Genomic DNA, 144,179 nt, shown 5'->3' on the forward strand with positions numbered 1-144,179 from the left:
GATGTGACCCAGAGATCAGTAGGGAGTCCCTGTCACCTCCAGGGTTGGGGGAATCTTGGAAGGAGATGGTATTGCTAAAGTTCAAGAACTGAGGAAGCCAGGTAGAAATAGAAACCATGTAGAAGACTGCCCTGCGGGATCTGGGGCCACAGACAATGGGACTATCCAGTGGGTCTATGTGGAAACAGCTGACACCAAAGAGGACCAGCATTGCTGGGGTTGCCCCAAGAAACAAGGAGGGACAATGGAAAATACCCTGGCTTCTCCCTTTTTCTAGTTCTCAAATCTCCCTCCACAGCCTCCTATCAGTACAACCCACACAAAAGCAGGTTGGCTGAGGAGTTTGGGAAATATACTTTGTTTTGTATGAGAAGGGTGGAGAATGGATTTGAAAACAAGCAGGCAAGTGACCAGCACATTCACCAACCCCATGAAAGTTTCCTCCCAACTGGTCTCTTGGTTTTCATTCTTGCTGCCCTCCCATCTTTTCTCTAAGTTGAGATCTCTTTAAATGGATTCTCATCACTTCCCTTCTTTTACCCTTCAGAGGCTTTCTAGCACTTTGAGGATAAAATCTAAACTCTCTACCACGGTCTACAAGCCCCTGTGTGGTCCTTCGTCTGCCCATCTTCCCAGCCTCATTTCAGTCACTCTTCCCCTCACTCACTGAGCTCCAACCCCATGAGCTGTCTTCTACTCCCTCCAATGTGTCAAACTGCAGGCCCTTCACACCTGTCCTTCCATATGTCTGGAAAGATCTATTCCTCCTGCTTTGGCTAAATGCTACTTTGTCCTGTGGCTTTCAGCTTCCAAGTCATTTCTTGGGAGGGGCTTTCCCAGACCTTCCCCATTTCAGTTAGATGCAACTTTTGTGGTCTTAATCCCCATATGTTTCCTTCATGGCACTTAACAATATTAATAGGAATATATTTGCTTGTGTCTCTATTTTTTTTTTTTTTAACATTGGCTTGCCACTTGTCTGGAACCTGAACAGTGGGGATCTCACCGAGTCTTGTCCCTGAGGTGGCTGCTGCATCTAGCTCCATGCCTGGCACAGATAGGTGCCCACTAAAGAATGGCAGAGGATAAACACAGAGGGACAGTATGATGAAAGCATGTTATTTAATTCATAAGCTTTTCCAAAGTCCATCTCGTCTCCGTTCTGCCCCTTCATTGAGAAACCCAGGAACTAACCATCTTTGAATAAAGTCTCCCCAATGGTAAATAGATTTGCAAAGCTGCTATTGCTAAATTGAGCTTCAAGGATACATTTTTTTGACTTCTGTGTTTGGAAGGACAAAAAGTTCATCATGTCCTTTAGAGAATAACTCTTGCTGAGAAGACAGGAGAATTCTGAAGCTGCCGGTTACCTTTGCGCAACAACATGTGAAAAAGCTTCCCCCTTTTTATTTCCAGTCAACACTGTAGCTTGTCCTTATTTTTTGTGTGTGACTATGATTCTGTTATGCTTTGTAATGTGCATTTAGTAACATAAGGATATCACAGTATGTTTATGTTACTCATAAAAGACCATACCATTCTTTCTGGATGTGAGCACATTTAAAAAAAAAAGAAAGAAACAAACAAACAAACAAAACAAACAACAACAACAACAAAAATCTCTTTTAAGTAGGTTTTGTTTTTCAAACAGGAAAGGCTACTGGTTTAATACAAGTTAAGGACACGTCCAGGGTTGTAACCACGGCCCCTCCTTGTGGCAAAACACATGCAATGACTCCACATACCATCTCTATTATATCCGCTCTATCTAACCTTTATCAGCAAACCAACAGAGGAGCACCCTACCCAGGCAATCTTTGTCTGGAATTTCAGCCATGGCTTTGAGACATTTCTCATCGTTTCCTTACCACACTCCCCAAAGCATTTTCTTAGTGGGGCAGCCCTCAAGTCTTTAATTCCAGCTTGTTATTTCTCTTCTTACAGAGCTAAGCGTGTTATTAATAACAGCAACGAAAAAATTAAGTATGGTGTGCACACTAATCTAAAATTTTGAGCTGGCAATTAGTTGGAGTGAAATGCAATTAGATGTTTTCCTTCAAGTCCTAATTTACATGCTGGAAAACATGGGCAGCCTTTGCAAGTAATTGCAAAAATAAGCCCTGCTTTTTGTGTTTGTGTACAAATACGAAGCTCCCCAGCACACCTGCCTTTGCCTAAATAGAATAGAGTCCCAGGGGTCTCCTTGCTTTATGATCACTGAGATATACAGCAGAAAAGGAACTGATCAGCCTTTAGGTGAAAATGTGTTTTCTCTCCACTGCAGAAATTTAGTATTAATTGACATTGACATAACCCATGGAGAACTGGGGTGCATAAATAAGTCTGACAGTTTTTCCATGTAACCCCATGAGGTGAATTGAGGCTCTTCAGAGCTGCAGCACCCCTTTTTGTGCACTCAGAGTAATAGCTGATACAATTCAATCCGTTAAACACTTCATGAGCATCTACCCTATACAACACTGCTAGGAGCCCTGGAGGAAACATATCAAATGAGATACTGTTGACATCTTCAAGAGGGTACAGTCTAGTAGACCAGACAAGACACACACACAAATATCACCAACGGATGGGCTCCATGGGTATAGAGAGGTTACACCCCTGGCAGCTGCACCTCAGTGTCTCCTGAGGAACAAGAAGAAGTGGAGGTGTCTCAGCGAATATATCAGCACCCCAAGAAAAAATCTAGTTTCAGCTCAAAGCTCAATCAAGAAGTTATTCTTGTAATACAAGGATATGGAGGGGGAACTTCCTATCATTGCAGAAAAGCAAAGTACAGAAAGAGGAAAGTAGGGTGATTTTGCAGAACATAAAAGCAAAGGAAAAATCCAGGACTATGTGTTTTCTGCAGAAAGCATTAGGGCTCTGATAGAAGTAAGCAACATCTTAGTACAGATAAGTGTTCAAAACAAGGAGTTACACATAGAATCCAAGAGCCAGTAGAACTTGGATGATACAAAGAGGAAAAAATAAAGAAGCCAGCACAGAACAGAAACCTTTCTGCTGGCCACACTACTGAGCATTTTATTAATTCCTTAGTGAGGAGAAAATTAGCAAACATCAGAATCCTCCCCATATATAATGTATAAGTCCTTATTTATAAGTAATTTTGCCTTCTAACTCCACATGGTTCTCATTTCATAGCATGGGTTCAGTTATTATTTAATTATCCTTACCCCATATTGTTTCAAAAATAATTTAAAGCAACTAACATTTTTATTTTCTTCATAAAGTCCCAAGATAAAGAGCTCCTTTTAGATAGTGTCATATACACAAAATCTAAACTGAGGAACCCCATCTGATGGCAGTGATTATGACACCTTGTAAAATGACACAAGTGTCAGGACTTTGTTGTGCCTGAGTGCACTATAGATTACAAAAATGCAAAGTGCTGTAGTCAGGATACAAACAAAGAAAAGAAGTAATTGCAGCTGGAGAGACCAGGAAGAGCCTCATGTGGGAAGTACCGCTTGCAGGATGGATGGGAGTGTAGGAAGAGAGGCATTCCTGACATAGAGAATGGTGTGTGCAAAGACATGGAGGTAGGAAAGGACCTGACTGTGCACATTTTAGAAAAGAAGAAAACAGAGAAATGCTTTGTCATTTATGTTCTCAATTTTTTTAAAGTCCTTGCTCTTGTTCTATATCAGGAATACTCAGGAGATGAAAAATAGCACAGAACCTTTTTCCCTGTGACAGACGATGAGATGCTAATGGAGCCAGCCTCACACTAGGTGAAGGTCCATTGCATAGGGTTATGGGTTATGATGGGATTTCAGAGTGAATATTCTTCTCAAAAATATTCTTACATCCTTATATTTGGCTTACCTTGAATTTCTCTACAGGAGCAAAATGTTTCATTTTACAACTGGCAATAGTGTTTTAAAGGCAAATACTCTTAGAAAAGGCCACAGAGGCCGGGCGTGTGGTGGTTCATGCCTGTAATCCCAGCACTTTGGGAGGCCAAGGCAGGCAGATCACCTGAGGTCAGGAGTTCGAGACCAGCCTGGCCAACATGGTGAAACCCTGCCTCTACTAAAAATACAAAAATTAGCCAGGCATGGTGGTGGGCACCTGTAATCCCAGCTACTCGGGAGGCTGAGGCAGGAGAATGGCTTGAACCCAGGAGGCGGAGGTTGCAGTGAACTGAGATGGAGCCATTGCACTCCAGACTGGGCAGCAAGAGCAAAGCTTTGTCTCAAAAAAAAAAAAAAAATAGAAAAGGCCACAGAATGACTGTTATTCCCATGACATAGCTATCTATCTGTCATGTCTGGCCAGTTTGGCTAAAGAAGGAAGCTTCAGACCTGAAACAGGGACCAGGTTAAGGTCCAGGTTTGAGTTAGGATGCAAGCAGGGAAAAAAGGTCCAGAAGAAGGTTGGTAGTCAGAATGACTACTGTGGTCAACTTCCTATGTATATGGGAATCAGTTCTTGGTGCAGAAATGTCCCCTAGATTACTGAGTCAGGCAAGGAAAATTCAGTCACTAAACATTGGTGTAGCTCTCTAATAATAGCAAGCCTTCCTATAAAACTCAGCACAAAGTTATCCAAAGACCTCAAAATGGCTTATCCATTATTTGCTGCCTCCAGGTTTTCATGAGATCTTTTTAGTCTTCAAGGAAGACCAAAGCTGTGGACTGCTGAACAATTATTTAAAGAAAAACTCATTTTAAAACATGGGCTTATTTTAATTTATTAAAATATGCAAGGTAATGCATGCTGGTTTGGAGGAGGGAGAGCTGCCATAGAAATGAAGAAATTGAAGGACCCCTGCTTAATGCCATCCCAGAAGGTGTTTCTAAACAAGAGTGGCATGACCAAGGAGGGGCTCACTTTTTGTGGGAAAGGAAATATAGGTTGGTAAAAATGAGAGCTGCTTTTATAAAGGGAGCATTACTAAATGGAAAGGGGAGTGTGAGAGCTGTCATCTACAGTCTCACACTCTGCAGGAGATGTGAAGAGGGATCACAGGTGATTAGAAATGTTTTGAGCTAGCTAACTCTCCCAGGTAAGGTTAAGCTTAGCAAGAAGACCCCTGCCAGACTATGGCTCCACCTTTGATCTACACTCAGTAAGCAGTTGGCCTTCTGACCTTTATCAAAAGCATGTTTGAGTGGATGAAAACATGAAGTGGAAGATGGTAGTTATGAAGTATCCAGGTATCCATGGTTAATTGCATTAACCCTCACTTGTCTATCTGGACATTGTGTGAGGGTCCTTTTGTTCTTTGTATATGGGTCCTATAGGCACAGAGCATAGCCCAGGGAGCTCCCCACTTTCTTCATCAGTGATCTGGAAATTTACTTATTTCCAGACACCAACTGTATTGTTACAGTGTTAACGTATTCTTTTATGTTCCCTGCTGGGAATGACTTTCAATAATGACCAACTATCCTAATAGGATGATTTCCTGGTTTAAGTTGACTCATGTCAATAGGCAGGTAAGAAATAGGGTCCTGGATCAGGGTAATGGTTTTTTAAAAATACATAATCCTAGAAAAAAATATGGATGTTAAAATCCACAGGGCTTGGTTATTCATTGGATTTGGTTGAAGACTAGGGGACTGTGAATTGCGGGACTGAACAGAGGATGGTGACACCAGTTGAAGTAGAAAATAGACTTACACGTAGAACTCAAGGTACCTGAGGGTCACTATATTGGTAAAGAAAGGTCAAGCTTTTCTGTGGCGACAAATCACCTCAAATCTCTGTGACTTAAACTTTTATTTCTTGCTCCTACTATAGCCCAGTGCAGTTTAGACAGCTCTCCTGGAAAGCTCTCCTTAAAGGAGTGGCTCAGGAATCCAGGATCCTCCCACATTATGAATCTGCTATCTTGCAGATCACTGCTTCCAGTCATGAGGACAGGAGAGAGAGATGTGTAGAATTGGTGCATATTATTCCCACTCACATCAATACAAGAGCTAGTGTTCATTCATTTGGTCCCAAACTAAGTGCAGGAGAGGCTAGAATTTACAGTCTTCCTGTGTGCCCAGGAAGAGGAGCAGGGTTAGATAAGCATCAGGCCTGTCTCTGCTACAGATACCCAAATGACAATAGCTAGCAGGTAGCCAAATAGACCCATCTAGGGTTCAGGGAGAGGAGGACATGAATCAGAGCTGGAGGCGTAAATGTAGACATGGTCAACCACTTAAACCTAGAAAAATACATGAGATCCAAGGAGAATATATATGAGAAGAAAAGGAGGGAAACCTAAGGAACACCAACTTTTAGAGTCAGAGACGGGACACTGTAAAAGATGGCCAATGTGGAAATTCACAGGGACAAGATGAGGAACACTGAAAGTACAACAAAGAAATTCTCTTCTAGGAATTGAGATAAATTTGACATTCATTGAAGTGAAGCTAGTTAATAGTGAAGTGACCACATTTACAGACCCAGAAATGTTAGCTCATTCTGACAAGAAATTTTCATTCTTTCTGCATAATAGAGGAGTTCTGGGATTTGTGGTTTGGATGCTGGGACAATAGCATTTCTAGGAATTTCTAATGGATTCATAGAAATTATATTAGGATAACAAGAAAACACCTCCAGAACAGTTGGTATCTCTAAAAGGGAAGGTGAACTGAGCTGGGAACCATAAGAAGTGAGTTCTAGCTCTGGTTCTATGTGGCCATGCTGAGGTCATTTCGTCTCTCTGGATGTCAATCTCTAAATCTCTGAATGTGGGGATGGCCCTTACAGTAACAGTAACAAGGGTGACATTCACTGAGTACTCATGGTGTGCCAGAGCTTGCTCTAAATTTTTTTCACAAATTATCTCATTTATTCTATTCATTTCAATCCTGTGAAGGAGATACTATAAGAATCTCCATTTTACAGATGTGGAAACTGAGGCTGACAGAAGTTAAGTAAGTTGCTCATGATCACATAGGAAATTCTGGCACGGGCAAATAGAAACCTAGGCTAATGGTGCTCTCAAACTTTCACTCATTCATTCAGTAAATATATAATGAGCACTTCACAGACATAGCCCCTGCTCTTAGGGAGCATTTTTCCAAGAAACAGAATGCTAAGCACAGAGGTCTTTGCCCTCCAACACCCAGGCTGGGGGGCTAATCAAGAGCCATGCTCCCCTAAGTACATGCCTCCTCATCTGGGTTCTAAATAGAAGAAATGTTAAGCCCAGAAATTGATGGGCCCTCAGTACCCATGAAAAGGCGCTTTTCCATTTTTGAGAAGATGATTCTCCCATCTTTGTTAGCTGGAGTAGTTTGGTAATTAGGTTCTTTATCACTTTGTCAAAATGGAGTAAGAAGAGCTAAACAAAGCTAGACTTCAATGACCTGTATTCCATCAATATGAAGAAAATGTATAAGGTGACCCAATTTCTAAGCCCTTTTGAAGGTAAAGAGTTTAATCTTCTTGCATACAAAGAAAAGGTGTTTTTCTTTTAAATCTATTTATCAATTTATGTAGTGTAATATTCTCACTATAATAAACCATAGAATTTAATGTATTCTACAAGATTATCAATATGATCACGTAATGCAAAGTACCAGAGAAAAACTACAATAACACAGTAAACTAAACTGGTTTATTATTTTACTTTTTAATTTCAATTTAGGTGCATTCGTTGTTCCCCTATAATTGTCATTAAAATTAAATTCTCTTTTCCAATCAAAATAAAATCAAAATGTTTAGCTGTTGAGCCTCTCTGAGCTCTCCATAAATCCCATTTAACAGGTAAAATAAAAGCCATGTCTGGCACCCTATCAGTCTCCAACGGTGTTATTATATACACATCACACACAGCAAAAAGATGGTGACTTTTTTTAAATTTTGAAAGCCCAACTCCAAAAAAGATGCGTTGTTAATGGTGATGTTTTTCTACATTATCGAGTCTTTTCACTACTATGTCACTAGGGCCTAGTCCAGTGCTGGGTCATGGTACATATTCGCTATTTAGTTGTTGAATGATTTGAAAAGATAAGGGTATATTATTTACTAAGTAAACAGCAGTAAACAAGGCATATAAGGTCCTTGAAATCAAGAAATTTACATTTGTATAGTGAGGGGCAGGAAATGTAAAAAAAATAAGATAACTTATTCTGGCAAGAGATCATAATTACTAGTATGCTCTTGCTTATTTAAAAAAAAATCTTATTTATACCATTGGAAGTCATCTTCTTTAACTGAATAAATAAAACTTCTGGAAGAATGAACATGGTATGATAGAAGTAGGCATCCCACCAGCCCATTCTGTCTACTCAAGTCTGGTAATCCACTTTGACCAGCCTTGCATTCTGTTCCTTTAATAAACATAAGCCCACATCACCCCAGCTCCAACAAAGCAACTACTAAAACAGCCTGAAACGTCCAGATGTTGCTAGTCTTTCACACAAGGACAAAAAAATTTAGTTATTCTGCAGGACAAGAACTAAAGATTAATGTTATCTAGGTCTATAGATATATAATTGCAATGGTACACATAAGCATGAGTTGTGTTAGCTGTATGCATACCCATCTTAAATGTTTTACTCACATAGTTTTAACTTGTCCCCATCTGGCTAAAAGTAAATACAGTAACTCCAGGCAAAATTAAACCCGAGAAAAGTCTGTCTTAGGTGCTCAGCCTTCTCTTTCTGTACTCTGTTATCTTATGCTCACGTAATCACTACATCAGTTAGGGTTTGTGAGGAAAATGGAAACCATTCTAAGTATTTCAAGTAGATTATAGTTTAATTCAAGGAATTAGGAACTTCCAAAATTGTTGGACGGGCTTGAGAATAGCAAACAATGAACTCAACTACAACACCAAAGAAAACTATTTGAAGAGAAAAAAAAAAAGTCTCAGATTTTGAAATTTAATTTTTAGATATAGCCTAAATAAAGTAGCCCCAGCTTTCTCAAAGAACAAAAATTGCCCATCAAAAAATCTATTCACATGCTCTGTGCCTTTCTACGGAATTCTAGCTTCAAAAGCCGCTTTCTAAAATTTAAGCCTTTCTTGATAGTCATATCTTTACAATTCCATGGAAAATGGCTATTTACTCTAAAAATGTCATTTGTAATTTGAAAATGGAAAAGTTCATCCACTATTGAGAAAGCTGTTTTCAGCAAAAGAAACCATCCAAAGATCAAAGATAATACAATCGTTAATTCCAAACTTTATTACCATTTAGCGTAGGTTAAGGTATTTTGAAAATGCCCCATACCCTTTTTAAGCCCCAGGAATGTGTAGTTTGCTTAAGAATCACAGGTAGCAATATTACTCACTATAATATGCTAGGTCTACAATTTACCTTCTCATATTCAACAATTTGACAAAATCATTCCATAAAGCAATTTATGCTATATCACTCTATCACCTTAAAGGTAAAATTAAACTGTAAAGAGAAAAAATTTTTAACTAAAATAAAAATGCAGTTTACAGCCTACATTACTTCTAGCACCAAAGCATGTTCTATTTCTCTATTTGTATTTGTAATAAGGACCCGTAGTTTCTAATTCTCTTTGAAGCTCCGCTCATGCTGGCATTCCCTGCCATGACAAACACCTATGTCAGTCCTTTGCTTCCAGAGCTGCACAAATATCTGCTCTCTTTTCAGATGGTACTTGGCCCCAACTGGCTAAGACTGTGGCCATAATCACAGCTGGGAAGCAACACCTCTGTGGGGGATTTCATAATCTCCATGCCTTTTCCTAAGTCAGAATAAAGAAGATGACATCTGCGCAGCTCCTCTTCTTAGTGCCTTCACTACTCGTTATCCCCATAAGGACTGGTTACTCATTAAGCAGAAGATTGGCTTTACACCTGTCACTTGGCTTCTTCTGTTTTCCTTGCTTTGTATTTGGATACAAAAGGGTGCATTCCTTTGCTACTTAAATATATTCAATGTTAATTTCCAAAGGACAGGAACATAGTAGACCATCCCTCCAGGGAGCTGGTACTCAAGATATTTTGATCCAGGTTCTACTTTGGCAGAGAAAAAGACCCCATGACCTTCCTTATCTTTACCGTGTCCACAAAAGGACAATAAAATTTAAAAATAGAGCAGAACCAAAAGCCATTAAAAATGATAACAGGACAGGAATTTTCCAAAATGACTAGTCAAAGTACAACCTAAAAAACTCTACCTATTTATTCACTTATGTAACTGCAGCAACTGAATACCGTGACTCATCCAAGATCATACTGGAGAAGCACTGATAACAAAACATCTTGTCCCTAATTTCAAAAATTCCACCCAACTACTTGTATATATGGAAGACTAGAGTTTTGTAACAATAGTAAGCATCATGTAACTACCAGACAGCATTATTATTGTTATTATTTCAAGCAACAAAAACACATTCTGGACAACTTCGGTTAAAACTGTCCTGAGGGAGGGAAGAAATTGTTTGGAAGGGGAATGAAAGAGAAGCCAATGTGTTTTGGAAAGAACAGGAACCCAGCATCTATGGAGATAAGCAGCAGGAAGGCATAGACAGGCTGTTTAGTGAGCCACCATGCAGGGAATAAGATGAAGCCATTTCCATTTTGGCCCATTACACTGAAGAGTGGAATTTCAGGAAGACATCCTGTAACCAGCTCTGAACTGTTTTTACACCACCACTTCTGGCACCAAATGTGTGCGTTTTCCCTTACACCAACCAATTCTCCACTCTCCAGATACCCACTGGGTATTGTATAATTCGATTCCATTCTGACACTAACTACCCAGGGTTAGCATAGACCCCACAGATTAAAGGTGCAGTCCCACAAGTCTGGGCCACTTGAACTTCTGATCAACCACTCTAAAGCCAGAGGGGTCCCATAGACCCCTCCTTGGGTTTGATAATTTGTTGGAATGGCTCCCGGAACTCAAGAAAACACTTTACTTGCTATTACCAGCTTATTAGAAAGGATACAACCCAGGAACGATCAAATGGAAGAGATGCACAGGGCAAGGAGTGAGAAGGGTGGGTAGGGAAAGACACAGAGCCTCCATATCCTCTCCAGGCTCGTCACCCACCCATCACTAAGATGTGCTTACCCACCTAGGAGCTTTCCAAACCCTGCCATTTAGGGTTTTTTGTTTTGGTTTGGTTTGGTTTTTTAGCAGAGGTTCCATTATATAGGCATGATTGACCTAATCATTGGCCATTGATGATTAAGTCAATCTCCAGTCCCCTCCCCCATGTCAGTTCTACCTCTAATCACATGGTTGGTTCCTCTGGCAACCAGCCCCCATCCAAAAGCTATCTAGGGCCCCAAGAGTCAATCATTAGCATAAATTCAGGTATGGTTAAAAGGGGTTCACTATGAATAAAAAAAGATGTTCTTTTTACCCCATCACTCAGAAATTTCAAGGGTTTTAGAAGCTCTTGTGCCTGGACCCAGGGATAAGCAAATACATATTTCTCATTGTATCACAATATCACATCAGCCTTGCTCAAGTCACATACTTATCCCTTGGCCAGTGGAGGACTGGGCACTGTGATTGACATTGTCATCAAGAACAAGGGGAACTGAGGCTGTGCCGGAGAAAACGCAGATGTCACAGGAGCACAGAAACACAGGCTTCCAGGCTTCATAATAGGGTGCAGATCAGACTCTGAGAAATCTCAAGTCACATGATAACTTTTAACAGCCCAATTCGTAGCTTAGATGTAAATAATTCTTAGCAACCCTTTGTTATGGACTGGACTGTATCCCTTAAAATTCATATGTTGAAGGCCTAACCTCCAGCGTGACTGTATACAGAGATAGGCCTTTATGGATGTAATTAAGGTTAAATGGGGTCAAAAAGGTAGTGCCCTAACCCAGTAGGACTGGTGTCCTTATAAGAAGAGGAAGCAACATCAGGGGTGCACAGAGGAAAGCCCATGTGAGGACACAGTGGGAAGACAGCCATCTGCAAAACAAAAGAGAGGCCTCTGGAGAAACCAAATCTGCCAGCACCTGGATCTTGGACTTCCAGCTTCCAGAACTCTAAGAAAAATTAATTCGTGATGTTTAAGCCACCCAGTCTGTGATATCTTGCTATGACAGCTCTAGCAGACTAATATACCTTTGGGATTTTTAAAAACAAAGTCTAAAGAACTGTGTGTCGTTTTCTATAAAAATTGAAGAGAAGACAAGCCTCTTCTGATGCATCACGGACCCCACAGCCATCCAGGTGATCACATAACAAGCCTTGGAGAACTCCAAGAGAACATGTTCAGTTAAGCAACTGTTCCAATCTTGCTTCCATTTAAACCTCAGCACATTTTATAAACTCAACAAGATGGACTATTGAACAATTATCACCAAAGTCATTTTCCTCAAAGATGCTATCAGCCTGACTAAACCTTTCACAGTCCAAGTGTAAGATACACACTAATTTAATTCTGTTTAGCAAACAAGTACCAAATGCTACTGTTTGCTGAACACTAAACTAGCCTCTGATAATGCAGAGAAAAATCAGATTTACTCCCTGACCTCAAGGAATCAGAGAGTAATGGAGAAGACAATGTGAAAACAAATCTTTAAAATCCACCGTTATAATATTTATGTAAGGTATAATGGCACCATGTTTTTCAAACTCAAGAGTTATTATTCTACGTGGGCACAAGAAATGATGACAGAGAATATCCAAATTCATAGGGTAAAAATGGTTCATTATCCTGCAACATCAATTGTATTAGAAAACAGGGGAACTAAAATTATGCTATTTAACTAGTAAAGAATAGTATTTCTATAATTTAGTCTACGTGAAAAATTCAAGTTGGAATGGCAGACCTCAAGAATTACCATCATTCACTCTGTCTTGTACTGGGGCTATTTAGACAGAAATTTTTGAAAATCACTAAAAGGGATCCAAAGCCATCATTCACTTCTCCCCTTGATTCTCTCTCCTTACTGATAATATAAAGTGGGTGATTTATTCTTGTAATTATTAGTAGTTTGTGCTTTTTAATCTTTTTGGAATTCATGTGTATAATACTCAGTTGTTTTCCTCAGTCAACTTTTTTTACTGTGATTCAATGTCCCTTGAAATTAAAAAAAAATCCACTTGCCCTACTACAATGTCTCCAAAAGAATATTAAAAATACATATGCAAATGAATATTCAAATCCCATTAAAAATATGCAGAAGCTCCTCTGCAGAGTTTAGTTGCTAATAGAGAAAAATCCTCTCAATATAAGAGATGTCTGTTTTATTTATAAAGATATATATCTAGGAAGAATCTCACCCACCAAGATAAAATAAATTTGGATAGCATCTAAATACATCCAGATATCTTCACAGGCCAAAGACAAGTAGAAAATTATTTAAAAGGAAATGACTAACAGAATTTACTGTCTGAAGTCCATACTTTTATCACACTTATAAAACATTTTTTCAAGATATATATTAAACTAGATCAAAATTTGAGTAGTTTCTTCTGGAACAAAGCACTTACCAAAAATAAGACACCAAGCTGAACAAGGAAAAACTCTTTTTTCAGCTGTTTCTCCCATTGTGCATAATCCCTTGTTGATCTCATGATATTCTATATTTCTAAGTCTGAAAGTCAGTCAATAGACAGGTATTTATTAAGTACCAGTTGGGTACAGCAGCTGGTTCTGAGAATTGTGGGGAAATAAGAAAAGCAAAAGAAAACATGGTTCCCCCTGATATGAGGTTTCTTCGCAGGGATAAAACCTACCCTGGGCTGCTTAGTGTCTCTAGAGGCAAAAGTCTTTTAAAACTGCTTCAGCATCCAATCATATCTTTGACTCTCAACAGAAAGTCAGTTAATGGAGTTTCTGAGAGTCAATCAAGTAACTTAGATAAGTTTACTTAGGTTTACCTAAGTAAACCAACAGGGCTACAGGTGACATAATCTCAACCTCCAACTTCCTTCCAAAGATAGTTTTATTAACTAACTTACGGAAAAAGATATATCATACCGTTTATATTTTTATAAACTGCACATTATTTATTAAATTAACCAGAAAATTGTTCCAAGTACTTTCCATTGTTCATGGATATAAAGCAGCAATGAGAGTAACTTCTATCTTTATATTATTTTTATTTGTGATAATTGTTTTCATTTTCATTTGTTATTTCCTCGTCTTAATTTTCTGGCATTATTAACATTGTTTTATTTTCTACTTTTGAGATTTAGAAATACCAAAGGACATAAACAATCTGTAAAACACAAAAGAAAAACAGAAGTTGAAAGTCTGAGACACTCCTTAAAAATGAACACAAAACACTTGGGTACGTTTGAGCCATATGACATAGGCAATGGAAAATGTTTGCTATGATATGCACCAGTGACCATGAATTGGTTCTTTTTTCAGAAAAAAAATACTGGTACAAACCTCCCTTAATAAATTAATATTCCAATCTTTATTGACTCATTTGATGGGAAAAATAAGTTATTGTACAAGGGTTTCTTGGTATTTGTGTGTTGTGTTGCTTATTTGTTTTGCATAAAAGTGAGATTATAAAGTTGAACCAAGATTTATGACAGTGGCACTAGGGAAGATGAGGAGACTAAGAGAAGAGAAATAAAAAAAGAGTCATGAATTAAGAAAAGATGTTTATATTTGAGCTGGTGCATTCTTATGACATATGACTTCGTGAAATATTCTCCTAGGAGGCAAGACATATGAGAAGAAGGGATATTATAACCTCAAGCTAACAATAAACTGTAATATGGCAACATTCTCTCCTTGAACAACATGGTTCTTCTCACCTATACATAATTTTAAGTCATTTTTGCACAATATGAGAAAAAATGCAGTGAATTCCTTTGAAGGTGCCCCTACTAACAGACCCACAAATCACAACGGGTCACAGGGGTAGAAGGAACATCAAGAATCTCATTGGGCAAAACTGTGTTTTTTGTTTTGTTTTGTTTTTTTTGAGAATTCACTCTTTCTCTATAAACATCTACCTCCTCCCTGTTACTTGGATCAATTGTAGAAATAAGTAACATGGATCCTGACTTTCTGGATTGAATTCTTGGTTTAGCCAAGATTGCTGCTGAAGATTATTTTGTGAAGACTGAATATGATATGATATGCAAAGTATTTAACATATAGTGATGGTTCAATAAATGTCAGGGAGAGACAAGGACAGGTAAGTGGTGGGTAGATAGGAAAGAGAGAGGGAGAGAGAAAGTTTTCTCTTCTTTCATTATTTAACTTTCACTTTTGAAATAAAAGTTTATATTACACAGAATCCCAAAGGTGTTACCACATGCGTGAAGTCGTAGTTTAAATTTAGGGAGTTTAATTTAAAAACGCAGAGGTGTTGGGTAATTTACTGATTATAATTGAAAATTCTGTTGAGTAGTAATGCTGTCTGGCAGTCTTTTTGTTCTTAGATCAAGGCAACCTCATTCTATAGCAGTCAAACATTACAATTTGAAATCAGCATCTTTCATTGTTCTGAGCCATTTATTCTTCAAATCAAATTCACTTTTTGGTTAGATAGGATCCTAGTAATAATATTAGGCAAAGTCTCAGTATATGAAAACTGTTAGGAATAAATAATTTGTGTACAATTTAAAGCAAAAGTATGTAGATAGACTGCTTCCAGCCATTACAGAATGGTACCGGCTACTACCACATTTGCCTCCTGCTAAAGATAACTCTAAAACTGGACAAAGTGCATGTATCAACTGTTTAAGACATTGAACAGCAGACAGTGCAGGGCTATTTTCTTTATGAGTAGGAATCTCATTAAGTGGAGACTGGTGGACTCAGTGAGCTGAGGAAACAATGATTGGAGTTCTAGGTGATCAAAGTGATTGGAGCAGGGTACTGGAAAGAGAAAGCTGCACAGATAACTCAGGCTCAGAAGGAAGGTGGGGGATTCAGAGTGGGTTCTTGGCCAAGGTCTAGATTGTGTAAGGTAAAATGGAAGAGATTGTCTGCGTGGGGCCAAGCCATGATTTTTAAGAAGGTTTTTAAGAGACTTCTAGAAGGAGATAACAGAGGTCATGCAAGGCTAACCCAGCCAGAATAGAATACTTTGCTGAGTGCCTTGTGCAATTCGTTCAACTCTAGAAAGATCATGCATTAGGAGTAAGCATCAGACCATAGAATAAGGCCCGCACCCTAGGACTAAGTGTAAAACTAAAATAGACTCAACGTAACAAAAAATAAAACCAAGCCTAGTTGGACTAAAAGAACCAGCCAGTAATTTAACTGCTTTCCAAACAAAACTCAACACTTTCTAAAGGAAGACAGTATAATCCAGACTCCCTAAATATATCAACTTTAATGCCTAGAATAAAATCAAAACTTACTAAATATGTGATTAAGCAGGAAAACATGACTCATAATCAAGAAAAAAATATGCAGTCAATGGGAATAGACCCCAAGATGACCCAGATGTTGGAATTAGCAGATTAGAACTTTAAAGCAGCTACAGAAATAAATTCAAAGACTTTTTTTTAAAGATGTAAGGAGTAAGAATATGAAGAATCTTGACAGAAAAATGTAAAGTATTTTTTAAACCCAGACAATAATTATAAAAGTAAAAAGTAAAATATCTACAATGAAAATTTTACTAGATGGTCCCAAGAGGAAATTGGAGCTTGAAGAAGACAGGGTTAATGAACTTAAAGGCAAATCAATAGAATTTATCTAATCTGAAGGACAGAGATGGGGGTAGGGGAATTAAAAGAGACCCCGTTTTCTGTTAAGCATCATCAGTCAGGTCAGCATACATGTAATTTGAGTCCCAGAAGGAAAAGAGAGAGCAAATGCGTTAGACAACAAAACATTTTTGAAGAAATCATAGTCTATAATTTCCCAAATGGGTTAAAAAAATCTATTTACAAATATAAATAGCTCAAGTTTTATACTTGAATATATTTTGGACCTCTTTCTATTTCTGTTCCCACTAAGATTCAATTATTTTTATTTAAATTTTTATTTTTATCTTAGTGTCTAATGCCTTTTTTACACTATGGGTGGTTATAATAGAATAACTTCAGGTTGTTTTAAAACTTTTCTTTGCTGTTATTTCTCAGTAAAGATCTAGAACAAAGCTTTTTTTGTAAAATATAAATTACTATGCAAATATAAAAGATTAGAGTCTCTATGGCATCTATCCCATTTTCCCAATGCAGATACCACCCTACTGTCACTGTGAAACGCAAAGTTATTTGAAAGGTTGAGTGTTACCTTCTTCAAGGTATTGCAGTGAGAAATACAACTTTTTTTGTGCCACACATTTTCAGCAAGATGGGGAGGAACAAACTCCCTCTAGTCTTCTACCATTAATTCATTTCAAGAGATCTCTCTCCCCACCTAAACATAAAATGAGTCGGCAAAATTCTTCTTGTTTTCTCTGCCCCCACCAAAATAAAACTTACCCATAAGTGTCTTTAAATTTCATGTATAGTTGAAGGCATGCAGAATCTAGTGAATCTTAGAATTGTGAAAACTCTACTTCAATCTTGCAAAAGCCCTGAAGCAAAAATTTAATTCATTATTATTCAATGGCAAAGCAGACCCCATCTGACCTGAAAACCTGGCTCTGACCGCTATAGACACTGCCTGCCTCTATAAAAACACTAACATGCATCTTCACTCTAATTACAAAATTTACTTTATTATCAAATTGTTATGTATTAAGCTAAGTTCTGATGACTTCTTAAAAACCTATCCCACTCAAATATTATTGTGCCATCAAACTTAAAAGAATCCTCTGAAGATATTTAGGCAAAATGAAAGTTCACAAAGCTAGTGAGATCTGAAACTATTATTCTGGGCAGAATATATAAACATTCAGATTTATATTATCACCCTCTCAAATTAAAAGACAGGAAAAGGCCTGATGTGTCTGCAGTAGCTTGAGTTCCTCCATAACAAAGCACATGGGAGGGCGGGAGTACGCTCCAGTGATACAGCATCTCTTAAACTCGCCATTGTATGTCTTCATAGCACCATGTTCCTCTCCTCTACTGCATTTACCACAGTTTCCATTTTACCTTTATTTCTGGTAATATGATGAAGTCTTTCTCAGTTACTAAACTATAAGCTCTGTGCTTGATTTTTCTCACCATTGTACCTCCAACATTGAAGCATGGTGCCTGGTACCTGGTAAGCACTCAAGAAATATTTGCAGAATAAATGAATGCAGCCCACCCAGCATGTTCTCCAGAGTTCTTCCTTCATGGAACCCCTCCATAAAGTTCTTGGGGACTCCTCTACTCAGAGATAAAGCTATTCCAGGCCAGTAAACTGTCCAGGGACTACAGAAGGTAAACAATTTAGAAAGCACTTTCACTGATGTTTTACCTTAAAATACTCAGCATCATTGTGACCCCCATACTATGGTTTGAATGACAGTGTTCCCTCCAAAAGTCATGTTGAAACTTAATCCCCATCATAGTGGTATTAAGAGGTGAGGTCTTTATGGAAATTGATTGAGAGGACTCTGTCCTCCTGAAATGATTAGTGCCTTATAAACGGGCTAGAAGGAACTAGCTTAGGCCCTTTTTGCCCTTCCTTCCCTTACACCATGTGAAGATACAGCATTCAAGGTGCCATCTTGGAAGCAGAGACCAGGGCCCTCAGCAGATACCAAACCTGCCTACGCCTTGATCTTGAATTTCCCAGCCTCCCAAACTGTAACAAGTAAATTTCTATGATTTATAAATTACCCAGTCTCTGGTACTTTGTAGCACAAACAGATTAAGACAACTCATTTTTAGGGATGAGGGTTGAGGCTGAGATTTTAAAGACTGTATCTTCTGATACAGTCACACCTAGAACTCCAGTCTCATATTCCAATTCTTGCGGTCCCAATTTATGGTCCTAATCATCTCTTCATGACACCACAGCCATGGGTCAAGGAAAAACGATGAGATTAGTGACCAGGGCTGATAGAAGGAGAAGGAATTTTTCTTGTGACAGATCACAAAAATGCAGCCATGAGTGATTGCTGGGTTTGCCCACACGGGTTGTGTTGGGGATGAGAACAACTTAGTATTTCAGATACATAAAAGGGTCTTGAACCTCAGACCAAAGTGTCCCTTTTCTGGCAAAATTTATTTAAACTTTTCTACTTACTAACAACTTAGCTTTCAAAGCAGTTACATATGTTCATTTCTTTTTTAACTTTCATAAATTAAAGGAAAACCTTACAATATTCTTCCTCTTGAGCTCCATCCAACACTATCCAAAACCAGGGCAAAGTACATGAAACTTCATCATGTCTGGCTGAATTTTAAAGATTTCAAAAGCATGTTCCCTGGGATTTGTTTGACTATGCACTACCATGCTTCCCTAATACGCTTGTGTAATTATTGTATGAATTATTGATTTTGAAAGATTCATATTCTCTGCAATTTCTCATTGATTAGTCCAGGGTTGATTTTATTGAAGGCTAAACAAGGACCTCCAGGAATTGAAGAAGAACAAAAATGAATGCAATTCTGAATTTCATTGTATCTACTGAACCTTGCGTGATAACTTTGCAAGCATTCGTGAGTGAAGCTTCCTAAGTATCAGCACAAAGCTGGGAAGCTTCTGGCAATTTTCAGAAAGATTTTTAAGTTCCATAATAAAAGTTTATTGAAAGCACCTCTGATTTTCTTTTCCTGCCCTTTTTTTATGGGCTTGGTTGTTTTGCTAAATTAGGTTTGAAGTTTGCTCGCTTTGTTATAGCACCACATTAATGAGGCCAAAATGTCAGGCTCCATCTCTGTAGTGACAAACTGCGCCCTTAACCTCAGGGAGCTTCTCTGGTTGATGGAAGCAGAGAGGATATTTGAATTCACACAAATCCATCCCACAATACTGTATAAACAATTTTAGGGCCTGAGCAACTGAGATCAACATCACCTTCATTTATACAAAATAGCAAATTTTTCCCCTCTGTTATAAAGCAAAACCCCAGAGGAAATTATTAATGTCATAGAAGAAATGAGGTTGCAAAAAAAAAAAAAAAAATTAGAAGGTCCAAAAATTATTAACAGAGAACCACATGATGGTTTAGAAAATGTAAATTTTTAGCAATTTGGATTGAGATGCCCCAGTGATTACTCACATAGATGTGCTAAACAGTCCAGGTTGCACAATGAGTAATTAAAATCTGATTAATTCTTATCAGGTTAGCAAAGGGTGCTGCTTTTTAGCCCCCAAACAAATTGGCAATGCACCTGAACATTAAATTTAATTTGTCATTTTGCACATTTCACTGGTTCTATTGTAATAGAAGCACATTTGCCACTCTGTTCTCTTCTGACATCGACCCTCCCTATACCATGTACATTATGTAAATACTAAAATGCAGACAGGACAAAGTACTTTTAAAATTCTTTCATTTTAAAACATCACAATCAAATAATTATGATTCAAGATATCAACATTGATTCTTGGCAGTTGCTACCAGTAGAAAATAATAAAATGCGGATATACAAATCACTATTTAAACAGCAATAATTTTGATAATTAGCAAATATATTGAGGGAAAAATATGGGGGAAAATCTGAAAGGGGAAAAGGGATTTAAATTTAAATAGGATTTCTTTTAATGTTTCCCCCATTATGTAAAAGTCCATCTTTAATTCATATTATAGTAATTTGTGATGCTGTGTCAAAATAGATATGCAAAAAGGAGATGCATTTGAATTGTAAATATGATCCCTAAGTTTGAATTTACTATAGTGCCCTGAGTCCTGTATGTGGAATAGGAATTTTGAATCTGTTTTGAATGTCACAGGATCAGCAATCATGCATAGTGTTATCATTGTTCATTATCCACCATAACTTTTGAAAAAAACATGAAATGGCATTAATCATTATTTTATACTACTAATAATATACTTTCAATGCAAATTTCACCATTTTCCAAATATCTAGAAGGAAATTATTCTCCTTCACCACCCTGGCAAATCACCCCCTCTCCTTTATTCTTGGTTTGCCTCTGGGAGCCTTGGTGACTGATGTTCATTATAACATGCATTGCCCCAAAGGGAAGATTTAGACCTTTAAAGAAAAATTGAACTCTTGACCCTACATTCAAATACCTAGAATCATAAAAACATTGGGCCCCAAGAGACCTTAGAATCATTTAATCCAGTCCCTCATTTGTCAGATAGGGAAATAAAAGTTCATTTGGTAAATTGACTTGCCCAAGGTCACCCAGCCCGTTAAGGGCATATGGGGAAATGGAAACCAGAGCTCCTGACTTCAGGTCGAATATTCACTCCCATGCATAGAATGAGCAGCACAACATTACCCTTAGAAATGAGGGCTTTGGGCCAGGCACCATGGTTCACTCTATAATCCCAGCACCTTGGGAGGCCAAGGTGGCCAGGTGTGGTGGTACACACCTCTAGTCCCGCTACTTAGGAGGCTGCGATGAGAGGATTACCTTTGCCTGGGAAGGTCGAGGCTACAGTGAGCTGTGATAGCGCTACTGCACTCCAGCCTGGGAAACACAGTGAGATCCCGTCTCAAAAAAAAAAAGAAAGAAAGAAAACAAAAGAAAGAAAGAAACAAGGGCTTTGGGATCAAGAAGACCTGGGTTTGGCTCTTGTTTCTGTCAATTATTTCCTTTAATTTTTTAAATGTGTAAACTAATGGTGCATATTTCATAGAATAATTTTGAGGAATATTTGATACGATGCACATAAAGCACTTGGCCCTAAGCCTCACATAATTAAATATTAAATAGATATTAACTATATTATTATTAACCCATGTTACCTAAATATGCATTTTTTCTATGTGATCAGCTTATATCTCCTACTTCTCCCTCCAAAAAAAGAAAATATACATACACACACATAGATACACACACACTCACTTACAAAGGCAGGGACCCAGAGTGGAATACTTGCTACTTACATGTGTGAGTAGTCAGGGGATGAGAGTGTGTGTGTGTGTGTGTGTGTGTGTGTGTGTGTGTGAAGCAGACAGAGGAAGCTAATTGCTTAACTAGAAAAGTTAAGCTTAACTTAGGACATACCAGGATAGGAAAGGGTCCTAAGTACTGTTAAGGTCTGGTCAGAGCTAAAATGAGAGAATCATTGCAGCAGCTGCTAATCTAAAGGGTCCCTAAACCATCACTAAGATATGAAAAGAAGTGGAGACAAGTGTATTTACTAGAACTCTCATCAGTGAGAACATAGCATGTGCTGAATGATTTGTGAGGCTGTTGGGAAATGCATCTCCACAAAGGTCTTGCTCTAGTATTGCTCTATTAGTCTGGACTTTTTGGTTTTAAATAAGATGGTCATACAATTTATCCTCTCAATCAGACACTTCTGAGTGTGAAATAGGACTTTATTAATAATTATGCTAGGACAATAAGTGTAAACTAGAACAGTCCCAAACAAATAAGGACATATACTCACCTCACAAGCTTTAAGTGCTGGAAATCAAATTAAATTGGATCAAACAAAAGGCACCATCCATTGGTGCCAATGTTTGAAAAGTCTAGAGGTGTGTCTGGCTTCAAGGATGCTGGGAACCAGTGATATCTCCAAGATTCATCTCTCTCACTCCATCTCCCTGCTCTGCTTTCCCCTATACTGGCTTCTTTTTCAGGCAGGCTCAGCCCACATGGTGGTCCCTATCCCCTCCAGGCTTACATCTTGCATCCTAGCCACATCATTTCTTCCCAACACTCTACCAAAGTGTCAGGACAGTTATTTCATTGATCCAACCTGGCCAAAGCTCATCCTTGACCCGGTCACTGTAGTCAAGAGGGACTGGAATAGGCTGATTGGTCAAACCTGGATCACAAGGCCACTTCTGGATTTTGGGGAAGGGGAGCCCAGAAAAGCCATCCACCCAAATGACATGGACAAAGTGTGGGCAAAGGATGCTTCCCCAAAGGAAAGGAAAGGCATACATTTGTAAGAAGGGGAATTATGCTGGGCAGGTAAGACCAATAAATATTCACTAATGCCAGGACTTTTGTTTGGTGCATAACAGACAACATCTTTTGTATGGTAGCTATATGCCAGAAACCATCTTAATGGCTCTATATGGATTATCCCACTTAAACATCAAAACAACCCTGTAAGTTAGATACTATTATTACATGCATATGGATGAGGTATCTGAGATATACAGTGAAGGGTGGTAGAATATGCCAGCCCAAAAATATGCCACTGTGGCATAAGGATTATTTTAAGCTAGAGGCACTTGGAAGACAGTAGATACAAAAGTAACACTCTGCCCTGCATGTATCAGGAGAAAAGAAACACTCTTTTCACCAGATACGGGAAGTGGAGGCTAAGAGAAGTCTGTACAAACAGAAATTGTTAAAATAACTCTTATCTTCCTTTCACCTCCTTTACATTTCAGTCACTTCTCCACAATTGCCACTCTTAGTTCAACCTGCTACATAAGCAGCTAGGTTTTGCCACTTATTTGAGTCTTTCTTTTCTTACAAAGGCTCACAGGCACAACATAAAAATCTGTATGCTTTTCTCCTGTTGGTTTATTTTGTGTCAATTGAATTCTCAGACCCAGCCAGAGGCCCTAAGAGGGTGGAGGTAAAGTTGTTCCTCCCCTGCAACAGAAATTAAGGAACTTGTCCAAGGTCACAAGCCAGTGTATGAAAGAACCAAGATCTGAAGCCAGGGAGCAGAATTCCTGGAGTCGCTGCTCTTAAATCTAACCAATGATGCCATCCCATGCAGAGTGTGGCATCCAAGTTTGGGGTCAGAGTTCTGTCACTTAGAACAATACAGGTGAGGATCAGAGCTGCTGCCTGTGGTCTTGCATTTCCAAAGTTCCCATAGCTCTAAATAAATGTTGAACAAAAATTTTACTTCCAGTGGGAAGCTATGCCCCCAAATTTTCCTGCCCATTATTGCCGTGCCCAGGATACTAGCGTGTCTTGGTCCAACTCAGAGTGAGTGATACAGTTTGGATGTTTGTCCCCTCTAAATCTCATGCTGAAGTTTGATCCCCAGTGTTGGGGGTAAGGCCTGATGTTTGGGTCATAGGAACAGATAGCTCGTGAATGGCTTGCTGCCACATTGCCCATGTGTGGCAATGAGTGAGTTCTTGCTCTATTAGTTCCCTCGAGAATTGACTGTTAAAAAGCGCCTGGCCCCTCCCCACTCTCTCTGTCTCTTGCTTCCTTTCTTGCTATGTGGCATGCTGGCTTCCTTTAGCCTTCCACCATGAGAGGAAGCAGCCTGAAGCCCTCACCAGAAGCAGATGTTGGCACCATGCTTCTTGTATAGTCTGTAGAACCGTGAGCCAAATAAATCTCTTTTCTTTATAAATTACCCAGCCTGCAGTATTCCCTTAGAGCAATTAAAACATGCAAAAACAGTGCATTAGAAGAACCTAGAGCTAGTAAAAAAAAAAAAAAAAAAAAAAAATTCTCTGTATTCATTACAGCCCCAAAGTCCTGACAGAAATTACCTGAGCACCTGACAGAGTCCATAGGCCGTGTAGTCAGCCAACTTCTTAGGATACTGGAAGCCAAAAGCAGCTTTACATGTCTGGTTTCATCTGTATCTCTAAAATCTCAGGAAGTCACTTAACACACTTGGAGGAAATACTCCAACAGTGGGACCCATGAATTCAAAAAGTCTTCCATTAACCAACAACAGCAAAAAAAATTAACCTAAGAGAATGGGGGGAAGAAAAGATGGGGGCATCCTTGTAGTCTATGTTTTTATAGCAAAGAATTTCTCATTTCAGTTATGAAAAAGATACTTAAAAGATTCCAGAAATAATCTGGTTGTATTGATGCAGAGCACTACTTGGCAACGTTTAATGCCAGTGTATTTAAATATATTTAGCCATGTTGACTTGCACATTCCTAAATTAGGCCTGAATAACTGGCTGATAGATACATAGTACAAAACAGCTTGTTTGTAACAGGAAAATTGTTCAATCTATCTTCCTTTATAACTGAGCCTCAACAGCCTTGATTTATTGGTGTGGTTCAGGAAATTTGTCCCACACAGAGTTATAGGGAATCACTTTCATTTGTATGCTAACTGCTTTTGATTTTTTTTTTTTTTTTTAGCATCATCAGTGGCCTTGGTGATTGATTTTCAGTCTAGCTATAACCAGTTCCTGTTAAACATATTCCCCAGTAGGAAAGAGATTAGCTTTGCAGACAGTACATGTCATGGCACAAAGAACATTCTGGTCACTCCATTGGCATTTGAAAGTTTCCAAGGAATACATAACACAGCACAGCTTCTGGGCTTTGGAAGAAAAGATTATAACAATGACAAAGAAAGGTGATAATTCTTTAATGAAATTATATACATATTCACAATAAAGCATATACTAGCTAAACAATTAGTCAATAATTTAGATTCTGGGGTCAAGACTTAGGGTTCAAATCCTGATACCACCACTTAGTTATGCGGCCCTAGGCAAGTTGCTTAGCCAGCCTAAATCTCCATTTCCTCACCCCAAAATCATAGCCACTAACAATATCAACAACACTGAGTTGTTTGTGGATTAAATAAGGTGATTTATGCATAACACATTAGCACAGTTGTTTGTTCATAAGAAGCCCTCAATAAATATTAGTTGTTGTTGTTGTTACTGTTGTTGCCATTAGATTTACAATGGAAATAAACGCACATATACCACTCTGGCCACCAAATACCTAAGAACTTAAGGGAGTTCACCCAAACAAGATCTACAATTTCCATTTACCCTGTTACAATTTCTCTACATGTGGGCTACTTCTTTTGGTGATGTGCAACCTACATTTCTCACAATGTCTCAGTCAGGTATGAGGTTGGACTCATGATTCCCAACTGCTTTTAATTAGTACAACAATTTACAATAGTAAGTTTTCATTCATTTCAGAGTCTTCCTTCCAGACCCATATGAACAAGGTCTTTGTCCTACACATTGTCTTCTGGTATCTTTTGCCAACCACTACACCACCAATTCTCCCCCAAAAGACTTGTAGCATTACTAGTTGTAACTTGGGAAAAATGAGGATGGGCTTCAAATCTCACCTGAGGGAGGGGCAAGACACAGCCCATGTCCTATCCTTGTCTCCCAGCATCCCAGAAAAATATATGAAGGCAATGAAAGCTGTATGAGTCTCAATAGGTAGTGGGCATTCCTGTGGTTTCTGCCCACAGTCTTTGAAGACAACCACTGTATTTTCTTTTAACCCACTGCACTCTGTTACAGTGAAGCTGTCAGTTAAGGTACCCTGCCTCTCCTGAACCAAGAATGGACCTGACCTGTATTTGTTTCCTAGGAGCACTGAAACAAATCACCACAACCTTAGTGGCTTATGACAACAAAAATTTATCCTCTCACAGTTCAGATGGACATAAGCCCAAAATTAAACTTTTGGTAGTGTTGGTTCTTTCTAGAGGCTCTGAGGGAGCAACCATCCCATGCCTCTCTTCCAATTTATGGTGATTGCTGGCAATCCTTAGTGTTCCTTGTAGTGTTCCTTGTGATTTGTAGACAAATCACTCCAGTATCTGCTTCTATTCTACAACACCTTCTTTTCCGTGTCTCTGTGTCTTCTCTTTGTCACTTATAAGGACACTCTCATCAGATGTAGGGCCTCCCCTAATCCAATATGGTCTCATCACCACCTAATGACATCTACAAAGACCCTATTCCAAATAAGGTCACATTCTGAGGTTCCAGGTGGACATGAATTTTAGTGGGACACTTTTCAACCCATTTAATGACCCAAGACAGGCCAACTCAACTCTCTTTCTCCTGAAAACCAAAAGAACCGAAACTATTTGCAACACATTCATTCCACCAGCAAAACTTCTGGTCCCCCACATTGCATGGCTTAGCTAAGAATTTTCTTCAATTCTGTGTATTATCTGATGTCCTGCTAATAAATTTCCATGTAGCTTAACCAGCTGGAACCAGGTACCACTACTAGAAACTAAAGAAGTCTAAATCAGAGACTACAACATTTGAACTACCTAAGTCCTGAAATGTACAGGTAAGACCAACAGGATGTCAAGGTCTGTTTTTCCACTTTCCATTGACTACATATTCCTTTGGTAACAATACATCCACCCATCTAACTCAAAAGATTTTTACCTCTGGAAACTTCCCCTGCTCTGCATAGTAATTTTGCTAAAAGGGCTTAAAAGTTGATACAAGTATGTAGGTGATATAGTTCCTGGTATCTTTCCAAATCCTAAAAATGCTGACTGACTAAACTAAGACGTTATCTTATAATCCTAGGACAGACTAATTAAATCCTACACATTGACATTTTTGGCTAAAATATGATAACTACACTAATTAGCCCGTTAGAAAATGTTCATGTCTCATTGTGCCAAATGAGAGGGGATTCCTTATAATTGTTCCTATAGGATTGCAAGCGACTGCTGTGGGCATGATCTAATTGCCGGAAACGTCGTTCCCTCCCAAGTTCCATCACCTACTTCACGACCACAAAAGTCCCACCCGAACAGTGAGGAGTCATCGAAGCTGGATTGGCTTCCCAAAGTCATGGCTCATTACCACTGCACTCTGAAGTTTCTAGGAACATAATGAGTTTTTGAAAGTGAAATGAACCTGGCCTCTGACTTCCTACTGGATCCCACACTGTCTTGGGACACGAGGAAGCCAAAATGCCAACAAACTCGTACAAAGAACAAACAATTAAAACATTATGAACTTTTGAAGACACCGTGGAAGCTACACCATATGTTTATGAAGAACATTTGGAGCTTTCCGAAAAGTATTTATTTAGATAGAATCCCTACGGATTTGCTAAATGTCAGGCAGCAAAATTAAAATGTCAGCATATGGCAGAGAGGTCAAAATGGAATTAATAACATGGAGGCTTGTTACTCAATTCGATACAATTTAACAAATCTTTATGGACACCTACTGTGTGCCAGGCACTGTAGTAGCCCCTGCAAGGAATACAAAAATAAGCAAAAAGAGCCTCTGTGCCCCTAGAAGTTTATAGTTTGGAAAGAAGGGTAAGAGAATAATGTAAATTCCAAAAATACAAGAAAAAAACTCTAAGTGCTGTAAGAACACAACAAATAAAGCACCAGAGGGAAGACGATTACAACAGCTGCAGGGATCGGGGAGGCTCTCATAGAGTAAGTAAAGCAGGGATCGCCCTCGACTGACAGATGTAGAAAATATCAACCAGTCAGAGGGTCAACCCCAGCAAAAGCAGAGAGATAGAAAAACCCAAGGTGCATTCAGAGATGAGAGATTCGTTTAGTTTCTCTAAGGTACAGGGCTCAGTCAAGAGGGAGATGTGGCTGGAAAAGTAGGTTGGAGCAACCCCAAAGAGGACAAAGGGTAAAGTGCAAGGTCTTTTTTTAACTCCTGAAGTGCATAAGGAGTCATTGAAGGTTTTTGTAAGAAAGCAGTCCATACAGAACTTGCTTTAGAAAGATTAATCTTGAGGTGATTTGAATGATAAACAGGAGCCAGAGAGATCTATCAGTTGGGAGTCTAACTGAAATTTAGACAGAAGAGTTTGGAAAGAAAGCAGAAAGGAAGGTAGGAGGACATATGTGCAAGAGGTATGGGAATGTGCAAACCCAGAGTAGAAATTCTCAACCCTGGCTGCGTGTTAGACTCCTGAGGATAGCTGCATTCAAATACTGAATCCCAGTGCCCACCCCAGACCAGTTAAGTCAGAAGCTTTTGGAGGATGAGGAGAAGGCATCAGGATATTTGACAAACAAGTAAGGTCGGGCGCAGTGGCTCACGCCTGTAATGGCACTTTGGGAGGCTGAGGCAGGTGGATCACTTGAGGTCAGGGGTTCGAGACCAGTTTGGCCAACACGGCAAAACCCCATCTCTGCTAAAAAGACAAAAATTAGCCAGGCGTGGTGGTGCACACCTGTAGTCCCAGCTACTTGGGAGGCTGAGGCAGGAGAATTGCTTGAACCCAGGAGGTAGAGGTTGCAGCGAGCCAAGATCACACCACTGTACTCCAGCCTGGGGGATAGAGCAAGACTTCATCTCAAAGAAAAAGAAGAAGAAGAAGAAAAATGAAAAACAGGTGATTCCAATATGCAGAAAGCTTTGCAACTCACTCTTCCAACTGTGGATCCAGGAACCGGCAGGCTTGGTATCACCTGGGAGCACATAAGAAATGTGGACTCTCAGACCAATCCACTCAGAATATGCATATTAACTAGATGCCTGGGTTACAGTCCCATGCAATTTCAAGTTAGAGTGGCACAAGCAAGTGCTCCTGGGGCAGGCCCTGAGATGCTGCAGTTATAACCAGCACCCAGGTGAAGCCAAATGCAGGTCCACAGGCCACATGTGAGAAAATATTAGAAGTCCAAATCTTGTGGTGCTACCCCAGACTTACCAAACTATCAGCTCCAGGGATGGGTTTCAACAATCTGTGGTTCAACAAGCCTTCCAGATGATTCTGATATAAATTCAAGTTTGAGAACCACTGGTCTAAAGCAGTTCTCAGGTGACTGTGATAAAAGAACAGTATTTTAAAAAATAATGATCTGGAGGAATTGACTGGTAAAAGAACCGCATTTTAAGAATTAACAATCTAAAGGAATTGACACTTGTGGGAGTGTATAAGGAAAAGAAGAGAAAATGACCCTAGATGATCACAGTTACCCTCTTAAACTCTTTTACTGGGCAGTAAAGCTAAGCTCTGGTTTTCCCTTGCAAAACACCAGAAAGAATCCATGTCATTTTGAGGCTGCTGCCCTAGGGCTGATCAACCTTTTTGTTCCCCAGTTTCCTTTTCACTGAGAAAGGACCCCAGCTGAGCATAATAGTAGCTTATCTTGTTTGGGCATGTGTCCAGAAGACAAGCACAGTATTCAATACTCTCCCACAAAAGTCCCTAATGTGGAAGGAAGAGAAAGGCAGTGAGAGTGGGTTATGCCACCCATGTGATATGTGGAGATGGGACAAAGGACCTCAGATACAGCAGACACAGACACGGCCTATACAGGTTCTCATTCTTCACCTCCGACAATGCCCCGCAGAGGCTGATTCCAACATTGGTACATGTTTTGGCTGGCTACGGCCAATGGGAGCAAGAGAACTAAGTGCTTGGTCAACAATAGGCTCTCCATAAGCTTTAGCTCCCTCCTTGCCCATCTTTGGCTAACATCTGAAGATAATCCTAGAGAGGCAGCCATTAAAGGAGGATGGGTTTTGGAAGTAGACACACGTGGGTTCTAATCCTAACACTGCAACTCACTCACTAGTTGTGATGTTGGGCAAGCTGCTTATAACTTTTGTACACCTCAGTTTCCCCATCTGTAAACTAGAGTAGTATCTGTATCTGTAAATTAGGTAATATCTGCTAATATGAGAATTGCAGATTAGATAAGCAGTGTATACGGAGTGTCTGGTAAGTCATACTTGTAGCTGATACATTGCTCCCTATATTTAAAAAAGCACTAATCTAAGCTCTTATAACTCATTTAGTCCACACAAATATTTTATGATGTGGACTGCTATTATTTAACTCACTTTACAGATGAGGAAATGAGGTATAAAGAGTCAAGGAACTTGCCCCAGGACACACAGAAAGTGGTGGAGCCAGAGTTTGAAATCAGGCAGTCAGGCTGCTTGTCTTTTTTTTACTGTCTTCACAAAATACAGCTATTTTTTTTCATGTTTTTAAAGAAATAGCATCTTGACTCCTTGTCTAACTGAACAGATGACTTCACTTTGGCGTTTACTTGGCTTTCCTAGTAAAGGTCCAACCCCTCTTCTCTTTCCCTAAGAAGGAAACTGCAAAGGCAGCTTCTCTGTGAGTCAGTGCAGGTTCTACAAACAGAGAAGTGAACGTCCCAGGGAAGGTGATAAAGAACAATCAGGTATACGAACCCCCATAACTTACATTAAATCGTCAAAAGAGGTGAACTCATAGAGACAGTGAGTGGATGAGAGATCATCAAGGGCTAATGGGAGAAGAGAATGAAGACTGATGTCTTAATGGTTACCAAGTTTCTGTTTGAAGTGATGAAAAAGTTTTACAAGTAGATAGTGATAGTGGTTGTGCAACATCGTGAATGCAATGAATGCCACTGACTTGTACACTTAAAAATTGTTAAAATGGCAAATTTTATGTTACGTGTACATTTCCCCAATTTAAAAAAATAAAAACCTTCATCTCTACCATTTAGCTGGGTGTCCCGAGACTCCTGCTCCGGTTCCTAGCTCTGCACCTTATTTTTGGACTCCTCTCATCACCTCAAATGGTGCTGCCTGAGCTCCAACCTAAACTCACACTGACACCGAGAAGATTGGGGTCTTTACTATACCTGGATACCTCAAATCTGAACACTTGGCCTTTGACCCCAGTCCTCAGAACATTCAGTTTGTCACATTCCTTTGTACTTATTATGAAACCATTGGTCTATCTGTCAAGGGCAGGAGCCAAAAGTCTCTTTCAGACAGTGTTAGGACATTCTTAATGCCCAGAATCCATGAGACCTAAAATGACCAATATGAATGGAGTAAAAATATAAGTCCTCTCTTGTATTGTACGGACTCTCACCCTGAAACGAATAGGGTCCGGCTTGATGCTTGGTACGACAGAAAATTGTTCTGGGCAAATTTTCCAGAGTAGACCAAGATCCCTGCGTCCCTCTACGTGAACTGTCTACTGTGATGATTTAATTTCATGTTCTTAGTTTTAAGGAGAAGGGATTTGGATAAATGTTCTCATGCAGTAATTAGCGGTTACATTAATAGCATTGATTTCCCATTATGCTGTCCCATTATTCTAATTATATTTCTCTTTAAACAATTTTCAAACGGAAATCTTCAACTCAGATGAGCCTAATACCCTGAATAACCTCCCCTCTCCACTGTGCACCCTAAATTGTTAATGAGTGCTATTTAACCTCACATCACACAATTGTAAGAACCACTCCCTAGGGCCCTGGGTAAATGTCCTCTCTGGGGCAATTACCACCAGGACCCAGAACCAACATTGAAGTAATCAAAACAAGTGGTCATTTGACAGGGCTCTCTGCACAAACAGCTCCTTGACATCCCATTAAGATGCTTGAAATCTCATCCCTGAAGAGCCCTTTGGGGAGATCTTTGGTGGGCAAGGGGGGGCTCAGTCTACAAGAGATACTGAAAAGAATAACGTCTTAAACCATACCAATCAACGACCCGGAGAAAATACCAGTTATCAAGAGCCTATAATATGTACCAGATACTCTGGGATTAGCACTGACACTTGTTTATCATTTATTCTATGTTTCTGACACTATTCTAAGTGCCTTAGATATACCAACTTATTTAATTTCCCCGCAAAACCTCTCTGTTGTAGGTAATATTATGATGCCCATTTTACAGATAAGAAAACAGAAGCTCATTCAAGATCATTTAGCAAATAGGAGACACAACCTGTATTCAAACCCAAGCAGCCTGGCTCCAGGATCCATGCTCTTCACCTCTGCCTGATACATTTCTCTTTAAGTCATTTCATGAGGCAAGTATTTTATACCTGTTTTGACAGACAAAGCAGCTGATGGTCTGAGGGGTTACATAACTCACTCAAAGGCACGTGGAGGGCACATGCCGCAGTTATGATGTAAACCCAAGTGTGTCTTATTCCAAGAGATTCACCCCTTCCTTCTGCTGCCTACCCAAGAAGAATGTATCATAACCTCAAACTATGACAGCTATTTAGGAACAAGAGATAAGCAACTGGGAAATGAGAAATCATGTAACAGGACACATGGTCTAATAACTAAGGGAATTAATGGCAAATAGGTATTGCAGGGCCTACTAGCTGGTCGACAAACTATTTTATTTCCTCCTCAGCATACAGACTGCATTTCCCAGCACCCTTCATAGTCAGGTGTGATCAAGTGACTGAGTTTTGGCCAGTGGAATGTAGGCAGACAAATCTTGCAGTACAATTCTCCCTCTTTCTTTCCTCTATTCCCTGGATGAATGGGGAGTCTCCAGAAATTTAGATGAGGGAGGAATCTCAATTTCCAGGAGTGAAGGAGCCCATAAAGCCAGATAGTATAAACATCACCTTTAATGCTTCTTGGAAACACATTTAATATTTCTCTATCCCACTCCTCAAGGAAGCCTGGGTTCCCGTTGACCACATGGAAGGCTATTCAACCACAAAAAGGCTCAAAGGACCATGGCAATAAGAAGTAAACTTGTAATGTTTTAGGTCACAGAGATTTTATGTTTATCTTTTATAGCAACTACTACTACATTAACTAATATAGAAGCTGAATGCCATCGAATAAAAAACTTAAAATATGTTATTGATTTACAGTTGGGTTGTAGGTAGAAGAGAAATTAATAACTTGAGCTGGAAAGCTGGAGACATGGGATCTGTATCCACAACACTTTTGGTAAAAGTATCCCTGCAAAAAGTATCCCAGCTCCCATGCCTACAGGCTTTTACTCCAAATAACATGGGCTGCCACTGGAGATTTTAAGAAGCAGAGTGACATGATTGGACCTTATTAGAAGGATCATTCTGGCTGCTGTGTTCTGTCAAGAGCAGAAGCAGCACAACCATTGGTGAGGCTACCACCACTGACCACAAAGAGAAAATTCTTCGTTTGAAAATTCTCCTGTTATAGCCAAATGATGCTTGGTTCCCCTAAAGAATATGTCTGAGCCCCCAGGCCAGGCAAAGGCATTACCATCGGTTCTGAGAATATTATTCTTTCCAATCAGTGACTGATTCCAAAAACAAATTGAATATGGAGAAATGACCTGTATCATAATATTCAAATTTTTCTCTCTTTGTTAGAAGTTTCTTGCATATGGTCTAAGCATTATGTTTACAACAAAAAGAAATTCCACAGATGTCCAATTTATGTAAAGGATTCTTAAATACCTAGTTTTATTGCCTACAGAGTTGTGACTTCTCTCAATTTTGGATGCATGAAAATATAAATGGTCCTTAGGAACCTGCCAACAGCAACAGGGGCTGAGTTATTTACACTTAGCCACCCTGAGATAGACATACACAGTTCACTTCTACCATTGAAACTCTCTGGCTTATAAGCATGGAGCCCATAAAGCCCGATAGTATAAACATCACCTTTAATGCTTCTTGGAAACACATTTAACACTTCTCTATCCCACTCCTCAAGGAAGCCCAGAAAAGATGTTCCTGTGTGGATACACTACACCTGTTTGTCAATTACAAATGGCTGGATCAAGTTTATTTTATCTCTGCCTATGATTATTATCACATGCCAGTAAAATTCTAAGAGACTCACAGGGCCAACAATAGGATATCTGGAAGACTATGAACAAGTAAGAACTTGAGCAAACAGTGTTTCTCCTTCCCTTGTACCCAAATTCCGATTTAGTTAGTAGTTATGGAGAAACCATGAGACTTCGAGTACCTGCCTTATCCCAAAGGGTAGACATGTTTGTCCATAATTTGTTCCAATCCATGTCATCACTGACATGTTCATTTTAGAAGCTCAAGCTTTTGTGGTAGGGATTATTTTAAAAACTAGGTGGATGACCAGGGAGCCATGGATTTCCTCAGAGGGGAGAGAAAGGACTCTTATCCAAGTCAGTATTCAGATAACACACACTTGTCAAAGATGAAGTGATCCCTTGAAGGTGCTGAGAAGGAAAAGCTAAAATGGGACACCCACTGTTTTCCTGCTTGTTGGGCATCATTCAAAGGTAGAGTTAGCCATTATTGAAATAACTTACACTGTGGAGAAAATATCAAAATAAGCCTATTACACTAGGACCCAACCATTACAGCCAAAGAAATAATACAATAAATCCTTTGAAATGAAGAAATATAGCAAGAGGCACTTGAAAACTGAGAGATGTTTTGTCACTAAATTGCAGCATTAATAGTGCTTTGATGCTCCTTGCTAAATTGTATATTTCTGACACTCAAAATGAATATTAAGAAAATCACACTTATTTTATAAAACTCATTAGTAGAAAGGAAGAAAATAAGATGATATTTTAAAACCATAAATCTCCTTTATAACTAACTGTGAATCTGATGCTATTGGGAGAGGGAAGCAAATTGAACGGGAAAGAATGATGCTAACCTGCGTTTATAATCTTGGGTGTAAATGAACTATTATCTCATCAGTAGAGGAGAAGGCCTATTTAGAAGACTAACTATGATGCTGAAGGCTGGCAACATTTCTTCCCTGATAATGATAGGAAACTAGACGTCACTGAAGAAATTATATCTTTTTTCATTATCAGCAGGACCCTGGTGTCATTTTACATACCTGCGGTCTTTTTTTTAACCAATTTTTCTTCACTATAGATACACACATTTATCTCAACTAATGAAACACCACTTGAATTTACTCTATTTAATAATAACAATAAATTCAAATAATCCAAAGGAAACTGGATGTTCACAGGCTCTCAGCTTCATAGACGAGGCCTAGCTAATCACTTAGACCATTTTCAGGCTCTCCTTAATGTCTGCCTGGCATTCTAGATGTCTGTTTACCCAATCTCATTTTAATATGTCAAAGGAAGTGGAAGTCATGACTCAGCTCTAATGTGGCAGCATCTGAGTATTAAACAAAAATGCAAATCTAGCAGGACGTTCCGTAATGAGATGTAGCAAGCTTATTTTTCTTCATATCATTACTAATTCAGTCTCGTTCATTTGGGGGAGCATTTGTGTGGCACACGGTCATGCTTAAACTTTATTTTATTACTCCTAAGCTACTCTGACATCATCAGTCAACGTGAAGGCCTGATTCTGAAATGTGTTGGCTTAGACATGTGTAAACACTTGGGAAGATATTTTTTCCCACACAGCCACTGTACTAAAAGGGGGCAAAGGTTTGTGCATAAAAGCAGCACATGAATTTCAGAGTTCCCAGAGTATTCAGGCATATGCAATGATGCTTTCTCATCTGTCTTAATTGTTCATTCTAAATTCCACATAATTCTGTCATCAGTTAACATAAGGAAGTTGTCCCAAAGGGTATGTGGTTCTCTTTGTTTGAGTTCTCCAGAGCCTAACACAAGCCTTGGGTGAAGGTAGTATTTGGGAGGTGATCTCAGAAACACCAAGAGCAATTGGGGAGAGCGAGAGGGAAGGAAGGAAGACCAGTACAGGGTGGATTAGTAAGGGGCTACACAGGGGGCAGCTGTGGCTCTGTCCCGCTGGGGGCCCCTCTGAGAGGCTGAGTAGACAACACCTCAGAATTGTTGAAGTATGAAGAAATGAGGTGTTAGTCTTTCCCCTTCCAACTTTAGTAGCAGTAAGTTACTCTTGGGGGCCTTAACTCATCAGCACTCAGTAGCCAGAGAACACCTGAGGGCAGAGCAAGGCAAAAGCCATCAGTAAGTAAAGGAATTTCTATGCTGATGACATCCAAGAAGGCCAAAGGAATATGGCAGAGACGTTGAGCAAGTGCTATGGTGCTGGGATTTGGTAGGAGGATGCCAGATGTGGGTTTGAAATCTGGCTACCCCCTCACCCACTGCATTACTTACACAAGTTACCACAGCAGGTTGTGCAACAGAGAAACAATTCCATCGCTTTCTCTTTCTCTTTCTGTCTCCGTCTTAACTCACCAGAATCCCTTGTTACATCCAAAACAAAAATGTCGTATGATGAAGTCTGTGGGCCGCGATGTTGACATTATCTAAGGGAGAAGCTGACTTTGATTTCTATTATCGTTAAAGGTAAAACTCTCTTCTCTACTCCTCCAGCAAAGCTGCAATCCTCTTAGGCCAAGGGTAACAACAGCTCTAATTGCACCAGTCACCTTTGTCCCAGCTTCCAGACCATTGTCTCTATAAGCTGAAAAAGAACAGTAGCTATCATCAGGTAGTCCTGTCTGTTAAATAAAAGGAACACTGCTTCTAAGTTCTAGTGAGTGTTTGCTGATTTTTTGATAATGCCTAGCTTTTCATATTTTGCTCTTACTTTGTTTCTTCTGTTAAAAAAAAAAAAAAGTCAACGGTCTATGTTCCCAAGGCTACTCTTTAGCCAAACGGTGTCTCCCTGTATCTGGGTTCTGCTACCATTTGCAGAGTGTCAAGAAAGCCCTCATTTCCATAGGCCATCAGAAAATATGACCCTTACTTCTATTTGTATACATAGGTAAATATTTCTAAATTGTTCCTTCCAACTCTGTACTTGCAAATTAATATTTCAGAGAAGAATTATAAATGAAGCAATGTGCTGTCTTCTTCCCTTGCATGAGCTGTACTCCTGACATTTCAGAGGAATGGTAGGATTGCAGGAAGAAGAGAAAATAGGGCAGACAATGGAAAATCATGTCATCCATGAATTTATCATTTCACACATTTGCATTGGTGACAGCCGTCTTTCTATCACATTGGGTACCTGCCTAGTATACTTACTTATACTTATTACTTTATGTAGGAAGACCAAGGTGAAAGAATTGTTTGTATGGCCCTCAACTTTACAAAGAGAAATGAATGGTTAATGAGAATCTACCCATTTGGTGAATTTTCATATTCCATTCTGATGTGGCCGCATGTCTGAATGGCAGACTGAATTATAAATAGTTGATGCTCTGGTCTGATGCTGCAATATCTAATGAATTGTTGCCTCTATAAACTTTTTATGTGTTGCACTGCAGAAGTGAACCAATTAAAAAGTTTTGCCAATTTGGGTCCTCTGCATAAAGTGTCTTCTGCAAGAAGATAAATGTCTTTGATGCCTTTAAATGTTTGGTGAGCTAAAACTTTATTCAAATTGGCTGTGTAATATCTTTAAATATACTTTCCTGTGATGTTTTGCTCTTGCATTTGTACTAAATGAATATTTGGACATCATTAAACAGGAACAACTTACTGAACTTTTTTGCCCCCCTTTTGTAAAATAAAATTCCAAGACAGACTTTTTAATTTGTTTTGAGTCTCCCTTTTATTAAATTTGTTTGTATCTCTAACTATTTCATTCTGACCTCCCTGGCATCATTGTGAAGAAACGCTTTCAGAAAAAGCTGATAGTTATGTTTCATGGAAGCCAAAGTTCTTCTTGCAAATTAAAATTACATTCCACTTTGCTGAACACTAAGAAAATCGGCTTTGGAAAATTACCTCGGCTCTAAAGATTGGACTGCCACTTACCAGTCAAACTCTGTTCCTCTAATGCACATCTATGAGCAAATATGCTTGGCTCTGACTCACACTGGACTAAACAAAATCTCATTAATAGACTTGGCCTAAAGAAGCACTTGAAAAGACAGCTAATCATGTTCTACATGATGGAAAATGTCACACAAAATCAGAATGGAGGTGAATTTTTGGACAAGTATGTCTATCACACGACTGTATCATCTTCCAAAAAAGAGGTTAAGATGTGTCAAAGCTGATCTTCCAAGTCTTCCCAGCACTTGACTCAGGTTGTTTTAACAAGGCATTTTTTTTTTTTTTGAGACAGAGTCTTGCTCTGTTGCCCAGGCTGGAGGGCAGTGCCACGATCTCGGCTCACTGCAAGCTCTGCCTCCCGGGTTCACGCCATTCTCTTGCCTCAGCCTCCAGAGTAGCTGGGACTACAGGCGCCCGCCACCACGCCTGGCTAATATTTTGTATTTTTAGTAGACGGGGTTTCACCATGTTAGCCAGGATGGTCTCGATCTCCTGACCTCATGATCCGCCCGCCTCGGCCTCCCAAAGTGCTGGGATTACAGGTGTAGCCACCGCGCCTGGCCTTAACAAGCCACTTTTAAGATGAGGACAAGTATTAAAAAGAAAGTGGGGAAGGTGGCAGCATGCATGCAACAGAGAGAAAAGTACTGTAACAATGGCCCAGGCACTAGAGTGGACACTGAAGTTACAGATGTGAATGGGAAACCAACTCTGCCCTCCAGGGGGGCTTGCAGTTTAGAGGAGACAGATCAATAAACGACCCAAAACAAAAGAGCTACTATAAAACCATGAAAGCATTGTTTGCATTGGGACTTAAACAAATGAAGAATCTCTAAAGTCAGCTTAGGGGAGTCAAAATCTTACAGAAGAGTAAAGTTTGAGATGAAGCTTCAAGAATAAGTGATTCGCGAAGACAAATGCAGGAAGGGCATGGTAGGCTTAGGGAGCAGCGTGTGTGTATATTTAGTGTTGCAAAAGCAGAGGTTTGGGAGGCTAAAGGGAAGACGTGAAGCTAGGCAGGTGACATGAGGCTGCCTCAAGAAGGACCTTGAATGCCTTGAAAAAACTTGAATTTGGCTCTGCAGCTAATCTAAAGCCAGTTAAGATTGTTGTGTAGCGAAACAGCATAATTATACCTAGTTATTAGAAAAATCTCTCTGTTCACAGTATGGAGCAAAGATGTGATAGTCGCAAAAATACAGTCAGGCAGACCCCTGGGAAGGACAGGGTCCCTACCACAAATATAACAATCTGCTTCATGGGACCATGTCTGTTAGCATTACCCAGTAGAGGGTGATGACAAGAAACAGCCTAGATAACTAAAAGCAAATGCTATGAGCAAGCCAATTGGTCTATATTCAGGCTTTCTAATGGTGCAGTTTAAATCAGAGATGAAATTGTAGAACTGGAACTCTCAGTCAATTATCACAAACATTATTTCTTAAGTCAAGCTTTTGGTAAATTTTAGACAGCTGTGAGTCAAAGGTTCTAATCCCTGACACTTTCCTGGCACACATGGATTCCTTGTAGGTGATTAAGAATATCCATGTGCTTTCACTTCCATGCCATGCTATCTCTGACAGATCTAACCTCCCCAGTCATGTTAGACTGTAACTCAGTAGTCCTCAACATGCTTCAGTTGTGAACTCTAGATTTCCTTCACTGTCAAATCCTGATCATCCAGGTGCTATCTTGCCTTTATCCAACGACGACTTCTCAATAACTGTATCAGTCCAATTTGCTTTCCTTGAGCACCTTTGGCAGGAAAAAGCAAGAAAAATATAAAGAGATAAAGCTTAAACTATACATGTCCCTATTTATCTGTGCTGAAAGCAGGTTAGGTGAGGGAAAGTTTAGAACTTCCATGAATGTCACCTTAACCAGGTCTTTATTACTCAGATTATATTGTTGGTCTGTCTAGTAATATCATACCTAGGATGGTGGGTGGTTTATGAGCAGGAGCTTCAAAGAAATAGAAGCTCAGAGAGGTTAATTAGCACCTTGTAGGCAGCAGAGTTGGAATTCTAGCCCAGGTCTTCTTGAAGCTAACGTCTGGGATGTTTCTCTAGGACATTCCACCACCTGGGAAGTAATGCTCCTTCCTAATTCTGTTTTGGCTTTCATTCAGGAATATAAATAGATTTCATAAAAAAGAGAATATGAGCAAAGAGTGGGTTCAAACTTCCCAGGTGTGTCCCTACGCCCAAGTTCCCAAAGTTTAAGAACGTACTAAGCACTGTGGTGTTCATATTTTTTCATTGTCTTTCCCCCAGTCTTTTTCTGTTTTTCTAGGTAACAAGTCAATTTCTATACCACTTTCTTATTTCAAGAGTTGGGCTTTGTGTGTGTTATGCCAGTTAAATATTCCATCTTCTTATAACTAGATATAAAAACCAATAAATGGAGGTATGAATTTCCACAATTTCACATAAGAATGCATCTGCCTTTGGTTCCATCAATTTATATGTGGTTATTTCTTATCATAAATAGGCTTTCAACTGTCAGGATGATCCTTTTCTCACACATTTCCCAGACAAAAATTGTGTGCAAAGCTACCTGTACCCCCAAGAAGCAAGAAAAATATAGGTTTCCTGACAAGGAAGAAAACATGATAATTGATGACTGAGATAGGCTGCCCTTCTCTAGAGGTTTTTAATTACCACCTTTCATTTACATAACACTTGAAGCTCCTCCAAGAGCTTTCAGGTACATTATCACACTTGTTCTTCAGCAAAACCCTGCAAGGAGAGAAAGCAAATATTACAATCATCACTTTCAAGAATAAGTCACTAAGATTGAGAGAGGTAAAGTGATCTGACGAAGTCACACAATTTGTTAGGCATGGAGCTAGGGCTAAGATTCCAGACACCTAACTTGTACCCCAATATTCTTTCTTCCACCCCTCCTTATAGAGCTAACTAGAAAGATCTGTGTATGGCTCCTCTTAGAGGTCTAAGGCATATGAGTTGATGGCCAAATTGGTATGTTAATTTCTTTTATGAGCATTTCTCTTCTTTCCATAAGACACATCAGAAAACTATGGTTTTACTAGAAAGAGACATGGAGTGGGGTTGTGGGCCTCTATTCAAGAAAAGCCTATTGGCCTTGAAGTCAGATAGTCTTGGAGTTAACTCAATCACTTGCTAGCCATGAGACTTTGAGCCTCATTTTCCTTAGCTATAAATATGATACTAGTACCTATCTCATGGAGTTATTGTGAGGACAAAACTGATGCATGTAGAGCACTTAGCACCATGCCTGGCACATACTAAGTGCACAATAAATGATTGCTGCTCCACATAAGGTTGCTGTTGTCATCATCAGCATTGTTATTATTTTTATTATAGATCATGCTGAGTGTAATTCTGAACTCTGTGGGTAATAAGCTCCACACACTGCTAACGTGTCATTTGGGGGTCCTATTGGCCTGTACTTTCCTGGCCCTAACTCAAATAATGAGGTTTGCAATTTCATTGACTGGGTGTGCTAATTAGAAGCTTTTTAAAGATTTCTCTTGTCCATTGAGGCCACTAAATAATCTCCACATGGGTCAATCTCTGTAATCACCCCCGTTGCCTCATTGATTGTATAAGTCAGCAGTTGGAGCCATGATGGAAGATCTATGGTGAACAGAACAAAAAGCATCCAAAGACCCAAAATTGAGTTTGTCTGTGGGCTGTTTCATTCTTTCATTATACCCAAAACTCAACTTTCATCTACATGATGATTAAATAATAGTATATTTTCTTAACCAGCATCCTGCCCATTTTTAAATACATCTTTTATTAGATGGTAGAGCTTATAAAATATTCATCAACACAAGCTACTGCAGTTTTTCTTTTTTTCTGCTGACCTAAACTCAGAGCTGCTCAAGTGGAAATTAGATTTTTTTTTTGTTAACTCGCTGAAACTGTCTGCATTTGCTAGATTTCCTAAGGAGCAGGGAAAAAGTAATTCCATAGGATTAATAAGGGCAACGTACATTCTTATTCCAAAAAGACATATAAAAAAGTGGGCAGAAATGCTATTCAGTGAGGATAATTGATATTGTAGGACGACGTTCTGCCTAAGCTCATTGTGTTTTAAATGAGCACACAGGTTTTTTGAATCCCTATGGAGAATACCTTCTGTGTCTCTCGCATCTTAACTTGAATTAAGGAAGACTTTTAGGGACCTTGTGAAATATAAGATGCTTGTGCTGTTGATCGGCAAAAACAGACATCTGATTGCACTTTCAAAAAGAACAAGAGAGATTTTGTGGTTTTGTAGATTTTGCTCCTAAGGTAAAGGTAGGAAGACCTAATAACTGTTCTTTATCTGAACTCAACTTCTGCATATCGTCTGTATTCTTTCCATTCTCTCTTCTCCCCTCTGTACCTTTTTCTCCTTTATTTCTCCCTCTTAATTAAAATTGGATTGATGCTGAAAGTCTTGCTCTTGCTCATTCTTTTTTTTTTTTTTTTTTTTTTTTTTTTTTTTTTTTTTTTTTTTTTGAGACGGAATCTTGCACTGTCGCCTGGGCTGGAGTACAGTGGCATGATCTTAGCTCACTGCAACCGCCGCCTCCTGGGTTCAAGCAATTCTCCTGCCTCAGCCTCCCAAGTAGCTGGGATTACAGGCACCTGCCACCATGCCCAGGTAATTTTTTGTATTTTTAGTAGAGACGGGGTTTCACTACATCGGTCAGGCTGGTCTCAAACTCCTGACCTCATGATCCACCTGCCTCGGCCTCCCAAAGTGCTGGGATTACAGGCATAAGCCACTGCACCTGGTCCGTTCTGCTCATTCTTTTGTGGCCATTACAATGCCAGGACCTCAAAGAACACTCTCCATAATCCCCATGTCTTAACCTCATCATCCTGGTTTTGAGATAAACTTTGCTGCAGATACGTGGAGACCCTTTTGATAAGAATGCTTCTCAAAACACTAAAAATAAGCTAGAATGCTCAACTTCATCAAACAAGTTTCTGGCTCCTCCACATTAAAAAAGTGACCAGGCGCCCCTCACCCATGTCTAGTGCCTCAACCATGACATGACCTTAAGTTTAGTTTCCCTATTTTAATAAGATTTATTGATTTTGTGTTTTGTTTTTGTTTGAGATGGAGTCTCACTCTGTCATGCAGGCTAGAGGGCAATGGCACAATCTCGGCTCACTGCAACCTCCACCTCCCAAGTTCAAGCGATTCTCCTGCCTCAGCCTCCTGAGTAGCTGGGATTACAGGAGCCCACCACCAGGCCTGGCTAATTTTTTGTATTTAGTAGTGATAGGGTTTCACCATGTTAGTCAGGCTGGTTTTGAACTCCTGACCTCAGGTGATCCACCCCACCTTGGCCTCCCAAAATGCTGGGATTACAGGCATGAGCCATCATGCCCAGCCTTTAATAAGATTTTTTTTTTTTTTTTTTTTGAGTCGGGGTTTCACTCTTGTCACCCAGGCTGGAGTGCAGCAGCGCAATATCGGCTCACTGCAACCTCTGCCTCCCGGGTTCAAGCAATTCTCCTGCCTCAGCCTCCCAAGTAGCTGGGATTACAAGCACCCACAACCACGCCCAGTTAATTTTTGTATTTCTAGTAGAGACGGGTTTTGCCATGTTGGCCAGGCTTGTCTTGAACTCCTGACCTCAGGTGATCCACCACCTCAGCCTCCCAAAGTGCTGGGATTACAGGCATGAGCCACCACACCCGGCCGATAAGGTTTAGTAAGAAAACCCACTCAGCATTTTCATGTCTGAAAGGAAAGTAACTTGGAGTGACACAGAAGAGCTTGAAAACCTCCTTTATGTTAGCAAGCATTGCACCAACATTTTCTTGCAAAGAGATATGTGTCCTGCCCACTCAAACACTAATTTTAAGATAATTGAGATTTAAGCCCTTGATTATTAAGAAAATTGAACTCTGTAAAATGACAATGTAATACAGTACTATCCTAATGGTTAAGTTTTCTGTTTGTAGTTTATGGTCGTCAGGGACACATACCACTAATTTGGCTGAAATTTTTCTATCTCTGAAGTAACCTTAGCAACAGGATAGTGCCAAAGAGTGGTATTTCTACTGACACACTTTTTCCATTTGATTAGAATGTTTATTTTAGGTTCACAATAAAATGGAAGCGGTGGTAATGGCCATGCCCTCTTAGGAAAGCTTGATTTTTTCATTTTAGTCTCCTGTCTTCATGTCACTTTCTCTCTGCCTCTCCCCTTTGGAACCTTCAGAAATGGAGAATTTGTGTCATTGACTTCTACTCAGTGAGCTACAAGCTTTTGGGAGAGCTTCAGACTTGCTACAATGGATTGAAAATCCAAATACCTTGCTAGCATTAGCCCAGTTTTGTCACCATAAGCACCTAAAGTGACTGAGCCTGCAGTGACTATACCTTCCAGTTTCCTGAGTGGGGCTGAAGAGATAGCCCCACTTCTGAACAGAGCTCAGAACTGGGGGGCCTGTTCTTCTCTGTAAGACCTCTGAACTTGACCACATCCATCTGGTTCAGGTGGCGTGTCTGAAGACCCAACCCAGGACCCAAGGCTGTGAAGCTCAGTGCTCAATTCTACCACCTTGTCCATCAGACATCTGCCCCAGAAAGAAGCATGTCCTGGCTGGAGATGGAAGTGGAACAATGAAAGGGGTGAGTTGGTGCCAGCTGCTTATTTTTTCCACAATATTCCATGAATGGGCTTCCCCTCACCCCACTTTTGTTTTTAAAGTTCTTGTCTTAATCATTCACTATGGAGCTGGGTTAAAATTCTATTTACTACAGTATCTACTATACTTTTTTTCTTTTCATATTTTAACATTTCTGAATTCTTGAAGTGCTTAAAAATGAACATGTCCATTGATATAGTATTTCTTTCTTTCCTAAAAGGCTGCTATTAAATCAAGGAATGCCTTATAATCTGCCATCTTAAAATGGCTGAAATCATATCTTCTTCTGACTAACCTCAGAGCCATGTGGATCAATACCCAAAGCTCTGCTTATCTCCAAGGATGTTTATGCCTTCCACAATCCTATGAGAAATTCACTCAACCACTCTATAAATTCAATCTGACAGTTGGACTCTATGCCCAATCCAGCTCCCTCCATCCTCCAAAATCTCAGCAAACACAGGCCATTTCAACACCCTGTTAGGGTAGCTTACAGTCCTGAGCTCTTGTCATATCTTGTTTCCTCTGGCAGTGTTCCCCTACCCCCACCTGTTTGTTCTGGGGTTCCTGTGAGTCAGTAAATGCACTTCATCTCTGCTGAATATCCATTAGCTGTCAGATGTTCTGCTGAGTATTTCTAGGCATGGAGAAAGAATAACTTCATTGAACTTTTTTAAACTTATTTTTGATGTTTTCTCTTGATTTTACATTAAATTGACATGACTGGGGTATTATAATCTCTACAGCATGTATAACCTCTTAAGAACACCTCTTAAGTGTTACCCTCTGTCTTTTGCCTGTTGCCAAATTTTCACGACATCCCCAGTTATAACCTCTGGGGGCACTCACCGTTAGCCACATCTCAACCACACAGCCTTTGCTGACCTCCTGCTTGGCTTTCCCCTACTTCCTACTGATGGGTCACCACAGCCCCATCCTTGGCTTTGTGCTGTTGGATTTCCAGAATCCACACTGGCCATCTCACCGTGGACAGCCTTGTTTATAAGGCTTACTCATTGTTTCATGAGTTAGCTGAGGTAGGGGGGCCTCAGTATAGGGGATCAAAAGCACAGATATAATTCACAAGAATGGGGTCATATTTGGGTAGGCTATTATTTCTCTGAACTTTAGTTTCATCTATAAAATGAAGATAACAGTAGTAACTACCATTAGCATTATAGGAGGATAAGAATACATAACTAGTTGAACACATATTCTTTTTTATTATTATTATTACTATATTTGAAGTTCTAGGGTACATGTGCACAACGTGCAGGTTTGATACATAGGTATACATGTGCCATATTGGTTTGCTGCACCCATCCACTCATCATTTAAGTATTTCTCCTAATGCTATCCCTCCCCTAGCCCCCCAGCCCCTGGCAGGCCCTGGTGTGTGATGTTCCCTGCCCTGTGTCCAAGTGATCTCATTGTTCAATTCCCACCTATGAGTGAGAACATGTGGTGTTTGGTTTTCTGTCCTTCCGATAGTTTGCTGAGAATGATGGTTTCCAGCTTCATCCATGTCCCTGCAAAGGACATCAACTCATCCCTTTTTATGGCTGCATAGTATTCTATTGTGTATATGTGCCACATTTTCTTAATCCAGTCTATCATTGATGGACATTTGGGTCGGTTCCAAGTTTTTGCTATTGTGAATAGTGCTGCAATAAACATACGTGTGCATGTGTCTTCATAGTAGCATGATTTATAATCCTTTCGGTATATACCCAGTAATGGGATTGCTGGGTCAAATGGTAATTCTAGTTCTAGATCCTTGAAGAATAGCCACAGTCTTCCACAACAGTTTAACTAATTTACACTCCCACCAACAGTGTAAAAAGCAAATAGTTAAACACATTTTCTGTCATACTAAATACTCTATGTTTTAATCAGTAGCATTGATTAACAGTTATTATTAGGTGATTTGCCCAAACACAGAGAGCAAGCAAGTGATAAAATTCTAAGCCACCAACTTTCCCTGGTTCATTTTCAGTACTGATCCAGTAGTGTTGATCTGTTGCCCAACATAGAAAGCTCTCAGTCTTGGAACCCACTGATCACTGTGGCACAACATGGATTTTTCAAGGGCAAGCTCTGGGTCCCCCTTCCCTTTCTCAGGAGAAAAGTTGTCATGAGAAAGAGTAATAAAACTTACCTTGTATTGGTCATACCGAGGACAACTTGCATCTATTGAAGGAAAACAGAAAGTGGCTTAAGAAAACAAGAAAGTTCTAATCATCTGTGCTAAAAGACAAAGGAACGGATTGTTGTGGAAGATGAGTCCTCTGTCACTCAAGGTGTTCAAGCCAGACCAGATGCTGTAGAAGGATTGAGAACTGACCGCCCAATCCTTATGCTTCTTTCTAACTCCGAGTTTCTAATATGTAGAAAAAGGCAACCTCTCAGGATTCATTCATTCATTCATTCAACCTTAACTATCAAAAAAATACATGACTCCAAGTGGTGGTTCGGTTTGGAGATGTCAAAAACACTTTTTTTTTTCAAACCAGTGCAGATGGTCTCTGTCTCAAACACCAGAAATTAAACTATGATTTGTATAGTGTTAGAGAATAAAAGGACTTTTCTCTGAATGGCCAAAGCATAAAAGCCTAGTGAGTTCATTCTTCATTTATTTATTTCTGGTGTGATCGACAGTAAGTTCAATTTATGACTATAACTGTTTTCTGCATTAGCCTTAAGTCTTTTTATCATTATCAAAGTCAGACATGCCTCACAAAACTTGATGTCTATACAAATTCTTCAGATGGGTAAAGACAATCATAAAACAGCTTAACAAAAGAATTCGCATATTTTTACATTGCATAGAAATAGATATATTATAAAAGAAAATTATTACTTATGATAGAGTAGAGTAATGATTAAACTTAATTCTACCTGGATTTTTCTCTTTGGTTCATGGGTCAGTCCAACAAGGCTTTTTGTTTAGTTCATTGGATCATAAACAGAGCTTCCACAATGGAACAAGAAAAGATTTTCAGCACGTTTCCCAAAACTAAAGTACTTTCATGGCTAAAAGATTGGCACTGTGGTTTCCTTTAATTGAAAGCTGATTTCCATTATTAAAGGATAATCAGATATCTAATTTCAAGGGTTTTTTTTTCTTTTTCAAAGAACAGGTTTGTTGGCAGATGCTGTTACTGTCCTCCAAGATCCCTCTCCCTTTCTTTCATAAATACTAGAATCTGATTTTTATCTGTATTCTTGGCCCCCAAGAATGAGACAAACTGCCCAGCCTCCTCACAGTTAGGCATGACTGTGTGACTAACTCCTTCTGAGGTGATGGGAGAGGCAATGATTGGTTCAACTTTCAGCTTGTGCCTTGAAGGAAAGGCTCAAACACACCCTCTCCTCTTCTCCTTTGCTGCTGGATGGAATGCCAGGAGCTAAGGCAGCCATCTTAGACTGCAAGGTGCAAGTCATGAGTAAGAAGAACAAAGCAACAAGCCAAAGTCCCTAAGAAGACCTCCAAAGCCCTACACAACCTTGCATAACCTCTGTTACCTCCACTCCCCCATCTCCCCATTGATCACTCCACTATAGCCACACTGGCCTCTCTGCTGTTCCTGCACAAGCCAGACATGATTTTACCATAGGGCCTTTGCACTTGCTAGACACTCTTTCCCCAGGTAACCACATGGCTCACTCTCTCACCCTCTCCAGGTCTTTACTCAAACACCATCATCCCAGTAAGATATTCTCTAACAGTGGTGACTGGCAAGACAGCCAAATAGAAACAGCTCCAGTCTGCAGCTCCCAGCGAGATCAATGCAGAAGGCAGGTGATTTCCGCATTTCCAACTGAGATACCCAGCTCTTCTCACTGGGACTGGTTAAACAGTGGGTGGCAGCCCACAGAGGGCAAGCAGAAGCAGGGTAGGATGTCGCCTCACCTGGGAAGCACAAGGGGTCGGAGAACTCCCTCCCCTAGCCAAGGGAAGACCTGAGGGACTGTGCCATAAGGAACGGTGCATTCCAGCCCAGATACTACTCTTTTCCCATGGTCTTCACAACCCACAGACCAGGAGATTCCCTTGGGTTCCTATAATACCAGGGCCCTGGGTTTCAAGCACAAAACTGGGTGGCCACTTGGGCAGACACCTAACTAGCTGCAGGAGGATTTTTTCATACCTCAGTGGCATCTGGAACACCAGCAAGACAGAACCATTCACTCCCCTGGGAAGGGGGCTGAAGCCAGGGAGCCAAGTGGTCTAGATCAGGGGATCCCACCCCTACGGAGCCCAGTAAGCTAAGATCCACTAGCTTGAAATTCTTGCTGCCAGCACAGCCGTCTGAAGTCAACCTGGGACACTTGAGCTTAGTGTGGGGAGGGGTGTCCACCATTACTGAGGCTTCAGTAGGCAGTTTTCCCCTCACAGTATAAACAAACCCACCAGGAAGTTTGGACTGGGCAGAGCCCACCACAGTGCCACAAAGCCACTGCAGCCAGACTGCCTCTCTAGATTCCTCCTTCTGGGCAGGGCGTCTCTGAAAGAATGGCAGCAGACCCAGTCAGGGCCTTATAGATAAAACTCCCTTCTCTGTGGGACAGAGCACCTAGGGGAAGGGGCTCAGCTTTGGCAGACTTAAACATTCCTACGTGCTGGCTCTGAAGAAAGCAGTGGATCTCCCAGCACAGCACTTGAGCTCTGCTAAGGGACAGACTGCCTCCTCAAGTGGGTCCCTGAGTCCTGTGCCCCCTTACTGGGAGACACCTCCCAGCAGAGGTTGACAGACACCTCATAAAGGAGAGCTCTGGCTGGCATCTGGCAGGTGCCCCACTGGGATGAAGCTTTCAGAGGAAGGAACAGGCAGCAATCTTTGCTGTTCTGCAGCCTTCACTGCTGATACCCAGGCAAACATGGTCTGGAGTTTACCTCTAGCAAACTCCAACAGACCTGCATCAGAGGGGCCTGACTGTTAGAAGGAAAACTAACAAACAGAAAGGAATAGCATCAAGATAAAAAAAAAAAGGACGTCCACACAGAAACCCCATCTGAAGGTCACCATCATCAAAGAACAAAGTAGATAAATCCATGAAGATGAGGAAAAGCCAGCAAAAAAAAGGCTGAAAATTCCAAAAACCAGAATGCCTCTTCTCCTCCAAAGGATCATGACTCCTCACCACTAAGGGAACAAAATTGGATGGAGAATGGGTTTGACGAATTGACAGAAGTAGGCTTCAGAAGATGGGTAATAACAAACTCCTCTAAGCTAAAGGAGCATGTTCTAACCAAATGCAAGGAAGCTAAGAACGCTGAAAAAAGGTTAGAGGAATTGCTAACTAGAATAACCAGTTTAGAGAAGAACATGAATGACCTGATGGAGTTGAATAACACAGTATGAGAATTTTGTGAAGCATACACAAGTATCAATAGCTGAATTGATCAAGTGAAAGAAAGAATATTGGAGACTGAAGATCAACTTAATGAAATAAAACGTGAACACAAGATGAGAGAAAAAAGAATGAAAAGAAATGAACGAAGCCTCCAAGAAATATGGCACTATGTGAAAAGACCAAACCTATGTTTGATTGGTGTACCTGAAAGTGATGGGGAGAATGGAACCAAGTTGGAAAACACTCTTCAGAATCCTATCCAAGAGAACTTAACCAACCCAACAAGACAGGCCAACATTCAAATGCAGGAAATACAGAGAACACCACAAAGATACTCCTCGAGGAGAGGAAACCCAAGACACATAATCGTCAGATTCACCAAGGTTGAAATGAAGGAAAAAATGTTAACGGGAGCCAGAGAGAAAGGTAGGGTTACCCACAAAGGGAAGTCCATCAGACTAACAGTGGGTCTCTCGGCAGAAACCCCACAAGCCAGAAGAGAGTGAAGGCCAATATTCAACATTTGTAAAGAAAAAAATTTTCAACCCGGAATTTCATATCCAGCCAAACTAAGCTTCATAAGTGAAGGAGAAATAAAATTATTTATAGACAAGGAAATGCTGAGAGATTTTGCCACCACCAGGCCTGCCTTATAAGAGCTCCTGAAGGAAGCACTAAATATGAAAAGGAAAAACCAGTACCAGCCACTGCAAAAACATACCAAACTGTAAAGACCATTGACACTATGAAGAAACTGCATCAACTAATGGGCAAAATAAACAGCTAGCATCATAATGACAGGATCCAATTCACACATGACAATATTAACCTTAAATGTAAATGGGCTAAATGCCCCAATTAAAAGACACAGACTGGCAAAATTTGATAAAGAGTCAAGACCCATCAGTGTGCTGTATTCAGGAGACCCATCTCACATGCAAAGACACACGTAGGCTCAAAATAAAGGGATGGAGGAAGATTTACCAAGTAAATGGAAAGCAAAAAAAATAGGGGTTGCAATCCTAGTCTCTGATAAAACAAACTTTAAACCAACAAAGATCAAAAAAGACAAAGAAGAGCATTATATAATGGTAAAAGGATCAATTCAACAAGAAGAGCTAACTGTCCTAAATATATATGCACCCAATACACGAGCACCCAGATTCATAAAGCAAGTCCTTAGAGACGTACAAAGAGACTTAGACTCCCACACAGTAATAGTGGGAGAATTTAACACCCCACTGTCAATATTGGACAGATCAATGAGACAGAAAATTAACAAGGATACTCAGGGCTTGAACTCAGCTCTGAACCAAGCAGACCTAATAGACATCTACAGAACTCTCCACCCCAAATCAACATAATATACATTCTTCTCAGCACCACATCGCACTTATTCGAAAATCGACCACATAATTAGAAGTAAAAAACTCCTTAGCAAATGGAAAAGAACAGAAATTATAACAGTCTCTCAGACCACAGTGCAATCAAATTAGAACTCAGAATTAAGACACTCACTCAAAACTGCACAACTACATGGAAACTGAACAACCTGCTCCTGAATGACTACTGGGTAAATAATGAATTTAAGGCAGAAATAAGTAAGTTCTTTGAAACCAAAGAGAACAAAGATACAATGTACCAGAATCTCTGGGACACAGCTAAAGCAGTGTTTAGAGGGAAATTTATAGCACTAAATTGCCCATGGGAGAAAATGGGGAAGATCTGAAATCAATACCCTAAGATCACAATTAAAAGAACTAGAGAAGCAAGAGCAAACAAATTCAAAAGCTAGCAGAAGACAAGAAATAACTAAGATCAGAGCAGAACTGAAAGAGATAGAGACATGAAAAACCCTTCAAAAAAATCAATGAATCCAGGTGTTAGTTTTTTGAAAAGATTAACAAAGTAGACAGACCACTAGCCAGACTAATAAAGAAGAAGAGGAAAGAATCAAATAGACACAATGAAACATGATAAAGGGGATATCACCATTGATCCCACAGAAATACAAACTACCATCAGAGAATACTATAAATACCTCTATGCAAATAAACTAGAAAATCTAGAAGAAATGGATAAAATTCCTAGACATATACACCCTCCCAAGTCTAAACCAGGAAGAAGTCAAATCCCTGAATAGACCAATAACAAGTGTGAAATTGAAGCAATAATTAATAGCCTACCAACCAAACAAAGCCCAGGACCAGATGGATTCACAGCAAAATTCTACCAGAGGTACAAAGAGAAGCTGGTATCATACCTTCTGAAATTATTCCAAACAATAGAAAAAGAGGGATTCCTCCCTAACTCATTTTATGAAGCCAGCATCATCCTGATATCAAAACCTGGCAGAGACACAACAAAAATATAAAATTTCAGGCCAGTATCCCTGCTGAACATTGAGGCATCAATAAAATACTGGCAAACCGAATCCAGCAGCACATCAAAAGCTTATCCACCACAATCAAGTCAGCGTCATTCCTGGGATGCTAGGATGGTTCAACATATGCAAATCAATAAACATAATCCATCATATAAACAGAACCAATGACAAAAAACACATGATTATCTCAATAGATGCAGAAAAGGCCTTTGATAAAATTCAACACCCCTTCACACTAAAAACTCTCAATAAACTAGGTATTGATGGAGCATATCTCAAAATATTAAGAGCTATTTATGACAAACCCACAGCCAATATCATACTGAATGGGCAAAAGCTGGAAGCATTCCCTTTGAAAACTGGCAAAAGACAAGGATGCCCTTTCTCACCACTCCTTTTCATCATAGTACTGGAAGTTCTGGTAAGGGTAATCAGGGAAAAGAAAGAAATAAAGGGTATTTAAATAGGAAGAGAGGAAATCAAATCGTCTGTTTATAGATTACATGATTGAATATTTAGAAAACCCCATCGTCTCAGCCCAAAATCTCCTTAAGCTAATAAGCAACTTCAGCAAAGTCGCAGGATACAAAATCAATGTGCAAAAATTACAAGCATTCCTATACGCCAATAATAGACAAACAGAGAGCCAAATCATGAGTGAACTCCCATTCACAATTGCTACAAAAAGAATAAAATACCTAGGAATACAACTTACAAGGGATATGAAGGACCTCTTCAAGGAGAACTACAAACCACTGCTCAAGGAAATAAGAAAGGACACTACCAAATGGAAATACATTCCATGCTCATGAATAGGAAGAATCAGTATTGTGAAAATGGTCATACTGCCCAAAGTAATTTATAAGATTCAATGCTATACCCATCAAGCTACTATTGACTTTCTTCACAGAATTAGAAAAAACTACTTTAAATTTCATATGGAACCAAAAAACAGCCTGTATAGCCAAGACGATTCTAAGCAAAAAGAACAAAGTTAGAGGCATCATGCTACCTGACTTCAAACTATACTACAAGGCTACGGTAACCAAAACAGCATGATACTGGTACCAAAACAGATATATAGACCAATGGAACAGAACAGGGGCCTCAGAAAAAATGCCACACATCTATAACCATCTGAGCTTTGACAAACCTGACAAAAACAAGCAATGGGGAAAGGAGTCCCTATTTAATAAATGATGTTGGGAAAACTGGCTAGCCATATGCAGAAAACTGAAACTGGACCCCTTCTTTACAACTTATATAAAAATTAACTCAAGATGGATTAAAGACTTGAACGTAAGACCTAAAACCATAAAAACCCTAGAAGAAAACCTAGGCAATACCATTCAGGACACAGGCATGGGGAAAGACTTCATGACTAAACCACCAAAAGCACTGGTAATAAAAGCCAAACTTGACAAATGGGATCTAATTAAACTAAGGAGTTTCTGCACAGTAAAAGAAACTGTCATCAGAGTGAACAGGCAACCTACAGAATGGGAGAAAATTGCTGCAATCTATCCACCTGTCAAAGGGCTAATATCCAGAATCTACAAGGAACTTAAGCAAATTTACACACACACACACAAAAAAAAAAAACCATCAAAAAGTGGGCAAAGGGTATCAGAAAAGGATATCAGATACTTCTTAAAAGAAGATATTTATGCAGACAACAAACATGAAAAAGAGCTCATCGTCACTGGCCTTCAGAGAAATGCAAATCAAAACCACAATGAAATACCATCTCACACCAGTTAGAATGGCAATCATTAAAAAGTCAGGAAACAACAGATGCTGGAGAAGATGTGGAGAAATAGGAACGCTTTTACACTGTTGGTGGGAGTATAAATTAGTTCAACCATTGTGGAAGACAGTGTGGTGATTCCTCAAGGATCTAGAACCAGAAATACCATTTGACCCAGCAATCCCATTATTGGGTATATACCCAAAGGATTATAAATCATTCTATCATAAAGACACATGCACACATATGTTTATTGCAGCACTGTTCACAATAGCAAAGACCTGAAACCAACCCAAATGCCCATCAATGATAGACTGGATAAAGAAAATGTGGCACATATACACTATGGAATACTACACAGCCATAAAAAAGGATGAGTTCATGTCCTTTGCAGGGACATGGATGAAGCTGGAAACCGTCATTCTCACCAAACTAACTCAGGAACAGAAAACCAAACACCACATGTTCTCACTCATAAGTGGGAGTTGAACAATGAGAACACATGGACACAGGGCAGGGAACATCACACACCAGGGCCTGTCAGGGGGTGGGGGACTAGGGGAGGGATAGCATTAAGAGAAATACCTAATGTAGATGACGGGTTGATGGGTGCAGCAAACTACCATGGCACGTGTATATCTATGTAACAAACCTGCATGTTCTGCATATGTATCCCAGAACTTAAAGTATAATTTTAAAAAAAGAAAAAAGAAAAAGAAAAGGTGAGGAAGCCTTACCTAGGGAAGGAGAGAGAACACTCTTCCAAACTGAGGGACTAGTACATGTCAAATCCCTGTGCTGGAGGAAGATTGGCATATAGAAGAGCCCAAGGGAGGCCTATCAGCTGGAGCAGACAGTGGGAGTGCACATCCTGAGTTGCTGCAAAACTAGAGCTAAGAAGTTTTTATTTTTTCTCACAAACAACGCGAGCCCAAGAAGTGGTTTTTTTATTGTTTTTGTTTTTGAGACAGTCTCACTCTGTCACCCAGGCTGGAGTGCAATGGCACAATCTTGGCTCACTGCAACCACTGCCTCCCGGGTTCAAGCGATTCTCCTGCCTCAGCCTCCTGAGTAGCTGACAAGAAATGTTTCAAGCAACAGAGTGACATGAAAGGTATCTGCCTCCTGGCTTTCAGAAACATCCGTGTAACCTTAGCACCTCTCTTCAGTAGAGATGCTCCCCCGAGACAAGGAAAGACTGGAAGCCTTCAGAACGGGGTCTCACTCCATTATGAGTCTTTTATTCATCGCCTCACAAATTAGTCGCAAGAACTTGCCCTGCAGACAAGGGGATGCAAATGCAAGTGACACAGAATTGTAATAACATAAACATTAGGAAACAATGCAAACCAGTTGGGCCCCCTGCAGAGAAATAATTCCCCCGCACTCCTTTTCAAATTGTCTTCATGGAAATTTCATAAAATTTGCCATTATTAAAACTGAGTAGCAATTATTTCTTTCTTTGGTTCATCAGTTGTGGGAGAAAAATTAATTGTGTTCTCCTTCTTTTCTGGAGTTCATCAGACAGCAATAAGGCAACAAGGATTGACAGGACTGGAGGCAGGAGAACTTGGGGGGGCGTTATCACAGATGTGGCATGAGAGGCAGGAGCGGGTATGAGAGTGGTCGCGGCAGATGCGGCCCCGGCTAACAAGTGTGCTCAGGAAGCCCAAGTCATTACGGTGTGTTGACATAACATTTGCCAGCTTCACAGGGGCCATCATTGTAAATTAGATTTAATATTGATCAGGCCCTTCACAATCAGGGCCAGGAGAAAATTGGACACAGAGTTCTTAGTCAAAATTGGCTCTTAAGATTCTGCTTTCTAATTAACATAGAAGAACAGAAATCCAGGGCCTGTCTGTCTGACCCAGCGTGGCATAACCGCTTTCCTGGTCTCTGAGGGCAGTGGAGAGGTGACAGCGATTCCCACTGTCTATTTTCTGTCCCAGGTTGGTTCTGTGTTGCAGCAGAGGAGGAAGAGAGCGTGAGAGGTGAGCTGTGGCGAAGGGGATGGAGGATTTCAGGGTGCAGATGGCTGTGATTCTCCTCTCAGTCTTCACCTCAGAAAGCCAAAAACCTTTATTGAAAGAAATCTGATTTGCCTTTAGGTTTTTCTTTAAAAAAAAAAAAAAAGAAAGAAAGAAAGAAAAAGAGAGAAAGAGAGAAAGAAAGAAGAAAGAAAGAGAGAGAGAGGGAGAGAGGGAGGGAGGGAGGGAGGAAGGAAGGAAGGAGGGAGGGAAGGAAGGAAGAAAGAAAGAAAGAAAGAGACAAAGAAAGAGAAAAAGAAAGAAAGAAAGATTTTTTTAAAGTTCATTCAGGGTTAGGAGTTTAAAGAAGTTACCAGTAAAACTCCCAACCAATACTGGCTTCCGTTGACCCCTCACAAAACTTTGCAGTGGAGGAGCATTAGTGCGAAATCCTGGCTTTGGCACCTGAGGCTGTCTGACCTAGGGACAATGACTTGCTATCTCTGAACTTCAATTTCTTCCTCTATAAAATGGAAATAATAATACTACCTACTTCAAAGAGTTTCTGTGAAGGATAAATAGAATAATGCATTTATGGCTGGGCATGGTGGCTCATGTCTGTAATCCCAGCACTTTGGGAGGCTGAGGCAGGCGATCACTTGAGGACAGAAGTTCAAGACCAGCCTGGCCAACATGGTAAAACCCCATCTCTACTAAAAATACAAAACGTAGGTGTGGTGGTACACACCTGTAATCCCAGCTACTCAGGAGGCTGAGGCAGGAGAATCATTTGAACCCAGGAGGTGGAGGTTACAGTGAGTGAGATCACACCACTGCACTCCAGCCTGGGGAACAGAGCAAGACTGTCTCAAAAATAATAAATAAATAAAAGAATAATATATTTAGGATACATTAAGCAAATATCAGCTATATTTATCATTATATGTGTATTCTTACCATTGTTATCATGCTTTGTTCTATTAGATGATATTACCGACACTAATAACAACAACAGGATCAAGACATCTAGTTTTTTACTTTGGAAACTGACTGGCCAGGACAATTCCAAAGCAAGTAACAGAAAGTGGCCCCTCAGTACATTCTAGACATTAATGCTTCTCTCTTCCAACTTCAGTCCCAATCTGGAGGCCTTGAACTTCAAGTTTCCCTTTTTTTTTTTTTTTTTACATCCTTGTGAGCTTCAGTCACACCTAATACTTCCCAGCGCTTACTGTGACCTTTCATGGACTTGCCAGGCAGGGAAGTTACTAGAGGCAGAGATGATGTCTCATTCATCTTTAGACCTCTGACACCTTACATAGAATTTGGCCCATAAAAGCAGGCCCCAAACGAGGGTAAGACAAGTGAGGCTCCCTAGGCATAAGATCTAGGGAGGCAATCAGTCTCAGGCACCAACTCGACACTTTCATAACCCTGAGAGTGAGCGTTTCCTTAAATCTTGTTCCCCAGGAGCCTTGCCTGCCTTGCCTGGTCCTGACTTTGCTTAGAACAGATACTTCATCAAAATGACATGAATAAGTGAATGAAGGAAGCACAGAATCCCCCAACTGTTCTCTCATCCAAAGCCCCAGCCCTGGGCCCACAGACATGACTGCAACCTTTGCCAGCCTCGGTACTCATGGGAAGATTCTGAGACCACAGAAATCTTAGGAACATGCTTTATCAAAAGTCAATGCCAAAAGTAGCCATTTTTGAAAATCTAAACAGCAGTTCAGGTTTATCTCACCTGCGAAAAGTTCTTCCTCCAAGTTTCATGGAGTTATTGGTTTTCAGAATTAATTGCAAAACTCAAATCCAGCCAGAAACATCTGCTGCCCTTACATATAAGGCTAACCAGGGAACTGAAAGAAACAGGTCCCAGGGCTCAGTTTCCCATTTATTAATTTATAAACCCTGCTTCCGCCTGCTCCCTCGAATGATTTCCAGGAAGAGTCAATCAGCCCTATGCTCCTGTGGGATTTTATTCTCTGTCCCCCAGGAGCATTTCTTGCACAACAGACATCTTTCTGTAAGAAAAAAAAATTGTATTTCCCTTTGACTGTAACCCTTCATTCAATTCCAGCCTCCTCCTTCAAGTCCATTAGATTTCTTCCCTTGGAGACATGGGCCTCCAATCCATCCCTCGTTTCCCATTTTAGTGGAATTATCTGCCCTTAGACACAAAACTGCAACCATGAAATTTGTTTCCAGTGTAAGATCATGTGTTAAAAATTTTTAGTATTTTACCAGAAGTACAATGCACGTGATTAAATGTGCATATATGAAAAAACATCTAGATGATGATAAACCACAAAAATCTCAACCATTTATTGCGCATTTACTATGTGCCAGACCTTATTTCAGTTTGTCCTGCCACTGACGAACTCAGTTTTTGCTCCTATAAAATGTGCTACATGTTGGGTTCGTGACTACACCAAATGTCATGCTCAGGGTCAGGTTTGAGCCCATGCTGCAGTCCCAGGGGAGTGGGTGGATGGGCAATAGCTGAAAGAACACCCAAGGGGCCGTAGGCAGGTGAAATGTGGTTTTATTCAGCAGCTCTCTCATTAGCAGCTCTCTCCTCAGCAGCTCTCTTATCAGCAGCTTTCTCACACTGTCTGCTTCTGTCTCAGCAGCCTGCTCTGGCTTGGCTTCTCTCAGCAGTCAGCTCCCACACACCGCTGCACAGCCAGCCTGCGAGGTCAGCTCTCCGTTATAGTGTTAGCAGCTTAAATCTTCCCCTCTCTGGGCACGAGCTGGTTCCTGGCTCCCCACTATATGTCTGCCAGTTGGTCATTCTGCCTTACAGGGGTCAGTAGCTCTGCTCTGTGTGCCAGGGCTGCACAAGAGCCATGCCATGCTGTGCCATGCTGAACCAAGCCAAGCCATGCCCAAGAGCCCTGTGCACAGCGTCAGCAGGGCAGTTATACCTTCTACAGACAATAGTGGCATAGAGCCAAGTATGAGCTTACACAAACAGATTATATAACAAGTGGAGTATGTGTCTGTGCCCTAAACTCACTGAGTCACTCTGGCCGGGATGTCTGCCTCGGCCTATCCTTGACCAAAGCATATCCATGTAGCTTACACTGTGTGATAAACCTTCTCTAAATTTGAAGGCATGCATTGCAGGGCTACTCTGATGCTCTTAGGAGCTGGGGCCTGACTTAGTTATACATTGGAGTGGATATCTTATTTTTTCCTACTTGGCATCCATTCCCCTGTTTTTGGAAACAATGCCACAATTTTCCTTCAGAAACCACCTATCTCAGGCCATGTACACTGGGTGGAACAGAGCCTTCTATGGTGTCAGAGGTGAGTACGGGCCTTAAGTCTGGCCAGTCAGAATGGTGCCACATCTTCCTACCCCCTGTGATTGTCCCAGCTTGTGCATGCAGTTGGAGCCAGAATGGTGGCAACGCAGTTTCAGCCCACTAGCTAGAATTACCAGAGAAGAGATTCTTTTTCTGCACAGGATGGCAACAAGCTAGGTGTTGCTGTGTGGCCACTTTACCAACATGCAGACTTTACCAACATGCAGAAAGACCCTGCCTGCAGAAAGCAGACCTGGCACTGGGAGAGAAAGATTCCTAAACACCTTGTGTGCACTTCTGGAGCCATCTGTGCCAGAAATTGGACTTCTAAATTACAGAAACCAATTTATTTTTACCTAAGCCAATATATGACATAGGAGACACTCATCCACAATAGTCACTGAAGCAGTGATTTAAATCAGTTAAAGAGTGGTGACTTCCATAACAACCCAACACCTTGGCCCAGACCAGTTACTGCCCCTGTGTTCACCATCATTTGTTGGTCGTGCACCCATGTGATCAGTCCAAACTGACCCTAAAACAAGCTGTTGCCTATTTCTTCATTAACTATCCTTAAGTATGTGGAGGTGGGGTCAGGTGGATCCCATCTTCTTCCACAGAGAAAAACTTCAGCACAGAGAACATCAGGTGATTGATTATTACCTCCTGCTGGGATTGACCTGCATATAGAAACCAAGATTTTTCCACCTCCAGTTAAATACTCCAGTGGCAAGAGCAGGGGTGTTCTATTTTGCACTCCAGAATGGTTGAGATTAGGTGAGCTGCACCTTCACACCCAGGAGCTGCAGAGGCTAATGAAAGCTGAAATGAGCCAGGGGCCGGCATGCTGAGCGAGAGGAAATGGATGGACTGGAGAGAGTGGCTGCTGCAGGGAGCCCCTCCCAGGCAACCATCGCTAATTGTATGAGCAATAGCTGACACCATGGGGGGCTGGAGGCTTGGCAGAAGTCGAATGTTGCCTAAATGAGACCACCTCGAGTTTTTAAACTTCACACTTGGTCAATAAGACCTGATCAGCCCATGGACAGGGGTCAATGCTAAAATGGCGTTTACATAAATATTCAGCCCGTAGAGCAGATTCCACTAGAAAGTTCCAGAAGCCCATGATAGCTAAGGGCACAAGGCCACTCCTAAAGGACCTGCAGGCAGACTTAGTTCAGCCTTTTATAAGGTATCTATCAGATTTCTGGTTCTATTTAGGTCCTTCTTTACATGTATGTCTTTTCTTTCTCTTTGCTTCTTCGAACTGAGGCATCTCTGCTGAACAGTGTTAGTAAGAAGCGATGCTGGATCGAGTAACACATTTTTAATGATGTGAAACAAAGCTTTAATCACCATAGTTTTTTACAAAATAACGTCTTCTTTGCATTTGGTTTAATAGCACTTTGTCCACAGCTTTCATCAAAACAACTGCCCGTGTGACTGATTGGGAAATTGTATTAAATGTCAGAAGATCTCCCCAGACTCATAAAGTGCTTCCTTGCCAATCAGGATTTTAATTTTGGATGGGGAAATAATAAATATAATAATTATTGAACACTGTGACATTAACTGAGAAAGATACCTGCTTTCCTTGAATTATCAATTTCACATTGGCATAAAAAATAGATTAGTGACAATTTAATCCTACATCTGGTGACCTTTAAATAACACTGTTAACACTCCTCAGCTTTGTCACTAGAATGTCATCAGCCTTCTCTCTAAAAGAAATGCTACCTAAATATTCCATTTTAGAACTGTCTCCAAAGTTTGCTAATGTTCAGTATCTAATAACAAATCTAGACGAGTATAAAAGACCCAGACACACCAGGTGACTTTGCCAGCAGCAATTTTTTAAATAATTCTATCATAACTTACCACATCAGAGGAGATTAGCTAGAGTCAAAAACTCCTAGAACCATAATGTACTTTGTGTCCACAGAGACATCTGCTCACTGTCATGCCCTCTTGCTGGGCAGGTATATTGGTACCAGCATTGAGAGGTCAATTGGCCAAATCCATCAAGATTTCAAATGCATACCCCTTCAACTCAGTGATTCTACTTCTAGAACCCTTCTCCTATGGGTATATTTATTTATCCATGGGCACAAAAGACTGTCTATTGCAGCATTGCTTGTAATATCAAACATATTTTAAAATTATAAACAACCTTAATTTCCATTAAAAGAGGAATTATTAAAAACATTGATACATCTGTAAAATTGTGTTTTATGCAGCTGCTAACAAAGAATGAGCTTCCCAATGCACTGACATGGTAAGTTCTTCATGCTATATTGTAAGTGGAAGAAAGCAGGCTGCAGAACGGCACTTAGATTTTTGTCTGAAAATTGAGAGGGTCATAATATCACCCTCCCTTAGAGGTGTTGGAAGGAGGGAATGGGTTCCCGATGCCGAGTATTCAGAACCAGGCTTGCTCCAGCAATTCTGTCACATCATCAAAGTTTCTCTCTCTACTGGATTATTTTCAACAGATGAAAATGCTGCTTTTCTTCCATGTAATAAACAAACATTCTCCTAACCCCACTTTCCCCACTGCCTGTTCTCCCCTTGCTCTCTTTATTTTCCTCAGAAGCAAACCCCTTGAACCTTCTGTTTCTATTCACTACTATCTTTGATTCCTCTCTAAAGCCCACTCTGACCCAGATTTCAGTTCATACTCTTCCATGTCTGCTCTCTCAACACCTCCATTGGCCTGCCGGGCAGCTCTTGGTCCTCCTCTCATTTGACCTGTCAAGGTCTCACCCAGTCATCACCCTTCCTGCTCTATTCACTGTCTTCACTTGGCAACCAGGACCCCAAACCTTCTGAGCTCTTCTCTTACCTCACTGCTTGCTCCTTCTGTTTCCCTTGCTAGTTCCTCTTCTTCTCCCTAACTGTTCGAGATTGGAGTGCCCTGAAATGCAGTTCTGAGACCTCTTCTGTCACTGCACTCACTCCCCTGGCAATCCCAGTCCATCTTAAAGTCTTGACCTGCCACATATATGCCCTCAGCTCCCAAATACGTACCTCCAGCCCAGGTCTCTCCCTTGAACTCCTGACTCAAACTCTCAACTTCCCTTGGATGTTCAATTGACATCTTAATCTCAGCATGTTTAAAAACATATCCAGATGCAACCCCCACCCAGATGCTCTCCACTTCAGCTTGTCTCTTCTCAGCTGATGCTGATTCCATACTTCCAGTTACTCAAGCAAAACCTTTGGTTAGTTGTCCGTGATGCCCTCATTTCTTTAGTACCCCACATCCAGCCTATTAGGAAATATTATTGGGCTACTTCTAAAATACTAGGACCAGAATCCAACTATTTATCACTACCGCCCATGCTACCACTGTGATTCAAGCCACCACCATCTCTCACCTAAATGACTGCAATCGCCTTCAACCATCTACCTTTTCTCCAAAAGGACTATTCTCAATACAGCAATGAAAGTGACCTTGTGACTTCCAATTTTACTTAGCTTTAAAAACCAAAGTCCTCACGATGGTATACGAGGCCTTATATGATCAACTCACTCTTTCTGAGTCAACAATTACTCTCTGACTTCATATTCCTGTACCTGCTCCCCCATCCCACCCCTTACTCATTCTGCTTTCACCCAGCTGGCTTTCCTGTTATTTCTCAGTCATGCAGAGTCCTCACAGGGTCTTTGCACTGGCCATTCCCTCTGCCTGGAACACTCTTCCCCAGACACCCACAGCCCATTTCCTCACCTCCTTCAAATCTTTGTTCAAGTGCCACCTTCTCAGTAAGGCCCACCTTGATCACCATATGCAAAATTACAAGATGTCCTCCTCCTGACACTCCTGATCCCATTTTCCTTGCTTTTTTCCTTCTCCCATAGCACTTATTCTCTTTAATCTACTGCATCATTTACTTATCTGCTCTATCAGTTGCTTATTGGCTATATCCCCTCTCCCCACTAAAACATAAACACCTAAGAGCAGGGATCTCTGTGACTTTTTGCTCGCTGATGTATCCCAAGAACATTGAGCAATACATGGCACATAGTAGACACTCAATAAAAATTTGCCAGGGGCCAGATGCAGTGGCTCATGCCTGTAATCTCAGCATTTTGGGAGGCTGAGGGAGGCAGATCCCTTGAGCCCAGTAGTTCAAGACCAACCTGGGCAATGTGGTAAAACCCCATCTCTACAAAAAACAAACAAAAAAAATACAAAAAGTCAGCCAGATGTGGTGATAGATGCCTGTAGTCCCAGCTACTCAAGAGGCTGAGATGGGAGGATTTCTTGGGCCCAGGAAGAGGTGGTTACAGTGAGCCATGATTATGCCACTGCACTCCAGCCTGGGCAATAGAGTAAGACTCTGTCTCAAAAAAAAAAAAAAAAAAAAAATATATATATATATATATAGCTGAACAAATGAGTGAATGGACATGATAAAATTAGCTAGTATTTATTAAGCACAGATATTCTTATAAGCACTCAACTAAGTACTTTGCATATATGATCTCATTTCATCCATGGTAGGAAGAGCAGGAAAGGCAGGTGATAGGGTGGGGAGTGAGGTACTACAGTTCCCATTCTCATGCTGAAGAAAACTGAAAAACCAGAAGATTAATAACTCACCAAGGTCACATTCTAGCATGCAGCAGAATGAATGAAGGGAAGGAAAGGAAGTTGAATGCAAATCTGCCTACCTACTAAAAAGGAGATCTTTTCCCTACTGCTGCTCTTAACACAACCAGTTAAAAGCTACATATCCGCTCAACATCTTGCTCTATCCTTTTTTTTTTTTTTTTTTTTTTAATCTTTAGACAGAGTCTCGCTCTGTCGCCCAGGCTGGAGTGCAGTGGCACGATCTCAGCTCACTGCAACCTCCGCCTCCTGGGTTCAAGCAATTCTCCTGCCTCAGCCTCCTGAGTAGCTGGGATTACAGGTGTGCGCCACCACACCTGGCTAATTTTTGTATTTTTTAAGTAAAGATGGGGTTTCACCATGTTGGTCAGGCTGGGCTCGAACTCCTGACATCGTGATCCACCCACCTTAGCCTCCCAAAGTGCTGGGATTACAGGCGTGAGCCACCAAGCCCAGCCACTCTATCCTTTTTTAGATTTCCACAATGCAAACTATTCAGATGAAGGTCACTCAACTGAATAGTGCTTTAACTTTATATACATAAAAATTAAGTGTGGTCTTAGGTAAAACGACAGATAAGGTCATAAGTGTTTATGTTTCTTTCAAGCCTTGTGACCTTATTATTAAGTTCCAAATAACCTTTTGCCTCTAGGAGTGGTAATTTGGTTTGTTTGTTTATACTGTGAGGATCTGTATCTCTCCCTTTGGCCCAACTTATTCGTTTTAGTCATAAGCAGCAATCAGTGAAACATGAGGTTTTGTTATGAGATAGTTAATTCCGGTTTGGAACTCGTTGGTATTTTGGGAAATTTTAAAAATGTCAGCACATTTGCTTTTGGATCTATGAATATTATTTTGTTCTGGAAGCTCCTATTTAATGTGTGAGATTAATATTAGGGCATTGCCAAAAAAGAACACACTATCTTAATATAATAGGCAAAAAACAATAATTTCTCCTCCATATACTAAACAAGCTCTGATTTTTTAAATTAACTGACAAAACATCTAGGATCTAAGTGGTAAAATTAAGTTGGAATGTTTTAAGGAGGAAATGCACAGATTTTTTGTAGAATTTTTCTAGGATCAGTGATGTTAATGTGAAGTACGAACTCATAATGCTGATCTGGAGACCTCAATGCATTCAAATGTTGGGTGACAAGGCAGATTCTGTGGATGCTCCACCCATATCCTTCCATGCCATACCTTCTCCTTACGTACCAGCTTGATTTCTAAAGGCTGGCATTTGCGTCCCCTGCCTAAGAATTTTCTTTGGCTTTCTATACCTTTTCTCCCCGAACACACAGAAGTGTCAGGAAATTTACACCTCTGGGAGCAGCCCTCAACTAAGGATTGATAGGAATTGGTACATAAATACCCCAACTCCAAAACCCCACAGGATGACTCTGAGGTGCATGTCTTATACTGGCTTCTACCGTGGCCCGGGGATGTTCCAGGTTCTCACAGTGGTAACTTGCCTGACAATATATTCTTTATTAGCTGTGTCTCAATTCTCTACTCTCTAATCAGTGTACCCTGGGATCACCTTCCAAGTAATCTACTTGCATTTCCAGGAGACCAGAAACATGCCACCCCAAAATACGCCTCTTCTGGTGTAAGGATTATGATCTGAGACCATTCAAAGCAACAAATACAGGAAAGCTCTCTGTTCTCCCTCTATTTGCGTAAAAGCAGGACACAGATTTACAAAGACAAAAGATGTCCTGGCCCCCGTTTCTACCAGGAAGAACAAAGGTTGGCCACTGAAGAACTTTAGACCCTTATCAGCCTAGAGATGGCACCAGAGGAATATCTATTAACCAGCTTTACTAACAAGCCTTTATCTGCCAGTTATTTGCCTTCCCCAAGTTGCTGCCCCCCAGAAACTCAAAATCCTTTCCTTTGTGTTGTTCCTTCTCTGAAAAGGTAACTGTTCTTTGTTGAAGATGTTACCTAAGCTGGAATTCAAAGCCACCTCTTTGAGAACTACTCATTTCCTGGGTATCTCCCATCTACATAAAATATGTATGTTAATAAACTGTTTTTCTCTTATCTGTTACAGGGGTCTGTTCCAACCAAGAAATTATGACGGTTGAAGAAACAATCATTTTTCTTTCCTACACATTTGAACTCTTATATCAGAATCTGCTTCAGAGAGAACCCAAACTGAGACAGCTGCCTTCATTTGGGGCTTAGCCGTAAGTCAGCCAAGGCTGTTATTCATTCCTTTTTCAGGGAATATTTTTAGAGCACCTATGACATTCCACGCATTGTTCTTTTAGACATCCAGCAGCGACCAACTAAACAAAAATCTTTGCCTTCATGGAGTTTACATTCTCATGCAAGGAGACAATAAACTATGTAAAATATATTGTAAGGCAGATTTTGATAAGTAGAGGAAAATAAAGCCAAGCTAGATAGGGAATGCCAGTGGGTGAAGTGTGCCATTATAAACAGGTAGCCAGTGAAGGCCCAAACAAGAGGGTAAAATGTGAACAAAGACTTGAAGGGTTGAAGAGCAATCCGGGAAGGAAGAGCATTAGTCTAGGTGGGAGGAAACAAGTGCAGAAGGGACAGGAATATTCCAAACCAGTAAGGTCACTGGGGCTGGAGCAGAGTGAAGGAGAGGGAAAGTGACAGGATGAGTCATATCTACTATTGTTAGGATTTACTGTTGTTATTTTTGTCAATATTACTATTTAATAGGCTTCGTTTTAGCATTTTCTTATGAAAATTACAGAAAAGTTACCAATTTTTTACAGTGAATACCCATCTACTCACCACCTGGACTCTATTTTGCAATACTTCCTTTTCATGCATCCATCCCTCTATCCATCTCACTATCCATTTACCAAGCCATCGTTTTTAATGCATTTCAGAGTAAATTGCAGAGATTTAGCAAATGCAGCCATTATGGAGATACAGTTTCTAAACCTGACAGCATTGCAAGGTAGATACTATCTCCCCATTTTACAGAGAAAGAAACTGAGACGCAGACACGCTGAATAACTCAGCTAAGGCAGTAACACAAACACATGGCTGAGTGGGGATTCCAGTGCAGGTCTATTGATGGCAGTGCTCATATTCTTTCCATGGTGAACCAACTGCCACTCTCGACCAGCGGATTAATGTGGAAGAACAGACAAGGAGTTGGGAGTAGCTATACTTGTCTCTGAAGGAAGCTGTTTCCTTTCACTATTTCCTCTGCATCTGAAAGGCAAAAACCCAGCGACGTGCTGGTAAATGTTTACCACCCAGCTCTTTGGATAGAGGTGCAGAGACAAGGAAAGCCTTGTTTGCAGCATTTGCCAATTTCTGTGGCATTAACATTCCTACCATGGCAGGTTTCAACCTACCAACCTGATGTCAGGTTGCAAGCTGGTATGAGCTGGCACCAGCACACCACTGTGGATTTTTTAGTGTCATACTGTAGTTAACAAGTATCACTTGTAACAAGTAACAAGCACCAGATTCAGGATCAACACCCAGTGTCTATACCCAGTGAATGCTCAGTAAATTTCAGTGGTGGTGAGGACAAAGATTGGCAGCCTCCTACCCACACCCAGCATCAGATATCTGGGCACATGCATACATGCACATGCACACAAACACACACACACACACACACACATGCTTTCTTCCCAAGGTGGATAGTAGTATATTTGAATAATGAATACAGGACACTACATATAGCACATTTGTGTAAAGCAAACTTCTCCACAAAATGCAAATAAACCTCTTTCTCCATGTAATTCCCAGCTCTTGATCCACTGCTCTGGTTATTTTTTTTTTCCTCCACCGCCACTCACCACTTCTATACCTCCCTGAACATTAACAATGCTTTTCTTTGGCAAGAACACCCTTGCTGTTCCCTGGCACCAGAGAACATCACATTTTTGCATGGGTTGAAGTCATAAATCACTTAGAATGCAGACAACCTGTTGGAGAAGTTTGCCGTTCTTTTTCCTTCTTGAGCTTCCTTTGATTGAGATGTTCTTTCACCTTTGGAACATGTCCCAGGGCTGCTCCTGACTCATGCTGCGTGTTCCTTTTCATCATGCCAGCTGAAGACCCCCTGCAAGCCGGATTCCTTTTATCCCTCAACCCTAATTGTTCTCTGCCTTCTTCACTCAAATTTCCTTCTGCAGCCTTTCTCCAGGGGTCTCACACACCTCAGATAACATTCCTGACCCCATTACCTAAATCCCTCTGGTCTTTCAGTATTGACTGAGGCCACATGTATTGACCTTGGTAAGTGGTTCTAGGTTCGACTTTGCAAAGACGGACTTTTCTGAGTTGACTCGTGGGTTATTTTTTCCTTCCCTATGACATCCCACCTTCACCCCAATTCCCTCCTATCCCATATTCTTACTCAATGCAGGCCACATCCCCAGCAGTCTGTAGTGCAAATAACAATCATCTCTAACAGAATTAGTGCGAACAAAGTCTGACACTTAGGACTTTAAAGCATTTTTTATAGTATGGCAAATCCGGTTACCATGCAACAAAGAACAGCTAACTGTTAAGAATTAATAATGAGAAATAAGTATAGATAATGGTTTAGCTGACACTGTCATATTTTAGTACAATATGTTCTGAAATATTTGCTCCTTTGGGTTGTGAATGTGCTATTTTTGTCACTAATAAGCCTATAGAAGCCTAGTGGAAATGAGAAGTTTTCTCAAGGAAAGTGAGGCATTCTGAGATTTCTCTGATAAGAGGAAAGGGTCAATGTGCCTGTAGTTTCTGTGCTTCATTAAAATTCTGCTTCCGTACTGTATAATGTGAGTAATATTAATTTTCTAAACATTCGCGTAGAGCAGCTGCTAACTAATTTCCATAACAGTATTCCTATTCTACAGGCATTTTAAAAAGGGGAAAGAAGATGACTGCTGACTGTCTGCCAAAAAGAAAGGCTCAATCTAACCCAGTTCTGAATCATTCCAGACCGAAAGAAGGAAATCATTAGGGACATTGACTTCCCAGTCAGGGGACTGTCTGGAATTGAACAAACTGCCTTCGCCTCTGAGGATGGCGCACCTGGTATAAGCTGGGCACTCATTCACTGGGCAGTCCCCTTCCTCTAAATGCCTTCATGGTGGCCCAGTTCATGTGCCCTGGACTAGCTAATGATCAGAGCATTTCTGCAGCCCCTGTCATACTGGGTTCTGCTGCTCCCCCTTTCTTCCTGATCCATGCCACTGAAGTCCCAGCAAAACAAGTGTAGTTAAACCTGTCTAAGGTGTTTCAGGGATGGCAACGTACCTGGGAAACTTTGGGCCCCTTGTATTTCACAAGCTTGCTCTCAGGGAATCCTCTACCCACTCTTCTCCAGAAAACACTGGGATGCCCAGCCTCACAGTCAGGATATAATTCCTAGTGTTATATACTTTCTCAGGCTGAACTTTTCCTTTCCTTCTATCTTGTACTAAGATGAATAACAACTAGTCTCATGAATTTGAATACTATTAAATCTTCCTCTAATTCTCTCCAGCAGTCCTGTCCTTTGGGGGATATTTTCCAACTCTGCATTCATTCACCACCTTTGCAACCCATTGTCTTTCTCTTCAGACTCTGGCCCCAATTTGTCTCTCTAACCTTACTTCCCAGTACTCCTTCCCAAGTGCCCAGCAATCCCACCACACCAGTCTACTGGCCACTCCTCCACGTAAACTACATCAAGTTAGTCCTCCAAGTCTTAACTGAACCTGGAATCTCTGAATAGATAACCCACCCTCCTTCAACCCTAGTAAATTTTTACTCTTCACGTCCTCCCTACTTCCACAGACAAAGTTAATCACCTCCATTTTCAAGCTTGCCTAGTCTTTTATTCAAACCAACCAACTTAACATTTGTCTTATTGTTGGCTAGTTGGTTGGTTGGTTGGTTGGTTGGTTGGATGGTCGGTTGGTTGGGTCAGTTGGTTATATGCAAATCTGTTTCCTTTGCTTATTTGTGGCTGTTAGAATGCATGAGCCTGTGTTTTACCGTTGTTTATATGCACTGTGCTTCTAACAGTGTAGGTACTCTATCAATCCTCGTTGAAAGGAATTTACTGTCAAAATACACCTACACAAGGATATGTAAAAATAGGTGATCATAAATTTTGTCAACTCACATACACCCATAATTAGAGTCAGCTCAGGTAAAACTAAATTACCTTTGCTTCTATTTTATAGGTCTCCTTATCTTAAAAATGGCTGTTGTTTACTGATTATTTGCCATTTTCATAGATTAGTAAGTGTGTTAATCAAGGTCCTCCAGAGAAACAGAACCATTGGAGTGTGTGTGTGTGTGTGTGTGTGTGTGTGTGTGTGTTTAAAGGGGTTTATTATAAGGAATAGACTCATGCTCAATTCCTTTATGAAGAGTTCATTCTCCATTATGGAGGATGAAAAGCCCCACAATCAGCCATCTGTAAACTAGAGACCCAGAAAAGCCAGTGATGTAGTTCCAGTATGAGTCTGAAGGCCTGAGAACCAGGAGCACTATTGGTATAAATCCTGGTCCCAGACAGGGAGATGACTGATGCCCCATCTCTAACAGTCAGGCAGAAAAAAGCAAATTCTCCCTTCCTCTGCCTTTTTGTTCTCTTGAGGCCTTCAACAAATTCGACAATGCCCACCCACATTGGAGAAGACGATCTGCTTTACTCAGTCTACCAATTCCAATGCTAATCTCTTCTGGAAACACCCAGAGTAAGGTTTAATCAGATATCTGGACACCCTGTGGTTCAGTGAAGAAGTCGACACATAAAATTAACCACCACAGCAATAAGTCAATGCTAATAGTTACTGATGTCCTACAAGATGTTTATTATTATCTCCATTTTACAGATTTCGAACTGAAGAGTCAGGGAAGTGAAGCCACTTGGCCTAAGTGGCACAGCCAGTGAGTGGCAGAACTGGAACTCCAACCTGGGTCTGTTTGGCTCCAAAGTCTATGCGTCTCCCATTCCACCTACTACCACTCAGCACAAAAAGACTACCTCTGCCATCTCACTTCACAAAGCAGCCTCAAGAGAGAATCAGGAAATAGCCAAGAGAGGGGTTGCACCTTAAAACATTTTTCTCCCCTACCCACCCTCCATGTGATCTGCTTTTCTGCAGTATGTGGCCAGGGCTATGTAAACCCAAACACCATAAATCAATGTTGAATGAGCATTGTTGCTGCAGAAAGGCTATAACAGAGTATCATATGAGCTTTGGCCAGGCCCTGGAAGAAGTGACATCTATTTCCATACTTGGCATTTTTCCTCATGCTGTCGTCTCCTCTGCCTTTCTGTCTCCTCTTATACCCTCCCACATTGGCCCCACTACTCTCATTCTGCTCTCTGTCATCATGCAGTCATCCCTTCCCCCTTTTCATATTTTAAAGCTCACACAGCTGGTCCCCAGAGTCACTGCCTTCTCAACTGTCAAAATTGTCCAACATGAAAAATTGAAACAATAAACTAAAACGAATGCAACCGAAAGTGAAAACTACATGTGTGAAAATGGTCAAAATGCAAAGTTATTGTTCTCTGGTCTACTATCACTGAAAATTCAATGACTAACGTTTTTTTCACCCTTTACTCCAAACGTAGGGCTGGCCTCAACACACACTAACACGCTGCGGGGTGTGGGGGGGGACATTCTGCACACAATCTCTTTTGGAAGCCAGCTAAGTGACCGAGGATGAGTTATTTATTAACATCAGAGCTGCAAGTTCACCAAGAGTCACAGCAAGACTAGGTTCTAAATAATAAAAGTAAGAGATGGACTCCATAATTCATTTGGTGAAATCTCCATCAGATTTAACTGTTACCTGAGGGTTGATGGATTTTTTTTTTACTTCCTTTTTTGAATACATAGAATATAAACACCCTTCCAAGATACACTTACAGTGAGACTAGGAAAGAGTCAGGAGCTTAAGAAAGAGGGTGCCTGAACAGCTAGATCCAAAAAGCTAGGCATTCACATGGTGAAGAAAGAGCTGAAAAAAAGATGGCCCAACTTCAAGAAGACTAAGAGAAAACCAGCCCAAAGAGTCTGGAAAGAAGACCCTCAACCCAAAACGTTTCCTCCAGCGACTGGCACAGAATAGACACTCCATATACATTTGCTGAATGAAAGCATGTGAAAAAAATGAACACAGAGTAAAAAAGTTAAAATGATTAAGGGTATAAAATTTAATCACTTACTTCACTAATTGTTTTCACATTTCGAAACCTTGTAGTAAAGTTTATTAAGCATTCAGGAATACCTAAACAGAAGCAACATTAAGATGACAACTAAATATGTTCTGTAAATTTTACTCAATAAAAAGATTTTGAGAATTTACTGTGTCCCTATGGCCAAACACAAGACTTGGGAGGATTCTAAGATAAATTGGAGGTGGTCCCTGCCATCCAGATGACCATCTGGTGGCAGTCCCTTGAGCAGGTAAAGCAGCATTCCATTTCGAATGACCAAAGGAAAAAGCCTCCGCCCAATGCTATTTTCCCATTACCCCTCACAGGGCCTTAAATTATATCATTACAGATTAATTCTTTCAGGTCTTGAAGGTTAATTGAATCTCTTAAAAAAGGTAAAATACTCCTAGGACAGGTACCTTCTTAAGCCATTATCACCCGAGATTGGATCCAAGCATTCAATCACAGCTGGCAGAGAGCATATTAGACAGAAAGGATGGAGGAGCAGTGGGGGGAGGGGTTTCAAGGAGGAGGAATTTGGGAAAGGAGGCACCTAAGAGCATCATTGATTAACTTTATTTGCAGGTTTCCTCATTTTTCCCATGTCCTAACCTATTGAGACTGGCATAGAAAGTTCATACAAGCCTGCACCAGCATGCCCCATACATCTTTCTGAAATATCTTTTCCAGTTCCTCACAGCTGGGTTTCTAAGCTCGACACCTGTATTTCCTAACCTGCTTCTGGTTCCTGAGACAGTTCTGATGATAACAGGAAATGCTTACTAGTTACTTAGTTTGAACCAGCCAGTATCCTACAAGCTTCACAAGAATTATCTCATTTAAGCAACTCAGCCATTCTATTCCCATTGTACAGGTGAGAAAACTGAGGGTCAGTGATATGGTTTGGCTCTGACCCCACCCAAATCTCATCTTGAATTATAGCTTCCATAATTCCCACATGTTGTGGGAGGGACCCGGTAGGAGATAATTGAATCATGGGGTAGGTTTCCCCATACTGTTCTCATGGTAATGAATAAGTCTCATGAGAGCTGATGGTTTTATAAGGGGAAACCCTTTCACTTGGTTCTCACTTCTTTCTTGTCTGCCACCATGGAAGATGTGCCTTTCACCTTCCACCTTCCACTATGATTGTGAGGCCTTCCCAGCCATGTGGAACTGTGAGCCCATTAAACCTCTTTTTCTTTATAAATTAGCCAGTCTCAGGTATGTGTCTATCAGCAGCGTGAAAACGGACTAATACAGTCAAAGAAGTTAAGTAATTTGTCCCAATCACCTAGCTTTAAATTGCAAAGCCAGAATTTGAATATATTTAAGTCTGATTCTAGAGCCCAAACTCTTAAACTTAAAACTATAATAACCTATAACTCAGGTTGAAATCATTACAATAACCATATGAATCAGGCAGATCAAGGAAGCAATGGTCCCATCCTAACTTGGGTTCAAGGTCCAGTTCAACTGTGGGACCTTGGTCTTTAGCGTTCTCATCTCTAAAATAGCATTAATAAAATCTACTTTGTAGAGACATATGAAATCAGATGAGTTCATAAAGAAAGTGTTTGGCACAGAGTCTGTATTTCATAAATAGTAGCTGTAAGCTATGAACTTGCCATGAGCGCTTCTGTTCGGTAATGTTCCTGTTGGCCTCCAGGGGATGCTCAAGCTTCTACTTCCTCCTCTCGCAACATCTAATAGCAGTTCTTGACCTGACTATGCATTCAAATCTCCTAGGGGTAAATACATAACTGTGTACGTCTGCATTATATTTATAAAATATGTATCTGTGTGTACATACACATATATACAAACACATACATGTCCAGGGAAGGAGACAGGACATCTCTCTTTTATAGGTTCCCTAGAATAATGCACAGCAGCGCAACCCTAATGCACAGCAGAGTTGAAAGCCACTGCAGTCGAAGAACAGCTAGGAAGGGTCAAGGCCAAGGACTTTGGAGATGATGCAGCTAGGAAATGGATGTTTCTGAGGGAGACGTGAAGTAGTTACAAGTTCTAGTGCCCAAGTTTGGAGTCTGTTCCTTGGGAACCCTTTATTTTAGGTTCTGTCTCTTTGTAGGAGCCCTCTCTTGGCTTATTAAAATCCTAGCCATACCCCAGCTCCTGGACTCTGAACTTGCCTCTGCCACTTTCTTGCAGGGCCTCCCTGATGAGAGGCCCTGACTCCCTGTAGGGACCCACCTTGTCACTGGTGCTGTCTTCAGCTAGTTCTGGGTAGAGGACGTGGATGGCCACAGAAGCACCAGGCCTGCACCTCATGGCTGACCTTCCAGTAGCAATACCAAAGTGCAGAACAGATGTCCTGCCTTTTATTTTTTTTTTTTAGACAGGGTCTTGCTCTGTCACCCAGGCTGCAGTACAGTGGTGTAATCATAGTTCACTGTAACATTAACTTAACTTAGGCTCAAGCAATCCTCCTATCTCAGCTTTCCGAGTAGATAGGAATATAGGTGCATATCACTATGCTCAACTAATTTTCCAATTTTCTGTAGAAATGGGGTCTCACTATGCTGCCCAGGCTGATCTCAAATTTCTGGGCTCAAGTGACCCTCCCACCTTGACCTCCCAGCATGCTGGGATTACAGGCATGAGCTACCACACCCAGCCTAGATGCCCCACTTCTATCCACCCAAGAACATGACAAGGACCAGATTGGTCTTGCTTCAGCTAAAGACCCCTTTAAGTCCCAGGCTGAGATAAGACTGCTAGAAGCAGAATCTCTTTCCCCAAAACGAAAAATAAGCATGTCTTAGACAGAGTTATTGACTACTACAGGCTGATCACACACTCACAGTTGAAAATCTTGTCCTTGTCTACCCTCAGTTTAGCTGACAAGGCCATTAGCCTGCCCCAGATGGGCCTGCTGCCCTCATAATGAGCAAAATGTAAATATTCTTTCCCCTCCCCCTTCCTCTCCAGGTTCTTCAGCTCCTCGTTTATTATTTTCCCAAACTATGAAAGACCCGCAGAGAAAAGCATGCTCACGACCCTCCCCCTGCCCTGAATTAGGAATCCAAACAGTTAATAAATTATCTGGATGCAAATAAGAGCCTGATGGTTTTTGGTTTTTTTTTTTTTCATGAGAGGTGAAATGTCCCCATTTATTCACTCACTTGTCACTCAGACGGGGCTGAGCACGTATTCACCAAACTTGGCAGCATTTCACTCTGAGACTGAAAACAAACATGATAAATTTCTCCTCCAGAGATAATTCTGGTGATGTGTATAGGCCACTGAAAATGAGAATGTTATGACTTTAGCGCTGTGATAATATATGGTAGTAATTATATTAACAAGGGAAATTACATCTCTCTTCAGCAATTTCAGCTCATACCACCCACATGAATAGTGGGCAGCAGCAAAAATGCTGAAATGGTGCCAGTAAAATAGGAGGAGCAATATTTGCTGAATTTAGAACCTATTTTAATCACTTTTTTAAACTGTATTGAGCTCCTACTATGTGCCAAGCACCCAGTGAGCACAGTGGGGAACATGAGGATGAATCAGACATGGTCCATGACCTTAAGATGCTTACCACGTATCAGGGAAATAAGAGATCCACATACACGATTGTAATGCCAGGTAGGAAGTGAGAGATGGTCAAAGGAGAGGTGCAGATAGAGTTCTATGAGAACTGAAAAGAGGAAGCTGTCGCTTCTAGATGAAAGTATGATGAGGCTCTGGCTTGCCTGGAAAGCAATCAGGCACCCCGGAGGTGATGGACAAGCAACACCTTGCAGTTTTCCAGCATCAAGATAGGATGCAGACAATTAACACTGGAAATTCTGCCCACTGACCTAGCCCCAGAGAATATCCACCAGAATGCTCCACAGTTGGATGGCAATGAAAGCAAACCCCATATTCCATAGCTTCAAAAATCCTTCTGAAAAGCCTTTCACCAAGAACTTATAAATGTGTGGATTAATGGACTATAAATAGGGATTAAATGCATGAGCAAAATTCCATAATTCATTCTGAAGCTTTATTGGAACGAAATTTGAGATACTCGCTCTGTTCACTTTCAGCAATTTGATCAGCTTTTGTTTTCTTCCTCCCATGTGCAAGAAGACATAGGGAATTCCAGAAGAAATAAGACACAGTCCAGACCCAGGGGCTTGGAATCTCATAGAGGAGAAAGAAGCATGCCCAAAATAAGCGTAAAGATGATCTTCTATTTTAACAACATGATCTGGTGAAAACAGTATATGGTATGGAATCAGACAGAATTGGGCTACATTCCTGCTTTGAAGCCTATCAGCTTTGTAACCTAAAAAAAAAATTATTGACTCTCTCTAGATTGACATTCCTTTATCTGGAAGGTGTTCAAATCTTAGGACTGCGGGAAGGATTAAATAGTATAGCATTATGGGAGCATTTTGTCTAATGTCTGCAGATATTTAATGAATCTGTTGAAAAATATGTGAAAAATGGGATGTGTCAAAAAAAAATTATAAAGAAAATCGGAAAATTATCCTCAAAGAAAGATACCATCTAAGAGTTGGAAGAACAGGAAAGGCTTCATGAAGGTGCCATTTGAACAGGATCTTGGAGGACTGGTAGGGATTTGTCAATATGTGGTCCATTTTGGCTTAGGAGGATGGAGTAAGCATGGCTGTGCCGAGATATGACGCTGTATTTTTAAGTGGCTAAAAATTCTGTGTGGCAAAATATTTGGCTGAGTGATTCACTCCAGGCAAATCAGTAATTAAACACGTATTGACCCCAAAATATCATACCCTAAATAATCAAAAATCCAATCATGGCCAGGGCAAACAACACCAGACAAGACAAAGGATGACAATTCTTCCAGAACATAGAAAAAAAGAGCTTCAAGAAGCTAACATAACATTTATGCCACAATTTTTAAAAATTCAAACAAAAGACCAATCCTTCTTACAAATATTAATGTAGAAGTACTGTAACACATGGAGAAACAGAATTCAGAAAGCATTGTAAAAGGATAAAACATCATAACCAAAGGGAATTTACTCTGGAATTGAAGGAAGGTTAGGGTTAAATATTAGGAAATCTATTTATAAAATTCAAATTTAAAAAGTAAAAATTGTTTAAACAGATGAGAGGAGAAACATATGACCATCTCTATGGGTACTAAAAGGTCGTGTGATAAGATATAATCTCTATTCTTAACTTTAAAAAAACTGATAAAATATTAACAGACACCTCATTAATATGATAAATACGTAAACATATATATTAACACAAAAGTTAATATCACGATTAATAGGGAAATACTAGTAGATTCCCACTAAATCTAGAACAAGTTCACTTGTGCCATAATATTTCATATTACCCTGGAGCATCTAGCTAGGCAATGAAATTAGGTAAATGAAATAAATGACAGAAAAAAAATGATTTGCAAATAAAATGATTGCCTAGAAACCCAAGAAAATAAACTGAGGAATTATTATAAACACTAAGAGAATTCAGTATGGTACTGCTAAAAAAATTAATATATAAAAATCAATAGCCTTCATGTATACACATAACAATTACAAGAAATAATGGGAAAGACCCTCATTTTACAAAAGCAAAAATATATGTAATATACTTATGAATAAACTTTACAACAAATGTGCAGGAGCTATATAAAATAGTGTTAAAATGTCTTTAAGGGCGGGCATGGTGACTCACGCCTGTAATCCCAGCACTTTGGGAGGCCGAAGCAGGTAGATCACCTGAGGTCAGGAGTTCGAGACCAGCCTGGCCAATGTGGCAAAACCCCATCTCTACTAAATATACAAACATTAGCCGGGCTTGGTGGCGGGCACCTGTAATCCCAACTACTCGGGAGGCTGAGGCAGGGAGAATTGCTTGAACCCAGGTGGCAGAGGTTTCAGTGAGCTGAGATCTCACCACTGCACTCCAGCCTGGGCAACACAGCAAGACTCCTTTAAAAAAAAGAAAAAGTCTTTAAAAAGGCCCAAACAAAAGTGATTTAAACTAATGGAAAGGCACACCACATTCTTAAAAGGAAATCTTATCATCATAAAGATGTTAAATCTCATTCCGATTAGTAGTTTACACAAACCCAAAAATCTACCAAGGGGATTTTTTTGGAAATAAAATAACTGATTTAAAGTTTATAAGGGAGAAAGAAGGAAGAATAGTAGAAGATTCTGCAGGGAAAAAGAATTATGATGTAAGATTAGCCCTACCAAACATTAAAATGTAAAATAAAGCTACAATAACTAAGTAATATGGTACAAAAACATAAAACAAATATGCAGATAAAATGAGATAAATAGGAAAGACCTGAGAAACACTCAAAAGCATATTGAAATGTATATATGCTAAAGATATTTTTGAATCAGTGGTAAAGATAAGATATTGAGGATAAGTGAAACCTGGAGCTGGTTTCACTTCCCAATACTATTGGGACAACAAAATATCCATCAGAGAAAAACATTACATTGGATACCTACTTCACAATTTCCACAAAAATATCTCCCAAATGGATAAAAGATTTGAAGGTGAAAAATGAAACCTTAAAAGAATTATAAGAAAAAAGGAAGAGGCATTTTATTTTTATTTTTTATTATCTTCAAGTGCAGAAAGGCATTTCTAAGGATTATTTTAAAAACCCAAAAGTTATTAATACATTTGACTACATAAGAATATTTAAAGTCTCCATATAGAACAAAAAACAAGTTACAAAACCAACCTGAGAAAAATTTTTGCAACTCATAACAAAAAGATAATTTTTGTAATATATGAAGAGCATCTACAAATAAATAAGTAAATGATGAATAATCCAATAGAAAACAATTAGCAAAACATATGAACAATTTACTAGACAAAATATAAATAGCAATGTAAATACATGAAAAACCGCTCACCTTATCCATGATAAGAAAAACGTAAATTCAAACTGCAGCTCTATATTATTTTTCACCTAACAGATGGGCAAAGATCTGTAATGTTTGATAAAACACTCTTAACAAGGATGTGGGGAAATAGCCATTCTCTTACATTTCTAATGAAATTGTAAATTGCCACAACTACCAAGGAGAACAATCTGGTAACATCTATCAGCAGTTAAAATATCTACACACTTTAACACAATTGGATTTTTAAGGAATCGATCCTACAGCCACCACAAATTAAATGCCATATGTTCAGAGATATTCACCACAATATCATCCCTTTGACAGGGGCAAAAAGTGTCCTTTTGGACTGTTTGAGAAGGCCCTATTTATCACACACACAGTAAATCGATTAAAGAGCACAAGGCACCTTTGTCACACAAGATCAGGCACTTAGCACAACATGGCACAAATTGTAATCCCAAACATCTATTCATACGCCAAACACCATTCAGGTCCCAAAGAAAAACTTCTCCACATTCTTTGCACTATGTCTTCAAAATGAAAGGCAACTGTGTCCAAATACTATGGAAATTTGTGGGTTTTGCCACTGCAGGGAAGAAATAACCACTGCTTTGAAGAGCAGGAAAAATGTAAGCTGTGGAAACATTCAGGCAAGAGCAAAGACAAATTAATTAACTTGTCCAACCTTCTCAGCAGGAATGCAATAGATTTTCCCCCCTTGAGATGGAGTCTCACTCTGTCGCCCAGGCTGAAGTGCAGTGGTGCAATCTCAGTTCACTGCAACCTCTGCCTCCAGGGTTCAAGAGATTCTCCTGCCTCAGCCTCCCGAGTAACTGGAATTATAGGCATGCACCGCCACGCCTGGATAATTTTTGTATTTTTAGTAGAGACAGGGTTTCACCATACTGGCCAGGCTGGTCTCGAACTCCTGACCTCAGATGATCCACCCACCTCGGCCTCCCAAAGTGCTGGGATTACAGGCGTGAGCCATCACACCCAGCCTGCAATAGAGTCTTCCATTCTTTCTTTATAGCTGATCACACATGTTCTTGCTTTTTGTTTTTGATGTTTTCTTCAAATTATGATAGTATCCACAGCAGCTGCTGAGTAACAATTGGTTGAGGAACATTTTCCAATGTAAACAGTGAATGTTACTTATTACTTCTAATTGTAGCATGATATGGATTCTTTACAACTGGGCCACTGAATGAACATTGAACACCAGAACTAAACAGTTTTATTTTTATACTAAATGAGATTTTATTTAAATTGAAACATTTTAGTAATGTAATATTAATGTTTTAACTAAAATATTAGAGATGTAATTACATTTTAAAAATAAATATCTAAGGCATTCAACTAATTTAAATTTTTATTTTTTATATTTCATCATCAAATTTTTTTTTTTTTTTTTTTTTGAGACAGACTCTCACTCTGTCGCCCAGGCTGGAGTGCAGTGGCATAGTCTCGGCTCACTGCAACCTCTGCCTCCCAGGTTCAAGCGATTCTCCTGCCTCAGCCTCCTGAGTAGCTGGGATTACAGGTGAGTGCCACCGCATCCGGCTAATTTTTCTATTTTTAGTAGAGATGGGGTTTCACCATGTTGGCCAGGCTGGTCTTGAACTCCTGACCTCAGGTGATCTGCCCGCCTCAGCCTTTCAAAGTGCTGGGATTACAGGCATAAGCCACCGAGCCCAGCCTAAAATTTTCCTTTTTAAAATTAAATGTTTTTATTTAGATGGTTATTGTAAAAAAATAACTTTTTGAAGACATATAAAGATTAATTGTAATCAATATTTACATTATTTAATAATATTTACATTTTGATGAAAATGTATACAAATTTTGTACACTTTTCTTTTTTTTTTTTTTTTGAAAACAGGATCTTGCTCTGTCACCCAAGCTGGAGTACAGTGGCACTATCATGGCTCACCACAGCCTCAACCTCTCAGGCTCAAGCAATTCTCCCACCTCTCCTGAGCAACTGGGACCACAGGTGTATATCACCACACTCAGCTAACTTTTTTTTTTTTTTTTTTTTTTTGGTAGAGATGAAGTCTCCCTATGTTGTCCAGGCTGGTCTTGAACTCCTGGGCCCAAGTGGTTTTCCTGCCTCAGCCTCCCAAAGTGCTGCGATTACAGACCTGAGCCACTGTGTGGGCCTCAATTACATTTTTTATCCAAAAATCATTATTGTCAATAGAACACAAGTATATGAAAATCTTGACTATAATAATGTAATAATTTTCCTAAAATTAAGTTGAGAAGTTTTATAGAATATATAATAAACTGTTAATTACATGCTGTATTGTTAATCCAAATATTGGTACTTCATTGCCAGAATACCCAGACATCTACAATAACAATTTAGTCTTCTATATTTTGACAATGTTCAGATGTATAAAATTATAGCTTTATGCACATTTTTCCATTTCCATTTTGACAAATATATTTGTCAAAGTAAAAGGATAGGACATATTTTAGTCACCAGTTTGTGAGCTTGATTCCTAACTTTGAGCTTGACTCATAGCTCTGACACCTTGTGTGGGGGCTCCATTTCTATTCCTGCCCTGAGAACCACAACTGTTATGGGAGGGTCTGAGTGCAACACTGTGTACAGTAGAAAAAATCCCACTGGATACTGAATGTCGACTATCATGGCACTTGCTAAATATACTATGTGTAAAATGTTTTGTTTAGTTCTGGCTGCTATAACAAATTACCATAGACTGGGTGGCTTCAACAACAAACATTTATTTCTCGCAGTTCTGGAGGCTAAGAAGTTCAAGGGCAAGGTGCAGGCAGATCCAGTATCTTGTTAACCAGGGCCCACTTCCTGGTTTACAGATGGCCATCTTCTGGTTGCATGCTCCCATGGCAAAGCAGAGAGATAAAGCAAGCTCTCATGTGTCTCATTATAAGGGCACTAATTCCATTCTTGAGGGCCCCACCTGCATGACCTAATTGCCTTCTAAAGGCCCTGCCTCCTAATATCATCATGTTGGAGGTTAGGATTTCAACATATAAATTTGGGAGAGACACAAGCATTCAGTGCATAACATTTTTAGAGGATGTATATGTTTGTATATTGGTAGATATATGCAATATCTAGAATGATACACAAGAAACAGCTTTATTCTGTGGAATAGACAGTAGATTCACTTCTTCACTAAATGGTCAGCATCCATTAATGTTACAGCATCCGTTAAAGCTGAATTGGGAGCTAGTTCCAAATTCACACTTTATGAAGAGAAAACAGAAAATGTGTTTTGCCTTCTCTATTGTTTATTTTATAGTGTCTTGGTTTAGTTATAAACTTTGTCTCATAATTATAGTAAAATGTAATAGGTTTGCCTGAAAACTCTTCTTAGGTGATGAAACTCTCTTTTTAAAAAAATCCTTTCCTCACCAATAATTTTTTTCCTTTGTAATCTACTTCCCTCTGACTTTTTATTTGAAACATTTCTTTTTTTAGGGTTACATTATCACATTTTCCTTAATTCCATAATCCTTTCAACTCCCTCATCCTTTATGCACTGTGTTTTTGTATCCTTTTATTTTTAAGTCCTTTTCATGTTGTCTCCCTTTTGTTTTATTTCCACAGGAGCTTTTATTGTCATCTTAGTCTTTATTTTTCAGCCTGACCTACGAGCAAGGAAATGAAAAGGGAAAGTACCGCAGCCACGCTTCCATGGAAGTGGCAGACAGGTGCCAAAGAAGAGTACATTACATTTGGAGGAAAAAAAAAAAAAAAAAAAAAGGCTGGATCAGGGCCTGATTTGTTTTTTTTTTCTTTTTGGTCTCCAAAGTGTAATACCTTTGAAGATGAAAAATAATGACATTTACACAGGAACATATATAAAAATGTGTCTTGGTGAACATAGAAATGCCGAGAAAACAGGTTCCTTTAATTAGAATTCTGGTTCAATGTCCAATAGACCCAGTCAAATTTACTCTGAAGGCATGAGTGAGAGCATCACCCTGTAGGAAGCCAAAGTTGACAAATTAACTCTGTCTCTATCTTGAAACCAGCTTACTAGTAAGTGAAATTCAGAATTGCACCTGAAGTTTGTTAATGTTGATTTAGATGAAGCAAGCCCAAACTCCTTAAAGATCTCTAGAGCAAGGTACCTCTTCGATAAATCACTAAGAGTGGTCACAGTATGATTCTCAGGCAGAAAGATCAACAATCAATATTAGAAATTTTGACAAATAGTTGTTCCCATCTCTATTTAATAGGCATTTTGGTGTTTCAGATCCAGCCGCTTACTCACACTCTTTCCCTGGGGCTCATACTCATTTAATTTATCTTTCACCTGCCTGTCTTCCCACAGGCAGTGCCTGCCTCTTGCATCCATCTATAATGCTACCCCGATTACCTCAGAACATCTAGAGCAGCTACAGATCAAGAATGAACAATTAGAAGAAGAAATGATCTCTCTTGACTGGGAACACTTACATTTTATAAGGTTTTTGTTGCCTTTGCAGTGAACCAATCTAAATCTGAAAATTTATCTCACAAAATCATGACGAGGAAAAGCGAGGCAGTTGTGTGTATGTGTGTCCGTGTATGCATGTGTGTGTGTTCATAAGTGTGCGTGTCTCTGTGTGAATGTATGCCTTTGTGTCTATATTTGTACATGTGCCACAAAAAGGTAAAAAGGAAGAAAATCAGTAAATCAGACAGTGTTTTAGCTACCTGGTCCTAAATTTCTAGTTGTTTACAAATATGTATGATTGAATTTTTTATTTAAAAATGAAAATCTGGATGTTAAGCATACATAGTAAATGTGAACAGCTTTCCCTTTGCCCTAAACTCTTTTTTTCATCTACTTTTCCTTCCCTCGCCTGCCAACTTTCACCCTTACTTTCCTTTTCCTATCTGGTATTTCCTAGATGTTCTGTTCAGTTTAATTTATCCAAATGTCATACCCAATAAGTTCCTGAATCTCCACTCCATTCCGGCTGAATTATTGTATTACTTTTAAATAACTTGCATCTGCTCCTGATTCTCCCATCTGCTTCTCTTCCTCTTTACTTTCTCATCATGAGGCCTGGCTCTAGTTAGGGACAGTGGCCAAGCACTAACTCAAGCAGTTACTTCATCAGGCCGGACTTCACCAATTTTTCATTTCTGAGCTGCTGACACCAAGTTAGTCATCCTTCCTGAATCTCTCTGAAAAAGCTGGCCCTAGGCAAATTTGTAAAGTAGGTCAGATATATGAGTGCTGCCATACACACTTTCAGTGCTTTCTCATACACTTTTGTCACCCTTCTGCAGGGTACCCCATACATTGGACTTTGCAATTTTCTCCCTTTACTCCCATCCTTCAGGAAGTCCATATCCAGTGTCCTTTTTTCCATTGCGTCATTTCTAGGAGAAATCTGGTAGAAAAATTCTAGCAAATTGTTACTCATAGACAATAAACATTTAGTATTTCATCCTCTATGGAATGAGTTTCAAGATTTATGTTTCTGTGTTCTGTTGTTAAGATAGGCACGTGGGGCAGCCCCAGCAAAGTCATCAGCTGAAACTGTGAGTTGAGGCACTTGTAAGTAGAGTTGGCTGCTCTCTTAAATGCTAGAATTTGAAGGAATTTGATGGCATTTTTTAAAAAGAAAGGAAACTAACATTTCTCAAGTTTTTGCTACATGCCAGGAGCAAGCTAGACTTTACCCTCATTTTAACCAATGAAAAGCTAGTATACTTGCCCATGCTGAAAAAAATAATATGGCTATAAGAAAAAGAGATGAGATTTGCACCTGGGTATAAACCAGCAGCATAGTCCCCCAAAAAATCATATGGCTGTAAGAAGAAGAGATGGGATTTGGACGTGGATATAACCCAGCAGCAAAGCACAGTGTTCTGCTTCACCTTTCTGCTCCTTGGGTTCAGGACCATAGAATGTTAACTTTCCTCTGTTTGGAGTTTCCAAGCACCCAACACACATGAAGTAAGCACCATTTTATGTATCAAGGTAAATGAGTGGAAGTGAGTAAAATCTTGAGGTGAATAGGGAATGGTTGCTACAGCATAGTCTGGATCAGAAATATGACCCAAGAAGTGTTCTGCTAGGACACTATCTTGAAGTCTTTGTAGCACATGAAATGGATCTCAGACTTTACACAAAAGTTATAGGGGAGCCAGTCATTCTATAAGCTATAAAGCCTATAAGATATAGGCTTTAAGAGGGACAAACCTAAAGTAGGGTGGCCAGCTGGGGAGCTACATTGCTATTAGCCAGGCAAGACCTGGTAATGGGCTCCAGTGAGGTAATGAAGGGAGAGGGAAACAGTATTTAGGAGGCAAAGTAGTAGCACTTGGTAGTCACTTGGATTTATAAGGAGTAGAGCAGAGAAATAAATCAAAGATGTACATTTTTACTTTGTGTATTCCCAAGTTCCACATCCTTTTTCTAACTCAAGGGAAAGTATTATAATAAACTTAGATGCCTTAGAGCAGATTCCCAAGCTAAATTTATAATTATTTGGAGCTGGCAAAATTCTGCCTAACTTAACCAGTCATGCGTTCAGTAAGCATAATTTTTGACCAGAAAAAATACTGCATTCTCACAATTAAGGTATGATTTAGCCCTAAGAAAGGGCTAGAATTCTCTTATTTGGAATCTTGTCTTTTCCTACCTCAAGAGGTGTTCCTGACAGAGACAGTCTTTATAATTCTTAGTTATGTTTATGGCACTTTGATTTTAGAAATCACTCTAAACACAGATATTTCCATAGTAAATATTCCCAGCTGCCATCCTTGGAAGGGGTAATTTGATTAGTGGTATTGTATTGAATTGCATTATAATTGGTTTCTTCAAATAAAGCCTATTACTACACTTAAGAAAAAGAAATCAAGAATTAATGTCTAGGTGATCTGCTTTGCACAAAAGTGATAGCAGGATGGGGTTAACAAGTATTTATGGAGAGATAACTGGGAGTGATGAGCTCTCAAGTTTTGATGTTTATTAAAGAGTTTATTAGAATCTCATAGAGCAGTAACAAATGATCTAATAAAACAAATAAGATTAAGCAGTTCCAGTAAACAAAATTACACTAAAACTCCAGAAGAGTAGAAGCAAACCATTTTTATTTCTTTAATTCCCACAAAACTCATATTAATATTTCCAAATCTTATAAAGAGTTCTGGAATGAGGAATTTGTTTAAGCATGGGCGAAAGTGTTCAAATCATGATTCATGTTATTCATGAATTCATTTAATGGACTATTTAGCCATGTTGGCAAACTTTTAAAAGGAAAATAACTTTTGCAGACATAATATAAGGGGAAAACCTCTGAAAACTCAGCCACAAATAAATGGTGTAGGCTGACACTGTTTTCTTAGAAAATGAAAACAAAGTAAACAAACTCGAATTAAAGAGAGGAGGTGGGGTTGGTTAAGTTAGAAAAAAACAACTTCCTGAAGAAAGAAAGGCTTGCTGAAGGAAGTTATGAGACCTTAGGAGATGTTACCAGCAGGCTCCTTTGCTGATCTTTCTAATGGAAGTTAATGGCTGCAGAGCAAATACAGGCAGACAGGGCAATGAGCAGCTTCCAGAATTCCGAAACCTAACATGGCCCAGAAGCAGAAAAATGACTGTTGTGTCCAAACAAGGTTCTAGCTAATAGAGCAAGCAGCCTGAAAGAGTCAGATGGATAGAAACAAGGGACATCTCAGCAGCAAAGGGGTGGACCATGTCCTCATCCAACAACAGACATCTCACTGGGCTCTTTTGTCTACAGATAAAATTAAAGACTGAAGACTCCCTAGATATGGTGCTGTTATGTGAAACACCCCAGAATCTAGGCAGTGATGATATATTCACTGATACTGAGTTTCTACCACCTTGTCAATGGGGACTTGCACTATAATTAAGTTGTTCTAGGGAAATAAAGACAGTTCTCTTTCTTGCCCACCTGAACAGTGGACTGAGATTTATACCTGCTGCATGCGGGAATTTTTGTGCAAAAATATTTGCACCAAGAATTTAGGGCCTAATTATTTTGAGATGTTTGGCCAGATGTGCAGGATAAGGTGGACTCTTAGAAGCCACTGTTAATTTTAGAACAATTGAGAGAGACTGATGAGACAGAGTTTAAAAATATAACACAATTCTTTAAATCTCCTAAGCAGATATGGTCAGCTTGGTAGAAAGAAAAGAAGGTGAATGCAGTCTAGTAAGAAATCAAGAAAATTTATTGGGACCCAAGAAGGTACCCAGAAAGGCAGCCCCATTGGTGGTAATTTTTAAAGACCCCATGTGTGGTCCTACATTTCTGAACCTCTTTCTGGATGGGGAAGTGTATTATGAGATGCATGGGTATGTCCTCCCAAAAATTAATATATTGAAACTCTAACCTCCCACTCCATTGGGATGGTATTAGGAGGTTGGGCCTTTGGGAGATAATTAGATTAATATGAGGTCATGAAGGTGAAGTCCCCATAATGAGTTTAGTGTCCTCTGCCATGTGAAGAGACAGCAAGAAAACAACCGTCTGTAAACCAGGAAGAGGGTCCTCAGCAATAACCTAACCATGCTGGCACCCTGATCTCCATCTTCTAGCCTCCAGAACTGTGAGAAACAAGTGTTCGTTGTTTAAACTACCAAGTCTATGGTAATCTGTTACAGCAGCCCAAACTGATGAAGACAAAGGGCAATTCCAGGGGGACACATGAGGTTTGCAATTAGTGCAAGACTTACTTAGGTTCCTAACTGTAAATCAGACATTGAGCTTTGAATTTTATCTCTGGGCTGTTTGGCACTCAAAAGAAATATTAATATAAATAAATTACGTGACTAAGAGCTTCTTTGAAAAAAAAAAAAAAAGCAATATATGCCAGTTCTTCCAGACACCAATTTAAAAAAATTAAAGAAATATGTTACTTTTGCCCTTATTTCATGGATACGGCTCATTATAAGACACACTGTTTCCTAAAATGAAAATGCTTCCTTTTACTCAAAAAATAAAGGTAAAACTTTTATAACTATTTCTTGCTTCAACCCTTAATAAAATCTTAAATCTTAATATTGTCATCCATCTTTGCTATATTTATAAAACCATCTTTTCTTTTGTTTTCTGCTAGAATAGGGTCTGTAACTTATTACAGAAACCAAGTTCCCAGCACAGTGGCACATACAAGGGCTTCCCAAATGTGTTAAGTTTTATCAACAGTAAGTGATACAGTGGAATTACTTTGATGAAGAGGGGTTGCTGACCTATACTAACAAACTCCAGCTATGTAAACTGTAGGGATCTGTCTTAGTCAGCTCAAGCTGTTACTAACAAAATACCATAGATTGGGTAGCTTAGTTCTCACAGTTCTGGGGACTGGAAAGTCCAAGATCAAGGTGTCAGCAGATACCATTCTTGGTGAGGGTGCACTTTCTGACTGGTAGATGGCTGCCTACTTGGTGTATCCTCACATGGTGGGGAGAGGAGGGTCTGATGTCTCTTCTTCTTTTTATAAGGGCACTAATCCCATCAAGGGGGCTCCACCCTCATGACCTCCTCTACACCTAACTACCTTTCAAAGGCCTCACCCCTAACACATTGGGTATTTTAGGACTTCAATATATGAATTTGGAGAACACAAACATGCAATTCACAATAGGATCTAACTTGAACTATCAATAAAACCTAAAACACCAAGGGTCTTTTAAGCAGATATCTTTGCTAATACACATCAAACGGAGTTTATTATATCTACAATTTCATTTCTAGATATGTAGAAATGTTTTCTTATTTTGCACTAAGGCAATGGCAGTCTTCCTACATTCATAGATTTTTTTTTTTAGTGGTGGATCTTTGGTTCATTTACAAAGCAAAATTTGCTGAGTCAAGGTAAAAGCATCTAAATGTCTTAGAAATATAGCCCAATCACTAATCCAATGATTGAATGTGTAAAAGAATCTATTTTCATACCTTTGTTAATTACACAACATGGACACCAACTAATCAGAATGGATACCAGCTATAAACAAGTGCTATGATCATCTGGGTATGTGTCAGGAAATATCTGTGGGTTACCAATGGTTTAAAACCCAAAGTGCTCAATAGCTATATGTTGGATGACATTGAACTGAACACTCCCCGCCATGCTATAAGGCAAAAACTGGGTTAAAGGCAAAAACTGACTTTTAGTCATTAGGTATCACTCCTGCTGCCTAGTACTGTACCTGATAAATAGTAGACAGTGAATAAATAAATAATTGTGATTTTATTCATACAGAGCTTTCTAGAAGTAACAGCTATAAGAACATTGCTATCAGAATTTAAAGTCTTTGCTCAGGTAGAAATTGATTTCTTTTTTTAACCTTTGAACCACATAGACAACAAAGTTATAGATGTAATTTGAACCTCAAAAGGGCATTCAGATTTTCCCAATACAATTAAATGTTGGGACTAATGAGGCAAAGACAATATTTTCTTATACAAACAATTTTTCAATTATACAGGACAGTAGCATCTAATGACTGCTACCAACACAAAATCACTGGGTGGCCAGCTTCTATTTTATGCAGTGAGGTTAGCAATTATTCTGTAACACTTAATTTCCTGTTACTAATGCTTTCCCCGAAGCACTTAAGCATGATGGCCTTATGAATATAGTTATTAGTGGAACCTCACTCAGTGTTTGGATTCTTTTAGAAATTTGATAAAGATAATATTCTCCCAAAGGTTACTGTCCAGATAACAAGTCATTTTATCAGCAGGCCTGAGCTTCAGCCAGCTGTCATTAAGAGTGTCTTGTTAACCACTGAAGGACTTTGTAGCTGGGTCAGGGCCATTGAAGTCTGGGGCAAGGTTGCTAAGGTAACGAATCTGTCCAAAGACTTCTCTCAGGATCAACCTTTCATCTTGTTAAATTTATATAAGCAAAGCACTGTGAGAAGAATGCTAATACACCAAATGACAGAAACAACTGCACAAAGATATTTTTTAAGCTTGCTAGGTGTGTGTTTAAGCTTCTTTCTAAAGATACAATATGTGTGGGTTTGGAGAAGTTCATAGAAATGAGCTAAATTACCCTGGGTCTATATATCGTTTACATTAGCATGTGAAACACATGGCTCTACAAAGCACAATTTAATTCAACTATACACATTGATTGAGTGCCTGCTTGGTACCTGAATTCATTTTTCAGTGTTGCATTTGAGTCTGAGAAGAATTAAATTCTAAGGAAAGTAAAGCTTAGCGCCCTTCCAAAGAGTCCAGATTCAGTGACATAGAATAACTTCAGTTCTTACATTAGGGAATAATCGTGATGTTAAGCATGAGGTTGTTATATTAAAAATATATAGGACATCAAAGACTAATGGGGTCATGTGAGAAGGATATGAGAACCGACTTGAACCGCCCCTTCTGGCCTGAGATGGGACAATGTGAACATCAAAAAGAATAATGATAGCAATGGACTTAAACATATCGAATACATAAAAATCCGTGAGTTCATACTGGTACTAAAAACAGAAAGACTCACTGGCCACTACTAGAGGTTGCTAAGGCCACCAACTCATTACTGAAATTTGACAAATAATGGAAAAGAATGAAGCATATATTTTGCCTTTCCTGCATGAACTGTATTCCTACATAACCAAATAGCTGATAAGTTCTTTAAAAATAATTTCATGTAATAATTGCATACGAAATAATAGGATTAAAAAATCACCGTTTTGCAACACTTAATGAAATAATGAATTTAGACAACATATATCAAGGAGTGCCAAAACAATTAGATGAAAAGACTGTGGGGAACTTAATGATGGAGGGATTATGTTGACAACTCCTGAACTCACCAATCAATCACAATAACATTAAAGATGGGACAATCAGACATGAGGTGTCTCATTATGTAATGCAAAGAGAAGTGCACACATCACTTAAGAAATAGTCTTGCCTAAAAATATTGAACCTAAATCTAATCAACCCTCTAGTTCTAACTACGAGGAATAGAGGAGGAAGTTAAATATCACAATCTAAAAATCGGGACATTCCAAAGACAAATGACCCAGTTTCCCAAAAAAATCAATAGCATGAAAAGAAACCAGGGAGGGGAGCTGCTTTAGAATAAAAAAAGCTGTAAGAGACACAACAGGCAAATACAATGAGTGGGCATTTTATGAAATCTGAGTTGAATAAATCAAATGTAAAACAACATTTTTGAGAAAACTGAAAAAAATGGATATAACAGATTTAAATGATATAAAGTTATTGTTTGTGTTAGGTGTAATATTTGCTGGTTACATTTTGAAAGGTTCCTATCAGTTAAAGATGCATACTAAAGTATCTACAGGTGAGATAAAATGGTATCAGGGATTTACTTTTTAAAAAGTAAAGAAGTTGAATAAAACAAAGTTGGCAAAATGTTTATAATCATCAAAATTCTGGGAAAAGAAAAAACTGTGGAAAACTGGGTGCCTGAATTACAGCGTTGGAACTGTCTGACTAGTATGCTTAAAACCTTTAATATTGGAAGAACCAGTAGGGCCTGTCTATTGCTTATATAAAATATTTTTACTTCTAGCAAGAACCTATGCTGAATAGAATCAGCTAAACTGCAGAGTTGAAAAGTTTATATTTGTCCTGGCCTTTATTCTGAAAGAAGACAACATGTCAATTCCTAAGGATAGTCTGAACTCTAAAACTTGTCCTTATCAGAAAATATGAACAAAGGAAGAATTTGATACATTGGAAAACACTGTCCCCGGATAAGGTTAAATGATTTGGCAACCCAGAAGAACATACCATCTCATCACTGTCAGTTACCTCTGAGGAACCTAAGCTTTCTGCTAGTTCAGGCTGCTACAAAGCAAATGAAGCAGCTTCCTTACCGTGCCAGATATTCAGGTTGCTGACCTCAACACAAAAAAGCTAAAGGTTAAAAACCAAAACCACATTGCAACTCTTCCTATTAAGGATAAACTGAAATTACAAAATAAGTATTGATGAGATATTATTTAAGATCTTCTAAAGAATTAAATTATTTAGAATGTGACAGTGATACTATATAAAGAGCTCTTACAAGTCAATAAAAAAGATGAACACCCCAAAAGAAAAGTGGGCAAAGGACACAAAATCAATAGAAATATAAGTGGCCAATAATAAACATGTTATAAATGATTTTTTCCAACATTTAAAAAATCAACCTCAGTGAAAATCAATGAATGCAAATTAAGACAAGGAAATACCATTTTGTCTATCAAGCTGGCAAATGTTTTCAATGATAAATAGTATTGACTTTTTTCTAGGAAGCAGTTATAAAAACTGGTTCAACATTTCTAAAGGTCAATTTGACAATATGTATCAAAATCATTACCTTTGAACCAAAACTTCCATTTTCTGAAATTAATCCAAAGTAAATAATCATGAAAATGCAAGAAGAGTTAAGTAGAAGAAAGTCCATTCCAGTATTGTTTATAATAGTAAAAATTAAAAATAACAGATATTCAATAATAGGGATTGGTTAAATAAATTACGATGCATACATGAAATAGAACACTAGGCTGTTATTAAAACTATCCAACTATCAAATGATTCAGAAACATATCTATACTGTTAAATTGAAAAATAGGATTATTAAAAGTAGTATGTGTGCATATGTAAATATATGCAAAATAGCTACCAAAAAAAATTTACTTCTAAATGGGAACTCTCTTTAATGTGATTGTAATTATTTTACCTAGAGTGTTTACAGTGAACACATTAAGTATGAAAGCCATGTTTTTAACACTGGAAAGAGAACTTTCTAAGCACTAGCTTCACTGCTCCAACTGTGCTCAATTGTTCTGTTACTCAATCTGGGTTTATTGTACCCTACTTCCTCACTGATGGAACATAGGAGGGAAGCCACAGCCTGCCATTTTACCTGCTAGTAAGAGGCAAGAGCCCTAGGGAGGAGACTTACTGGTAGCTGGCCACTAAGTGTGAAAAGCCTTTATCATTCAAGTTGCTATACTTAGCGTTTCATTTTGCCTCTCAACCATTGGAGCAGTAACAACCCCTCTACATTAACTCCCTGGCTGAGGCTAAAACTCAACCAACATGGAGCCCCCATGTCCTTTTCTTCTCTGTCAATGGTCCCCTATCAGAAATATCCTGCCATGGAAACATTCATCCATCTAGCCTGACTTCCATTCTAATAAATGCTTAATCTACTGGTTACAATTTTTCCATAACCTTAGGCTCCTATAGCAGGGCAAATCTATATTACATCTTTAGCAGTATCCATTTGGGGCTCTTAAACAGATAGCGTCTTTTTTCTTCCCTGGTAAATTTGTTCAAAATGTTGGAACTCAATAAACAGTTTTTAAACACAGGAAATCATTGTTTTCTCATTGAAAGTTACTCTATTTCCAAATTAAGACATAGTTCTTACGCCTCTATCCTTAAAATTAAAAAAAAATTTAAGGTCATAAAAATAAGTTGGACATTGTACAAAGCAGTTTAAGGATGTTTCATCAATGCCTTCTGGGATCCTCTCATTTCGGGCAAATCACTCCCATTTGTACAGTTTGACTGTATAATTCTATACATTCATTCAACAATCATTTGTTGAATGTTGAATGCCTACTAATGGCCAGGGACACCCCTTCCACCCAAGTCCTGCAGGTACAAATTTGAATAGGCACAAATACTATCTGAGGTGCCCACGGATTAGTCAGGAACATACTGACATGTAAGCAAGCAATGTAATCCAATGGATGAGTACAATAATGGAAGTGTGTACAAGGTGTTATGGGGACAACTAAATATTCACTTAATATTCACTAATAAAGAGTTTCTCAAGTGAGGTTTTACTTCAGGTGTCAGTAGGTGATGCACAATAAAAAAAAATTTTTTTCTTTATGCCCTGAACAGATTAGGCTAAAGAGTTAAACATGCTTCTGTGCTGTAAGACTTAACAGAGCTTTTCATATCTAATGTTCATTGTGAATTTCCAAGGATGTTCCTGAAGATAGGGTGCACAGCATTTCCCAAACTTATTCGACCACAGAAATCTTTCTTCACAGATCATCTTGATCAGAACTTTAGATTTTACAAAGTGCTTTTCTATGGTATGCAATTTTCTGTGCCCAAGACTGCAAACATCTTATGAGGAAGAACTGGAACTGTTTTTCAGGTCAGGGAATGGGAACGTATCTTACTCATCTTGTATCTCCAGAGTCCAGCACAGTGTTCAACACATAAAAGATGCTCAATAAATGGCTGACAAATTCACAACTGAGTGCATAGTGTCATTTGTACCACCACAACCTGGGGGAATAGTTCACGCATGGATTATCCTCATTTCACAGAAGAGAGTATGAAGGCCAGGGACATTAAGTGACCCAGCCGAGATCTTAGAATGAGCTAGTGGTACAACGAAGACTGGAAACAGGATCCCCTCCCAGGTCCAGTGCCCCTCTTCTATTTGTATGACTATACAACCCTCGCATTTCCTAGCTAGTCATAATTTCAGATATTCTGTTCCACTTTTAAACCAGGTCAGGTAACATTCCAGTTTTTCATTTGGAAAAAATTGTAGGTAGGGAGACTATTTATGTTTTACAGACATAAAAAAGATGACTATCTACCTAATAAATATAGGAACCTGAAACACATACATGATATAAGTGAAATTCACGTAACATTGAGTATAAGTGATTAAACATTAGTGTCCTTGAGCTACAGTAGCTTATTTTGGAAGACAGGGGTGTTTGCAATGATGAGAAGATCTGATTTCGGTTAAGATTTTATGCAAGAAGAGCCACAGCCTGGCAAAGAGGCTGGAAGGTTTCTTCCACATAAACAACACCCAGAAAGAGAAGGTGCCCATGAGAGCTAGATGCAGGTCCCTCCCAAATACCACAAATACAAGCACCGTCCAGTTATTTCTCAGCTAACAAGCCTGGTGACACCCTAAGACTGCATGTGAGGAAAGCATATAAACAAAGAAGAGACCAAGATGGAGTCATGAATGTACGGAAGCAAGAAATCACCTGAGCAGTACCAGCTTCAGGGGATTATGACAGGAGGAGCCTCCTAGAAGATACTCCATATCAGACCAGCACTAGGGCTATTTGCTTAGCTACACATGTTGAGGGTTATCACTGGTCCCTTAGTGAGAAGGACAGAGGTGGCCGTCAGAACATTCTCTCTTCTGTAGTCAGAGTCTCACTGAGTTAGAACCCTATCTCTGCTGTGATACTTGGGCCAAGTGACCCTTGTCTATTACATGGGAATAATGATTTTAGCTGCCTCACAGGATTATTGTGGTATACATGAGATAAAAGCATCAAGCATTTACCAGAAGGCCTAGAACACAGTGGATGCTCCATATTTTTACTATAACAAAGTGCTATTTTGATAAATAAATAATTCTAGTATCTTAAAACATAAGACACATTAGGCCATGCAATCATTCTCACTACTGAAGGTAGCTTGGTCATTCTTAATAAATGTATTCATATTCTCCATAAAGCTCCTAGTTCCAGGACCTTTCCAGGAATCAATAAAGAAATTAAAATAAGTTGACACTGTCTAAATGGTACCGTCATCACTGGGGACCCACAATGGGTAGAAACATGCAAGTAGCCTCCTTACAGAATGCTGTCTCAACAAGTCAGCTCTGACTGGGAATACCAAGTAATAAGTACTGGTCCAAACAACCAGGCCCTCAAATAGATCAGGGACAGCGTAGTTGGAGTTTATTCAACTATGGGCTTTAGCAAAAGACCTCTCTCTGGTAATTCTTCTCAGCAAAGATCATCTTGCTCTTCAAACACAATCACAATATGTGGAATTGTGGCATTTCTAGGGCTAGGATCACTACTCAGGTTTCTTGAGCCACAAGGTTTTGTCTTATGTTAAACACAGTGTTTATTTTAGTTTCCTTATCTAAATAGAAATCCCTGATAAAATAATGTTTTAAAAATAATGAAGGTAACAGGTTGATGAGCATAGCCTTGATCAGTCAGCATATAATTCCAGCTGGGTCTCTTACATCTAAGCCATGTATTGACTAATAAGCACCCTCTCCTGTCACATGCAATGGCCTGCACGCATCACAGAGTTATTTGCAAGTTAATATATATTAAAATCACATATGCCCACACACATTACTTCTGTGCATCGGGGACCTCAAGAGATAATACATCCATCTTCATTTGTGACAGTGTATGCACCCATAGTTCATAAATGGTGATAAATGAATTGTCATGCCGTCCCAATGGCATAACATACTTATCCCCTATTCTTGCCATATTAATACATGTCCATTTCAGCACCAGTCAAATCTTTAAAATGAGGGATCTAACACTTGCCTCCTATTGGTAACCACAGCAGAATGCTAATTTCACCTCTCAACACCCAGTATAATTTGTTTGGTATGCAAATTGTCAGAATAGAGGAACCAAAAAGTAATAATAATTTCAACTAATTATGCCTTTTTGATATGCCCAGACAAATCTAGATGAAAAATACTTACACGGTTTATATTTCAGTAAATCCAAGAATAGGTAGCCATCAGCATCTACCCCACTCTAACACAGGTACCAACTCAACAGAGAAGGGAATCGAGGCAGGCAGAACTGCTCAGGCTGATGAATGTGCCTGTGAACTGTTTATGTTGTTGTTGTTGTTGTTGTTGTTTTGAGACGGAGTTTAGCTCCTGTCGCCCAGGCTGGAGTGCAATGACGTGATCTTGGCTCACTGCAACCTCCGCCTCCTGGGTTCAAGCAATTCTCCTGCCTCAGCCTCCCGAGTAGCTGGGATTACAGGTACCCACCACCACGCCCAGCTAATTTTTGTATTTTTAGTAGAGACGGGGTTTTGCCATGTTGGCCAGGCTGGTCTCGAACTCCTGACCTCAGGTAGTCCACCTCTCCTCGGCCTCCCAGTGAACTGTTTTTAAAACAGCCTAATTGGTGTGTTTATCACTTTAGCATCTGCCTCATACTAAGTGGTTATTCACTAATAATTGTCATCCTTGCCTTATTTTTTATAGTCAGCTCTCTATTTTGGGAGTGCTAATGGTGGTTTGGAACTTAACCCTGTCCAGGGCCTTTCAAGAGTATGTAATACCTTTTGGCCTTTATTTTTTGAGATGGAGTTTCGCTCTTGTTGCCCAGGCTGGAGTGCAATGGCACAATCTCAGCTCACTGCAACCTCCGCCTCCTGGGTTCAAGCCATTCTCCTGCCTCAGCCCCTCAAGTAGCTGGGATTACAGGCATGCACCACCATGCCCTGCTAATTTTGTATTTTTAGTAGAGACGGGGTTTCTCCATGTAGGCCAGGCTGGTCTCAAACTCCTGATCTCAAGTGATCCGCCCGCCTCCACCTCCCAAAGTGGTTGCAGGCGTGAGCCACCATGCCCGGCCCTTTCAGCCATTTCACAACCTTTCGGCACCTGCACGCAGTGATGGCAGCAAAAGGAGATAAAACCTGGGGTCACTGAATCACAAGGCTGAAAGGGAACTTAGACATCATGGGCTCCATGCTGCCTGCCCACAGTCTCCCCCACTTCTCTTTCCACTCTCTCTACCTCCCTCCCTCATGTCCCAGCCTCACCCTCCCTTCTATCCCTCAAAGCTTTCAGTCTGTTTAGCTAGTAAAATAATATTTAGGACTAAAGATATAAAACAAATGGCTAAAATGAGGAGTTGCATTAATAGTGAATCTTGTGAACTAATTCTCATGAAGAAAGATGACCCAGCACTAATTAGTTGTTTCCAAAATTTTCTGATTATGCATCCTATGGGAAAAAAAAAAATTAAAGCACACACTATATATAGAATTTCATATATATAAGACTGTCCTAAAACATGGTATACATTTAAACAGATACCAAAAGGAGATAAAAGTAGGAATAGAGCCTGTAATCCCAGCACTTTGAGAAGCCGAGGTGGGCGGATCACAAGGTCAGGAGATTTAGACCATCCTGGCTAACACGGTGAAACCCCGTCTGTACTAAAAATACAAAACATTAGCCAGGCATGGTGGCACGCACCTGTATTCCCAGCTACTCAGGAGGCTGAGGCAGGAGAATCATTTGAACCTGGGAGGCAGAAGTTGCAGTGAGCCGAGATCGCTCCACTGCACTCCAGCCTGGGCGACAGAGCGAGACTCCGCCTCAAAAAAAAAAAAAGTAGAAATAGAAATTTTATTTTTTTTCTTTTCACAAGCACCCAGCTTGGAGAACACAGACCCTTATGAGCCACTCACTTTCATGAGTGTCTCCCAGATTCGGGATGGTTCAGTTTGCCACTTCAGGTGACATCCTTGTGATGGTGTCTTGTGAAGGAGAACTTTGGACACACTCCTCTGTCAGAGTGCTACAGACCCTGCAACACATCTTTTCTTAATCCTTTGCTTACTGGGGGTTTGCATTTCAAAGCAATGTTCTGTTTTTGGTGAGCATAGAAGCAACACTTAGGAAACATGAGTCAAACCTTCTGAAACTACATTCACATTAAAAAACGAATGCTTTCTCTCAATCACCTCTCTATGTGGGACTAACAGGTGGCCCTGGGAAGCAGCCAGGACCAAATAAAGCCTTCCATCAAAACCAAACAAAGAACAGGTGAGGCTTCTCGAAGGTGTGGTCTCCAGGGTTGCTGAATGCACAACTCTCCGAGAAAAGAACGCTGGAGGAAAACACCGAACTGACAAAGTCGGTGATTTATAATCTCTCATTCCCATAAAATGACTCTCGTTATTCTTGGGAGCTTCGACTCTGAAGCGAGCTGTAATGGGCCACTGGGCTAAAAATGAAGTGCAGATTTATTTCTATAATCACCACCAGTCAAACCCTTCCCTGGGAAATCACTAACTTGGTTTTTAAAGTGCTGGGATACCTTTAGAACGCTTGAGATTTATCTTTGGGATTGAGTGCTTGTGTTGCTCTGGGAAATTCTAATTGAGTTGTAGATGCCTCCATCAGTGGACTGGGGAGTTTTGGAAAGACAACAGAGAAGTAGGGCTTCACTTCCCTTTCACACTCAGTTCTGAGAAAATTCCTATGTCAAAGAGATGGTAAGTAAACAGCAACTACAAATACATCAAATACTGGGCTGAGAGACTCCCTGATCCAGCTGCTATCCAGAAGGCCAAATAAGTTTAACCTCAAAGAAAATTTAAATTCTGAAATTGAATTTGACTCATGACAGTTTCCTACATTCACAGCTCTTGGCCATCGACAAGCTGAAGGTGGGGTGCTTCCCTTGCTGTGCAAAGAATCGTTGGACCTAGAAAATATTCTGATATACTCATATAGCTATAAATCTCCAAAGTTAAAAGATACTTACAAAAAAAGTAAAACAACTAAATAAATAAGAACCACAGGATCCTTAGTGTAATTCGAGCTCACAGCACATTATATAACACTGCCCTTACTCCGGCACTCAGGTGATCAAGCAGCCACTGGGGTTCTCACTAATGCCTCTTGGCAGATGTCTTAACTCATAATAAGTTCATTTACTGCCTGCATGCATGCAGTGTCCTTTCCCTGACTTTGCTTCATCTTTAATGAACCTTCCCAATTTTCAACTTCATATGATAGTGAAGGGAACTCCAGGCAGTCTCCAGAACTGAAAACTACAAGTCTCTGCTGTGGACTTACCATTATATTCAGAGCGGAATCCAAAAATCAAAGAATTTTAGAACTGGAAGGAATATGGGGCCACATTTACACCCACTTTTTCACAAAAACTTTGAGGCCCAGTAGGAAAAAGTCAGTTGCCCAAGGTCACCCAAATGATCAGTGGCACTGTTGGGAATAAAATCTGGTTCTTCCAGCTCTGCCATAACTCCTTAAAACACTTTAAAGGATTAAAGACCCTGAGGAATGAGAGAAAAAAAAACACGTCTTTGCTGTGAATGGGTCAAAGGTCCGAGCAGGTCAGAAACTGTTCCCACCATCTAGAGCTTTAGCCCATAACAAGACAAGACTGCCAGAATTTGCTCTACCATGGCCTCTTCTCTAACTGGCCAATTAATTTTTTAAATGATTTATGATGATTCTCAAAGAAAATGCTTTTCCTGCAAGAGGAATTAATATGCTGAACTTAAAATATTTTCACTAATTCCTAAAGGTCAAAATGGGATTGTGCAGAAACATTAATCAGAGGGCCCAAGAGAATAGGAATACATTGGACAAACAGTGTAAAGCTCTAATCAAAATATTGAGAAAGGCACAGTTTGTTGCTTATGCAACTGCAAACTGGAGCAAGGACATTCTCCCTTAAATCTAGACCATGGAACCAATGATGACTAGCAAATAACCATATTTCAATGGCTCCAAAGGCCCTTAAGAGAAAATCCAAAGTCAGTTATTAATGCAGTAAAGCTCTCCCTCCTCATCAATTTTTACCATTGTTTTTTTCTGTCCATCCACCCTGACCTACTTTCAGTCCCTCAGACCTGCCATTCCTCTAGAGCTGCCCACTTACTGCTTCTCCTGCTTAGAATACTTCTCCCCTGACTACCCCAGCCACTCCCTTTCATATGGATGGATCCTATTCATCCTTTAGGTCTCCTTAAATGCACATCCTCTAATGTAGTGAGGTCACATTGCTCACCCCAATTCGTCATACTTCACTGTATTCACACACTTTTTTTGGATGACTTTGAAATTTCTTCCAATAATGAGTTAGAGAATATTTCCCCAGACTTTACATTTGAGTTCAGCCCCATGACTTTCTTTAACCAATAGATTGAGGCAGAAGTAACAATGTCCCAGTTCTGAGCCTAAGTCTTAAGAGGTCTCACGTATTTCCACTTGCCTTCTTTGATTCTGCCATAGCCATAAGAACATACTTGAGCTAAACTGCTGATCCCAGGAGGAATATAAAATCATCTAGAGTAGAACCATCCAGGCAAGCTTCATCAGCCAAGCCTAGACCAGATCAGCTGTTCCCCCGATGACCATGGACACATGAGTGAGTCCAGAGAAGATCTGCAAAGCTGCTTGGCCTAGGCCACCCAACCTGCAGATACCTGAGAAATTACAAATGATTGCTGTTTCAAGCCTTTGAATCTGGGGCTGACTTATTACACAGCAAGAATACTTTTTCCGATCATAGAAGTCATTACACCTTATTAAAATCCTTGGATTAATTTCCTTTCTCTTGAGGATTGCCTATTCCAATACAATTAAAACTGTGCCTACCTGGCTCCCCATATTATTTCAAGTTTTAGTACAGTTTATTGGTACACAGTGGAAACCCATTAAATAAGTGGTTGTTGAATGAATACCTTATGTTTGTGAAACATTTTCTTTAGAGTCTCTCTCTAGCCTTGATAGCAAACTGCCCACCTACAGTTTTCAAAGCCCTCCCACACTTGGTACAGCATTTTAACCTGACAACAATCAGCAAAGTAGATTATGCTTATTTGATCACGTGCTAGACAAAATGCTTGTGAATACAAGGTGCTTTTTTGCTCATCTCATTGTTTAAACTCATTGTGGTTTTATAGTCAGTACTAAACAGATGGATGAGCATTTCCAAATAAAGCTTATTCTTACATTTGGCATCAGATTCTCTGTTCCTCCAAATCTCTCCAACCTGTATAAATTACATTCAAAGTCAGTCTTTGAATACATGCAAACCTGTTAGGAATTAAGATCTCCTGCTGTAAATGATTGTTGGAAACCTGAATACGGGAGTGAAAATTGCACTTACATAGTCATCAAAGAGCCCCGTGTCATGCACCTGTTTCTTCATGGTGCTTTGGAAAAAGGGGAGACACAGGGAATTTAACAATCCCTTTTGCCTTTATATCACATTCCAACTCTTCACTTGCACTGAACATTCATAATTCTAAGAGTTTAGCATTGTCAAGGACTCAGCTAGCATGAACTAAGAGAAAACGGAGATTTGATTCATTTACTCCATTTTTTTTTTTTACTTTTTATTATTGTGGCAACAATATGAGTGTACATAATGCTACTGGACTGTACTTTCATTTGACCCATCTTTGCCACTCTAGGATCACCAAATCCTTCACCTCTATGGCATTTAAGGTAAGAGATTTTCTTACCTTCACCTCTATGCCATTTAAGGTAAGAGATTACTTTTGAGAGGAACAGTGCCTATCTCCCTGGTGGACAACCACACTTTCTTTTCTTCCATAGTCTCCACTCAACAGTCTGCCCCCCACAGGAGAGGGGAGTGAACGAAAAGTAGCCTTTGTGCTAGAACAACCAATCAACCATGAAGAATAAAACCCTCTGGATACAACCACCAGGACAAAATGCGTGCTGAAGAGAAAAATCATGACCAGATTATTCCATCAGCCAGCTCTCTTCTTAAGAGATCAACACATCCTTAGCACTTGTTGAAAGAGGAGGCCTAATTTCTGAAAATTATTGTCTCAAGGCTTAGAATCTTACCAAAAAAATAAATAAATAACTTCTTAGAATATACATGTGGGGCTAAAGAGGAAAGAAACACTCCACCTCCTGGAGAAATGTCAGCCGCTCTAGAACAGCCTGGTCTGGTTCTGCTAGTAAATGGCCATTGAGATCACAAAAAGCTTCATGAACTGGGAACAAATTTGCCCCACATGCTCAGTGCTCACCAACAGGGAAGGGGGTGCTTCCGCATTTGGGGTGTTGCAGATTCACCTTTGGCAACTTAGAATGAGTCTTAGAAATCATTCAGATTCTATTGCATTAAACATGACATCTATATTTTAAACAAGACCCCTGGTAGTTCAGATGGAGGTGGTCGGTGGACACTTTAGAAACATCTGTATCCCTGTCTTGGAAGCAAAACAAACTAGATGCAAAAGGAAACATCCCCTCCCTGAGGCTCCCCGTGATACTTATGTGGAATCCGGAAATAATAATGACATGTGTGTCCTAGCATGAGCATGAGAATTAGACAACACATGCAACAACTCAGAAATTTGCCTGGCCAATTGAAGGTACCTAATAAATGTCGGCTATTATTATTATGTGGCCTTTTATGCATGGTTGATTCCTGAGGCACAAACAAGCCATCAACTTCTTCCAACCCTTCACGTGAGAAGGTAAAAACCTTGACTTCAATTGAGGTCTGTTTTTCTCGGTAGATTAAATGCCTTTCTTCCCTCCTTTACCTTGTGAACTCCTTGTGGATCTTGTCAAGATTCTTTTCCAAACAATGCCTCTTCCAAGGAGTGTCCTCACCTTCCACAGGGCCAGCTCCTACCCTCTCAGAGGTGACCAGTGCACTCACACATACCTCCTTTTCAGGGCCTGTTACGTGGCGCTAGAACACTTTGCAGACTTGCCTCCCCACCTGATTGTGACTGGCTCAGAGTAGAGTTAATTATTTCTCTAAATAAATCCTTCTGGTTATCTACTCATACCTCTCAGTCACCCAGTACAGCACCTGGGACCCACAGGCGTTTAGAAAATGTTTGGGGGAACAGTGAAGGAATAGAAAAGGAAATAGACTAAAAGATTGGACGTGACCAACGTAGGGTCTCAGCGTCTGGGTGATGAGGCTGGTTAAGAGCAGGGCTCCAGAGCCAGGCTACCTAAGCTTGGATCTAGACTCCACCTCTTACTAGCTGGGTGACTTTGGACAACTTAGTCACATCTCTGAGCCTCAATTTCCTCATTTGTAAAATGAGATAAAAACCTCTGCTACCCTCATGTGAGGCTTATGTGAGGGACATATGTGAGGGTTAAACAAAATAAATAATAGGAATTATGTGCACATAGGTAAGTGTTCAATAAATGTTAATAACTGTTGTTGTTGCTAATGGTGTAAGTTACAGGCTTTGGAGTCAGACAGGCTTGCATTTAAATCCACATTCTACCACTTACTAGTTTGTATGACCTTGGGAAAGTTTGTTACATTACATTTTGTAAACATCAGCTTCCTCATCTATAATATGACAATAATATCTGTATCAAGAAAATAATACACTTTAAAAAATGGCTAGCAGCCTGATGCCTGACACCCACCAAGTGCTTATGAAGAGTCATTATCATCAAGGCAGTCACTACAAAAAGGGCAAACCGAGGCAGGGACTGAGAATGGAATCCAGACAGAACGTAGACCAGTGTCATGAGATCCGGCCAAAGAAATAGTGTCCTGGGTCTGTTGAAAGAGGCCTGGTTGCCTTCTACTCTGCTTAATGCTTGTGGACAAGAACGTGTAGGGACTGCCACCTCCCAGAGCAAGGCAGGACTCTTCGAGGACCCGCGATCCTGCCCCGTACCCCAGATTGGGCATCCTCTGCACTCACACAGCTGTGTTTCCACCATGTTGTTCTCAACTTAAATGTATCTGTTTGGGTGTCAGTGTCATGCCTCACATCCTTGAGGATGCATGCCTCACACCCACTGCCAGGAGTATTTACGGAACCCAATAATGTTCCTTAATAATAAGGAACCCAATCATGTTCATGGACTTGGCCTGGACACTTGAAAGGCACGGATAGAAGACATGTTGACATAAAAGAGTCTGAATCCCAACACAGGTTCTTCAGCCCTCAATTTAATTCTGATGTCTACATGTGCTTGTGTCATTTATTTTGCTTTAAGAATTTTGAAATTATCTCCCCCACAGTTACCAAGTAAATAGGTTTCAACTCCTCAACCTTAGACTGCATAAGATTTCTGAGGTTCACAAACCTAAGGGAAAAGTCAAATTTCCTTCTGTTCTCTCCTCATCTCCACCCCTTGCTCCCCAAACACAAGTTTCTAAAAAGTCTTTCTGATGGCAAATCAGCTGCTTAAAAGTGTTATTTTTTAATAAAGTTTTCAAGTCAATCTTCCCCCAAGAAGATGGGGGAAAGAAAGCAAACACATTGTTTCACCATCATATATACATACACACCAAGAAAACTTAGTTCCTGTTAGTGAAGTCTATCTCTGTGTGTTTGCGAAAACTCAATTTGCAGCTGGGGAAAGTGGTATTTATTTGAAGGAGCTTATTGCTGAAAGTGAATCATAAATCTGCTGGCTGTTGAGACTTCAAGGCAGAAGAACAGAGGCAATTATTAGTCTGAATGTTCCACTGACGATATGAAATCTTTGTCTTTCAAAGCATTTGTTTAAGTAAGAAAAAGTTTGCCCAGGCTGCAGAACGTTCTATTGTGGGAAATGAAACTTCTGAAACCTCCAAAGCTTATTTATATATTTGCTAGGCTTCTCTCTGCCAACTTTCTCCTCTCCCAGAGCGTCCGTTAATGCTAAGAAAAGCCTCCGAAAAGCACACATTATAAGCAGAGAAAAATCTTAATGAATGTAATATATTTGGCAAATCTGTTTTATCTACTGAGGAGATTTCCTTCCTCTCTTCATCACTCATCTCTTTTGTTTCTTCTTTTTTTAATGTTGTTCCCCTTGATTTGTCCTTCTTCCCATGGAATTCATTTTTCTCTCGTCCCAAAAATAAAAAATAGAATCCCAAACAATATCGTGACTTTCATTCTCTTGCCATTATGTTCTGTCTCTTCCTACCTAATTTTCTTCCTTAGAAGAGGGAGCCTTAAGAGCACAGTGTTAACTTCCCCTCTCTAGCCTAACCAGAGGAGACATATCCAGTGCAAAAGCCAGCTCCCAACTATGCACAGTTAAGCTGTACACTTTATAGGTGGGCCTTGGCCAAGGAACATGGCAAGCTCGCCTCCCCTGTCACTCAGCATGCTCCTCCCCTCAGCTGGTGTGTACTCAATAAGTACTAAGCCATCTTAGGGCCGGGCGCAGTGGCTTATGCCTGTAATCCCAGCACTCTGGGAGGCCGAGGTGGGTAGATCACTTCAGGCCAGGAGTTCAAGACCAGACTGGCCAACATGGAGAAACCTCATCTCTACTAAAAATACAAAAATGAGCCCGGTGTGGTGGCACATGCTTGTAATCCCAGCTACTCAGGATGCTGAGACATGAGAATTGCTTGAACCTGGGAGGTGGAGGTTGCATTGAGCCAAGATCACACCACTGCACTCCAGCCTGGGTGACAGAGTGAGAATCCATCTCAAAAAAAAAAAAAAAAAAAAGTTACTAAGCCATCTTAATATAGACCTGAACACCCCAACATCAACTGTCAGCCATAGAAAGCAAACATTTACTCATATAAAGCATTCCAAATCCAAATTCAAAAGATTTGGAGTTATCTGGACAATTTCCCCCTGACACTAGTAAGCTTAAGTGACAGCAGAATGTGTTTGTATATCTTTGTACACAATTTGATTCACCTTTCTATTGCAGCTGTGCAACCTAAAAATACAGCTGTGACCTGAGATTCTCTTAACACCTTACTAATCAGAGCATAGTACCCAGGCCAGCAGCAGCAACATCACCTGGGGAGCCCTAGCCAGGTGGGCTTGTTAATAAAATCAGAAATTTTATTTTAACAAGATCTCCAGGTGGCTTGCTTGCACATCAGGGTCTGAGAAGCTCAGTTAACACTAAGCATAAAAGTGGCACCTGGAGGTTGGGTTTGAGAAGTGAGGAGCTGCACCTGCTAAGCCTGCTGCTTCTGCTTTGTCAACCCTCTGCAGGGTGGTTGGTACCTCTCAGGTGTCGCCATGCTCCCCATCCCCTTCCCTGACTCTAGTTGTTGTCACCTCTCCATCTGTTGGCTACACCAGACTACTAGGGTCTTGGTCTTGGTAACTGCAGGTGACACTAGTGTATGGGCCAGCCGTGCTCTTTCCTCCCTGCTGGGTCTGCCTGTACCTGTGTGAGCTGTTATCACAGAGACTGATAACTTGACATTTACAGTTTCTTTCCCAGAGAGGAACACAAGACATTTCATGAAAGCTGCACATAATCCTCCTCAATCCCCTGTAGAATGGGGAGGGAAAGTGCATTTTAAAATAATCCCATTTTGGTTATCCCACCTCAATGCTATTCTCCCCCCTTCTAGAATAAAAGAAAATAAAAAACTAAAGAGGCATTGCCCCTGAAGAATGTTTGTGTGTTTGTGTGTGTGTGTGTGTGTGTGTGTGTGTGTGTGTGTGTGTGTGTGTATGCGCGCAATAATTCTGAGTTTCAGGAAAGGCTTCTAGGTTGAAGCAACTTCTGAAACAACTCCAGATTCTTCACAGGATTTCTTCTGAATCTCGGATGATAGGCACTTATTTTCCCCACACCTCAAGCCCTGACTGCCCCCCAGAGCCCATATTCCCACGGGCACAAAGGCTGGAGACCGTGTGTAACAAACAGGTCCCTTGAGCTTTGCTTCAGCTTCACCCTAAAACACAAACCCAAGCCACATCTTTAGCTTTTCTGCCAACAATCTCCCCACTCAGGTGTTCTAAGTGCTTCTCCAAAGGCATTCCCATGCATTTTAGTTTTTTTTTTTCTCTCATCATCCCAAGCAGCCTCCCTTATTAGGTGATTAACTTGGAATTACAACCTCTTTATTTCTTTTCTTTTAGGCACATGAGGACATTGCAGGGCAGGGACAGGCTGGTTCAAAGAGTGAACTTCTCCCAGACAGCAAGGGGTCCAATCAGTTCGCTGTGGTTTTCCCCCTGAGTAACCTAACAGTCCCTGGAGGCCACAGCTCCTCTTCTGGACACCCAGCATCTTGGCCAGCCCAGAGAGGAAAGCAAGGTCTGGAAGCCTCCCAAGTGGTCACATCTCCTGTTGGGTCATTAAGCATCCACACCTCCTCCTAGCGACACCTATAAGTGATGTCAGAGTGTGTACTTCCATACAGGCCTAAGATTTTTTTTAATGCCTTCAAAAACAAAAATAAAGAGATACACTCTTCTCCTACCTCAACATGGCTACAAACACAGTTCCACGTTAGCCTCCTAGAAGGGCAGGAATAAGGGAGGTGAAAATGGAAAAGGTAAGGAGCAGGACTAGACAACTGAATGTCTCACAGAGGTACTCACCATTTGTAGTTCATTGAATGAAGCATCTGGGTCTCCAAAATCCTCTGGCATAGCCTCTTTAAGAACACAACAGTGACTTCCTGAACTCCCCACTGAGCCACCTAACATTCGCAGAGCTCTTCCTGCCTCTTTCTGAAGCCCCCGTCTTACCACCAGATGATAGGAGGGCCTTCTCTCCCTGCCGCCAAAGTGAAAGTTGCCTCTCTGAAATAAAACCTTTCACCTGAGATTCCATTTAATTTAAATCCCGTTAATTCAGCTGATACAGAGATGTGTTACCAACAAGAAGGAATGTCTTTGTTTGACTGAGCCCCAGCAGGGAGGCATAACTTCGACTCTGGCCATGTGGGCGATTTTTCTGTGAGCTTCGGGGGCTTGAAGAAAGAAATTCCAATTTGAATATCTTAAAATTCTTGGAAGGATCTGGCTAGCAATAGGGAGTGCCTTGCTTCCCACAGATTAACTCAAATGGACAATAAGATCAGTCTAAATGGTTCCTATGCATATTTCTGGAATAGTTCAAAATGGAATGTCCTTTTCCACAATGCATGTTTTAACACATTCTTTAAATCTACTAAAGAGAAGAACAAATCCTAAGAATGTACTTCATTTTAGTCTTAATTCATTCCATAGTTAGAAGCTATAAGATTGGATGGCACACAATCTTACGATTATTATTTCAGTTACGTGCAAGAAATATTTGCTGTTTCCACTAAGTGCTTGGAGGCAGCATGTAGGACACCAAAGTGTGAAACTCAATCTGCTACACATGGTTGTAACCCACGTAAAGCCAGGCTGGCCTTTTCTCACCTAGAAGTCAGCCTCAAAGAAATACAGTCAAAAATAGCCAATAAGCAAATTATATCTTTATTGAAATCTATTGAAATTTACCCAAAGAGATCCCACTAATAACACACAGCAAAACTTATTGAAACCATTCCTCCTGCCACTTTCTCTCTACATTAATATCTTATTTGTGCATGTGTGTGTGCATTCAATTGCCACTGCACCTGCCCCCAAAGCCTCTCCTCTCCCTCCTATGCTCCACAAATCTCTCAAACAAGATTTTTTTCTCTGCCTCTCTTCCCCGTGTCTATATCTGTTACTTTTCTCTTGTCCATAGCTCTCTGATATTTTCCATGTAAACCTGGGTGGTCTCTCACAACTTCTCCGAGTCTCTTCAACAGCCACAATCATACACAATTGGCTCTGGAACCCACCTGGCAAGGCTCTCTCCCTAGGAGAGGTCAGAGGAGGGCAGACTGTTTCTCCTCTGCAAGCAGAGGAAGGGAAATACTGTGACTATTTGAATTACAGTCTTTCTCTGCCAGAAAGGAACTATTTAATAAAAATTAATTGAATACTTATTTTTAAATCCTACTTAATATGAACTTTATCATGAAAATGGACATGGGCCCTGTCATCAAAGAGCTTACTCTCTAGATGGGAAGGCAATGACCCAATAATTGAATAATTACTATTATGATGAGTGCTGCAGCCACCAGTAGAGTATGACTCTAATCCAGTTGTCCCCTTAAGATGTCAATTAAAATGGTCAAATACCATTGTGTATCTAGTGGAAAGTCCAGAGCCCTCTTCAAGATTTCTGCAAAATTTCTGCACAGAGGCAGATAGGGGAATGGGACATGCTTTCCTGCCTCTGCTGAATTCTCTCCCATTTCCTGCCTCTGCTGAATGCTTGTTTTGTGCTCCATGCCTTGAGGTCAATCCTTTATCTTCCTGACTTCTCACTCAAGTAACCAGGGAACAAAGCTTGTGATGTGTAGCAAAACTTTCACATTTCTACAAAACTTTTCTAGGTCACTGCCAAAAAGTTACATTTCTGCGTGATACAGCAAATACTTAAAACTACGTATCAGTCATGTCTCATCTTGGAATTCCTTTGGTCATCAACACGTAGGGGATTTCTCACTGGTCTTTCTAGTCTAGCACTCAGTCTTTGACTGTCTTGCTGTTTCTCTGTCTTACACACACACACACACACACACACACAGAGAGAGAGAGAGAGAGAGAAAGAGAGGGAGAGAGATTGCCCAAGTCATTTCACATTCCTCTCACCCTATTTTGCACAGAAATTTAGCATTCTACAACCCTTATGTCTAAACTCAGTTCCAAGCCCAACCTTGAATAGCCAACACTTTCGAGTAACCAGATGAGCAAAAGAGCTAGCTGTGTGTTCAAAAGCAAAAAGAACGGCAAACTTATGTCTTTCCTTTAATAGGATCCACCCTCCTATATTAAGTGACTAAAATAATTATACCAACACTGAGAGAAATAAAAGCTATCCCTGTCTGTCCAATAAGAAGATTAGACCAAATACTTTCTAAGACCCACAGACGATATGTTCCAAAAGATCAGGGACAGTGTCTGTCTTGTTCTCTGCTATACCCACTATCTAGCACAGTGCTATCTTTCTCAACAAACAAGTGCTTTTTGAATAATATATTAACATCCTTTTCAGTGCTTACATTCTGGAGTTCTTTAATATTTGCAGTTCTTTTATATTGGTTAGCATTATGTCAGCTATGCATAACTGATGGAACAACTCAAAATGGGTTAAATAATAAGGAAATTAATATAGCACAAAACGCGAAGTCAAAACATTAAGTTGTTCTAGCATTAAAGCAGCAGTTGGTAATATTTTCAATACTCAGGTTCTTTTTGTCTTTCTTCTCTTTTTTTATTCTTTATTTATTTTATTTTTTATTTTATTTTATTTTATTTTTGAGATAGAGTCTCCCTCTGTCACCCAGGCTGGAGTGTAGTGGCGCAATCTCAGCTCACTGCAACCTCTGCCTCCTGGGTTCAAGCGATTCTCCTGCCTCAGCCTCCTGAGTAGCTGCGATTACAGGCATGTGCCACCACACCCAGCTAATTTTTTGTATTTTTAGTAGAGATGAGGTTTCACCGTGTTAGCCAGGATGGTCTCAATCTCCTGACCTCGTGATCCACCCACCTTGGCCTCCCAAAGTGCTGGGATTACAGGCGTGAGCCACTGCGCCCGGCCTGTCTTTCTAATCTACCATCCTCAGTGAGGTCCTCAAGAATATTCCCTCATGACTGCAAATAGTTTTAGCTCTTTCAAATACCATACCCACAAACAACAATGCCCTTTTCCAGGTCCTTCATCATGAGCAAAGATAACTTTCTCAGAAGCCACTTTGTAGACTTTACCTCATCTCACGTTTCACTGGCCAAAATTACATTACATGCTCAGCCCTAAATCAATCAATGGCAAGAGACAAAACCTAAGACTTATCAGGATTCAGCTCTTGGAGCTAAAATTACAAAGTCCTTGAGGAACACAAAGCCCCTGAAGAATTTAGCCACTCTTTTCCTGAACAAAACCTGCGTTCTGTTAGCAAAGATAAAGGAATGAGTATCTGCTAGGTAATCAACAAACAGCATATGCCATAATTATGATCTCATCAAAAAAAGCCATTCCAAATGTGATAAGAATTGTTCTGAATGCAGTACTGATTCCAAGTAAATGAGTGAGCCACTGAGACACAGTATAGAGACTCCTGATTCCAAAGTGGTGGTATACATACAAGCTGGCTTCCATCCTTACCCTCACCCCCTACAGAAAACCAAAACCCAATATGCAGCACTGAGATTATCACCAGTAATATCCCAGAACTCAAACATAAGGATGAGTCCATTTCTGGGGCCGCAGAGAAGTTTAAAACAAAACTCTGAGCAGACAGAAAGAAAATCAGATTCTCATATCCTTCAATCCCCTCCCCAAATTTGCTCCGCACCAAACACATGGAATATGTCCTTTGACTTCTGGTTTCTACACTAGAAAAAGTAAGATAGAGGTGGACAACCAGTTTCTCCACCATCTCGGGCTCTTTGGCAGGAGACCTGTCTATGCCTTAACCCACAGGAAGCACTGTAACTACCTGAAGGCAGACATATCCCTGAGGACAGGCAACAAAAAAGGGGCAAAGTTGGACCACCATCTCCAGCCTTGAAAACTCTGCTCTATAACTCAGCCAAAGGAGACACCAGAGCAGAGTAGCTGTTCAGCAGCACTATGCTGTAGGAAGTATGTTCCATAGGTCCCCTGAAAATGAACCCTTAGCCAGCTTTTCCATACTGCCAGGATATGCTTTTTTGGGGACATTCCACATTCTGAATAGGAAGCACTCTAATTATTTGCTAGAACCAAGACAAACCTGAGCTTTAGGCACCATCTAGTACCAAAAAGAAGGCAGTGGCCTAACAGAAAAAAATATATAAGAAATTCAACAAGTAAATCACAAGGAATATCTAAGCAAACATAACTAATAAAAAGCAAAACAAGTCAGACAGACAAAACAGTAATAAATAACTAATTCTTCAATACAAAGATATAGACATCCACAAGAAACAACAGGAAACCATGACCTCACCAAATGGACAAAGCAAGGAACCAGTGACAGATCCTAACAAGATGGTGATATGTGAGATCTCTGATCAGGAATTCAAAATAGCAGTTTTAAGGAAACTCAGTGATCTCCAATACAATACAGAAAATCAACTCAGAAATTTATCAGAGACATTTAACTAAGAGATTTAAATAATTTTTAAAATCAAACAGAAATTTTGGAACTGAGAAATACATTCACTGACCTGGAAAATTCACTGGAGGCTCTCAACAGCAGAATGAATCAAGCAGAGGGAACAATCAGTGAACTTGAAGACAGGCAATTTGAAACTATACTTTCAGAAGAGAAAAAAGAATGAAAAGGAAAAAAGATTGCCTACAAGATACAGAAAATAACCTTGAAAGACCAAATCTAAAAATTATTCGTGTTCAAGAGGGAAAAGAGCAAGAGAAAGGATTAAAAAGATTATTTGAAGATATAATAACAGAAAACATTCTTTTTTTTTTAATTGAGACAGAGTCTCGCTCTGTCGCCCAGGCTGGAGTGCACTGGCATGATCTCTGCTCACTGCAAGCTCCACCTCCTGGGTTTACGCCATTCTCCTGCCTCAGCCTCCCAAGTAGATGGGACTACAGGTGCCCGCCACCACACCCAGCTAATTTTTTGTATTTTTAGTAGAGACAGGGTTTCACCATGTTAGCCAGGATGGTCTCGATCTTCTGACCTCATGATCCACCCGCCTCGGCCTCCCAAAGTGCTGGGATTACAGGCATGAGCCACTGCACCCAGCCAATAATAGAAAACTTTCTAAAACTTGAGAAAGATATAAGTATCCAGGTTCAAGAAGTCCAGAGATCTCCAGATTCAACCCAAATAAGACTACTCCAAAGCATGTAATAATCAAACTCTCAAATGTCAAGAACAAAGAGAGGATACTAAAAGCAGCAAGAAAAGGGAACAAATAACACATAAAGGAACTCCAATTTGTCTGGCAACAGACTTCTCAATGGAAACCATACACACCAGGAGGGAGTGGAACAACATTTTCAAAATACTGAAAGAAAAAAAACCACCAACAAAGAATACTTTATTCAATGAAGCTATCCTTCAAGTATGAAGGATAGTCTTTCCCAGACAAACAAAAGCTAAGAGAATTCACCATCAGACCTGTATTACAAGAAATGCTAAAAGCAACTCTTCAATCTGAAAGAAAAATCCACTAATGTGCAAAACAATTTGAAGGTGTAAAACCCACAGGTAAAATTCAGAACAGAGAAAACCCCAGAATACTCCAATACTATAATAGTGGTGTGCGATCCACTTATAACTCTAGTATAAAACTGAAAAGACAGATCCATCAAAAACAATAATAGCTGTAACAACCTGTCAAGGGCCAAGCAATATAATAATATGTAAATTGACACAACCAAAACTCAAAATGTGAAAAGAAGGTGTTAGAGTGCAGTGGTTTTGGGTTTTGTTTTTTGTTTTTTTTTTTCAGTTTTTTCTTTGTTTTTATTCTCTTTTTATGATCTAAAATAAATTGTTATCTCTTTAAAATAACTTCTTGTATCTATAAGATCTTTTCGTAAGCCTCACAGTAACCACAATGAAAAAACCTATAATAAATACACTAAAAATAAGAATAACAAATTAAAACATATTACCAGAGAAAATCACTTAACCTCAAAGGATGACAGTAAGAAAGGAAAAGAGAAGAGAGGACTTACAAAACAACCAAAAAGCAAGCAATAAAATGGCAGTAGTAAGTCCTTACTTGTTAATAATAACACTGAATTTAAATGTACTAAATTCTCCAATTTAAAGATATGGAGTGGCTGAATGGATAAAGAAACAAGACCCAACTATATGCTGCCTATAAGAAAGCCACCTCACCCATAAAGACACACAGAGACTGAAAATGAAAGGATAGAAAAAATATTCCATTCAAGTAGAAACTAAAAATAAAGGTAGGAGTAGCTACAGTTCTATCTGATGTAAAGGACTACAAGCCAAAGGCTGTAAAAAAAGAAAAAGAAAGTCACTATATAATAATGAAGGGGTCAATACAGCAAAAGGATGTAACAGTTATAAATATCTATGCACCAAACACTAGATCTCCCAAGTATATAAAGCAAACATTAATGGATCTAAAGGGAGGTACAGCCTGCAATAAAATAATAGTAGGGGACTTCAATACCCCACTCTCAATAATGGACAGATCATCTAGACAGAAAATCAACAAACATTAAACTACACACTAAATCAAATAGGCCTAACATTTACAGAACATTTCAGCCAATTGCTACAAAATACACATTATTTTCATCAGTACATGGAATATTCTCCAGAAAAAGACCATACTTTAGGCCACAAAACAAGCTTCAACAATTTCAAAAGAGTAAAAACCATATAAAGTATCTTTTCTGACTATAATGGAATAAAACTAGCAATGATAGCAAGAGGAACCTCAAAAACTACACAAACACGTGGAAATTAAGCAACATGTTCCTAATTGACCAATTGGTCAATTAAGAAATTAAGAAGAAAATGTTAAAGTTTCTTGAAACAAATGAAAATGTAAATATGCCATACCAAAATCTATGGGATACAGAAAAAGAAGTACTAAGGGAGAAGTTTATAGCAACAAACACCTATATAAAAAAAGTTGAAAGACTTCAAATTTAAAAACCTAATAATATACCTCAAGGAACTACAAAAACAAAAACAAACCAAACTCAAAATTACCAGAAGGAAATAAATAACGAAGATCAGAACAGAAATAAATAAAATTGAGACTAAAAAATGCAGATCAAAAATTCAAAATGTTGGTTTTTTGAAAAGATAAAATTGACAAACCTTTAGCTAGACTAACTAAGAAAAAAGGGGGAAAGACAAAGAAAATCAGAAACAAAAAGAGGAGATGTAATAACTGAGACCATAGAAATATAAAAAATCATTAGAGATAATTACAATTACATGCCAACCAATTTGAAAACCTACAAGAAATGGATAAATTTCTGGACAGATACAAGCTACCAAAATTGAACTATGAAGAAATAAAAAATCTTAACAAACCAATAATGAGTAACAAGATTGAAGCCGTAATAAAGGTCTCCCATCAAACAAAAGCCAGGATCTGATGGCTTCACTGCTGAATTCCACCAAACATTTAAAGAAAACTGAATATCAAACTACCATGGCACACATTTACCTATGTAGCAAATCTGTGCATCCTGCACATCTACCCCTGAACTTAAAAATTAAAGAAAAAATAAAATAAATGATAATATTTTGCATATATTGGGTTAAATGAATATATATTAAAATTAATTTCACCTAAAAAAAAATGAATACCAATTCTAGCAAAACTCTTCAAAAAATTGAAGAAGCGGGAATACTTCCAAACTCATTCTATGAGGCTCTGATACCAAAACCAGACAAGGACACACACGTACACAAAAAATAAACTACTAGCCAATATCACTGATGAACATACATGTAAAAATCCTCAACAAGGTGTTAGCAAACCAAATTCAACAACATATTTAAAAGATCATTCATCATGATTATGTGGGATTCATCCCATTCAACATATGAAAATCAATAAACATAATATATCACATTAACAGAATCAAGAACAAAAACCATATGACCATTTTAATAGAAGTTGATAAAGCACTTGATAAAATTCAACATCCCTTTATGATAAAAACCATCAACAAATTGGGTATAGAAGGAACATACTTCAAAATAATAAGGGCCATACATGACAAAGCCACAGCCAACATCATAATGAATAGGGAAAACTTGAAAGCCTTTTCTCTAAGATCTGGAACAAGACAAGTATGCTCATTTTCACCACTTTTATTCAACATAATACTGGAAGTCCTGGCCAGAGCAATTGGGCAAGAGAAAGAAATAAAAGTCATCCAAATTGGAAAGGAAGAAGTCAGATTAACTCTTGTACACAGACAACATGATCTTATATTTAGACAAACCTAAAGACCCCACTAAAAAAAAAAAATAGATCTGATAAATATGGTAGAGTTTTGACTTACAAAATCAACATACAAAAATCGGTAACATTTACATACACCAGTAGTGAACAATCTAAAAAGAAACCAAGAAAGCAATCACATTTACAAAGAATATTAAATACCTAGGAATCAATGTAACCAAAGTTGTGAAAAATCTATTCAAGGAAAACCATAAAACAATGATGAAAACACTGAAAGAAATTGAAGAGGACACACAAAAAATTGAAGAATATTCCATGCTCATGGATTAGAGGAATTAATATTGTTAAAAATGACAATACCACCCAAAACAATTTACAAAGTCAATGCAATCCCTATCAAAATACCAATAACATTCTTCACAGACATAGAAAAAATCCAAAATTAATATGAAACCACAGAAAACTCCAAAAAGCCAAAGGAATCCTAAGCAAAAAGAACAAAGCTGGAGGCATCCTACTACCTGACTTCAAAATATACTACAAACCTGAAGTACCAAATCAGCATGGCCCTGGAATGAAACAGACACACAGACTAATGAAACAGAATAGAGGACCCAGATATATATCCATGCATTCACAGCAAACTCATTTTTTATAAAGATGCTAAGAACATACAATGGGGAAATGTGCTAAGAAAATGGGATAACCATATTCAGAAGAATGAAACTATACCTTCACCCCCTATCTCTCACCATATGCAAAAATCAAATCAAAATGGATTAAAGACTTTAAGACCTAAAACTGTGAAACTGCTAGAAGAAAACACTGGGGAAAGGCTCCAAGTCATTTGTCTGGGCAAAGAGTTTTCATGTAAGACTTCAAAAGCACAGGCAATAAAAGCAAAAATAGACTAACGAGATTACATCAAGTTAAAAGGTTCTGCACAGAAAAGAGAACAATCAAAAAAGTGAAGAGACAACATACAGAAAGGAAGAAAATATTTGCAAATTATCCATGTGACAATGTATCAATAACCAAAGTATATAAGAAACTCAAACTCAATAACAAAAAAAAATCTGATTTAAAAATGGCAAAAGATCTAAATACACGTTTCTCAAAAGAAGACAATCCACAGCCAACAGTTATATGAAAAAAACGTTCAACTCACTAATCATCAAAGAGATGCAAATCGAAACCTCAATGAGATATCATCTTACCCCAGTGAGAAAGGCTTTTATCAAAAAGACAGGGAAAAACAGATGCTGGCAAGGATGTGGAGAAAGGGGAACCCTAGTACAATGTTGGTAGGAATGTAAACTAATATAGCCACTGTGGAAAATAGTATGGAACTTCCTCAAAGAAAGGAAATCAGTATATTGAAGAGTGTCTGCACTCTCATGTTTATTGCAGCACTATTCACAATGGCCAAAATATGAAATCAACCTAAGTGTCCATCAATGAGTGAAGGATAAAGAAAATGTGATATAGCCAGGTGCATTGGCTCACACCTGTTCTCCCAGCACTTTGGGAGGCCAAGGTGGGTGGATCACCTAAGGTCAGGAGTTCAAGACCACCCTGAACAACATGGCGAAACCCTGTCTCTACTAAAAATACAAAAATTAGCCGGGTGTTGTGGCGGGCACCTGTAATCCCAGTTACTGGGGAGGCTGAGGCAGGAGAATTACTTGAACCCAGGAGGTGAAGGTTGCAGTGAGCTGAGATCGTGCCACTGCACTCCAGCCTGGGCAACAGAGTGAGACTCCACCTCAAAAAAAACAAAAAAGAAAAAAAGGAAGTGTGATATATATACACAATGGAATATTATTCAGCCATAAAAAAGAATGAAATCCTGTCATTTGCAACAACATGGGTGGAACTAGAGGTCATTATCTTAAGTGAAACAGGCAAAGCACAGAAAGATAAATATCCCACATTCTCACTCATATATGGGAGCTTAAAAAGTAGATCTCATGAAAGTAAAGAGATTGGTGGTTACCATAGGCCAGGAAGGGCAGTGGGGAGGAAGATATAAAAAGAGTTTGATTAATGGTTACAGAAATACAATTACATAGAAGAAATGGGACCTAGTGTTCAACAGATCAGTAGGGTGACTATAGTTAATGTCACTTGATTGTACATTTCAAAATAGCTGAAGAAAATAATTTGAATGTTCCTAGCATAAAGAAAAGATAAATATTTAAGATAATGAATATCCCACTTACCCTTATTTGCTCACATGAATGTATCAAATTATCACATGTATCCCAAAAATATGTACATCTATTAGGTAGCAATATAAATAAGTAAGCAGAGTGAATCACCGAATAACCTAAATGTGTCAAATATTGATGCATTCATCTCTTTTTCTACAATTCTTTAATAATGTTCTGCATGCAAAATAATTGAGAGTTTTAAGGGAGTTAAAGATTGTCAATGTCTGTCTCCTTTACTTTGATTATTTAGGATTTCTGTTTTAATTGAAAACTTTTCAGAGGAATCTATTCTCATGCCCTATACCAATGGCACTGAGACAAACAAAAACCATATACAATGGATTATACCAAATTCTAAGTTTTGTGGGGTTTTTTGTTTTTTTTTTTTTTGAGATGGAGTCTCACTCTGGTACCAGGCTAGAGTACAGTGGCGCAATCTCGGCTCACTGCAACCTCCGCCTCCTGGGTTCAAGCGATTCTCCTGCGTTCAAGCAATTCTCCTGCTCAGCCTCCAGAGTAGCTGGGACTAGAGATGGGCACCACCACACCCAGCTAATTTTTGTATTTGTAGAAGAGATGGGATTTCACCATGTTGGCAGGATGGTCTCGATCTGTTGACCTTGTGATCCGCCCGCCTCGGCCTCCCAAAGTGCTGAGATTACAGGTGTGAGCCACCACGCCTGGCCTGTAAGTTGTTTTTCATTTCAAATATTATATAACATAGTATCTTAGAAGAAGTCATTATCTTTTGGAAGTTTTTCTTCTGGATATTAAAAGAGAACACCTAAGAGCTAGTCATTAACAGCAGTGACTACAACAAACAGGAACAGGCACTGATGCTACAAGTAGAAAGCACTAAGTCACGTAGTGGAGTTCCAATGGGGAAGGCAATCCATCTCCACCAGACTTCATGAATCAAAGACTCCAATCTAATTGGACCAAAGCAGGACTTTTATTGACTTATCAGAACATTCTTTGTGATTCCCCATAGAAAGGAAACTTCTTTCTGATTGAAATTTTGGTATCATCTTCTTTCTGAATATTTATTTTTTCAGAAAGAGCAAAAAGTTTAAAGGCTTCCTACTTGCTTGCCAAATAGCACAGCATGATAAATATGACAGCACCTAAGTTACCATTAGCAGAGTCCCAGTAGCTCACGTCTGCTTGCGGAGTCCCCTTTACAATCAATCAGGTGTATTGAAAAGGTCTTTGTGATGCAGAAGGGAACAAAAGTCACCTGTGTTTTTCAGTTTACTCTAATTTGTACACAAGATATAATTTGCCACACCGCAGATCTCTCACTCAAAGAGATTCAAAACAACAAAAGCAAAAATAATCACTGCTCTTCTGAGAGTGAGATAAGTGATAGAGAATCTAGCTGTGATCAGCTGGGAATTACATTAAATCTAAACCATATGCAGGAGCAAAGACTTTCAGTGGAGGAAAATGCCTTTAAGTTTACCCACTGTAACCCCTCATTTCATAGACAAAGAAATGAGGCCAGTGGCCTTGTGGTTAACATGGCTAATTGGAGACATAGGGTGATTTCATTTCCTCCTCAAACGAAACTAGACTATCAGTAAAGGGATATGAAAGGTATGAATCCTCCAAGCATATAAGAACAGGAAAGGAGACAATAGATGCGAGACCAGAGAGGGAAAAGTGGCTGTCACATACTTAGCAGGCAGAAATCTGGAAACTGCCTCCAGAAGGAAAAGCCACTGGCAAGAAAGTCTGCTTGTACCTCTGAACTTCAGAAAGACATAGGAATTGGCGATACCAGGTATGTTTGAAGGGGTGACAGGTGGGGATGAAGACCTAGAAGACTGATTAAAAGTCAGCCTGAGGAGCTGGGAAGTCCCCTAGGTCTCCTTCGCAATTCAACGCAGCAAGGAGATTGTTCATTCTCCACTTTGGCAGAAGGTTGGAAACAGTCAACCAGAGAAGCTTCCACACTAAGGCAATGGAGGGAGGCGTGAGGCACGGCAGGAGAACTGGACTGAATTAGTAATGATGACAATGATTACAGTAAAAACATGTAATTTATTGAGCTCTCATGACATTTCACATTGTAAGTAGTTTATATGTATAAATTCATTTAATCTTAACAACAGTCCTATAACGTGGGTACCATTAGTATCCTAATGAGGAAGGAAACAAGTTCCACAGCCAGTCACAAGTGACGCAGCACAACGCTGGAACCAGCCAGCCTGATTTTAGTCTGATTGTTAACAACGGACCCTTATGCCTTATGGTTTCCAGAAAGCCGTCATTCAGTTGCACCAATCCAAAGCAGTCAATTAGATTATCCATTTTTAGAGAAGTTAGGAAACCACCGAGGAAAGATCTATAGGCCCCTGCCTGACCAAAGCCACCAGTCAGCCAGACCCACCAAGCACCCAGAGCTTTTACTCAACACTGTAGAACCTTACCATTAAATATGAACAGACAGCCAAGGAAACAATAAGTTTGAAGAAAGTCTCTAATGTGAAAAAGAAGAACCTAAGCAAATGGGGAAAAGGAAGGTCAGAGAAAACAGAAACAATGAATGTGGAGAAGAAAAAACAAAATGAAACTAGTATATCCTCAGAGAAATAAGATATCGTATCCAAGAAACAAGTGCAGAGTGCTATTTTAAAATGAGTAAGTATACATGTAATGAGAAAAAATATTTTAATTAAAAAAAACAGAAATTTAAAACTCTAATAAGAGAATTAGCAGTTAAAGTTGAAGAAATTAGAAAATAAAAAGATAGATGATAGAAAAGATAAGAAAATTATATAATCTATCTAGGATCCCAACATCTTATTACTAAAAGTCCCATACAGAAAAAGGAGGGAAAGAAATTATCAAAGAAATAACACATGAGGCTGGGCACTGTGGCTCATGCCTGTAATCCCAGCACTTTGGGAGGATCCCAGGAGTTCGAGACCAGCCTAGGCAACATAGTAAGACTTGGTCTCTAAAAAAAAGTAAATAAATAAAAACTAAATAAATTAGCTAGGCATGGTGGTATGTACCTGTAGTCCCAGCTATTCCAGAGGCTAAGGAGGGAGGACTGCATAAGCTTGGGAGGTCGAGGCTGCAGTAAGTCGTGATTCTGCCACTACCCTCCATCCTGGGTGACAAAAAGAGACTCTGTCTCAAAAAAAAATTAACAAATAAATAAAATAATAATAATACTTTAAATTGCACAGAACTGAAAAAAATGAAAAGGCCTATTCAGTGTCCAGCACAGAATGACAAAAACAACTCCAGTGTATATTATTATAAAATTTCAGAATATCAGGGATAAAGAGAAGATACAAACACTTCAGAGAGAAAAAGAAAAAATGTACAAAGGATTTAAAATCAGAATGACATTGGACTTCTCAAGAGGAACTCTAGAAGTTGGCAGACCAGAGAGAAATATCTTTAAAATTCTGGAGAAAAACTATTTCCAAGCTAACTCTTGCTATTTATTTCTGCAACTTCTGCTCTGCCCGGCTCTGCCCTGCCAAATCTAACTTGTACTGAGCTTCAAATCAGGACGAAATTAAGCCAATTCCTGGGCGGGGGGCGGGGGGGTCCATGAACTGCCCACCCTGACTTAGTTAGGATGGCAGCTCCAGCCAAGCCCCTAATCCCACCACCGCCACTTGTCACCATCCCAGGGAATCCAATCTATGTAAGTTTTCGGTAGCATCCTCTCTGGGGATTTTCATAGTCTGTTGCAGGCTATTCCACGTTCTTTTGTTTTGTTTCGTTTGTTTTGTTTTGTTTTGTGACAGAGCCTTGTTCTGTTGCCCAGGCTGGAGTGCAGTGGTGTGATCTTGGCTCATTGCAACCTCTGCCTCCCGGGCTCAAGCGATTCTCATGCCTCAGCCTCCCAGAGTAGCTGGGATTACAGGCGTGCACCACCATACCTGGCTAATTGTTGTATTTTTAGTAGAGACGGGGTTTCACCACGTTAGCCAGGCTGGTCTTGAACTCCTGGGCTCAAGTGATCTGCCCCTTGGCCTCCCAAAGTGCTGGAATTACAGGCATGAGCCACTGTGCCCAGCCTATTCCACCTTTATGATAAGTTTCTAAAAACTGGTCTTTTGGAACTAGTAAATTAATTCCTGTATTTGTATTCTATTGCTGCCTTAACCAATTACCATAAACTTAATGGTATATAACAACCCAAATGTATTATCTCACTATTCTGTAGACAGAAGTCCAGGTTGACTAGACTGTTTTTTTGGCTATGCATCTCCTAAGGCTGAAGTCAAGTTGTCAGCCAACTGGAGCGCTTATCTAGAGGCTCGGGAGAAGAATCTGCTTTCAAGCCTGTGCACATTGTTGGTAGAATTTGGTTCCTGGCAGATGTAGGGCTGATGTTCCTGCTTCCTTACTGTCAGCCAGGAATCCCTCTCAGCTCCTTGAGGTCCCTCTCCATCCTGCATACATAGCCCCCTACTTCTCATGGCTGGCAACAACACATGAAGTCCTTCTCACACTTTGAACGTCAGTACTTCTGCTGCCGCATCTCCTCTGCTTCCAGCCAGAGAAAGTTATCTGTTTCTGAGGGCTTATGTGATTAGGTTGTGCCCAACCAGATAATCCAGGATGATCTCTCTATTTTAAGATCTGTAACCTTAAATAAATCTGTAAAGTTCCTTTTGTCATGTTACATAACATAGTCACAGATTCCAGTATGAAGACATCTTGGAGATACCATTCTGTCTACCACAATTTCTAAAGAAAAACCCAATTTCTTATAGCAACAGATAAATCTAACCAGTCCCTGGCCCCTTACGTTAGAATAGAAACATTTGCACTTTTATATTTTTTGATAAGAACAGCCATTAGTAATGCCACAAAATTTTCTGAGTGCCTACAATGTGGCCAACACTGTCTAGGCTTTGGGAATTCAAACATGAATAAGAAACAAAGTCCACTCTCAAGATACTCACAATCTAGCAAAAGAGACAGAAAAATAAATATAAGATATGTTGAAAATGTAACTGAAGATAAACTCAAAAATTTTTTTAAAGCACAGTAGTATGGACCAATCCAGCCTTGGGCATGGGGCAAGTTTCTTAAAGGAGATAACACTGAATGGAATGTTCAAGGACAATCAGAAAGAACTAAGGGGCTGGGAAGAGGGAGAAGAGAGAAAAGGCCAGAAAAATATAAATATTTACATATATGTAAACACACATATTTTAAAATACAAAATATACAACTGAAAGCAGCAATTCTTCTCTTAAAAACAAACGTTGGCCGGGCACGGTGGCTCACGCCTGTAATCCCAGCACTTCAGGAGGCCGAGACGGGCAGATCAAGAGGTCAGGAGATCGAGACCATCCTGGCTAATACAGTGAAACCCCGTCTCTACTAAAAATACAAAAAATTAGCCAGGTGTGGTGGCCGGCGCCTGTAGTCCGAGCTACTCTGGAGGCTGAGGCAGGAGAATGGCGTGAACCTGGGAGGCATTGTAGGATTTTCTGGACAGGACAGAGTTCCTAGAGAATGGTATGAATATTAAAGAAAAGTGTAACTTCTCTAATAATTTGACAGCATGTTGTATTCACACATGCTTCGAACATTTTCTAGATTCTTGCGTACATGCCATGTTATATTTCATCAGCCCTGTGAGATTAGAACAGCAGATATAGTTATTTCCATTTTATGGGTGTGAAATATAGAGTTCAGGGGAATTAGGGGTTTTATCGGAGATGACCCACTTGTCACCTGATGGAGCTCAGCCAGAAACCAGGCCTTCCAGACTCCGTTAGAAAGTCCAGTACTTATTTCATTGTAGTGTCTAAGTTCTGTCCAAATTTATTAAGGTCATTGCTTCATTTTTAAATGCATGTGATATAATTATGGATTTATGAAATCACTGAAAAGAGACCAACTGATGCTTACTTTTTGCCTTTGAGCTTATTGCACAAAGAGGAAGCAAAATTATATTCTCACTCAGACATTACTGCTTTGTTGATTTTCATGTTTCCCAAAAATGAATAATTTTTGTTGTTTTACCACCATCATTAAAGAAAGAGAAGATCTGATCTGTGGAAGCATCGTGACTGTCGCAGGGAAGCCTCCTAAAGGAACATGTGGGCTATTGATATTCTCTCCTCAAGCTGGAAGCTGTCTCCAGAGATCCATGAGAAACACGGAATCACAACAAAGACTGGAAAACAAATTGATAGAATCAGAGATGGCTGCAGACCCGTGAATAGCTTTTCATGCTGTCGCTGTTTCAGTTTAGATTCAGACTTTAGTTTTGCAAATTGATGGGGGAAAAAAATCTAGTTTTATCTCAGCATTTTACTTTCCAGTTAAAGACCAAAGTGTAGGCTTCTACATTCAAAATGGTTCCTTTTTGTTGCTTTGTTAAAAAAATCACAAAGCACCTTTAATTTTTTCCCCCAAAAGAGGCCCATATATTACATTGCAATATTGGGAGCAAGCTCAAAAAAGAATATGACTTTCTTTGTACAGAGGTTTTAATATTTTCATAAAGATCCTCTCTTCAACTCCTCAAGCATTTGCCTTTCATTTTGTTTTATTGAATTAGGCTGCAAAGCACTCGAGCATGAAGCTCTTTGTCATCTCTAACCAGGCTTACATTGATTCCACGTATCCGTGTGCCTAGTCGGGGTTTATTAATCTATACATCTATTCCACCGAAAAAGAGAATTCTCTAACTTATTATGTAAAAGGATAAACCACCTCCACAACCCATTTGCATGCAGGTATGCTTAAAAGTAGATTTGTTTCCTCAGACTGAGAGCTGGCTTCTTTAACAGCATTAAACCAAGGGAAAAATGAAATTATATTATGATTTCTCATGGTGGATTATAGTACAACCATGACAAAAGCAGGCCAATAATTCCTTTTCTATTTCTTTAAATATAAACACATTGTAATATAAAGAGCTCTAGACCAGTATAAGCGAGACTCTGCATGCACATACCCTCAAAAATGCAAATCACACTGTTAATTCACCACCTGTTACTCATTCGGGTCAGAGTGCCCCCAGCCAAAGCAGAGGATTTGCTGAGGCGGCCAATGGCTTTATCCAAGTGGCCAAACAACTTGTTTTCCTCCTAAATATGACTCCTCCCAAACAATGAAGAGTGAAATGTATAAAATGGGCAGCAAAATAATCAAGAATTTCAGAGTCAGAAGACCGTGGCTGTTGTTTGTAACATGTTGTCAGCTTAACTTCTGTTCAATGTTTTTACATTTGAAGCAGGATAACTAAATAATATGTGCTGATGGCCCTTCCCTTAGTCACAGAAAGTTTTTAGATATTTCTTAAGCTCCTCCTTCACCTGATTTTGATTCAGAGGCAACTTCTCTACTACAAAGGACAGGTATCTGGTTCATCCATTCTATAGATATGCGTTTAAATGAACTAAATGTTTGTGATTCCCCAAAATTTTTATGTTGTAATCCTAATCCCCAATGTCAAGGTATCAGAGATGGGGCCTGTGGAGGTCACTTGGTCATGAGGGTGGAGCCCTCATAAATAGGACTAGTGCACTTACAAAAGGGATTCCAGAGAGCTAGCTTGCCATCTTTCCAACATGTGAGAATATAATGAGAAGACAGCCATCTCTGAACGAGGAAGTGGCCCTCAGCAGACACCAAATCTTCCAGCAACTTGACCTTGAACTTCCCAACTCCCAGAACTGTGAGAAATAAAGGTCTGTTGTTTAAGCAACCCAGTCTATGATGACTTGTTACAGCAGCCTGCATTGATGAAGACGTTTATTGAATGCCTCCTCTGTGCCAGGTCCTAGTCTGGGTGCTCAGAGTATGGTGATGAACAAGCCAGATGAACATGCCTGTTGCCATGGCAGATGGACTGCAAACACGTGAATGACTTAGAAAACTTTAAACACAGTAAGTTCTATGAAGAAAATTCACCATTACAATGTGAAAACAATGGCTGATGGAGCAACATTACATGGGGTGGTCAGCAAAGATCTAAGCTGAGACCTGAATGACAAGAGTCAATCAAAGGGGGGAAGTTGTCTAGGCAAGACAACAGCAACAGCCTCACTGGTGTCTTCACTGCTTGCATATGTTGTGTATATGAACTTTCTTTTGTGCCTCCTTCCCTGCACAACACATTTCTCGGATTCTTCTGAATGTGTACACTGGTATTCCACCTCTCTATGGCCTCTTCATCTCTAACTCTTCCTTCATCCTTCCCACCATGAGGAAATGCCTTCCCACAAATACTATTTTGAACCCTTTTCTTATCCTGTTATCAGTCCTTCTCTAGGTTGTTTTAATCTAACATTGAAATATATATTGGTTAAAATCAAGAATTTTTTTATTACTTGAATTTCTCAAAAAATAAACAAGCTTCAGTAACAACCATGTATTCCTGTCCCACAGTCACAAACTGGATAACTTGATTTTTTTGCCCTTTACCCCCAGCATGTGTAAATGAGGGATTGCTTCACCTACCCTATGTAGCTACCATTTCTCCACCTCAAAGATACAAAACTGTAGGCCTCTAATCATAGAAAATCTTGTGAATCAGTGTCTTCTCACACTGCTATAAAGAACTGCCTGAGACTGGGTAATTTAGAAAGGAAAGAGGTTTAATTGACTCATAGTTTTGCATGGCTGGGAAGGCCTCAGGAAACATAATCACGGCAGAAGCAAAGGGGAAGCAGGGCACCTTCTTCACAAGGCTGCAGGAGGGAGAATGAACTCAGGAGGAACTACCAAACACATAAAACCATCAGATCTCGTGAGAACTAACTCACTGTCGTGAGAACTAACTCACTGTCATGAGAACAACATGGGGGAAACTGCCCCCATGATTCAATTACCTCCACCTGGTCTCTGCCTTCATATGTGGGGATTATGGGGATTATGGGGACTATAATTCAAGATAAGATTTTAGGTGGTGACACAGCCAAACTATATCACCTTGTTTACATTTTACACATAACTAAAATTTTCCTGCTTTTTGCAAATGCATTCCATCTCTCAGTTTGATTTCTTTAATTGGCCCCATATCTTAAAGGGGCTCTGTTCAACATTTGGTATTTGATAGATCCCATGGGTCTTTTTTGCTGACAATGATGCTGCCAGCTCCAAGGCTTTTTATAGACAGATGCATATGTGTCCCTAATTGATTTGTTTCTTAATGGGAATTCGATGAGAAAAGTTCTCAGATATTCTAAAACTTTAATCATAAAATAAGTCCCTGTCCCAGAATTGTGCTCAAAACCTTAAGTCATTTTAAGATGTGTTGGCTGGGGTGTGAATTTTGTCCATCCTTATATTTGTTGAATATAAAAATCAATAACACCACTACTCTGCACATTTATCTAATGTAATAATCAATATCAATACCTTTTCTGATATTTACTTAATATAATAATCAATAACAATACTGTTCGTTTATTTGATGCCATTGACCAGGGTAGAAGACCAAAAGTATGTGCCTTAACTACCCTATGTACCTTCACACTGTGAAATCTACTACTAACATCTCTTCTTTGTCCTACTTCCCACTCTCCAGACCTGAGCAGAACATCATCCTACTTCTCTTTGCTCTGGAAGGTGATGGTCGGTATATTGACATTTTGGAGGAGGCAGCCAGCATTGATGGAACCTCTGTCTACATTATCCTAGGTACTGTGAGGGAAACAAATATAATATAATTCACCTCTATATTTGTTAGAGTAACACTAGCTACTACCCTGAGAAGCCCCAAGACCCCGGTGGCTTAATACATGGTAAGTTGGTAAGTTGGTTGCTTATCCTCTAACAGTATAATGTAGTTATTCCTGGTTGGTGGAATATTTTCATATAATACTTCAGAGACCTAAGCCCCTTCCATCTTGCAGATTTGCCCTCGCCTAAATCCCTCAAACCTCTACATTCAGCCAGCATATGGGAAAAGAACACAGAGGACCATGTGTAGGATATTTTAATGTCAGACTTGGAAGTAGTGTTCATCACTTCTGCTTATATGGCTTCAGTTAGAACTCAGTCTCATGGTCACATCCAACTGCAAAGCAAAGCATTCTGAGGACATGGTCTAACTATACTCCCAAAAAGAGGAATGAATTTGAACAGTTAGTCAGTCTCTGCCACTATCCCATCCTTGAGTTGCTTATAATTCAAAGAGGAAGACAAGATGAAGGATTGTACACATAATAAGTGAGGGATCACTAGAGGCAGAATTAGTCAGTGAAAACTTTCTAAGGAGAGACTTTTAAAATGGGTAGAATAAGGAGATAAACATAAAGAGTCATCCCATGAAGTAAAACAATGCGGTATGAGCAAAATTATAGGTAGAAATAGGCAAACATTGGCAGGGGAATGTGAAGAGTTCATTTTGACAGGTGCACAGAGTCAATGCCAGGAAGCAGAGAGCAACGTACCTGGCTAAGGAGAATAGGATGAAACTACCCCAACTAAGACCACTGACTCTTCCACCTCGAACCTGTGTTTGCATTGCACTAGAATTCTGCTGGTCCACTCAAAGGTACTTTACCACTTTTTCTAAGTAATCGCTAAATCTCAGCTGACATTTCAAGTCTGAGTGGAAAATGTAAGCATTACCCAGAGAATGTCCCTCACTAATTTTGAATTTTTCAAAGAACAAATGAAAAGTAAGTGACAGATTATAAGAAACTGGTATAACCTAAATAACCATTACATTTGTGAATCAAACCACAAGTCTTCTTGATACAATGAAGCTAATAAGTCACTGACAACCACATGCTCCAGTCAAAGATATATATAGGAGTAGATAATTAAATGTCTTGGCCAGGGACATGGAGTTACAGCAAAATCAAAGTAGAAATAAGATGCAATAGTTCTTTCCTTGGTTCAACCTCTAAATACCTAAAGAATTAGGAGGGCCACAGCTACAATCCAATCCACCCAACAAATTCAGAAGTTCCTAAAGATTAATTCAAATGTGGTCCCAAGGAAAGTCCTTATAGGTGCGTATTTCTGGACCTTCTTATAAGGACTCTTGTTGCCATGGGAACATACCTCTCCCCAATCTGTACTGATGTTCCAATGTGCTCAAATACTCACCTTATTGAAATGAGAACTACATCAACTCCAATATATTTCATACACAAATTAGGACTGTCCTGTCCCCCTGTAGAAATTTTAGGACAAATCCCTTTCGGGGATTTTGAATAATTTTGAAAATCCAAAGAAAGCTATGGCTCCTGTCACTCCCTCAACCCCCTAGATAAATTCACATAAGCATACAGAAGGTAATTCAATTATATGTAAGGGAAGCATTCCTGAGAACCTCTTATAACTTAAAATCCCTATTTTTCAGCACCAATTTCCCTTAGGAACACCATAGACTCCTATGAGGCAGCACAACACTCTACAAAGACTATCTGCTTCCTGTAACAACTCAAATTTCCCAATTTTGCAGATAAGGAAAATGATGCATAGAGAGTTTAAGCAACTTCTTACCATCACCCACCTCAAGGAACTGACAGAGTAGACCTGGAAGTCATGCAGTCTATCTCCAAAGACCTTGGACATACATATAACCAAAGTGAGATGCTGCCCCCACTCCCATCCCTCTTCTAGTAATATATCCTTTCTACCAAAAAAAAAAAAAAAAAAAAAAAGGAAAAGAACCTATTCTATCTTACTTCCAAAAACTTAAGAGTGGGACCAAATACTGTGCCTCCTCTCTCCCAAACTCAGTCCAGGCTACTTATTTTTATTCTTGTGCTAATTATTAAACCAACAACCTGGATATCCCATTATTTCTTCATTTTTAACCTCCTTGAGTTTCAGGCCTTACATTCAAGACAAAGCCCTCCTGGACTTAGTATTGTTTTATGCTCTCCAAACACTGTCACTGGAACAGCAGTATTCTTCTCTTAATTTGTTGCAACTCTGGAGTCCCTAAGGTTCGCTGCCAGACATCTCACTGATTGGAGAAAGAAAGACTATAATCAAAGCTCTTTCTGTCCAAGTTAATAAAGATCTTCTTTCATTTTTAATTTAAATTTCCTCTTCTTGGTTTTATATGAGGCAAAAGCTCAGGGTCATATCAAATTAAATTGAGAAACTTAAATGTTTTGATTGATTTTAGCTTATTTTCTGAAATCTTAAGCAGTCCAATATCCCACACTTGATTAGGTTAACTGTCATGTAATTCAAAATAAACCTAAACATTATTTAACACTTTTTAAATTTAATCCAGAAGCATAGGTGTTAAAAGATATGTTTATCAAGAGTTCCCTTCCCTGACCTCTTCAGAGAGGCACTGTGGCTCATCAGAGCCTTTATATATTATTCCAGACTGTATATTTAGCTCCAACCACAAGAGGAGGCTTGAGATGATTTTCACCCACCATTATTTCTGTCAGCACTTCTCAATATACTCCAAATAAACACATATTCTAAGTAAAACACTGTTATTACTGTTAACCACAATTTAAAGACCATATCATATTTCCATCAGCCTATCTCCAAGTTATTCCAAATAAACATGCAAATATAGTAAAAGTACTATGTTTGCTATGCAAATTGCAGATACAACTTTAAGACATATTCTTTAACAGCCTCTACCCACCTTCCAGATAGAAATTTTAAAGTTCTCATTAGTGCCAAACACTCTCAATAGCAACTCTATGGCTTATTTTCACATTTTTCTGAACTAAAAGTATTGAATGTGTGACCTGAATTCACATTATTTAAGTGGCATGAGAATATTTGTAGCCAAGAAACTAACATTAAAACAGTTTCAGAGCCATGGAAAAACACAGAGCCCTAGCGAAGACTTAGGCAACAGTCCCTAATAGAGGTGCCTCTTCAACTCAAGGCACCAACAAGGCTTCCCAAGGAGACAAAGCCAACTGACGATGAGCTCATAATCCAAAATTGTAAAACACACAGGGAAACCCAAAGCCCTGAGAAATCAAGTGTCATAAAGGGGAAATTTATAGCTGGGAAAAATTAAGATAATTGAACAATCTAAAATGAAATCTTGACAATAAGTACATTAATAATGTCCCACAAGATAAATAAAGTATTAACAAGACAAGACCAAGGTGCTTTAGAAAAAGAACAGGCAGACTTGAGAAAGAAAAATCTAAACAAAACAAAATTTTTAGAAATGAAGACTGCTATGTCCCCCCGAAATCCAATGTTGAAATCCCAACCTCCAAGGTGATAGTATTAGGAGGTAGAGCCTTTGGGAAGTGATTAGATCATGAGGGCTCTGCCCCCCATGAATGGGATTAGTTCCTTATAAAACAGATCTGAGAAAGCTGCCTTGCCCCTTCTGCCATGTGGGGACACAGCGAAAAGATAGCAGTCTTTGAACTAGGCATTTAGTCCTCACCAGTCACTAAATCTGCCTCCTTCTTGATCTTAGACATCTCAGTCTCCAGAAGTGTAAGAAATAAATTTCTGTTGTTTAGAAACCACCCAGTTTATGATATTGTTTTATAGCAGCTCAATCAGATTAAGACAAAAACCATAGTCATTTAAATAATCAATTGATGACTTAAACTATACACTAGACATAACAGAAAAGGAAATTAGTGATCTGAAAGGTAAAGAGGTAAGGCAATCACCAAAAATTTGGGGAAGGAAATAGTTAAGAAACACAAAGGATAGAATGAGAAGCTTTAGCATACATATAATAGGGTTTGGTAAAGAGAGATAATGTCTTTAGAGAGAGATAATATTCAAAGAGATGTAGGTGAAATGTTTCCTGAAATGAATAAAGGCATAAATCATTAGATTTTAAAGGGCATAGTGAGTTCTTAGCAGAACTTTTTTAGAAATATGCATCATAGTGAAACTGTAGAGAAACAAAAGTAAAGACAATTTTTAAAACTACCTGGGAGAAATGACTGTTTACCTACAAATAAACTACAATCAGACTAACAGCAGACTTGTAATCAGCAGAAACACCTGTCAGAAGACAAAGCATAAACATTTTAAATGTGTTCAGTAAAAATAACTGTCAACCTAGAATTCTCAACCCTGTGAAACTAATAAGTGAGAGTAAAAAAAAGACACTTTTAGGCATACAAAGAATAAGGAAGTTTGCTATTTATAGACATGCTCCCTGCCCTACCACACTAGGAAAGAACAACTAAAAACTGAATTTGAGCAAAAAGCAAAAAAGCAACAATGGAGTGGGATACAAGAAGTAATGGTGGGAAAAAAATCTATTTTTATTTGCAAATCTGAATAAATATAGGCTCCATAAAATAATAACCACAGTGACTAATTTTGAAAGGTAATCTAATAACACAGTAGAGCTAAAACATGAGAACAATATATAGAAGATGACATTTTGATCAGAGAAAAATTAAAGCATTCTAAGTTTCTTGCCTTTTTTCAGGAAAACTGTCGGGGGGTAATAAGCCAAGTTGGGTTATAGATGGGGAAATGTATTTAAGATTTATTTTTTTCTAAAGCTTCTGACAATAAAATCATACTTTTCTCAAACAAGATTAATACCAACTGCTTGAAGGGCATTTTTCAAATAATATTCTTCCCATTGGAACAGATTAGGATTTTTCAAGAAATTGAAAGAGAATTGCTTATGTCCAGAAATGAGGAAAGTTAACCTGTTTCCTCCTTACCTGTTTATGAGCCAGTTCCAACAGAATTAATTGTGCTATTCAGTTTCCAAGATTAATATTTGGTTTTATCAGTGACCCAAACTCTAAAATTCTGTATCAAAATAAAATAATCTCAGTATTTTCATGTACTTTACAAATTCAAAACATGTATATATATATTTGCCCTAAGAATTGCAAGTCCTAAAAGCCCTGAAGAATGGCATCTCTCATATTCACCTAAAAAATTTATCAAGTACTCCTTTCACTTTTCCTGGGGGAAAATCTACAGAAATAATAATTATTGATTGTTATTTATGAATTAAATAATTCATCAGAATCAGCACTGCCCTAACACCAAGGAAGTCTACTCTCACCTGAGAAAAATATGTGCATTTGTAAAATGATATTCTAGGGGCTTATTGCATTAACTACCACTGCCTCAAAGAATCATTTGTATGTAAACACAAGTTACTAAAAATTTAATTTTGCTTTTTCTTTCGGTGCTTTTGAGAGACTAAATTGCAACTCACAAAGACAGTTATTAAGATCTGAATAAAAAAGGTTTAGATTAAAAATATCATGTTCACATTCAAGAATCATTGTAATTGGTCCATTAAACAGCAGCATTGCAGTGGAGCCTATTTTGTTTGCTTCATTACTTAAAACTAGATAGCAGTGATTAGCTATGTTACAGTGGTTAAAGAGTTTATTGTTTGCTGATGTTGAAAGTTAGCTTTGTATCAATTTGTTGAAAATTTATTCTATTTATTTAATATTGATTAACTGATAGATGATTGTTTGAATTCGTCGTATTTATATCAAGTTTTTAGAAAGGAAAGTTAGAAATATTCCAATGAGGAGGGTGATTGTATCAGTCAAGATAGAGTGGGTTATGAGCAAGAACAAATAATCTGAACCTCTTGACAACAAGGGTTTTTCTCTTCCTTTTAGAATTATCAATTGCTGGTAGGCTGTGGATCTGCTGCCCATCAGCTTCACTCTAAGATCTAGAATGATGGAACAACCTCTAACTCAGACAAAACAGGTTTCCAGAGCAGGGTGGGAAAAAAGCATATGGCAAACCATGAGATGGCTCTACAAGCTTATGCTGGAAGTGCCACATATCACCTCTGTTCTTATTTTATTGGCCAAAGCAAGTCACCAGGACAAGCCTAAGCTCAACAGGAAAGAAATGTATCATCCTCCCACAGGGAGGGAATCACAAGGAGAAGCATGAAAATACATGGTGCACAGAACACACCATAGTGAGCACGCCAACATTTTCACAAAAATTATGAAGGAATCACTGCAATACAACACTTATTTTCCAGGGCAAAATTTGTCCTGTTTCTTCGTTGAAGAGAAAAAGTGATTATCATTTTTTAAAAAATTGTTCAGATAAGTCAAACTTATTGAGTTGAAACATTAGACAATGTGACAAAAAATGAAAAATGTTATCCTCTACTAAAAAGTAAATTTTTGGTTCAAGATTACAAAGACTCAATTGTCCCCTGACTTCCTACTCAATAAGGAATGAGAGAAAATAGAATGTCCACTGTAACAGAAGACTTTAAAGATATGATCATTTATGAAAAAGAAATTTTCCAGAGAAATCTTCTAAGGGCATTTCAGCAAAAGAAGTATGTATTTTAATTTCATTTTGCATACGCAATGGAGAATCGGCTTAAGAGGCAGAGGTTAAAAAAGAGAAGTTTAAACTAATTTTGACAATTTAGCACTGCCAAAATCAATTGCCATCTCGGACATCCTTATGATTAGTACTTCAAAATCTTGGAAGAGTTTAGAAAACTAAAAGTATTCATCTTAAGTCTCAAAAATATTATCATGTTGTGGGCAATGGTAAGAAACCCCCTAATTCTAGAACAAATTATCAATATTTTAGCCTGATCTCTTTTGTTTTTATTTGAGGAAATAAATTTTATCACAGCAGTTACTTGGGACAATTAGAGCGGGGTCACACATTAGAAGCCATATCTTTGGTTTGTTCAAATGCCACTAGTGCCTTCCTTACATAGCTTTAGGAAGTTGATGACTATTGAGACCCTGTCTATTTTATGACTATATAATAAATTCAAAATTAAATCAATGTGAGATTCCTAATGTTCAGACTTAGAAAACTATATAGAAACTTTTAGCACTGTAATCACAATAAACATCAGGAACAAAAATAAGTTCAAAAGTGTAACTCACCCACAAGCTACACATTTCAACATTTAACATTCAACTCAGCATTAAATGAACTTCAGTGCTCATTCATTCAATAAACATTGGTTGAATCCCATTAATAAGCAATTCTGTTTTATTTTTCTAGGAAATTTAACTTCAGCCACATCAGCTTTTCCCAGAGCACATTTTGTAAACTGGTAGTCCCATAGGATTTAATTGATGGTTATATGACAAATAGATAATCAAATAAGTTTGGGAAACACTGAATTAAACAAAGTAAGTTCATTTATTGAAAAGTTCTCAAAGCTATTAAAAAACCAATGAGCATCAAGAATCTCCAGGACAGGGCTGCAGCATGCAGTACTTCCAAAACTTATTTGACCACTGAATCCTCTTTTTTTTTTTTTTTTTTTTTTGAGAACACCAAATAAGATTGTTGTTCCATGGAATACACTTTGAAAAGTGCTGAATTCGACTCTTCTAGATAATGCTTACATTAGGTAATTCTTGTAAATATTATCTAGAGTTGACACTGTCCTTACATTTGTTCAAAATTATTAAATCACTTCATTTAAACAGAAAATGACTAGTTAGACATTAAAGACCATCACATAGCTGATTGAACCATCATCACCTTGAGACCAAATTTAAAGAACTACTTGACAATGTGCTCAAATACTCCATTATCAGGTATTTATAAACAGAGGGGAAAGCAAGAAGAAAAAATTGATTGATGAATGTTTTCATTACCCATATTGTATCATATAGATGCAGGCAATGCTAACCCAATCTCAGGGGTTCCCACGATGATACTGAAACAATATCTATAAATGACAAGAAGTTGCAGTTTCCCCAGAAAACCAATTCAGCTAGAGCAGGAGTTGCTCACGTTTTGTGAGAAGGAGCCAATCTTGATCTCCTTTCAAGGCTCTAAGGAGTCAACAGGATTGAGACTCTGACAGGGAAGAATATAAAATGAGCTCAGCAGCAGCAGCCCTCTCCACTCAGCGGGAGAGAAGGAAGAGATGTCAGCCGACTTATCTTCCTTACCAGCAGGGGGCACAATACAAAAGAAAAGGTGATAGCACAGTGTCTCTAGTTAATGACGGTGTGAAATTATCAAGGCCTGCTGGCCACCAAACCAGAAAACCTTCTCAATGAAGCCTACCCTGACCACCCCATTAATACGGCAACCTACCCTTTCCCAGCCCAGGGAACTCCTACCTACCTTGTCTCACATTTTTCTACAACTCAGGTTACAACCTAACACATTGTATAATTTGCATATTTATCATGCCTAATGTTTATTGTCAGTTTCCCCCACAATTTAAGCTATACGATGGCTGCATAAATATTCATTGAATTAATGAAGAAAAATAAATGCTCAAAACTTTGGTCCCAGGAAAGTTTCACTTACATGCTTTCTGAAGATGTCCATCCCGACAGTGCCTGCCTCTGCCTGCACATTTCCCTAAGAGAGAAAAGAAGAATGGAGGAGACAGCTGAGACTTCTGCTCCTCCTCCACCACCACCACCTCCCCCCAGCCCTGATCCACTTCCATGTGCTGAAGCCATTGTCTGCTATTACCCTTACCGTTCCGCTATTTACCCCCTTAATCAAAAAACATTAAAAGGACGAGGAGGACAGAAGTCCCTCTTCTGACAGTGTTCTCTAATCACCTGTGAAGTAGAACACAGTTGCAGCCTAACTCTGTTCAGTCCTCACTGGACCCCCCGCATCTATACCTCCCTTCGGTCTATTCTCCACACATCAGCCAGAGTGGTCCTCTGAAACATAAGTCAGATCACATCACTTCTCAGGTCAAATGGCCCCTATTTCTCTCAAAGTAAAAACCAAAGTCTTCACAGTTGTCTACAAGACCCTATATAATCTGGCCTTCTGTTCCCTCTCAAATCTCTTTTCCAGTTACTATCCACCCCCCTACCCTCACTCCACTCCACCCTCCTCACTGTCTGTCAAACATGCTAGTGTGCTCTCAGCCCAGGGCCTTTGCACCAGCTATTTGTTGGCCTCGAATGCTCTCTTCTCAGCAAATATCCACATGGCTCACACCATCACATCCTTCAAAGTTTTGCTCAGGTGCCACCTCATCAGAGAGGCCTTCCCTAACCTCCCTACTGAATACCACAACTTTGTCCCTGGCTGTCCCCACCATGTGCTCACTGTATCTTACCCTGCTCCATCGTCTCCTTACTTATCACACATAATTTACTTACAGCACATAACTTAGTATGTTTGTTGCCTATATTCCCCACTAAATTATTATTATTATTATCATCATTATTATTTAGAGACGGGGTCTTACTCTGTCAACCAGGCTGGAGTGCAGTGGTGCAATCATAGCTCACTGCAGCCTTGATCTCCTGGGCTTAAGCCATCCTCCTGCCTTCGGCTCCCAAGTAGCTAAGACTACAGTCACAAGCCTAACATTTAAAAAGAGAGAGAAAGAAAGAAACTTCACCTTCAGGAAAGCAGGGAATGTTTGTAATTTTTCTTCACTTTTTCATCCCTAAGGCCTGAAATATTATCTAGCACATAGTGAATGCTCAACAAATACTTGTTGAATGAATAAAGAGTGGTTAAAACAATGGATTTTGGTTACACAGTTCTGGATTTTGATCCCACCTGTACCGTAATCTTTGGCAAATTTTGAAAGTTCTCTGAACCCCGATTTCTTCATCTGTGAGATAAGGATAACAATACCCAACTCATAGAGTGCAATGCCTTGTATATCAAATAAATGGAGGCCATTATTATGCAATGTGGACCTTCTGGAAGCAGAATATGAGAGCAAATGTGCAGTTATACATGTTGGGGTGGATTTTTGTTATGTTGGGAGATAGAAAATGAAGACAGAATGTACTCAAGTTCCCATGCAGCTCTAAGTATGTACCTGTAAAATCAACATGGATTAAGGATAAAAATGGACACAATGTAACCAAAGTGATCTCCTACATAGTTGATCTGATGAATAATGCAGGCAACAGTAATTAAAACAGCTGACCAATTTGATGGTTTCAAGATAAAAGAGTTGCTTTATGGACTTCATAAAATATGGTCAGTACACACTATAAGGTATTTTTCTTTTAAACACTTCAGAATCAATACCTCTATAGTATCTCAAGGTTATTCAGGTTGTCTCCATTTCATGCATTCTAGAATGTCATTATTGACTTTGCACTTGACATTCTTCCCTGTGTCTGTCAGACTGGCCTTGGCAGCAAAGAAAGGCCATATGGTGCCCATCCATATGGATAGGCTGGCTGGATTTTAGAATCTTATTCCCTACTGATGTTCCTGTTGTGTGAACAGAATAACTTCTATTTAAGAGTAAAACATGGCCGGGCGCGGTGGCTCACGCCTGTAATCCCAGCACTTTGGGAGGCCGAGGCGGGCGGATCACGAGGTCAGGAGATCGAGACCATCCTGGCTAACACGGTGAGACCCCGTCTCTACTAACAATACAAAAAATTAGCCGGGCGTGGTAGCGGGCGCCTGTAGTCCCAGCTACTCGGGAGGCTGAGGCAGGAGAATGGCGTGAACCCGGGAGGCGGAGCTTGCAGTGAGCCGAGATCGCGCCACTGCACTCCAGCCTGGGCGACAGAGCGAGACTCCGTCTCAAAAAAAAAAAAAAAAAAAAAAGAGTAAAACATGTGGGATTCCAGCCTTGCATATTGTATCAGTTAGAAAATGTGCTCAATTGTGAGGAGCAGAGACCTGAAAACAGGGCTTAAACACACTAGATGTGGTACAGGGGCTCTGCAACCTCATTGTAGACTTTCCATCCCTCTTCTCTGACATCTTTGAGTTGTGACTTCTTTCCTCAAGGCTGCCTCATACATATAAAGTGGCTACTAGAACTCCAAACGGCATTTTCTCATTCCTAGTAGAAAGAAGGGAAAACACAAGGAACAAAAGGAGCATGCCAGCTGAGTCATTGCCTATTTTTAAGGAGCATTACCAGAAGACACACCCAACAATTTATGTTTGCATCTCATTGGCTAGGATTTAGTCTTATGCACCTCTCATCTTCTAGGAATCCTGGGAAATCTAGTATATTTTAGGTAAGCAAACTACTTCTCCAATAAAATCAACATTCTATGTAAGAAAAAAGGTGATAGTCAATATTGAGTAGGTATCTAGCAGTATCTTCTCCAGATAAATACTTAATTTCTGCAATAGAGGAATCAAAAAATTATGAGCTATTGTCGTAGCTCACTAATGATTTTCTAGTTACTTTTGCACAAACCTGGAAATTAAAATCTTTCTATTAATCCTCCAAGTGGTGATTTAGAGAAATTATTTTCTATTAAAGAAATCTTCTTTTTTAGGAAAAGAAGATTTGGTGTCTACACTGCTAGTACTCCAGTTCAGCTTTCGCTGACCATGACTCTATTTGGCTAACTGCACAGGTAATCTCAATTGTTCCTCACTAGGCTGGGTGTGGTGGCTCACGCCCATAATCCCAGCACTTTGGGAGGCTGAGGCGGGTAGATCACTTGAGGTCAGGAGTTTGAGACCAGCCTGGCCAACATGATGAAACCCCTCTCTACTAAAAATACAAAAATTAGTTGGGCCTGGTGGCACATGCCTGTAATCCCAGCTACTCGGGAGGCTGAGGCATGAGAATCATTTGAACCCAGGAGGTGGAGGTTGCAGTGAGCAGAGATTGTGCCACTGCACTCCAGCCTGGATGACAGACCAAGACTCAGTCTAAAAAAATTTAAAAATTAAAAAAAAAAATCCTCATTGAGCTCTGTAGAAAGAAATACCTCTCAGAACTTCGTCATTAGAATCATCACTGCTGCTGCAATGCTCCACAATCAAAAGCCCCTTGTGTGACCCAGAAGCTTGCCTGCCTCTTACCCCTACACAATACATGGTATAGAATTCATATTAGGGGAGTCATATTTGTTTTGCATGTAGAAAACTCTCTAAGAATACTTTAAGAACTCACTGGTTCTTTCAGGTCACCAGGGAACGATTTTGGTAATTTCACCCTAGCTAACAACTTCTGTGAGTACCATTTCAAGGACTAATTTACTAAATGGTCCCTCTGTTGCCTGAAAGAGTTACAAAGTTTCACAAAGTGTCTGACTTACTCGCATGCAGTAGCCCATGTACTAAGAAGATCTGGCTTCAAAAACACATTATAGGATTCCTGTGGTTGCTAGTTATTTTCTAATACTACTTGAGGAATGGGAAAGTATGCAAGTCAACAACTTGTTCAAATGACCAAGTGCATAGTCACTTGAGACAAAGCAATGAAAAACACATTCATGCACACACACTCCCACATTTTTCCTCTCTTCCAAGTTCAATGCTTTCCTTTTGTTCTCTAAGCAAAATAGACCCCACACCCACACAGAGAAAGGTAAGCCTTCGATTTTTGGTCTGACTTTTTTTCCTCCTTCATGGAGATGGCTCTATGCGGCTTTCAACTTGTCAGATATAATCTATTCTGGCCACACAGTCTTGAGAGCACGACAGCCACAGAATCTGTGGTGTCAGATGAAAATGTTGTAGAATGCAAGTGCAAAGCATTGCAGAGGTGATGAACATGAGGTTCTCCCTCCCTGAGAAGGAATGAACAAGATCCGGACCTGGAAGAGCAGTTGCAAAAAATGACAGGGGCCTCTGTGGACAGAGTGTAGCCCAGAGCCTCAGCTGGCCAAGTGGGCAATTCCCGAAGGCTGCAAGTCCTCACATCTCTCTGTCATTCCCACTGAGACATTTTGAAAAGAAGGTCAAATAGCCCTTCATCAGGATATGCTGATTCAGACAGACAGCTAAGCCGAGGTGGCTTTGGTGAACACACTATGGGATGAAATGAGTTCCCCTGTGGCCTGCTGCCCTGTTGCTGTTAAACTGAAACTAGAGAAGCTCAGAGTTGCTAAGAGATTGTCACATTGCTGTGGGAAGAATTTACACAATTGGCGCCCTCAGGCAAGTAGTGCTGAATCTGTCAGTATTCAAGACTGTGTAATTTTTTCAGCTACTTCTTTATTCCAGTCTATGTGGAGCACAGCCTTTTCTCTGCACCTTCAGAGTGAGCATTTATAGCACTGCCAGTTCTGAGGAAGGACGAAGATTGGCTACCAGAAGTGTGGATTCACGGGCTGACCCCGGGGGCAAAACTGGGAAGAAGGCAAACTGTCAGCACTAGGACTGTGGACAGCTCCAAGAATAGAGAAGGGGAAAAAATCTGCAAGGTGAGCCAGGGCAAAGGCAGAAGTAAGGAACTCTCCCTAGATATTAGAAGTCATGACACAGCTAGGGTCTGAAACTTGCTGAGCAGTTCAACTGCTGAGTTTGCACTAGGAATAAAGATCAGGATTAAATAGCAGGGCGACACCAAGGTGTAACATCAATGTTGCTCAATTTGCCCTTCCCTTTCTCTGGTAATCAGAGAATCAATATCCATAGCCCCAGTTGAGGGAGCAGGGTGATCATATGAGTTACATACCTTTGCCACAGATCATTGGATCAGAAGAATATCTGACTCAAATGCAACCAATTCATTAGCTGACTGGAGATGCATCTGATCCACTCTCTCGAGAATTTAATATAAAAGATATACCAATTGCAGCTACTCAGATAGTGCTGGACACTAGATCTCGAAAGCCACAGAGATTAAGCACCAGTCAACACCACAACAACTCAAAGTCACATGCAATCCAGTGTCATGAAGGAGCAGAAATTAAGAGCCTTCGAAAGAAGCTGGTGTGGGAAAGAACAAAGAAGATATGCAGAGAGTGGCAAAGATGAGACACCATGTGATCCAGGAGGGAAAGGAAAATGGGTAGATTACCTGTCTGACAGCTTTCAGGTTCTCAAGAGATCTTGTGGTTATTCTTTCAGTCGGGATCTCTGAGATCTCCTACATCTTTGTAATCTAACCAGGAAATCCTAATCCTGCAAGGTCCCCCACAGTCAGCATACATCTCATTGTTGTAATTGGCCAGTTGTTCCAGATTCTTTGGACTGCAAAGGTCAGGAGACACACTCTAGGGGAAACACTGGGAAGAAGACCAACTGTCAGCACTAGGACTGTGGATAGCTGCAAGAATAGAGAGGGAAAACATCTCCCCTAAGAATGAGTGAGTTATCATACAGATACTCATGAACTCGGTTCAAGGCCAGAGAAATGTCTGGGAACCAAGACAGGTTAAGAACAAGCTGCTCTTTATCTCCTTGTCTTGCTCAGAGCCTTCACAATCTCTCTCTGATAATGTCTCTGCCCCTCTCTGCTGCCTCTCTATACCAATTGGTTTATTCTTTCCCCCCATTCTGTGTAGCTTTCCTCTACTTCAAAGATTCTGCTCTCTCATAGCTTTTACTTTTTCATAACTTCAGCCTGTTGTGACCCCCTCATAGCCCTACCTTACCTCATAGCTTCTCGTTATAGTTTCCTTCTATTTCAGATCCCACTGCTAACTGAATTTTCAAGTTCAGCTTCAAAAAAGGGAATATGATCAGCCCTGCTCATCATTTTGCACCAGGTCATGGGCTGCTGGCCAGTCTCTGATTTGACTATTCTTAGATCAACACTCACCCCTTATACAACCAGCTCCAGCGAGTAGGGCAGGTTCACATAGTACAAAACATAGCAATTTAGGACTATCCATTCAGAAGAGGCTATGAGCGTGGCAGACAATTTGACCAACACATTTGATATTCCAACCTCTCCTTATCACAAATATGCTTAAGATATTGTCCTCTGTTTTCAAAAAAATTATGTAATAAGGCAATCTATCCTGTAATATTAGCAATTATGTTTTAATTTTTTATCTTCTTCTTTTACTTTTTGGAAGTTTCCCAATTTTCCATAAGTAATATGTCCTAATTTTACAGATATACTCAGAAATATTACATTAACTATTAAGAAAACAGATATAGCATCATTTATACAACAAATGTATGGTGTGCAACAACCATGTACCATGCTAGATGCCATAAATACAGCAGTTAACAATGAAGGATCTCTTGTCATGGAACACAGGTGATCATATAATTTGTCAGCCAAATCAGGACACTTTTGAGAGTGAAAGCATTGCTATTAATATTCAGACCAAGATAAAACTAGGACTGTGCTGAGTAAACCTGGGCAGCTAGTGAATGTTCCTATTTACGTAGGCCAGCTAACATTTTAACATTTTGAGCAGAGGACTAGCAGATATAGAGCCTTAACTCTCCTCTCACAAATTAATTTCTAAAGTAAGGAAATTCTGAGAATATGCCAGGCAAGCATTTGGGGACAGGAAGTCCTTTAAATCTCAAGATCCTCATTCTGCACTCTGGAAAACATCCACAGTCCTAGCTCAACCAAGGACAAGGTAAGGGAAGAGATGGTAAGAAGGGGAGCACACATTGATCGATCATATACCATGTGCCAGCTATGGGGTTGGGTGCTCTCCATAAGTCATCGAAATTAATCTCATGACAACTCTGTATTGTAGATATTGTTATATACCCATTCTGCTGATGAAGAAAACAAGACTCAGAGTTTACTTAACCAAGGTAGCACATCTAACATCAGGACTAAAATTGGATTCCAGCTCTAGCTAACCCCACTATATCAAGCCACCTTTCAAAAGTTAAATTTGAGATCTTAAGACACTGAATCATTATAACCTCTAGTTTCCCCTAGCAAAAATGTGATTAGTTATGAGTTTGTCATAAGAAGTCAAGTTATAGTGGTCATTTTTTTCATATTATCAGCTTCTCAGCTTACCCAAAGCAGAAATGTAGAAAATGAGCTTAACTGGATGCTGCTTCTTGGAGCATTTCTCATGGTCCTTATGTAGGTGGTATCTGAATTTGCCATGTAACTTGAAAATGAGATTTTTGAAGGCTATTAAAAGAAAAATTCTGAAGAGTGTGGTTAGCCCAGGGG

General features: G+C 39.6%; 1 long non-coding RNA gene across 1 annotated transcript in view; it reads left to right on the top strand.

Annotated features, from left to right (window-relative positions):
• Positions 1-138,478: 138,478 nt before the first annotated feature.
• The window catches only part of LOC107967612 (uncharacterized), an 11,506-nt gene continuing 5,805 nt past the window's right edge, over positions 138,479-144,179 (top strand). Inside the window, exons 1-2 of the long non-coding RNA XR_001708214.3 lie at positions 138,479-139,347; positions 139,615-139,695. This is a non-coding gene — a long non-coding RNA (uncharacterized LOC107967612). The remainder of the gene's footprint in view (positions 139,348-139,614; positions 139,696-144,179) is intronic.

Source organism: Pan troglodytes, chromosome 10 (genome assembly GCF_028858775.2).
Source record: "Pan troglodytes isolate AG18354 chromosome 10, NHGRI_mPanTro3-v2.0_pri, whole genome shotgun sequence".
NCBI classification, from domain to species: Eukaryota; Metazoa; Chordata; class Mammalia; order Primates; family Hominidae; genus Pan; species Pan troglodytes.